This window comes from Mugil cephalus, chromosome 20, assembly GCF_022458985.1.
Source record: "Mugil cephalus isolate CIBA_MC_2020 chromosome 20, CIBA_Mcephalus_1.1, whole genome shotgun sequence".
NCBI classification, from domain to species: Eukaryota; Metazoa; Chordata; class Actinopteri; order Mugiliformes; family Mugilidae; genus Mugil; species Mugil cephalus.
Window position 1 is genome coordinate 3,088,880 of NC_061789.1, and position 142,003 is coordinate 3,230,882.

General features: G+C 41.5%; 6 protein-coding genes and 1 long non-coding RNA gene across 9 annotated transcripts in view; 3 read left to right on the forward strand and 4 right to left on the reverse strand.

The window, feature by feature from the left end:
• Window positions 1-2,221: 2,221 nt before the first annotated feature.
• LOC124998323 (cell death-inducing p53-target protein 1 homolog) lies at window positions 2,222-10,759 on the reverse strand. Its single transcript, XM_047572618.1, has 5 exons — window positions 10,548-10,759; window positions 5,635-5,839; window positions 4,819-4,851; window positions 2,778-2,922; window positions 2,222-2,692 (listed from the first exon to the last, which is right to left on the reverse strand). Exons 2-5 carry the CDS (start codon window positions 5,813-5,815, stop codon window positions 2,587-2,589), a joined length of 465 nt encoding a protein of 154 aa, XP_047428574.1. The 5' UTR covers window positions 5,816-5,839; window positions 10,548-10,759; the 3' UTR covers window positions 2,222-2,586.
• Window positions 10,760-16,440: 5,681 nt separating this feature from the next.
• On the forward strand, window positions 16,441-25,571 carry wipi2 (WD repeat domain, phosphoinositide interacting 2). Of its 2 annotated transcripts, none has more exons than XM_047572631.1 (12): window positions 16,441-16,688; window positions 17,674-17,756; window positions 19,033-19,202; window positions 19,294-19,390; window positions 20,236-20,333; window positions 21,025-21,117; window positions 21,402-21,472; window positions 21,577-21,684; window positions 22,089-22,253; window positions 23,446-23,553; window positions 23,650-23,747; window positions 24,211-25,571. In XM_047572631.1, the coding sequence occupies exons 1-12, from the start codon at window positions 16,615-16,617 to the stop codon at window positions 24,321-24,323; spliced, it is 1,278 nt and encodes a 425-aa protein (XP_047428587.1). In that variant the 5' UTR covers window positions 16,441-16,614; the 3' UTR covers window positions 24,324-25,571. The 2 variants fall into 2 exon arrangements, with proteins under 2 accessions (XP_047428587.1, XP_047428586.1); XM_047572630.1 differs by having other exon boundaries at window positions 16,444-16,688; window positions 21,577-21,690.
• Window positions 25,572-26,624: 1,053 nt separating this feature from the next.
• LOC124997327 (myosin-16-like) lies at window positions 26,625-46,419 on the reverse strand. Its single transcript, XM_047570945.1, has 45 exons — window positions 46,165-46,419; window positions 45,833-46,093; window positions 45,606-45,749; window positions 44,480-44,636; window positions 44,071-44,098; window positions 42,947-43,043; window positions 41,494-41,586; window positions 41,307-41,370; window positions 41,084-41,182; window positions 40,141-40,244; window positions 39,913-40,051; window positions 39,694-39,795; window positions 39,447-39,613; window positions 38,605-38,775; window positions 38,346-38,522; window positions 37,905-38,090; window positions 37,730-37,817; window positions 36,952-37,069; window positions 36,748-36,868; window positions 36,333-36,469; window positions 36,176-36,257; window positions 35,925-36,098; window positions 34,994-35,074; window positions 34,757-34,903; window positions 34,552-34,656; window positions 34,388-34,474; window positions 34,165-34,310; window positions 33,996-34,086; window positions 33,292-33,348; window positions 32,693-32,779; window positions 32,348-32,593; window positions 31,903-32,020; window positions 31,373-31,500; window positions 31,084-31,280; window positions 30,871-31,003; window positions 30,568-30,784; window positions 30,357-30,493; window positions 30,154-30,257; window positions 29,868-30,060; window positions 29,581-29,784; window positions 29,367-29,492; window positions 28,722-28,892; window positions 28,426-28,626; window positions 27,108-27,341; window positions 26,625-27,030 (listed from the first exon to the last, which is right to left on the reverse strand). The coding sequence occupies exons 2-44, from the start codon at window positions 46,040-46,042 to the stop codon at window positions 27,144-27,146; spliced, it is 5,832 nt and encodes a 1,943-aa protein (XP_047426901.1). The 5' UTR covers window positions 46,043-46,093; window positions 46,165-46,419; the 3' UTR covers window positions 26,625-27,030; window positions 27,108-27,143.
• Window positions 46,420-50,286: 3,867 nt separating this feature from the next.
• On the forward strand, window positions 50,287-72,149 carry smurf1 (SMAD specific E3 ubiquitin protein ligase 1). 2 transcript variants are annotated; one of them, XM_047572090.1, is made up of 18 exons: window positions 50,287-50,553; window positions 58,922-58,960; window positions 60,578-60,686; window positions 60,797-60,930; window positions 61,540-61,605; window positions 62,259-62,334; window positions 62,434-62,645; window positions 62,729-62,813; window positions 64,500-64,646; window positions 64,736-65,003; window positions 65,085-65,188; window positions 65,284-65,398; window positions 66,289-66,467; window positions 66,547-66,684; window positions 66,769-66,889; window positions 68,198-68,399; window positions 70,458-70,542; window positions 70,630-72,149. In XM_047572090.1, the coding sequence occupies exons 1-18, from the start codon at window positions 50,499-50,501 to the stop codon at window positions 70,727-70,729; spliced, it is 2,235 nt and encodes a 744-aa protein (XP_047428046.1). In that variant the 5' UTR covers window positions 50,287-50,498; the 3' UTR covers window positions 70,730-72,149. The 2 variants fall into 2 exon arrangements, with proteins under 2 accessions (XP_047428046.1, XP_047428047.1); XM_047572091.1 differs by having other exon boundaries at window positions 70,467-70,542.
• An 897-nt stretch (window positions 72,150-73,046) lies between these two features.
• rnf216 (ring finger protein 216) lies at window positions 73,047-92,294 on the forward strand. The gene is made up of 17 exons (XM_047572632.1): window positions 73,047-73,200; window positions 74,404-74,525; window positions 76,188-76,318; window positions 76,403-77,521; window positions 77,922-77,998; window positions 78,389-78,494; window positions 78,727-78,888; window positions 78,965-79,076; window positions 80,019-80,152; window positions 80,778-80,828; window positions 81,174-81,311; window positions 81,498-81,646; window positions 82,396-82,474; window positions 88,296-88,393; window positions 90,429-90,651; window positions 90,870-90,939; window positions 91,626-92,294. Exons 2-17 carry the CDS (start codon window positions 74,459-74,461, stop codon window positions 92,126-92,128), a joined length of 3,219 nt encoding a protein of 1,072 aa, XP_047428588.1. The 5' UTR covers window positions 73,047-73,200; window positions 74,404-74,458; the 3' UTR covers window positions 92,129-92,294.
• A 5,635-nt stretch (window positions 92,295-97,929) lies between these two features.
• fscn1a (fascin actin-bundling protein 1a) lies at window positions 97,930-115,116 on the reverse strand. The gene is made up of 5 exons (XM_047572083.1): window positions 113,928-115,116; window positions 103,523-103,679; window positions 101,833-101,954; window positions 100,386-100,553; window positions 97,930-100,280 (listed from the first exon to the last, which is right to left on the reverse strand). Exons 1-5 carry the CDS (start codon window positions 114,766-114,768, stop codon window positions 100,072-100,074), a joined length of 1,497 nt encoding a protein of 498 aa, XP_047428039.1. The 5' UTR covers window positions 114,769-115,116; the 3' UTR covers window positions 97,930-100,071.
• Window positions 115,117-139,134: 24,018 nt separating this feature from the next.
• The window catches only part of LOC124998081, a 4,140-nt gene continuing 1,271 nt past the window's right edge, over window positions 139,135-142,003 (reverse strand). The window contains exon 2 of the long non-coding RNA XR_007111016.1: window positions 139,135-141,033. This is a non-coding gene — a long non-coding RNA (uncharacterized LOC124998081). The remainder of the gene's footprint in view (window positions 141,034-142,003) is intronic.

Here is a 142,003-nt window from a genome sequence, read left to right on the forward strand (position 1 = left end):
ATTCAGGCTGTTATAAACCATTTAGTGGTTGTTAGTGAGACATTATTTGTTTTTAGGTGTTAGTGAGTCTGTGTGAGTGATATTTATTGCTACTGTACACTTTAAATTAAACAAACAAAATAAATAATAACATCTACAATCTAATAAAACTCCCACATGATGAAATAAGAATAAAGTATTAAGGGCTAAATTTATAAACTGTCTGTTAATGTGTCAGGGACCAAGTCCTAAAGAAATAAAGAAAGCAGAAGTATCATTGGAAAATAAGTGGTTTTATTTCATGGGTTAAATACATAAACAAACAAATAACACCTAAAGTCTAAGCCAATAAAAGAGGTCAGTGAGGAGCCATGACTTATAAATGATGAACCAAGGTACTAATATGTTATAGGGTGCAGTTTATTATGAAGTGTTACTGATGATGTAACACGTAATAATAAACTGCTTCAGGAATCATAGTCCACTCGCTAATTAATGTCAGAATAAACACCTGAACTTCTGTTGAATAGTATAAAAAAAAAAAACTTCATTCACAGATTATTATTTATTTCAAGAAAAATCAATATGCACTGACACTATTTAAATGGTTAAACACACACTGACTTTTATTTTGAAGGAAGGGTTGGTTGGTGCTAGTGACGACGGGTGGAGGCGGAAATTTAATGTATTTACTCGTTCCAACACGGAGCGTTTAAGAAGAGAATTTCCATCTTCATCGTAGTAGATGTGGTAGTTTGCTGCTGGATTTAATAAAGTATTAAATTAAATATCCATTAAATATTTTTTTTGAACAGCTTCTGTGTTTGTAGGTTCGCCTGCAGCAGTGGTTTGTTTTATTTCCTGTGAGGGCAGTAAAGGCCGCACATAAAGCTTGAAACGCTTTAGTCATAGACAGCTTTTAAAATATAAACCAGATAAATGTAAATTGTCTTGTAGCTGTTGTGTGACTGTGTGGTTCACCTGTGCGCTGGTTACTTACAAGGAAGGAGTGGCCTGTATATGTTAAAAAATAAACCTTTTCTCTTAATAATATTGATTTATTTATTTATCTGTTAATCCACTGGTGTGATTCGCTCATTAAATGCCCACACATAATGTTTATATTGTATATTAAATAAATAATAATTCAATGAAACAGGTAATCAAACCACGTTCGCCTGCAGCAGCTGTAGCTGTTCTCACACAGACACTGACACCTCCTGGTAAAAACTCAACCACACAGGAAACATCAACATGAGCTGTTGCCGTACGTGTCTGTTGTGTTACTCTCCTGATGCACGTTGTCGTATGTGAGACCGTCCACACCGTGCACCGCTGAAAACACACATTTCACAGTTTGCTTTTTGCTCAGTACTCAACATTTAATCACCAAATAAAGGGCGATTCCATATTTTTCGAGACAGGTGGCGACTCTGTCTGCGCTGGAAACCTTCAGCTACGCAACACTGGACATTTTCCTGTGTTTGCTGCTGTGATGGGAGTGGGTTTTTTATTTTTTGCATGTTTACTATTTGCATGTTTTTTTCTTGAGTCACACCTCACTGAGCTCTCACTCAAACAAAACGTTCATGGAAAACTACCACTTTTAGTTTATATCTGCAGAGTCTTTGCTGAACTCATTCACTCCAACATCTCACCTTTGTGTAACAGATAACTCCATGTTTTTAATGTCGATGCACTTTATTGCGCCTTATTAATCCTTCCCATCTATATAATATATATATATATATATATAAATATATATATATATATATATACTGTACATTTATTTTGTGTTTTATTTTACTACTTTTTTACTTAGATTATTATTGTTTTTTATTTTATTTTACTTTATTTTTGTATGTATTTTACTACATTTTTACTTATATTTTACATTTATTTTATTATGTTTTATTTTATTTTGCTACATTTTTACTTATATTTGACATTTATTGTATTATGTTTTATTTTATTTTACTACTTTTATTCTTATTTTGTTTTTTTATTTTGTTTTACTAGAGTTAGACTTTTATTTAGTATTTTATGGTGTTTTATTTTTTACTTTTACCTGAGTTCTAGTTAGAAACACAATGACTAATCACAGATCGACCGATAATCACACAAAGCTCACTGTGACCAAATATATTGACGCTGTGTCATATTCATTTCAGTCAGAGGTTAATATTAACCCAGAAATGCCTCCAAAAACAATCAAATACATTCACACTGCAGAGTCACAGAGTATTTTCTGTTGCTTAAGACTCGTTTTATTAACTTTAATTAAAGAAATTATTTCATTACAAAAAAACAAAATAAAAATCAATAGACAATAGAAACAGTGAAGCAGAGTGAAGAAGCTATGGAGGAAACGTGGTTCATGTTAGAAAACGACGGACGACACGAGCGTCAGAAAAAAAGAAATATCTACGTTGCTTGTTTCGTGTCCCGTATTCAGTAAAACGTGTTGGTGTGAAGTCATGCACAGTGTATTTTTTTTTTTTTACATGCTTTCATATTAAAGAGGATTGTAAAATGTACATATTTATATGTGTTTGGTATCACAAGAATATAGTTGTGGCTATAGAGATAAATGTTTCGGGGACATTTTCACATTCGCTTGTACACGTAGACGAGATTGTGGCAGTTCGGACAGCGATGCTCCACGTCTTTACAGGCGTCGACGCAGAACGGGATACAGCAGCACAGAAAACATCTGCAGGCAGAGACAAAAACGTTGGTTTCCACCACAACACAACACAAATACACATTTAAAGTTGTATTTTTTATGTGTTTTTTACCCGAAGAAGGTGAGGCCTCCGCAGATAGCCCACGTCAACAGGCCCGGCGTGTGCTCTGTGACCGTGGTCACATTTTGACGGCAGTGGGGGCACACCGTGTTTCCAGGGACCTCCCCTAGAGTCGGCGTTATGACCATGTGAGTCACTGTGGACGACAAAAATGAACAATGTGTTATAAATCCACTCATCTTACTGCCACGGTTATTTATCTGCGTTTAATCATCGGTGGCGTCACGGAGCTAAAGAGCTGGTTGTGGTGGTTAGTTTCTCTTGAAATCCTGACCCCTGGTCCACAGAGGTACAGTCTGGAGATAATGTTCAGATTATTCTGGGTTATTAACCGGGGGCGTCACTGGGTTTTAACGACAGGGGAGTGTCGGAATTTTCCTTCTCGTTAAGGCCCAGGATCTTTACACCTACAGGAAGGTTTATCTAAGGTGCACAGAGAATAAGCATCGATCCAGCGCTGAGACTTCAGCCAATTCACCTTAAGGGTAGAAAAAAAACGAAGCTCCCATCTAAACATTGTTCCACCAAGACTCCGCCCACAGACAAATATTCATCAATTTTCCACGTGTAGCTTAAAATACCGACTTTAGCTGATTTCCAACGAGTGAAATATCAGAGTGTGATGTGCCCTAATCTGTGAGCGAAGCTGCAGCAAAGCGGTGGACCACTACTTATCTGGTGACGTAGCGGAAGTGACATTCTTCCTGTTTTTAACAGTGTCACACACGGGCTGAAGGCCTTAACTTTAACCCCTTCAAACCCAACAGGAGGCTTAGCTTAGCTTAGCTTAGCACCCAAGACCAACGTAAGAGCTCCAGACACATCAATTAAACCAGACATCCTGTTGTTTATGTTCATTTTTTAATGTCTGTAGTTGAGGAGCGAAATGTTTAAAGGTCAATATTCCAGGAAACTGCTCTTTTTGCTTTTATTTTCTTTTTATTGTCACGTTTAAGGAACTGAACCCTGCAGTTTAAAAGGTTTTCAGGTCTAAAATCAACATGGCCGCTTATAACCAATCACTACAGAAAGATTCTTCTAAATATTATATATACGCAAGTGAGTAAAGTGAAATTTAAAGTCATTTATAAATATATTGTAGCAACACTGTTGACATGTGATAAATCCACACACGACTTTATATTAATTAGCTGAGGAAGAGGACGAAGACCAAACCGTTTAGATTTAACAAACTTCCTGGAGATGTGTTCGTAATGAGTAACTTGGCTGAAAGTGGACAGACACAGATATAATTTGTTATTTTTCATAACAAATGTGATATATCACCGAAAAAGAAATATCTGTCATTGTTCTATCTAGGCTCCGCCCACAGACAAAGGGAGGAGCCCAACCCCTAGACTCTTAGAACCAAACATTCCTTGGAAGTCGCCCTTGTTCCCCTTCGTTCTAGCTTCGTTTTCAGACACAAACATTTATCTGTTCCCATCGATGTTTGTAAACTGTGGCTATTTCTGCCAGATGTGACCATAAGATGTTGTCTGTTGTCTGCGCCGACAGCGGCCCAGGCTGCCGATGAGGCAACTGCTGTAATCTGATGAGGGGGCTTTTGTAACGAGAGCTTTGTGTTTCCATTATCTTGTCGATGGTCTCTGTCATGGGATTTGAATTACAGAGGAGGCACAAACGCATTAGCAGCTGCAGTCGTCGTAAAAAGTCAAGAGCTCGGGCTGTTTGCTACGTGGTGTCAAACTGTCACTGGTGAAAGAGTGCGAGAATGACACATCCTTCATGTGAGACCTTTGCTTTCCCTCTGAGCCGCATCGTTCACAGAAACGTTGCAGCAAAGCCCGAAATGTGACTCTACACAGAACAGACACTAGACAATAGCTGCTTGTCAAGCCACAAATGGACCTATTCTTCTGTTCTGTTAACAGGGAGACCAAGCTTTTGTTTTTTTTCTAACCCACTGACCTCAGTTTTCCTCTTTTTTTTTAAAACTGGTCACATGTGTGCACACATGTTTTCTGAGCAATGGTTTTGACAATGCATGCATCACTTCTTATAACCTCACCTGTGATAGGTGCACCCTGGGCTGGAGGAACGCCTGCAAAAGGAAGCACACAAGTTATCCACACAGAGAAGGAGCTTTTTGCATCAAACTTTGAATATATAAAAAAAAACAACTACTATTTCCCTGAGGAATTTGTATTTTTGTGCAGAAGAGGGGTTGACCCAGCTAGTTACTGTTGTGCCGTGATGTTTTGGAAAGAGGAAGTCGACTAGATCGCGTGACAGTAACAACATGGATGCCATGGATGACAGGTGAGGACCACAGCCTGTTTAGACTTCGGACAAACCTATCGTGACATCACCCATTGGATTCTGAACCGTGAAAATGAAGCCTGGAGTGGGCGGAGCCTGTGGTCGCCCAACTCTCTGCTACCTGTTAGCTCAGGCTACCTCCTGTCACTCAAAGCGGGAGCGTAATTATGCAGAATTTTAAACCTTAATAAGAAATAAACTAAATAAACTATTGAGACCAAAATAGTTTTTGTACCAGGCTGTAAACATGTTTAATGATGCTGTAAAGTTGGCTTTTTTAACATTTAACTTTTGGAGCCTCGAGTGGCCACTCGATGAACTGCAGTTTTTTGCACGGCATGGGCTTCATCTCTCAGACCTGGAGGTTGACGCCTGAAGAAGAGCCCCTAAAGATGTCCTGATTTGGCCGCATTTATCGGGCTAATGGAAACCCGGCAATAACTTTCCACTGTGTTTTTATCTGTGACGTCATCAACTAGTCGCCTCAGCTTTTACCACGTAGCAATAAACTGGTTCAACCCCTCGTTGTGCGCTGCAGAAAAGTGGCTCAGCAGTGAGAACAGACCTCCTTGGTACCCAGGAACTGGTCCGGGGTTAAAGCCGGGTGGAGGGTACATCCCAGGAGGAGGTGCTCCAGGATTGTAGGGCTGCGGAGGTCCCATCGGAGGAGGGGGTCCACCTGCATAATGCATGGGCGGGCCGGGGTACGGTGGAGCTGCTTCGTTTGCTGGGTATCCTTTTTCCATCTTCAAGTTTTTTTTTTTTTTTTACTGCAATGGACAAATGAAAATCATTACATTCAAGTTAATCAACTATTTAACTTTTCTAGTGGAAATGAACAGACAGTTTTGTGGAAGGACTGGTTTTGCAGCTTCCACCTCATCTTTGCATGCCCTTGCTTTTTTTTTCTTCTTTTTTTGCATTTGCATTAACATCTGTCAGAGCTCATCTAAAAAAAATAAAAAGCTAAAACAAGGGCACTTTAATTTGAAGTGCTTTAAGAAGCTACTTGGTTGAGTGGCGGAGCATCCTCACCAAACCTGCCGCCCTTCTTTCAACGTGTTTGGTGTTCAACCTTCATACTTGCGCAACGTATTTGAGAGGGCGCTCCCATATGACTAACAGGTGTCACATGTCACCCACAGAAAATGACAGAAAACAAAACTTAAGAGTGACACAAAAAAATACCTCATGCAAAAATAAATCAGGAAGCCACAGATAAGGCTTTTCACACCCATAACCATGAAGCGACACAGTGAGTGTCTGTTTATATGAACTGAGGGCTAATGGTTTGCCTTATCCAATGCAAACTAGAACTACAAAAATACATCAAAAATAAAATGAGAGATTTAATCAGACGAATGGTCACAAACTTTTCCAGCAAATTATACCTAAAAATTGATTTTAAGGAATTCATTTAGACTATACTAGTAAATTTAGTTTACTGGTTTACTACTGTTGGTGTTGGCAGGAATTTAGAGAGAAGTTAACTGAATTCTAATTCAAAATGTGGTTAATAAGTTATATACGGAAGTCAAAAATTAATATAGATGCAATTATAGTGCATACATTAGATCTGTGGTTTAAAGTACTGGAAATTCACAAGATGAGTCAAGAGTCATGCACAACTATGAAACAGAAAAGTAAGATCAAAGATTTACACAATGATCAGAAAAAGGAGTAACAGCTTATTGTGTGTGTGGAAAATAAAGGGGAACTTGTGAGTTTGACAATCTCAGAGGAAGATGCAAATAAGACACTCATGAATTCTTCAGGTACTCTTAAATAAAGTACTAGTACAAAAAATCTGATTCTTCTGGGGAAGTGACATGAGAATATCCTCATTAGGGACTGAATACTAACAACAAACGTTCAACTAAATATATTCAAGTGAAATGGGAGGAAGAACTTAACCCCTTAAAGCCTGAACATCCATTAAAGCTGTATGTAACTCACAGTGGTTTGGACTACTGACAAAATTCAAAGTGTGGCTGAACACTGGGAAGTTCTGCATTTGCAATATCCAGGGTATAACTAACTTCGTTTTTGCCAACAAATGGGAAATAATGGGAATCCCCAGTCTTGCGTTGCTTCCCAACCTACAACCGACAGCAGTGATGCGTAATAATTACCATAATAGCAGCCCCCCCCCCCCGCCCCGAAAGCTCAACTTCCCAGTGTTGAGCCACACTTTGAATATTGTCCATCTGTGAGTTACGGTAATTCACAAACCAAAATTTATTAGCATTTTTTTTTTAATCCTGCGCATACGGATGTTCGGGTCTTAAATGGTTAAATATTAGGGGTGGGCGATACTGGGAATTCTGGTATCGATCTGATACCAACTAAATACAGGACTAGTATCAATACCGATACCAATAATTTTTTCATGATCATTGAATAACTTCGGAATTTTGCCTTTAGTTCGTTGATTATGACAAAACACAGGATAAATATTTGAGGCAAATTAACCCGCTTCTTTGGATTTTCCACCAAAGAAGTGAGTACAGACTTGGAGAGAAACTGCATGAACTCTGTTGGGTTTTAAAGGGGTTAATAAGGCCTTCAGCCTGTGTATAACCTTGGGAAGAATCAAGAAGAATGTTACTTACGCCATCTCACCATATCAATCGTTGTCTTTCGCTTCGCTACAGCTGCTCATAGATTAGGACACATTACACCCTAATATCTCACATGCTGGAGACCAGATGAAGCCAATCGGCTACACATAGAAACTCACTGACACATGAGAGCCAGGACTCCTCCCCACTGTCTTACGGGCGAGTGTCTAGGTAGAATAATATCACTGTATGTCCCTGAAGTTGGGCTTTTGGTTCTTTTTACCCCTAAGGTTAATTGACCGAAGCCTCAGCGCTGAAATCATTCTCGGTGTACCAAATAAATATCCAAAACGTGAGAAATGGTCGTGTGATTTGTGTGTAAGTGAACTACCCTTTCCAAACGGTATAAAGATCCTGGGCTGAAGGAGAGGAAAATATCCTCCTTCACAACTCAGTGCGGATTAATTTTTTGGGCGTATAGAAGAGAAACTGTAACAAAATTATCCAATCTTTGCTTTCTGGTCACAGTCACCTACTATCGCATAGGAAGAAATCTGTTAACGTGAGCAGCACCTGTTGTGTATAAATACGACACAATGAGGGTACCGAAAGGAGACCACAACAAGGAAGTGTGAGACCCTAAACAATGAACAGAAACTCGTTCTGTTTCCTCTCAAATCATGACTTCTGCGACTTCACACAACCACGCACAAAGCAGCCAATGTTTTGCTTGTATTGCATTTCGTGATTTATGCTATTCACATATTCACCGGGACGAGAGAGGCCGGATGTGCGAGAGATCAAGGCTCGTGATTTGTCACATGAGTATATTGTCATATAAAATCATAAAGGTCATGTAAAGATGCTTTAATTGCTTGTTTTGTGGAAGTCCAATAGTTAATCCGTGCTTTCATGACTACAAGAAGAAAAAATAACGTGTTCATTATTACACAGGATGAGATAAAAAAATCAACCAGCAGGCTAGCAGTCAGCTACCAGCTAGCAACCAACAAGAAGAGCAGCTAACTAGCCTAGCCAACAGCAGTAGGCAGTTTGCAGTTGTCTTATATGTACAATAAGATGAATTAAAAGTAAGACGTTTGTGAGAGAGTGAGTCCAACAGTGTGAAAATAAACTTTTGTCAAGGATGGGACAGTCCAATACAAGTACCAATATAAGTTTGTTACCAATTTACGACTTTTGGTAGTCGTGGTTATATCTATGGGGACGGGTTTTGGAGATCGAGGTTCAAGCTTCGTTAGATAAATTTAACGTCATCATATTACACCATAAAAGATGTTTGCCGGTTTTATGGAAGTCCAGTATTCTATTCTAAAAAAATGTGGAAAAAATAACCTTTAGTAATTAGAATTGGAGTCAAGTAGGTTAAAGTTTGTGCTTTATCGATTGATGCAGTAGTTTTATCGGCAACGGTGAGCCATGTTTTACCGACGACCCTTCTAATATTTTATTTGTACAATCTAAAAAGCATGAGTCCAAAGGTGTAAAAATAAAACTTTGTCAACAATGGGACAGTCCAATATAAGTAAATCACTTTATGGCTGTTGGTAGTCATAGTTTCATCTGGAACCTGGAAATGGAAACAATGTTGCCTAAGAATGGAACTTTAAGTTTGAGTGCCAACATCACATTATTTCTATAATCAAAGCTGCTAAAACTCAGAGACTTCATAGAATTACAGACAACAACAATCGTATTCCAAAGCCACAAACAATCTAATACCAAGAAACATACAGAAATTATTCACTGAGAGAGAAGAAGGTTATGATTTAAGAGGTAGATTTAATTTCAAAATTCAAAGGGCGCACACTGCTATAATACCGAACCATAAAAGATGCTTTAACTGCCTCTATCCAGAAAACACGAGTCCAACATAAAAATGATATCCAACCAAGCATTGTAGGCAGTCTTTTATAAGTACACAATTACAAGTTTGACGTCTTTAGGGCTGTATGGTGTGTAATGTTTTACAGATGATCTCGTGTTTTATACGCATGATCTGAAATACTAAAATCTTGAAGAAGTCGCATGAAATGGAAGTATTTCCAGGGCCAGACGGTCTGATATCTAGATTTAGAGACCCAGTTTCAAGCTTTGTCAGATCAGTGGGTCACCTTATCAAATCATAAATGATGCAGATATAAAAATGGTCTTTAGTCAAGTCATTTATAAGCACGCTATTACAGGTCTTGACCTTATTACGGCTGCTGGTAGTCATGGTTTTATCTGTGTCATGGTTTACGGACAACCTCGTGGTATATATGGTATATGTACGACCTGAAAGTCTACACAAGTAAAAGTGAGAAACTGTGTGAAAATAGACCCACAACTAGATTTTTCATTTTGGAGATTGAGGTTAAAACTTTAACTGTCTGTTTTGAGAGATCAGTATAAAAGTAATCTTCAGTCAAGCATTAGAGAAAGTCAATTATCTGCAACATATCTGTGTCATGGTTTACAGACAATGTTGTCTTTTATATGTACGATATGAAATGCTAAAATCTAGAAGTGGCAAGAAAATGGAATATTTCCTGTATTCGTCATTTGCTCAGTGGGCGAGGTGTATCACAGTCTACTATCTTAAAGTAAATGTAGACTAAGTCTGCTCTGACGTGGCTGACAGGTTCTTCCTTTATCTCTATACTATATAGAAGAATCAGGTCTGCCCTGGTTCTTCTTTTTTTTTTACTTCCTATGAATCCATCCTAAATCAATTTAGAGCAGCAGCAGGCTTCAGGCACTGGCAGATCTCGTTCTCAGTCTCATTTAGCCGCCACTCCCTGCTAAACACTGGCTTTACAGGTCGTACAACAACACAAACCTCTGAACAGCAAAAAAAGCCTTTTAGTCACATAGTCTTTTTTCTTTTTAAAATGTGAAATAATTCACCACTGACCTGTCTGTGACTTTCCATCCACAACCAGACAAGAGAGTTTTCTTTCTTTTCCGTGGAGCTGCCTGGTCCTGAGTGACGAGAAACCACAGTGACGGCCGAGATAAAGAAGCACACTGTTAAACACGGTGATTGTAAAGGGTTGTAAAAGTTATACAGCTACAAAAAAAAAAAAGAAGGAGAAGCCTGTATTCCCTCCAGCAGCACTTGAGTGACTGAAGCTCATTATCTGCTGTTACGCAACCCCACTCCCTTCCTTCTCTCCTCCCAGTTTTATCATGTGACTGTGGGCCAAGAGGCAGAAGATAAATAAAAGTAGTTGTTTACATGATGATCAGTACATGTATACACGCAGTATGAGTACAAAACTTATAACGCAGAGTTTATTTGGTAAGAATAAGCTTCACCATTAAACACTTCCTCAGAGTTAAACTGGAGAGCAACAGGGCGGTGACTCTTTTTAGCACCACCATCATTTCTGGTGTTTTTCTTTTCCCGTCAGCTCAATAGTGGTCTGGTTTCCGTTGAGTGTGTGGGTGTGTTTGAGGGGCTTACCGTTAATGTAAAACGTGTGAGCATGAAACACAGACTGCTCAACCAGTCCTGGCTTTGTTTACATTTCGTTCCATCTCTGATCCAACTTTGGAGTGAACGTGTAGAAATGTTTTCACCACGTTTGCTTTATACTATGTTTACTTACTATTGTATACTACTTATTATAGGGTGTTTATACTTGAATACTTTCTTTATACTTTACTTGTAGTACCTAGATATAGTATTTGTACTTGAATACTCTCTTTATACTTAAATAATGTCTTTATACTATACTTATATTACTTGTATATAGTATTTACACATAAATACTTACTTTATACTTTACTTACATTACTTGTACATAATATTTATATATAAATACTTACTTTATTCTTTACTTAAATGACTTATATAGTATTTATACACAAATACTTTGTTTATTCTTTACTTATGGAGTATAGTTTTGAAGTTTCTCAAAGGCATTTCATCCAAGCAGTTTAACTAGAAACTGTTTTTATAACTGTAACCTGCAAGAGTGCCTGATGTTTTATAGAGTGCATGATGTTTTATAGACGATATAATGTTTTATATGAACGATCTGAAATTCTGCTGAGATGTTCTTGAGTAAGAAGTTGCGTAAAAGTGGAAATTTTTATGTCAGCTTTCCGAACACTCATATTATGTAAGATTGTAACGACAAAATTCACAGCTTTGTCTGGTAAGTGAGCCATCGTATCAAACCATAAAAGACTTGTGAAGATGTAAAGAAGCATGTGAAGAAGTCTACAGCTGAAGTCATATCTTCAGCTGTGAAGGACTGATGAGGAGTTGGGGTTTAAATAGAAACATATGCTGGTGCTGTACATCAGAAACTAACATGACTAGAGTCTGTTGATGACCACATACACAACTGTAATGGGAGGAGTCCTTCATGTCCAGTGACCTCTTAACGTCCAGAGGCTGAATGTTTTTGAGGTCAGAAATTCAGACTCCACATCCTCTTTTTCCAGAGGGTTTTTTTTTTTCAAATTTACACAGAGTACTTCCTTTATTCTTCTTTTAAACCATCTATGGCTTAAATGTGGACGTTTTTGTCCTGTAAATTGTTTCCACTGTCCTTAAGGTTTTAGTTCGATAATGGAATCCAGCTGGTTCTCCTGTGTTGAAACAGTGTGTTTGTGAGTGTATAAGACTGTAAATTCCACACTGAACTGAACTATGTAAACTAAATGTCTCAGCTTGTTCCGGGAACAAGTTTCTGCCTCTGTGTTACCATGTTTGTAGTGAAAGGAAAGTTGTTGTTTTTTTAAGCTTCTCCTGTTGGCTTCTAGAAGACATTGAGGCTAACAGCTAGCAAGCTAACAGCTGGTTATGCACATGGCATGACAGGAAGCTGAAGTCTCCATGTTTACGGCCACTGAGCACTGGCAAAAAGTGACAGTTGAACATGGACATTTGCAGCATTAGTTTGAATCGAAGGCTTTAATAGCATCTAAATTGTAAAATTAATTAAAAATAGGTGAAGAGCTGTTTAACGCTATATTATTGAATAGCTAACGTTACTTCTCAGTAAAGCTGTTAGCATCTTTTGTTTAGCTACATTTATCAAAACTGAAATGAACTAAAACTAACTGAAACTGAGGCTAATCCACTTTTCCAAATCCATACTAGTTTGTATGGATCATTGTTGAGTTCATTTGTCCTTAATTTGATCTGATAATCCACATTTTTCCCGTATTTACATTTCACTGTGTTTTTGCCTCTCAGGGGGCGTGGCCCCAGGCAGCAGTGACGTCAATCCATACCCTCCATAGGAATTATTCAGATGTGGGATAAGGATGACTTTATTACAGTATAGAAACCTCCCATCCAATTCCACCAATTTTGAAAATGTCAGCAATCACATCACGGCTTGAGACTAAAAACAATTCCAGGTATAAGGTTATAAATACAATTGCTGTACAATTAATACATTGTATTTTAGTTGGGTTGTGTTTTCTGATATAAGTCTATAATATAGAAATATATTGTTATTATTATTATTATTATTACAACAGCTTCATCCTTACATTAAGCTTTTGTTTCACCAGTGCGCTGTTAAGTTACCCAGTCGTTAGCCTGCTAGCTGTTAGCCTCTGTGACTTTTAAACATTTAGCTAACATCAGTGTTCCTATGACTTACAGCTGATGTTACCACCAGATCACCACACATTTTATGTACATAACTTCCCATATTATCGGGGTCATTATACCTCAAATAAGTGTCATTGGACATTATTTTGAGGAAATCCCTTTTGCAACGTCAAATATTTTTCAGTTCCTGTACTGGAGAACTGAGTGTAAACAATTCTCCTCTAAACACATGACTCCTCTAAACACGGTGAATCTGCTGCTGACAGCTGACACTGACGACGAGAGGTCCCACGACTGTCACGAGAACATTACTGGTCAGACCAGGAATGCATTATGTCCATTAACAGCTGCTATTTTTTTAAAATTTGGAATCAGATTTGAACATATGTGTCCACAAGAGGCCAGTGTAAGCAAAGGACTGTTTGTACAAGGTACGTCCATGTTTTATGTAAACAATAAAAAAGAGAAAAGGTTTAAGTTATCATGGACTTGAATGAGCTTTATGTGATCAGTAACCTTGGATGTGGTTCACAGAGCAGCTGCACCCTGTCATTGACCTTAACCTGTTCTGAACACACCTGAATCCTAGACGCAGCAAGTGACGTCAATGCAAATACATTAGACATTTATTGATATGCACTGGCCGAAGAGTTAAACCAACAAAGAGCCACAAAATGCAGTCCCTCAAATATCCACTAGACGCTTACAGTTAGCAAACTAATTATCAGATAACTTATAACCATAATGGTTAAATAAAAACAAAATTAAAGGATGATGCTGTTCGGAATTTCACATTTTCATAGGCAAACTAGAAGCGAGTTAATCTCCATAAATCTCCATGTAAAAAACAAACTGGTATCAGAGCCGTATATTAGAAAGAGTCTGGCCAACTCAAATCATGGGCGCCATGTTTGCTACATCAGAGTGAAGGTTCTACAGTGTAACCCTATGGGGTGGATGTGCTATGTTGAAATAAATGTCTTATTTTCACCATTTACAGGCCTATAAATGTTATTGCCAACGTCTTTCAATATGTAAAAGGCCCTCGCTTAAATATCCCAGCGTCTACTTACTTTAAATATCTTAAATGAGTCTGTAAAATGCTTTGTAGCCCAATCACCTCATCAGTCATGGAGCTGTGTTTACCTTCTCCTCAGTCTCCATCACTGATAAAAGCTTGAAATACCTCAGAAAAATTATAAATATCCAGAAATAATGACAATTAAACTAGCGTTGCCGTTATTCAGTATTATCATTAGCATTATCATTAGCATTATCCCGTCATAATAACCGAGGCAAAATTACGTGTCAATTAAATGATGTGAATTACATTCACACATAGGTTTCACAGTATATATGACGCTAGCTGCTATTTTTCTAAGCCTTTAGTCTAGATAACTAGCTAGCATAAGGCTAGCATAAGGCTGGGTTAACTTCACACTTAATTAATTTGTAAAGCGGAGTGGAGTGTTTTTCAAATCAAGGTTCACATCAATAATAGTATGTCATTATTTTTCCTATATTGAACCTAAAAGTAAAAAGATAAATTGACAAGAATGCAGTTGCTAACCAGTTTTTCCTTTTAACTTTCTGCTCCCATCATTTTCTGTTTCCTTTTGTCATATTTTACCTTTTAATCCAACTTAATTCTCTGTTATACCCACTTATCTATGGATGAATATTGATTAGCTGTATCCAACATGGCGCACATGAAACACGTGACCAGCTCAGAACCAATCAGCATAGAGGGACAGGTCAGACGCTCCATTTCCTGGTTGGACAGACTCTCTGTTATATATGGCTCTGCCTGTTATGATCAAACTGTTTTTGGTCTCCATAGATGGCGACGATGACGATGTGTCTCTAACACTGAACTTCAAAACTGCTCTTCAGAAAGTCATGATTATGGAGACAAAATAAAACAGGCTTACCTGCTTTAAAATATTAAAATGGGTGATTTACAGTTGAATTTAAAGAAGAAAAAACAGAATCCCCACAGAATTCACATTATTTATTTACTTTCCAAAAAGAATGTTCTCTTTAAAAAAAAAAGAAAAAGAAATAATAATAATAATAAAAACAAGATTACTGCCTTATGGTTTGGTTGGTGGTTATTTGGAGACCTCTGGTGGAAGTATTGGGAGACAAATACCTGCAACATGTGGAGGGATTGTTGCACTGGTTTAACTCTCAAATAACACAAAGTACACAGTTTTGTGAGATCGGGAACTTTGTGTGTAATTTTAGACTGTGTTTTCTAAAGATGAGGAAGCATCAGAAGGTTAAGACAGTGGAGAGTAAGCTGTCTTTAATATTAGCTTTAGTGTGTTGACATTTAATTATTTTACACTCTAGTGAAGGGGAGGTGGGACTGACAGGTATTATCATTTATAAACGTCTTTGCCAGGTCATCAGGTTCACTACAGTGGTTCAGTTTATGTTGAAACAGTGTCAGAAAGGTGGTAATTCAACTAATTTTGAATGAATAATACGAATAATAAGAACATGTGTCAGTGCAACACAATACTTTAATAGTACTACAAATCATAGCCTGAGTCAATGTTTTATTTGTATTGTAAATTAATACTGAACAACATGAGATCAGAGGATACAAAATAAAAATAGATGAGATATGATGAGACGTAAACACAATGGACATCATCAACATCATAAATATTGACAAATATTGAGCAGAAACGAGTAAGAGAAATACCTGAGGTTTATGTTTTGTATATAAATAAATATGTATAAATATAAATACCTGCAGGAGTGAGTGTGACTGGTTGACTGTCACACAGAGAGACAGACAAACATTCACATTTGCCAATTGAGAATCAACAATTAACCTAATGAGCATGTGTCTGGATTGTAGGAGGAATCTGTAGAACCCAGAGAGAACCCCCACAGACACAGGGAGAACATGCAGAACCAACCTAATGCAACACTTGATGGAAATAAATCTTGTGACATTACAGAAGCTAATCAAAACAATACGACGACGAACGCTGCTGTAATCAAAGCTAAAGGCGGTCAGGTGAAATATTACAGTGCGTGTTTATTTATTTATTTTTTTATGACCAGTGTATTTCATAATTTTAATCAGAACAGTCAGGAAAGGAAAATCGTCCTGGCCCTTTAAAGACTGCTGCACGCTGTGCGAGGAGAGCATGCGCGGTGAGATGCGCAGCGAGGTGCGCAGTGAGTTGAGCATGCGCAGTGATGATGAGCATGCGCAGTGAGATTGAGCAACGGACCCCCTCACAGCAAAAACAACAACAATCACTACAGTAGCTGAGAGATGGCCCCGTGAAGCCCAGCGCTTTCTGGCCCGTATCAGTCCACTAATCCCGGTCTCATTGCTGCTATTTCCACCGGAACTTTATATGTCGACGGGGCCGAGCTCATGAACTTGGCCAGTCAAAGCGGGGATGCCGGCGGGAGCCAGCTCCTCTTCGCCAACTTTAACCAGGACAACACGTAAGGCCGGGCCGGGGGAGTCTTGGGGATCCAGCGGCCTAAGCTGTCAAGATAGCCGACGTTAGCCAGCTTAGCTACCGATTTTTTTACATGCCACATTTTAAATAAAATATCTAAAGGCCAATTAGCGATTATCTGGCCGTCTGGATACGTTTATAAATGTAACTAGCATGGTGCTATGTGGTCCGGGGCTAACTTTAGCCACAATACATGTAGGTTAGGTGTCATGTAGCGTCTAATGTGACTCAGGGGGAGATTGTTATGAACATTATGTTCAGATTTCATGTGGAAGTAGCTGTTTTTTTTAGCTGTTTAACAGGATTTAAAAGACTTAAAAAGTCTAAAATTTGATTATCCCAATTTAAGGCCTTACAAGTCTTAGATACGAGTATATTTTGCATTATAGGTCATAACTTACATTTAGTCTTGAATCCTCACGTCCACTTATTACCACTTCATTTGCAGTGTGACACCTTCTAGTTCTGGCCTATTATGTTTCTGCTCCTCAGTAGTGGAGTCTACCCTAGGGATGTCCTGATAAATTCTGTTATTATTAAAGTAATTCTGGGTCTCTGATTTTGATTATTTTATGTACTTTATGTAGGTCTTAAACTTGACCCATAATGGTCGGAAAAAACCTGCAGAAACCCTGTTTAAACGCTTTATAGCTAAACACTGGTGCTATATTTGGATATTAAGGTAAAAGAGTCAAACTGGGTCACTGTCAGTGTGTGTTATATGGCTCAGGAAGGACATTTGCACCCACCCAGGGATATTCCGTTAAATGCCGGGGCCTCCTGTTATTGCAAAACTTGAGTCTGCAGACCTGTGACCACTGTCCCCAGCTGCGGATATTAGTAATGACAGAGAGTCAGGCAGCACAACAATAGTCACACTACCAGTCTGATCTTGTTTCTCACTGATGCAATCCTCCGCCGTGCTGCGCTGATTAATGTGTCTGTTTTTTTTTCTTTTCTTTTTTTAGGTCCTTAGCTGTTGGCACTAAATCAGGATACAAGTTTTTCTCCCTGTCCTCTGTGGACAAACTGGAGCAGATATATGAATGTAGTAAGTGTTACTTCTCTGTGCATCTTCTTCAAACGCTCTGAGTTTAAGGCGTTTTGTTCTAGATGGGATGCAGTCGTTGTACCATCAGAGGATGTCAGCATTTTTCCCCACATCCACACACGCCCAAGCTTCCTCCTTATTATTTAATGTGGGATGATTATTTTATGAGCTGTAGTGTGTGCGTGTTTTAAAAACTCAGTTTGCACCCGAACTGCATCCCAAACTGTTTCATGTAATCATTTGATCTGATAAATGATCAGAAAATGCTAGTAAATAATTATTCACAGCCCAGGTCATTGCATAATAAAACAATTCATGAAATTGTGAACAGTCTGGATATACAGCATGAATAATTAGGATTTAATAGCACAGTTTAGAGCTGGTTTCTGTTTAGATTTAGGAAGTGATCAAAGTGTCTGTAACGCCCTTGGAAACTAAGCAGAGTCTGTGAAGTGCAGTTGCAGTAATGTAATAGTAATATTTTTATCTGTGTGGTGCAGAATCTGGAAAATTAGTTATTGAAATCATGTGATTATTTGTAATTAACCATTTTTATCCAATTATGTACCGATGTTATTACAAAACTAAAAGTTTGTTTCCAGTTTGTTACAGTGTTTCTGTGTTATAGTAACCACACGACGAAATGTCTGGCATTAGAGAAGCGAGCTATGAAGCGTCTGCTATCACTTCTGTTCTAAAAGATACTGAAAGTGAAATATACTGAAAGTGAAATAACATGGAAGGACGCACTCAATTAAATGCCTACGACCAAGCAGGTAGCGCTACCAGACTCCTGATAAGAGTTTTACAATAACCCAATAACCAAACATCAGCCTCCCAGTTAAAAGATAAGTAAATGATCCACATTTACTGCTCCGTGGTTTTCTCCCCAAATACAGGATGATGCTTTAAATTATTGTGTCGTCCACATATGCAGCCATTCGTCGACAGAAATATGTGTTAATCTCTTTTCCAGTATTGGTTTCACATCTGTGTTTTCCTCTTCTACTTTCTGCCACATTGTAGAAGCTGATCCCATCTTTGTTTATTGTTTTTATGAGCATCTGCTCATAAGACATGATTTTCTATTAGATTTTACTGGATATTCCTCATAATTTATCATTATTTGAGTCTTAAGATGGTTCCGATGAGTGTTTCTTTAATGTGCAACTAAGCTACTGTTACCAAGCAATTTCCCTTGTGGATCATTAAAGTCTGTTCTGTTCTTATCCAGATTTGCTTTGAGGAAATGTTTTTTGTATTTGTTTCTGTGCAGCCGACACGGAGGATGTGTGCATCGTGGAGCGTCTGTTCTCCAGCAGCCTGGTGGCCATCGTGAGCCTGAAGGCCCCCAGGAAACTCAAAGTCTGTCATTTCAAGAAGGGAACCGAGATCTGCAACTACTCCTACTCAAACACCATCCTGGCTGTGAAGCTGAACAGACAGGTACGAGTCCCCGAACGCCCCGGGCGCTGCACAGGCTTGTTTGTGTTGAACTGTCGCGGCGTCGCTTGACTTGTTGTCGTTTCTGCCGCAGAGGCTGATAGTTTGTCTGGAGGAGTCGCTTTACATTCACAACATACGAGACATGAAAGTGTTGCACACGATCAGAGAAACTCCACCCAACCCGTCAGGTGAGTCTGGAAAAAACTGTATTTTACCATGAACCCAACAACAACAACAACAAAAAAAACAGACTCATACTGAAACTATGGATGTGATATTATTTCTCTTAGGTTTCATTTTCATTTATCAGTTTCATTCTGACACTGGCTGCATTTATATTACTCCCCTAATAATAATCAGAATAAAACCAACTCCTCCTCCTCTTACTTCTTCTTCTTCTTCTGTTCTATTTCCAGCAGATTTGAGACTCAGTTTTTATCATTAATAAACTTTTATAGTGAATTTATATTTAGTTTAGCTTCCATGTAGATTACAGACTGTACATAAAGATGAACAGCAGAACTGTTCCTCTAAAGTGAAGCCAAACAAAGTAGAGCTCCCTCTGGTGTCTGGAGGCTGCAGTGTAGCTCATAAGCTCCACCCCCTCCACGTTAGTGGGCGGGACTTAGGCCAAACTAAAATACACGTCAAATAATTATTTTTCAATGATGGTTTCTGTCATTTTAGTCATTTTTTTATATAAGTTTGTTATTTGACGTTTTGGAAACAGGATGTTGCATAAATGCGACTACCAGTTGCCATGGCAACCCCTCCGTAAAGCGTGAGAATTGTGCATAATCCAGCATTTCCTTGGATCTGATGGAGGTAGGACTGAGTGTAGTATTAATTAATTAATTAAACGAAAATGCGAGTGAGTTTGGGGGAAGTGTGGGTGGGGCATCGGTATCGTGGCTCCGCCCTCGGACCACACCCATCAGAGTTTGACCAATGCAAGGATATGGGGACACATTGTCCATATTTATATACAGTTTATGGTGTCTTTGTTAACCGGTTTGTGTTTGTGTCTCCCCAGGACTGTGTGCTCTGTCCATCAGTAATGATAACTGTTACCTGGCGTATCCGGGCAGCGCCACGATAGGAGAGGTCCAGGTGTTCGACACCGTCAACCTGGTAGGTGAACACGGACCCAGATACGTCTACACGTCAAAGTTATTATCTCGTCCACCGTCCCTTCAGATCTGACGGTCCAACCGTGTTCCAGGCTCTGGTTGCCTAGGTAACGCTCTCGTCAGGTTTCCCAGTGAAACAAGCAGGTCATAAAAATGTTGCGTTTAAAAGAAGAGGAGAAGACAGAAAGATATGTCGGGCTGGATCCAGGTAGACAAGGAAAGACTTTAGGAATCTACATTTTCAAACATTGATATCGAATCGTGGAGACGAAATAAAACTCTAATTACTTTCAGGTGAATCCTGATTTAGTTTAAATGTTTTTTTTGGTATTTTCTCTTCAAACAGAAGAAGAAGAGTTCAACTCCGCCCATGCATCAGTAATATTTTTATATTCTTCATGCTTGTTACCCAGGCAACCAGAGCCTCTGAACGTCCACTATTTACCAACTGTTGACTCCTCTTCTCCGTCTTCCTCCTCCTCCTCTCCTTCTCCCACTCTTCTGATGTCCATCTAATTAAGGAGCAAACACTAGTTCATGCTCCAGTAATATTGTGATGCTCTTCATGCCTGTTACCGTGGCAACCAGAGCCCTTCCCGTCCGCTGGAGACCAGCTGCAGCGACGGACACTTCTTCATTGTCAGGGTTGTTAACGTGCAGTAAATCTTTTATATATGTCGTTGTTTCCGCAGAGAGCAGCAAACATGATTCCAGCCCACGACAGCCCGTTAGCGGCGTTAGCTTTCGATGCTAGTGGAACCAAACTGGCCACAGCCTCAGAGAAGGTACGAGCTGCTGATACTCGGCTCCTTTTTTCCAACTCCTCTTCTTCTTCTTCATCCTCTCCTCCTTCCATTTTTTCTTCGTCCACTTCTCATTCCTCATCCTCTCCTTTGTCTTCTTCCTCCTCCTCTTCTTCTTTGCCGTCCTCCTCTCTTTCATCGTCTTCTTCTTCCTACTCATTCTTCCTTCTTCCTCGTTTTGAGGAAATTGAAATAAATCCTCCTGTTCGTCTCATTAACGTTAATCGTCTCCTTCCAGTGAAGCTCAGTGTTTCTCTTCTCCTCAGGGGACAGTGATCCGTGTCTTCTCCATCCCAGAGGGACAGAAGCTGTTTGAGTTTCGACGAGGAGTGAAGAGGTGGGGTAGAGGTTTGGGGGGTTAACGTTGTCTGGTTGGACGCTGTCGTCCCGTCTCCACCTCCTCCTTCACGGCCTCCGTGTTGTTTCCCGTTTGTTTTTCAGGTGTGTGAGTATCTGCTCGCTGGCGTTCAGCATGGAAGGACTTTACCTGTCGGCCTCCAGCAACACGGAGACGGTCCACATCTTTAAGTTAGAGACTCAGAAGGAGAAGTATGTGTACGTACCTTCTCCTCTTTTCTCCTCCGGGATGGAACCGTTTCATTATTTACTCTAAGATCTGAACTGTAGAACCATTCACTGGGTTCACTTTTAGTTTGACACTGATTTATTTACTTCTTCTTCTCTTTTCCTTCCTTTTCTTCCATCTCTTCTTCTTCTTCCTCCTCTCAGATTTTTATCTTTAAGGAACAAACTGAACGTTATTATTTAAATTTAATTCCTGAGCTCCGTTCAAACCAGAGTAAATATAAATCTACGCTTCATTTGTTATTGGAGACGCTTTTATTTGGACACATTTCTAAATTCTGTCTGCGCAAATAGACTGGAAACGTTTTTAATTCAAACTAACACATGGAGTGGTTCATAGATGTGTTTGTGTGTTTGTGTGTGTTCAGGCCGGCGGAGGAGCCCACCACATGGGGAGGATACCTGGGGAAGGTCCTGATGGCGTCCACCACCTACCTGCCCTCCCAGGTCACGGAGATGTTCACCCAGGGTCGAGCCTTCGCCACCGTTCGCCTTCCTTTCTGTGGACACAAGAACATCTGCGCCTTAGCTGTGTGAGTAAAAACAAAACCGGGGACACGAACGTCTGTTCTTTATATGACACCGAGATCAGGTCTCGTTTTAATGAGACGTGTGAACACAGGAATTAAAACCTGGATGGATGTTAATTGACCCCGCCCCCAAACAGTCATGGTCCAATTATACATCCTAGCAACCTAGCTAAACAGCTAAATGGTGAACCGCTGTGTCTATGTAAGTCAGACACTAGGTACTTCAAGAGCGTAACGCTAGAATGGGCTAAAACCGTAGTGATGGCTAGGTAGCTAATGTCGCGCTAGCAAGATGCTCGTATATGCAAAACTGTACATCTAAGTTAGGGTTACTATTGGCAAATATTATGTTATGCTTTAATATTATAATGTTAGCATGCTAACTAGCGAGTTCACGATAGCTAGCTAACTTTAGCTGTTGTGTTGCGTGTTATTTGCTTTGAAAAAATGTGTTGGTTACTCAAACACAACTCGTGCACAGAGCTGTGATTGGTTCAAAAACCACCCACAGGAATGTTAACGGGTTAAAAGTCTCAACACTCAACATAAAACGAATTATTGCCTTAATCGGACTCGAACAGGAGAATTTAAGTGCATGTAAACACATTACTCTGATTAAAATCGTAGTTCTCATTGTCCGATTGAGACACACAGATGATGCGACTGAATCTGAGTTTTCATGGGATAATGCGTGTGCGCATGCTCCACAACCGCTTCGCTGGCGTGTGACACCGGAACAAAAACGTCCATGAAGCCGATCACAGAAGAAGAAGAGAAACGGAGCCGTCTGAGGGATAGCGCAAATCTTACCTGCACCAGAAGTAGCGCGAACATTACGTACCAGATTAAAAAATGAAGTATTATCCGTCTGGTTGTTGTTTGAAATGCCGCTCTGCTGCTTGAACGACTCTAATTTATTATATCACGTAATAGGTCAACCCGGAAATCGGGCCATATTAACGTGGTATTATCCCGCTGAAAAGACACATATCGCCCCCTAGTGTAGAGGAGGAGAACAGTTATTCGATTTTCTTGTCCTGCATGTAAACTGGGACAAGGACTGTAGCGAGAAAGTTAAATTTTGAGCATAACTCGATTAAGCTCTGCATGTAAACACACTGACTGCCTCTTCTTCCCACTTCTGCTCATGTTTACTATCATTAACCCCGTGTTAATTTTGATCATTTTAAATCAGGATTCAGAAGATTCCCAGGTTGCTGGTTGCGGCGGCCGATGGTTACCTGTACCTGTATAACCTGGATCCACAGGAGGGGGGGGAGTGCACACTCATGAAGCAGCACAGGTAAACAAAAAAAATAAAAAAACAAAGATGATACAGAAAGCTCAGGATGCATCTTCTAAGGGTGAAACTGAGACGTCTTTCTGCGTCTGATTGCAGGTTAGACGGCAGCGCTGAACCCTCCAACGAGATCCTGGAGCAGGGGTCACATGATCGCCCCCTTGTGGCACAAACCTACAGTGCTGCTGTCACTAAAGGTAAGTCACTCTCTTATATCTTTAACTACTCCAGAAATGTTCTGGTCCTCCAACGCTGCCATAAACTCTCTGGAAGATTAGTCTCCAGGAAACTTTTCTTTTAAATGTTCAGCGAGTGAACTCACGGATTCTGTTTAGTGGTTTTATTTTTTATCTCCTACTACCACCTCACCAGACATTCACATTCAACTCATTACTTTCTACTACTTCTTCTTCTTCTTCTTCTTCTTCTTTAGCAGCTTTCACACTAACCAGCTGCCATTAAAACAGAAGAAGAAGAAGTAGTTTTGAATTGTTAGCGACTTCTCATTCCTTATATTTTCCAGACACGTTCTGCGTCTGCGTTGACCCGGACACATTTTTTAAAAGCACCAAAACATTTCCATTCACATCAGGGAACTCCTTCTGAATCTTTTTTATCGTCGTGTCGTAGACTGAACGTCCGTTATGGCTGGTTTCCTAGGTTACTGTGAAGAGCAGGGCGCGGTCGGAGGGGCGGGGCTCGAGGACGACCTCAGCGACCTGCGCCTGGAGGAGGAGAACGAGCAGCCGCCGCTCATCCTGGAGACCGACTGACCGACCAATCAGAGAGCTCCTCTGGTGCTGCTACAACCATGTGACACGAGGGGAGGGAGGGGCGGCGACGGGGCGGGATCCAAGACGTGCGTGGTCGCCCGCGGCGATCGAGAGCCTCTCTCCGTCAGTTTGTCTGTTCACATACATTTCTCTTTATCTCCCCCCCCCACACACACACCCCCTGCTTCACCCTCCCTCCCTCCCTCCTCTCGCTTTCAGTCGAACTGAAGCTTTGCATGTACATGTGCCAACCGCCAAAAACAAAACCCAACAACAAACTAAACACATGCTCCGAAAGACGAGAGCATCTGTGAGTGTGATTTCAAAAAAAAGAAAAAATATTAATAATAATAATAATAATAAAACATGTAGCTGTGTCTCTTTTTTTTTGTAAGACACACACACAAGAGACGCGAAGCACTGTGTAAAAATGAAAGTAATTGTGTAAGTGCCTCATGGTGTCTTCTTCTGTTTGAGAGGGCGACTTCTTTCGGCTCAATAAAAACCTGTTTTCAGTTGTCGGATCTTAACGGAGGTGTGTGTGCTGTCTCTTTTTGGCCGACATCTTTAAAAACGATCTGGAAGCTTTTTTGGCTCGAGCGGGATTTTGTGTGTGTGTGTGTGTGCGTGTGTGTGCGCATGTGTGTGTGTGTGTGTGTGTGTCATGTACATTAGCAAAACATCTGGTAATAATCTCGGTTTATCTCGCCCAGACAGAGGCTCGGTGGACCTTTCCCGCCCTCCTCCTCCTTCTCCTCCTCTTCCTCCTCCTCCTCCTCCTCCTCCTCCTCAGGCCTGCGGTCGTTGGTTGATTTTAAAATCAGATTTCTTTTTTTTTTTTTTTTTCTAAATCTATAACCAATAAGTGAGAACATGCATGGTGTTGTTGACGTGGTACTGTGTCCATACATCTGTACATTTCTAAACCACTGCACCATCAGGGGTTACGACTTTAAAGACACTTCCTGTCTTGGGGTGTTAGTTCGGAGCGAGCCGGGGGATCGTCCGTCGACCGGCCCGGGACGCTGCAGGTGGACGATGATTCCCCCCCATCCCCTCTTCATCCCCCTCCTCTCCCCTCCCCACCTCAGCTCTTTAATCCTTTCGGTGCCTGAAGCCACCAAACGAAGGATTAGCCACGGGGGTTTTGGGAGCGTCAGGCATTTTCTAATGATTTTGTACAAAATGTGAAGCATTCGTCTGAAACTAAAATGAAAAAAAAATAAAAAGTTCCATGTTGATGTATGAGATAGGCGTCTCTTGTTCTTGTTGCATCTTATCACAGCTGATTGTGGAAACGTTCTCTTATGTGTAAACCCACGTGTAACCTGCTAAAATAAAGGATATATTTATTAATTTTAACATCTTAATGTTGGGTTTTACTGACTCACAGTAGTCGCAGTAACCAGTGTCAACTCAAACATCTCATCGTTTATATGTCTTGCTACATATAATTTCACTTTTTCATCCACTGGATGGTTCATTAATCGGTAAATTAAACTGACACAAGATTGATCGTTAGGTTTGTGGCCTAAGATTCAAGAGTTGTGAGCTCTTGATTAAGAAAGTAGTTTAAAGTTAATATTTTGCATGATTTTGATTGATTCTAATCTGGAGTTGCATGTTTCTTAACTGTTGAGTCACATGTTTTTTAATCTGTGGAAATGTATGTTTCTAATCTGAAGTTGAATGTTTCTAGTCTCGAGTTGCATGTTTCTAATCTGACATTGCATGTTTGTACTCTGGAGTGGCTTGTTTCTAAGCAGTGGAGTTGCGTGTTTCTAATCTGAAGATGAATGTTTCCAATCTGGAGTGGCACATTTCTAATGTGTGGAGTTGAATGTCTTTAATCTGAAGTTGTATATTTCTAAACTCTGGAGTTGCATGTTTCTAATGTGAAGTTGCTTGTTTTTAATCTGCAGAGTTGCATGGTTCTAATCTGTAGAGCTGCTCAAGCTCATGTGAGCTTCTGAAGGTTTCTGCAAGTTAAATGGAAGTGTTTTCTTGCCACCATTGCCTCCGTGTTTGCCCTTGTTGGCATTTTGGTCTCAGTCTCTGGAGTCTCTGAAGTGTCTTGAGACATTTTTTAATAGTTTCTGAACAACAACCAGAGCCTCAGTTGTCCAAGAAAGCCACACCAGAGAAATTTGTAGATAAGGTGATAGCCTCTGTTTTCTGGGATGTGAAGTGCTGCCGCTGGGAAATAAATGTTTCTATAGTTGCTAGATGCTCCACTACGTTCACCAGGTTCACCAGACTTGGGTCATAAAACTGAAATAATGAGCTGTAGGACTCTGCCAGTTGCTTCTTTGCAGTTTATTAAGACTTTGCAGCTCATTTAGCAGCGACACACTCGGGTGGGCTCTCTGTCGTTGACGTGAGGACACAGCTTCACCCACTCAGCCCCCCAGTACTGAGACACTAACACTGAGATATTAAAAGAGATGAACTCACTCGAATAAAACACAAAAGACTTTACAACGCAACACAACTACAGGCACATACTCAACATTTAAGTCAACATTCGTCAGCGTGCAGGCTAGATTGGACTCGTGATCATTGCTAAGACTAGATTGATTAAGACTTTATGTGATGTTAAAGACTTTGTTTCATAATTAAGACTTGTTAAAGCTCCTTTTTAAGACTTTCCTCTGAACATGTGTCTTCAGTCCAGGCGTCCACTGCAGGGCTGAATGGGTGCGTGTCGCTGTGGGATCACAAAGACATAAATAAGTAAACCCGTGTATGTGTTGAGGTGTGCACGCAGTGTTTGTGTTTAAATACCTGCAAGATGTGTGTGTTGGTTTATTTGCTGCTGTACTATTCTTCCTTTCCGCCACCGGAAGGTTTGGTGACCTGGACGATCTCCACCGAGGTGAAGCCCTTCGTGTTTGAAGCTCGATTCCTGGTCCTCATCTTGTTCAGAGCCATCTCAGCCATCTCTGCTCGCTCCTCGGCGTCGTCCAGCTCGTGGATGGTCTTCCTGTATTTGGACAGACTGGTGTTGGCCTGCTCCTCCTGTGGGGACACAAATTTGGTTATAGGTTGGTTGGTTAAACATTTCTTATATCTGTTGCCATTGCCAATTTTCAACATTATCTCAAGTTTTTCTTGATGTTCACTGAGACGTCTGCAAACCATAGAGACGCCTTTCAAAATGAACAGCTCCTTTGTTCTGCCGGTGGCACAACAGCATGGTAGCCAGAGTATTTACGTTATACAGAGACAATTCAAGGCTGCAGCTGCATTAGCTCCAGCTTTCTGTAACGTCTACATTCAAGCAACTGTACTTTATTTGACAGAGTAGTAACAAGGATTGAAAGGGGTCAGTGTCCGGACTGATCAAGGGGAGACAACTCGAGGCTGCAGCTGTGTTAGCTCCTTAGCATCGTATCTTCTTCTATTTAGTCAGGCTAGTATTTGTCTTAATAAAAGCGTGACATATATCTATAGTATGTCCTTTAACATGTCTAAGTTGTTGTTTGTGTATTCTCCTGCATCAAATACAATAATTTACAGAGAACTTTACTTTTTAGTCTCCATTCCAAGCTAGGCTAACCAGTAGCAAACATGAGATTTGTGTCAACCTACCAGACTTCAAAACTCTTTTAAAGTGTCTCCTCTATGATATTTAGACACACACTCACCAGCCACTTTTTTAGGTACACCTTGCTAGTAAAAGGTTGGACCCCCTTTTGCCTTCAGAATTGCCTTAATTTTTCGTGGCATACTTTCAACAACGTGTTGGAAACATTCCTCAGAGATTTTGTCCAGTCTGCCCATTCTCCTCTGACCTCTCACATCAACACATTTGTCCACACAACTGCCTCTCACTGGATATTTTGTCTTTTTTGGACCATTCTCTGTAAACCCTAGAGATGGTTGTGTATGAGAATCCCAGTAGATCATCAGTTTCTGAATGGTCTTCTTCCCCATTCTAATGCTCGGTTTGAACCTCGGCAAGTTGTCTCGATCACCTCTACATGGATAAATGCATTGAATTGCAGCCATGTGATTGGCTGATTAGCTATTTGTGTTAACAAACAATTGAACAGGTGTACCTAATAAAGTATAATGGTAGCAGGTTGTTGCTTCTACTCACAGCTTCTTCTATCTGTCGTTTGTAGGACTTGAGCTTGGTCTGGAGTTTCTCCACCAGCTCCTGCATGCGCTGATTGGTCTTGTGATCCTCCTCCGTCTGGAAGATCAGCTCCTTGAGTCGCCGCTCTCCCTTACGAAGGTTCTTCACTGTCTCCGTGTGGCGCTTCTGCTCCTGGTCCAGCTCGTTCTCCAGCTCCTTGATCTGGTTGATGGGAGGGATATGGAGAGGATGTGAATTGGATGTTGGAGGTAATGCTGTTTTCTGGTTTTATTCCCTCTATAGATCCAGCTCCTCACCCTTGTTTCCAGTTTCTGGATGGCGCGCTTTCCGGCTTTAAGCCCCAGCTGCTCGGCCTCCTCCAGCTTCACCGTGAGGTCTCTGAGGTTCTGTTCCTGGTTCTTCTTGACCTTCTCCAGGTGCAAGCTTCGCTCCTGCTCCTGTCGAAGCTCCTCGCACAGTCGCGTTGCCTGCAGGTAGAAATGCAAACAATTGCTGTACTTCATTCCCCCTAGAAATCCGCAAAACCTAAATATCGCAGTAAAAAATTGGTAATGGAAACACCTACATTTCTAAAAACCTTTTAATGCTCTCATGAGGTGGTTTTTAAGACATATTGATATAAAAGTTTGTCACAAAAGTGCAACGGAAACACTTTTTTGGCATTTTCCCATCACTGGAGATGACGCAGGGGGTCATGTGACCAGTTAATTCAATGGAAACACATACAAAGCGCAATTGAACTTTATGGACATTTCTGAAATATTGCTTTTATTTTGCAAAATAACTGTAATGGGAATGGATTTTATGGCCCTAATAGACAAGAGGGAAGCAATCCAGTGGAGAGAAGCCGAGGCTGCAGCTGCATTAGCCTTACAAGAGGACAAGCTTCACTTCAAAACTGCAAACTGACCTGTACAAGAATATTTTTTTATGTTACTCACATCGATCACAGCCTTCTTGGCTCTCTCGTCAGCAGAACGAAACTCTGAGATGAGCTCTTCATTCTCGCTGGACAGTCGGGCCAGGTCCGCCTCCATTTTTCTCTTCATGATCGTCAAGCTTTGGTTCTGGAGGGAGGTAAGTTTTGAATAAATAAGCGTTTAAGTCGAATGCGTACTATATTAATCCGTTCCTCTGTATGAGACGGACACCTACATGCATCGTGATCTCACTGAACCTCTCCGTTGTCTCCACCAGTTCCTGCTCGATTAGTTTGCGAGCTCTCTCCGACGCCTCCAGGCCTCCCCTCAACTCTTCCATCTCTCCTTGCATGAGGCAAAGACGGCGCTCCTGCAGACTGTACTTCTCCCTCAGTTCATCGTGGAGTCGGGCGTCCTCGTCCATCTGCACCTGCAGATCCTGGAGGAAGTTGTGGAGGTCAGTGGTCATTTTTGAAGTCTCCAGTATTTGTCACAGCAGTTGGACATTCATGACATTCCTACTTTGATCTGCTGCTGCAGCTTCTTGAGCGTTTTGACCAGCTCGGCGTTGTTCCTGTTGGCGTGCTCCAGCTGAACCTCCATCTCATTTAAGTCTCCCTCCATCTTCTTCTTCATCCTCATAGCCTCGGCGCGACCTTTGGCCTCCGCCTCCAGGCTGGCCTGCAGCGACTCCACTGCACGGGCGTGGTTCTTCCTAGATGCCACCACAGACACAGGTTGTCGTTGACACTTCATTGACATTCCACTCATGAGACGGGAGTTCATTGTGTTGCAAAGCTTTTCTCACCTGGTGACTTCAAACTCCTCTTCCTTCTCGTGGATCCTTCGGTCGATGTCGGCCTTGACTTGGGCGAGCTCCAGCTGGACACGTACCAGCTTACCTTCCTCCACCTTGAGACAAACATATATATATATATACAACTGAAGCAGAAGTCCCTCATATGACCTTCTTGTGTTGACTTTTCACATTGATCTGAATGTTTTGTGTACCTCAAGTGAAGTCTCGGCTTCCTCCAGGGCCATCTGCAGCTCCTCTCGCTCCACCTCCAGTTTCTTCTTGGACTTCTGAAGCTCGTGGACACTGCGTCCTCCTTCTCCAAGCTGGTCAACCAACTCCTTGATCTCATCTGAGAGCAGAGAAAACCCTTTTTTAACAACACCCCTCCAGTGCACCACAATATCTGGAGGAGCTAGAAGGCACCTGAGAGAATTTTGTTCTCCTTGCGGACGGTCTCGATATGATCCTGACTCTCTTCGTAGGCCGTCTTCAGCTTGTAGAGCTCCGTCATGTAGGAGCGACTCTCCTTCTGGCTGTTGTCCAGTTCCAGCTGCAGCTCCTCATTCTTTTGACTCCACTCGGCCGCGAGCTTGTCGAAAACCCTTTGCTTCTTATCAAGCGCTGCTGCCGCCGCATTGGACTAGACAAATGAATGCATGAGAAGGAAAGTCTCAGCTTAACCGTGAAGCATTTATTTGTTTGCATGTATATGTGTGTGTCACCAACCTTCTCTAAGTCTATGGTGAGGTCTTCGACCTCTCCCTGCAGCCTCTGCTTGACCTTCTCCAGGCTGGCGGCTCTGGCTTGGGCCGACTCCGCCGCCTCCTCAGCCTCCTGGAGACGCACTGTTAGTTTGCGCCTGAAGGAGAGACGAATATTTCTGAACTCTGCACGACCAATTTCTAAAAATCAGTTTTGAGAATGTCTTATCTGACTTACTTGGTCTCCTCCAGCTCCTCGGTGCGGTGGATGGCGTCCGTCTCATACTTGGTCCTCCAGGAGGTGACGTCGGCGTTGAGCTTGGACACGAGGCGCTGGAGCTCCCCGCGACCCTCCGACTCCTCCTCCAGCTGCTCCTTTAGGAGGGAGAGGTCATGTCGGGCGTTGGCCAGGGCCACCACTGCTGTGTTTCGACCCTACAGAGAAGAAGGGAGACGCCTTAGCTGCATATTAATCAGAGGTTTTATCATTTTTCTTAGAAGGCTTACATAAAGAAGGAGCTACGCACCTTATTCTCTTCGTCCACTTGTCTCTTGAGCTCGTCGATCTGCAAGGTGAGCGAAGCCTTCAGCCTGGTCACCTGAGTGAACTTACTCTGAATGTCCTCCAACTCCCGGCTCAGCTCGTTGTTCTCCGCTATGAAGAAGAGACAAAACCAAACCACAGCCATTAGTCATTAGTTAAATATTTGTAAGTAATAGTTTAAGCTGTTGAGTTGGTACTGCTGGCTGGTTTAGTCCAAAAGAAAGACCTCCAATCCTGTCATGGTGGAGAACTTTACTGCACAGCTTAACGTCAAAGCAGTTTAAAGACTTGCTAGGTTTTTGTCTACACAACAACTCCAGGTAATGTTGCTTAGCTAACGAATCTTATTTATTCTCCTGTCTGGCACCCAACAACTACATTTGCTAGCATGGCTAAAGGTGGCAGTCGTGTTTGGACCAAGCTTTTGACCAGATGTAAAAATAGATGAAATTGATTCCTGCTCAACCTCGGACTTCTCTAACCAAACCTGACCCATGAAGCTGAAGACCTCACCAGTCAGATGGATTTTGGTTGCGTTGAGCTCAGTCTGAGTGCGCTCCATCTCAGCCAGGCGAGCATTAGCTTCTGCCAGGTTGTCCTCCAGTTTATGGGCGTGGGCCTCAGAGTTCATCTGCAAACGTTAGCATGAGCATGAGAAGATGATGACAAAAGACTGCCAAAGATATTTCATCCAAGGAGCTTGTTCTCTTTTAAAAGAGTAGTGAGTAGTTGGGGTTTAATTGGGAACATCTATGGGTGTTGCACTTCAGAAACTCATGACTAGTGTTTTTTAATGGTCAGATACTTAGCTGTGATTGGAGAAGAACCCATTAATGTCCAGACAGACATAGATGTCTTTCCTCATTCTACCTTTAAACCAGTTTTATCTGGTCAGAAGCTACTTGGATATACTTTGACCTGCATGAGAATCTACACAGACAAGATCTCTAAGTTGTACCTTGGCTTTCTGAGTGACTTCAATGGTGAGGTTGAGGTCTTCGATCTCAGCCTTCATGCTCTGTTTGTCCTTCTCCAGTTTGACCCTGAGCCTGGTCAGATTCTCCAGCTGCTCTCCCAGCTCGGCCATCGCATCCGAGTGCTTCTTCCTCAGACCCGCCGCCGTAGCCTCGGATTGGAGCGCCGCCTCCTCCAGCTCCCGCCTCAGCTTCAGGAGGTCGGATTCCCGCTTCCTGTTCTGCTCAATCTGAAGGGGGTCATCCACAGGTGAGATAAGGCCGATGTTGTGGTAGAAACCGGCGCCGTGCCTTCAAATTTTTGAGTGACAGGTGTCAATTACACTCACCTGAGCGACGGTAGCTCCTCCCGCCTCCTCCAGCCTGTCACTGAGATCATCCAGGTCTCGCGACAACTCGGCTCTCTGCTTCTCCACCTAACAGAAAACCAACTTTACTCTCTGATATCACAGATTCAAGCATTTTTAAAATGATCAGATCAAATCCTGTTTTTTTGTAGGTATTAATTTTAGGTCAGCCATAAACCAAAACCACAAACTTGTCTTATTCTTACTCTTGAAGAAGAACCAAATTCAGGTGGCTTAATAAAATTTGAGAATTTAAGAGAATTATGGGCGTAATTATTGCGTAAAGACAAGACTTCATGAGAGCTCATTCGCCTTTTTAATGGATTTATTGATTTATGAATTTATTGAAATTTCAGAAATATCGCTTTATTTTGCAAGAAAGGTCAAGGAAAGACTTAATGAATCTACAGGGGTCAAACTTTACAATGTTTAAGATTGGATTGGGACTCAATATTAAAAGTTAAGTATCAGATCGAGGAGCAAAGACACTTGGATCAGGTCATCCCTATTATTTATTGTGTATTTAAGCAGGCTGTCTTATGAGACTGTCTGGTTGTTAGCGATTCAAAGTGTTTGTGTACCTTGGCTCTCATGGCTCGTTCAGCTTCCAGCTCCTCCTCCAGCTCCTCAATGCGGCCCTGAAACAAAAAGACAAAACCTCCTTACCAAAGATATTAATCCTAAATATAATAGTTGTTGAAATATTTGACTGGACTTTTTTTTTTCAACCATAATGTTTGGCTCCCTGTCAAATACTGTTCTAACTGTGGTCCATGGAGGGCTAACTGTTCTCATAGACTCTGATGTTAAGTTTTTTTTTTGTTCCGTTTTGTTTTTTCAGACTGCAGATGCTGCAGTGCAAACTAACAGAGGTCTTGCAGTAACTTCATTTTGTCTTATGTAACTTGTTTAGTTTCTTTTGAGCTCTGAGGCAAATATTTAGTCAGATTCAGGAACGTCCGAAAGCATTAGTCATGCTCTCCATGGAGCTGCTTGAGAAGGTAACAGATCATCTTACTGCATCTCACTATATAAATAAAACTGGCCTGAGTGAGAAGAGTATTAAAGCTATTAAGCTTATTGTATAATTAGAGCAGTGGTTGAATTCATTGCACAATAAGAGCACAAAAATCATATGAAACCATTTAAAATTCAAGATTTTCCATTTCAGCCATCGCTGCCATCTGGATCTGTGCTCCTCTAGCCAGATGAGTCAATTAGTAAACATTGATTCATGGAGGTGAAATGAGATGTCGGCGATTAGAAGAAACCTCGGGCCACAGACCTGATGCTCTTTGAGCTTGCGGCTGAGCATGGAGCTGAGGGCTTGTTCGTCCTCCAGCTTCGAGTTCATGTTGTTGATCTCGAAGTCTCTCCTGGACGAACACGCGACTGAGGAATCAGTATCTACTGGACCTAAAATCTGCTTTAATTGTGTTCGTTTCCTGTCTTACTTCTTGATGACGTCCTCCAGATCCAGCTTGGCATTCTCCATCTCGTTCAGGTTCTCGATGGTCATCTTCAGGTCCCCCTCCGCCTTCCTCCTCGCTTTCTCCACCTCCGCCCTGATCCTCTTCTCCTGCTCCCAGTTGTCCTCAAGCTTCACGACAACACAACAACTTAATACCTCAATCAATGCTAAGAGCTGAGTAGACGAACCGGGTTTCCTGTACGCACCTCGTTCACTTGGGCGTTGAGCTTGCTGTTGGTCTTGGTGAGATGGTTGACTTTGTCCTCTTCTGTTTGGAGATCCTCCAGAGTTTTCTTTTTAAATCATGAACACGTATCTTAGTTAAACCCAAAAACAGAAAATAGGCACTTTTATTAAATGCTTCGTCTACCTGTTGCAGTTCCTCTAGAGCTCTCTTTTCCTTCTGCAGCTTGGCAATGCTGTCGTCTCTCTGGCTCAAGTCACTCATCAGGGTTCGAACTTTAAAGTCAAGACCCTAAACGCACCAAAAAATAGACAAGAATCCAGTTGTAGCATTTAAACGTCTTACCAAATCACTCTATTAATCCAGAATCCTGGAGCTTAATCCTCTCTACCTGTTTCTCCTTCTCCGTCTTGGCCAGCGTGGACTCCAGAGACTCCAGGTCTGTCCTCAGGTCGGTCAGCTCCCCCTCCAGCTGCCTCTTCTGGCCATAGAGAGCGGAGGTGTTGCCTTCTTCTTCCTCCAGGCGCTCACGGAAGTCCTAAGTAGAGTCGGACAGTTTCTCTCACTTCAAACCATTTTAAAGAGATAATTTGCATCAAAGCGGGTGCATCGGCATGTGCATCGCTACCTGCAACGACTCCTCCAGGTGGACCTTTTGGTGCATCAGCTGGGTGCAGCGCTCCTCAGCATCGCCCAGCGTGTCCTGCTCCTGTGGACGCACAAAGACAAGAAATATAGGAAAAGAAAGTCGAAGCACTGGCTCTGATTTAGGAAGCATGGATCCAAAGCTCCTGAAAGCACCTACACAGACTTTTAACTGTCTAAGTAGCTTGAAATTACAAAAACAAGACACTTTTACAGTTTTAATCCTAAGAAGGATCCTTAAGAAGATTGGAAATACTGTCCGAATGTAGATAATAACTTTCCGGGTTTCAAGAGATTTTCTTTAGATAATGGGTTAATTTATCTCTTCGTCTCAAGAAAACAAGAAATATTTCTCAAGATTTTATTACAAGAACACAGCTTAGGCAGTTTGTGTGTTAAATGCGAAGAATTTAATCGATTACACCTGATTTTCACTGATTTTAACATCGATGAAATATCGGGTGTGTATCGTGGTTCAACCCTGTATCTTCAAACCCCGTCCCCTACTAGCAGTAAACTCCAGGACGCTGGAACTCAGTGTTAAGTCTTCTTGAGGTGCCGTGGGCCTAACTTAGCGAAACATCAGTGAAGACTTGGAAACCCCAATATGTGCCCCATACCGCCTACTACCGTTGGCTAGGCTAGTTAGCTGGTGTCTTGTTGGTTGCTAGCTGACTGTTAGCCCGCTGGTTGGTTTTCAGTTGAACTGGGCTTCTAAATGTGTTTTGTCTGGGATCTTATCCTGCGTAATAATGAAACAAGACTTTTCACTCCCCTGTTAAATTTTCTCCTTAAAATAATCTGTTACATTTACCCTCTCAGCTTTCTGGATTTGCTTTGTTAAAAGTTGTAAGAGGTTCAATTTAACCAACATCTCAGCCGGACGTGTTGTGTAAGATGTTCGTGCTTCTTACTGCAGCCAGCGCCAGGGCGAGGTCGTTCTTCTCCTGAGACAGAGTGACCATCTTCCCCTCCAGATCTTTGATCTTGCCCTCCAGTTCCTTGACCTTCTCCACCGCCGCCCTCAGCTCCTCCTCCTTAGCCTTGAACGTCTCCTCCTGACGCGCCACCATCAGCAGCGGCTTCACCTGAAGGCAAATGAAATATGAAACTATGAATGTGGTCATGATGACGATTAATCAGAAAGAAGAAGGGGAAGTTTTACCTTCGTGTAGAGTTTCCACCAGCCCCAGAACCGTAACTGAAGGAACTTCCTCACGTTACGCTGGATAGCCATCAGAGCAATTCTGCACAAACACAAGAATACTTTTGGTAAATGAAAAAGCCTTCAGACCTGATCAGTCGCACACACACACACTGACCGTCGGTCGACCATTTTCTTAAACTCGATCCTCATTAGACTTCCTCTGAGCTGAGCCTGCAGCATGGTGATGATCTTTGCCAGTCGCTCGTCACGCATGTCCTCCAGCTTCGCCAGGACGCCTGCACGGAAAAACACCTGGCAAGGAGGAGAAGAAGAAGAAATAGAAGGAGGAGGAGGAGGTTCGGGTTTATAGTACATTTCTACAACAAAGCTGAAACAAAGACAGCTGGATGAAATGTCCTCAAGAAACCCAACAAGTCACATTGTCCTTGTTTCATCTTTGTTTAGCTTTGGTTTTTTATAAAATATAATGCATCAAATATCCAATACTTGATACTTTTTCCAATGGAAAACCAATTATTTCTAGTTTTCTGGAAGTATTATGAGAATATGTATATTTTGTTTTGGTGCACCTTGCTGTGGCCAATGCGGTACTCCATGTTATCCAGGCCGACAGAACTGAGGAGGAGCTCAGAGGCCTTCTTGTTGTCAACGAATCCCTTGGGGATGACGTTGGGGTTGAGGATGTAGTACCTGAGGTATGAGGAAAGAAATAAATTATTGAGTAACTGAGTTGGGCTTCGCTTCCTTGGCCTGGATGGAGGCATCGGACAAACCTCTGTTTGAATTCTGGGTACTGTAGTCTGTTGGGGAATCCTTTCCTGCAGATACGAATTCCCTCCAGCACTCCGTTACAGGCTAACTGGTGCAGAATGAGATGGTTGTCCGTCACACCTTCACGACATGGAAGAGACATAATGTAGTTACTAATACCAGAACAGAATTCAATACTTTCACAATTAGGACTGAAACAAGCTCCTCCAATTACAGGTGATGATCTCCACTCCAAAGATGTTCCTGATAAAATCTTTAACCCAAGAAACCCAACAAGTCCAGTTGCATTTTTTCCAACTTTATTTTCTGGAGATGTTGGCACTATTCTGAGAATACTCCTTCTTTGAACAGGGGAAGTGGACCAAGACAACACTTATTATCCACTTAGTTTCACCTTGAGTCTTTCTAGTTGCTAGAGAACCACAGGACACCACAGAAGAGTTAATCTGAACAACATCCTCTAATGCAGGTGATGTTCCTGACAAAACTCTACAAGTCTAGTTGCCTTTTGCTTGATTTGTGGGTATAATCTGGTTTAGATGATTGAGAATCTTCAAAAATATGTTGTGTACCAGATATTTCACTGTCTGAGGTTGAATACGTGCTAAATACATGATAAAAAAGGAACCAAAAACCTGTGGATGTTTCTTCATTTCTAAAGGACTTGGGAGGAGTCTATATAAACCTAGGGTCTGGTAACAACCAGATCCTCTACCTGTAGTTAGAGAAAACTGTTTTACTGTTTTGATCTACGTTCTCCTTCCTCAAAGACCGACTGACCTGACTTCTTGAACTCATTGGGAACAATGCAGCGGACAAAATGAGGAGCAGTGCTTCGCAGGGTGCTCATCAGCTTGTTGAGTTGCTCCTGCACAAAAAAAACAAAAAAACAAGTGAGTTCAAGAGAGAGTGTCCTACTTCTATTACAACCCTGCCCTGCCCTACCCTACCCTACCCTGTAGAAGTTGGAGACGGTTTGAAAGGAAGAGCCTTTCTTCTGTTTCTTGGTTCCTGCAGCAGCCTCCTCCTCTTTGAAGAGCAAGGCCAGCAGAGGCATGGACGACTTCTGGAAGAGTCCCACCACCGTCTCATTTAGAGGGTCCTTGTTCTTCTCCAGCCAGCCGGCGATGTTGTAGCCCACCTGTGAGAGGTAGAGGACTTTATGTACTATTGAAGCTTTGGTGAAGGGTCAGAGGAAGGTCACGTTCGGTTTCCTGTCTTGAATAGAGGGCTGATACTGTATCTCCTCCCCTGATTTTCCACAATTCATTCTCAATTTCAAGATCGTCTCTTGTGCAACCCTCTTCCTCTAGACTCCTGGGGCTCCGTGATAAAGTCCGTCTAAGTCTACTACACATTCAGATTTCAAATGCTTGTACAGTAGTGAAGTACTCACAGTGCCGGCATAGTGCACCAGCTCAAAGTGAGCCTCAGGTCCTTTCTTCCCCCCTTTTGGCTTGAGGAAGTTGGAGGACTTGCCCAGGTGGTTGTCGTACAGAGCGGATTTGAAGGTTACGTCCGTCGCCTTTGGGAAAACGCACTGCTCCTCCAGGATGGAGAATACCCCCATCGGCTGGAGAGAGAAAAGAGACGTCAAGGTGGTGGAAAGAAACTGCAGTGAATGTGCACAGTGTTCACGAGAGTGTACACGTTACCCTCTCCAGCAGGTCGATGCAGGCCTGCAGGTCGAGGCCGAAGTCTATGAAAACCCAGTCGATTCCCTCCTTCTTGTACTCCTCCTGCTCCAGCACGAACATGTGGTGGTTGAAGAACTGCTGCAGCTTCTCATTAGTGAAGTTGATGCACAGCTGTTCGAAGCTGTTGTACTGGAGACAAAAAGTAAACACATGGATTATGTGAGAGGAGAAGACAAGGCTGGGAAAGATCTACTGGATCAATCGGATCATTTGAATGAGCTTTAGGTGGAATTAAGGTAAAGTTTGATGCAAATTCATGGAAAATAAACAGAATTTTTCTTGTACTACATCTTATCTAGCTTGGCTTCTATAACAGTGGTGTCAAACTCCGGCTGGCCGCTTTTGGCCCCTGGGCCATATGTTTGATACCTGAGTTCTCATGAATGTTGGTAACCTGCAAGCCAGACTAACTTCCTCAGCTCACAAATGTTTTGAAGGTTTGTCTGGATGCTCTCCGTTGGTGACTGATTATGCTCCTACTGGGCTGACCTCTGGTGGCTATTTGAAGAACTGCAGCTTGTTTAACTTAATTTGATACTTTAATTATTGCTTGGTAGTCTTTTTCTGCAAAGAAAACATTCAGCTGACCGCTGTAAACTCTGGGGTTGAAAAACACATCTGCAGTACCCATATATCGCCATAGGTGGCGCCAAAGTGAACGAAACACACAACTTAATGTGCATGTGTGGAGTCATACAAGAGTGTGCAACTTCGCAAAAAAACTATGCTTAAAAGAAGCACCAAAGAACTGAGTCTGGTAACACGCCCGGCTAAAAATCAAGAATCTATCCAAATCTCACCTCAAATATCTCGAACCCTGCAATGTCCAGCACTCCTATGAAGTACTGCCGCTGCATCTTGGTGTCCAGAGTCTTGTTGATGCGGGTCACCATCCACTTGAACATGCGGTCGTAGATGGCTTTTGCCAGAGCGCCGATGGAGAACACGCACTGGTCCTGGTTCTGACCTGAAACGTTGAGGACAAACACTCAACTGCTGATTTTAAACACACAAAATAGGCTCGTTAAGTTATTGAGTCATAATTACCTTTGGTCACAAACTCGTTGCCAACCTTGACGCGAGGCCGTGTTATGCCCTTCTGCAGCTCCCCAGAGTTGATGGCCATGAGGTGGGCGACTTTATCAGCAACTTCAGGAACAAGAAATCACTTATGTTATTTTAATACATGCTAAATCTTGGCCAATTAAAGTAAAAACCAATTAAAAAAATGTCAAAATGATAGGGAGCAAGGTGGACTCTTTGTACCCTCAGTGGTGTCCACATCAGCCTGCTCCTCTCTGGGCTTCTGTTTGAATTTCATGTTTCCGAAGTGCATTATGCCTCCGGTCAGCTTGTAAACGCTCATCTTCTCCTCAGGAGTGAAGCCCAGGACGTCAAAGGCCTCCTGTGCAGAAACACACACAAAAAAAGAGGCGTCTTTAAGTTTTATTTCAGCCTCCACAAAGATCTAAATCCATTTAAAATCAGACTCACATCAGTGAGCTGCAGCTCCTCCCCGTCGTCCATGTTTTCCACGTTGGTGACTCCCTGACACACCCACACATATTGTTTGGGGTCTGGGCTCAGCAGTAGCGCCTCTGGGAAACACAGTATTAATATGAATTTTGTTAATATTAAAGTACCCATTAACTGAAATGCATTCTGAATTTTTTTTTTCTCAGAACTCAGGAAAAAGTCAGAATTCTTAGAAAAAAGTCAGAATTCTGAGAAAGTAAATCAGAATTTTGATCTATTTTCTCAGAATACTGAGTTTAATCTCAGAATTCTGAATTTAATCACAAAATTCTGACTGAGTTAAAAAGTCAGAATTCTGAGGTTAACTTCAGAGAAGAATTCTGAGAAGACTTTTTTTCTCAGAATTCTGATTGGGAAAAAAGAAGAAGAAAAATTCTGAATTCTGAGAAAAAAGTCAGAATTCTGAGAAAGTTTATCAGATTTTGATCTGCTTTCTCAGAATTCTGTCTGGGGAAAAAAAGTAAGAATTCTGAGAAAAACAAAAGTCAGAATTCTGAGAAAAAAATTCAGAATTCTGAGATTCTAAAAAAAAAAAAATTTTTTTGCAACTACTACTACTAACTAACTATAATTATTTTATTTATTTATTTTATAGTTTCCTTAATCCTCTTCTGTACAAAAATGGCTTTACAATTAGTTTTGTTAAGTCTGAACTATTACATCTTAATTTTAAAAGTTCTAATCATTTTCTATTAATTAATTAATTTACATTTAGGATTCATTCATCCATTATTTTTATTATTTTCTTTCACCATGTTTCAGTTGTTTGTCCATTTTTTTTTTTTTTTTAGTTAAAACTTTCTGTTTTCTCGCTTTGTAACGTCTCTACCGACACAACATATGATGCTGTGTGATGTTCATATGAATGTTAAATGTTAGCACCGATCTCCATTGGTCTCACCCATGAGTTCTGGCTTCCTTCCAGACAGTAGCTGGTAGAATATGTGATATCCTCTCTCAGCAGCCTGCTGGGAAATCACTCTTGATTTCTCCAGCAGATCTAAAATGACAGACACACCCAGACATTTTATAGAGATCCATTTATCTTAATTATTATCACCTCACACTTACGTTACTAAGGTCCACTGATACTGTTGAAGTAATAAAAGAATAAATCCACTCACAGGTTTCAATGTCAGCACCAGCCAGCTTAGCTGTCGGTCCAAAGTGGATGCGAATAAACTTTCCCTAAAAAAGACAGACAATGACATTTTAAGGTATTTCTTTCTGTCTTTTTTTTTTTAAAAAAAATAGCTGTTTAATTTAATTATTCCAGGAGGTGTTGATTGAAGAAAATGTTTGAGTTCCTACAAAGCGCGAGGAGTTGTTGTTCCTGATGGTTTTTGCATTCCCAAATGCCTCCAGCACCGGGTTAGCCTGAATGATCTGGTCCTCCAGCGAGCCCTGAAACAACAACAAGACTTTATTTAAGATGAGGCTCCCTTTAGACCTCACATTAGTTCCAGGCCATCTGATAACATGTGGCCAGCTTTAAGTAGCTGTGTTCACACCTGATGTTAAAGTGCAGCCAGTGTTTAAGATCTGATCTCAGTTTGTCTGGATGTAAAAATAAACATCAGCCACTGTAAGTGGTGTAGTGTGTCATGACTTGGGGAGATGATATATATTTTGGAACAAGGTGTAACGTCTCTTTCATTCTTCCCACCTCTAGTTTTAATGCATTTTATATTGTAATTGCATGTTTTATGTGTTCAGCATTTTTTATTACCTACTGCTGCTGGCTAGGCTAATTAGCTGGTGTTTTCTAGTATTTTACTTCCGTGGCCTGGCTAATTAGCTGGAGTCTGATAGTATTTTATTTCTGATCCTAGCAGAAGGGAACGAACGGTGTTGTTTGAAGTGTAGTCGCATGCCTCACCACCTCTCATTACCTCCTGCTGTGGACTAGGCTATGTAGCTGGTGTCTGGTTGGATCTTATTTCTGATATTCGCAGAAGAGAGAGATGTTTGGTTGAAGTGTATTCGCATGTCCCATCATCTCTATTACCTACTGCTGCTGGCTAGGCTAGTTAGTAGCTGACTGCTCTCCGGTTGGACTGTGCTTCTAAAGGAGTTTTGCCTCAGAGCATAGCATAATGGATTGTAACATTTCACCCTGTGTAATAATGAATATTTTTAGGAAGTATGCTGACTAATATCTGGTAGGGGGACTACCAATGCATCTACATTTTCTTTATTTTTTCCAAAAGGAGTGTTCATTGATGTGCTTAAATAAATAAATAAAAAATAAAATAAAATAATTTATTTATTTATTGATCTCCAACCGGATGTAAGTTATTTAAGAAACCTGCACAAAATTCATCTTATAACTGAACCCTGAAAACGTCCATGCTAATGGACTCACTGAGGCGAGTAATGTCACCTCAGTGTGACGTATGAAGCACAGATAGAGTAAAGACACCAACCATTATTGAAGATAAATGTTCAAGAAGGAGATAAATGTTGCTCTTTAGTTATCAGCTACAAGGCCAGAATCTTTTAAAAGGCTCAAAACATTTTACAGATTCAAATACCTTTAGTCCCACATTTGTTTATATCAGGTCTATATCCTATCATTTCTACTAGTGGTTGAATGAATGAGTTAAACTCCTCTTCTGCTATATAGGTAGTCTTTATTGGGACCCAGGACTCACTGTGTGTTCATAGTAACGTAGGAATGAGGTCAAATGTGTCCCAGACCACCTCAGATAAGCGTCTGAACAGGACAACACTTGTTAATCCATTCACAAGAACACAAACTAACCTTGGAGTCTGAGGCTTTGCTCCCAGAAGCTCCAACGTTGGCGAAGTACTGGATAACCTTCTTAGTGTTCTCAGTCTTGCCAGCACCGGATTCTCCACTTGATGACGAAGAAGCACCAGAAACAAATGAGTTAATCAGTCAGTACATTTACAAACACAGATTAATGGAGCTATGCTCAAAGTTTGACTTTCTGAATGTGGCCCTTGTCCCAGTTTACATCCAATAACTGACGGGAACATGTCCTCCTCCTCCACACCAGGTGGCGATATGCGTCTTTTTAGTGGGTTAATACAGCGGCCTTTCTGGTTGACGTTCACCTTCATGCAGCAAACCAACATTTTAAACAACAACCAGATGGATAATAGTGTGCTACTTCAGGTGCAGATAGATGGCGCTATCCCTCAGGCGGTTCTTCTACCGGCTCTGTTTATCTTCTTCTTCTGTGACCAGCTTTCTTGTATGTTTTTGTTCCTGAGGTCATTCGCAAGCGTCACCCTTCAGGTCTGAGCGATGAATCCCATGTGAAAGTGCAAAAAAAACTGCAGTTCATCGAGTGGCCACTAGAGGCTTCAAAATGGAACCATGTTCAAAAGCCCAACTTTACAGCGTGGTACAAAAAATTATTTTTGTTTATTACAATATTCCTGACAACTGTACGTGGGAGGGGATTTCATTATTTATTTATTTTTTATTAATGTTTAAAATTCTGCATAATTAAGGGCGTTTCCACTCTGATTGACAGATGGTAGCCAGAGCTAACAGGTAGCATCCATATTTGGAATATCTGAGTGTGGGCGGAATAAAGCTCATCCAACATGGTGACTGCGGGCTCCGCCTACTTTGGGCTTCTTTTTCGAAGTTCAGAATCCAGTGGGTGACGTCACAATGGGTTTGTCTGTAGTTTATATGTAGTCAATGGTCATACGCCAACGCAGCAGTTGTGGAGCATGCGCACGCACATTGTCCAGTTAAAGTGCAGATTTTAGTCGGAGTAACTTGTTTACGTGAATTGAAGTTGTCCAGTTAAAGTCGGATTAAGGCAATAATTCTTTTTTTTTCACGTGCATGTAAACATACTGATTGTGAGAAATCCATTTTATGGGGAATACATGATTTGCTCTTACGTGATCAGCATAGACTGGTTCTCGTGCTCTGAGGAAGAAGAAGAAGAAGAAGAAGAAGAAGAAGAAGAAGAAGAAGAAGAAGAAGAAGACACAGCGTGAGATCAGATGGTAATTGCTGCTGAGTTGCGTGTGATGTCGACGTCCTCCGTCAGCACACCGGCAGCTGCCAGCTTCTTCTCCCCCGACGCCACATAATGGCTTCAAAGTATTTTTCTACTCCCCAAACAAATCATCTCGCGGCATGTTGATTACAGACCTCCAGCAACTGCCCTCCTCCCTCATATAACTGTCTGACAACCATCGAACAACTCCCCTCCCCTCCATCCTCCCTCCCCTTCCCCTCCACGGCCTGTAACTGATTTAATGAAGCTTTAATTCTCCCCTGGATTCTTTTATTATCTCATCTCACCCATCAGCATGTCGTGGTAGGCGTTGTCAGAGATGGAGAAGAGGTGAGGAGGGACTTCGTTGCGTTTCTTCCCCTTGTACATCTGGGCCACCTTGGGCCCGTAGATAGGAAGCCACTTGTACGGGTTGATGGTCACACAGAAGAGGCCCGAGTAGGTCTGGAAGCAAAAAAGAAGCATGTGATTCTAACTTCTACACAATTTCTTCTCTATTTTATCTATTTTCCACTGTAGTTTTGATTCTTATTTGATGATAGATTGTCTCTCTTTCTGAGAATGTGTTTTAAACATTTAGTATTTAATTTCCATAGTTAGAAGTAAGAAACAGCTCTGAAAATAGTGGGCCATGTCTTTTATTTTCAGGTTTTTCAAAAAACACACATAACTGAAGCAAATATTGAATTATAATATGACTAAGGCCATTATTTTTGCTAACTTTACACTGAGACACTTTGGCTAAATGTTTTGTTTACTGTATATTTCATGTAAATTGTACTGTACATTTTTTTGTAAAATTTTACTTCTATCTCATTCAAAAGTCTCAAAGGTTTCGCGTTTCAATTTATTGACTAGTAAGAGTGCTTAAATACATTTCCCATAATGCAACCGTTAGCATTATTCATTACAACGTCCTAGACTGGTTAATGTACTGAAAATGAATTTTCTTTTAGCCAAGATTCAGTCTTAATTATGACGGCAGCAATTTTAGATTGAAAATCTATTTAAATATGAAAAAGTTGATTTAATTTAGTTAATTTATTATCATTTTATTGTACTATTTCTTTGGTAACAGGTGACCTACCTTTCTCAGAATGAGTTTTAGTAGATGGTGAAAATTAAAGTATCCTAAATGTCTCATATTAAATTCATTAGTACCTCCTCACCATGGAGTTTGATGTGTTATTTGCTATAAAGTGGCTTTGGTTGGTTCCATTTGCATGTTGAGTTTATTTTTTCCTCTGGATCAGTTGAATGACGTTCAGTTATGAAATCCAGACTCTTAAACTGATAAGATTTGATAAGACATGCCCCACACAGTGAAAACCCCATAGGTTTTTGTTCTAGACGTCCTAAAGTCAAGGTGCTCTGGGCCAGAAAACTCTGATCTTGGGTTCTTTCGTGGCTTACATATATCCTCATGCTGACGTAGCGGCTGCGCAGGTTTTCCAAGACGCTGGCCTCGTTGAGGAAGGTGAGGTTGGCCATGTCGCTGGCTTGGTAGAACTTAGGAGGGTTCATCTGCTGGACGTCGTCCTTCTTCACCGTCACCGTCTGATCGGAGGAGGAGGAGGATGGAGGTCGGATTAATCTCACGACGAACGTTATTCGTGTCAGAAATAGTCTGAGAGTCTTACCGTGTTCTTGGTTGTCTTCACGACGACTTGGTCGCCGCTTTCGGACTCAATCTCCCCAGCGATAAAAGCCTCCTTGTCGTCTTTGACCCAGCAGGAGCGCTTGATGTCGTATGGTTTATTGATGGCGTCCAAGCGCTCCTTCTCTGTGGGAACCAGGAACGGCATGGGATCCACATCGTCCCCGCACTCCCCTTTGTACGCACCTGGCATGGTTGCTACTACCAAAGACCACCAACCAATGGACCAACTCGTTCACTGTTGCTGAAGGAGAAAGCAAAATAATTAAAAGAGTCCACAAGGTCCCTAACCGTAACCCTAACTCAGATACTCACCAATGCAGGAGGCAGGTTCAGGCAGGACTATGGGTGCATGTGATGAGGCAGTGCTGTTATATATCAGGTCTTTCTCCTTCCTCATATGGTCACAACTCTAAAATCAGCCTTAGGTCTAGCTGAGACTCCGGCTGATCTGTCTGGTGGAGGCGGCGGCTGCGGGATTTGGGAATTCTTCGTTCTGCCTCGGCCCATTTAGGGTTTCCCTGGTAGGCCATCAATCAGGATGAGCCCATCTGCTCTCCTCACCCCATCGGTTCTGTCCATCTACTCCATCCTCCCCTCCCCTCCACGCCTCTGCTCTTTGAAACTCCCTCACCGGTTAGGATGAGTAAGTCGTCTTAAAATGAAACTGCTTAGAGAATCTTCTAAAGAAAGAAAGAAATATTCAGATATAATGAGCTTTTAAAGGATTTTTGCGGATAAATCAACAGTTTCTGTGATTTATTGTCCTTCTTTTAGAGTAGAAGCATCACGTTTGTCGACCAGAATGAAGTTTTGTTGGACTTCCAAAGAATATATGGTCTGCTTCGGTTTTCCTTGGAACTAAAGCAGCTGTTAGTCTTATTTCCCAAAGGAGCGGGCCACTAATTTATAGGGAATGACACTAATTGCACAGATAAAGACACAACAAACCAGGCTCATTAGAGTTAATGGCTTATTTTCCCACTTCTTTGACTTCCTAAGAAAACTTATGTGTATTTACTCGACTGTCTAGACCTTATTCTTTTTATTTTTATCACATATTTGGCTGCCTAATAGAATTTCTTAGCTCCTCTGTACCGATAATGATGTTGTTTTGATGAAGTGTGCGTCCATGTAGGCGATATTACTGAGTCTATGGTTGGACATATGTCGGGTTTGTTGGTGGTAGTGGTAGTAATTGGGGCCATAATCGTACTAACAGCTGGACATGATCGTTTTGGGAGGGTTGGACTAATTTGTGTGCGTGCACCTGTGGTGGCGCTGACATACTTAGACATTCAAATACAACTGGGACAGATGTAGCAGAGGAACAAGATGCTAAAGATAAAAACAACAAGACGTCAAAACCATTATTTCCAGTTGGAGTTACAAACTTGTGTCAGATCAACAGACGGATAAAAAGTTGGAGCTCAACAACAAGCCTGGCTTCTGGAAGTGCGCGAGCCCATTTCGCTGCTCATGTGGATTTACTTCATCCTGTAAACAAGCTGGTGAGAGGAGCCATTGTTCCTTCAGCTAATGCTACAGCCGTGCAGCTAAAGAGCCAAATCCCACCGGCCGTAATCCACCGTTCGCCCAGATTACTTTTCAGCCTGGAACCAGTGTTTCAGTCTAGTTCCTTAAAGTGTATCAGATAATAGAGCGATACATCCACTTGAAGTCACGTCTGAATTCTTGGGTGATTCTTGGGCGATAACCAAATAGCTCCAACTCCCCCCCAGGCTAGACACTCAGTTCCAGCTCAACAACAAGTGCGAGGACAAAAAGACCAACCTTGAGCTCTGTGGATCAAAGGACCCTGTTCAGACCCTGAATTAATCACATTAAAAAGCATCTCCAGACCGCACTTGAGATCTGTTTTTATGTGTATGTACTGGCCACTTTATTAGGTACACCTGTTCAATTGCTTATTGCTTGTTGCTTGTTAACACAAATAGCTAATCAGCCAATTGCGTGGCTGCGATTCAGTGCATTTATTCATGTAGAGGTGATCAAGACAACTTGCTGAAGTTCAAACCGAGCATCAGAATGAGGAAGAAAGAAAGTGACTCTGAACGTGGTCTGGTTGTTGGTCTGAGTATTTAAGAAACTGCTGATCTACTGGGATTTTCATCCATCTCTAGGGTTTAACAGAGAATGGTCCCAAAAAGATAAAATATCCAGTGAGGGGCAGTTGTTGATGTGAGAGGTCAGAGGAGAATGGGCAGACTGGTTGGAGATGATAGAAAGGCAACAGTAACTCAAATAACCACTGGTTCCAACCAAGGAATGTAGAATACCATCTCTGAACGCACAACACGTCCAACCTTGAAGAAGATGAGCTACAGTATTGTTGCTGACCATGTCCATCCCTTTATGACCAGTGGACCATCTTCTGATGGCTACTTCCAGCAGGATAATGCACCATGTCACAAAGCTCATATCATCTCAAACTGGTTTCTGGAACATGACAATGAATTCACTGAACTCCAATGGCCTCCACAGTCACCAGATCTCAATCCAATAGAGGAACCTTTAGGATGTGGTGGAACGGAAGATTCTCTTCATAGATGTGATCAAATATCAGCTGTGTGATGTTATCATGTCAATATGGACCAAAATCTCTGAGGAATGTTTCCAACACCTTGTTGAAAGTATGACACCAACAATTAAGGTGGTTCTGAAGGAAAAAGGGGGTCTAACATCCTACTAGCAAGGTGTACCTAATAAAGTGGCCAGTGAGTGTAATTTGAGCTGCTTTCTCTAATGGACCTCTACCCACCGCTGGATCAGAACAGCTGGTTGTTGACTTGGGGACATGATCCAGATGTTGGAACAAGATGTAGAGTCTCTTTCTTTCACCGCAACCACACACGTCTAGTTCTTCTTTATTTATTGATCTCAGCGTTTTGTAAAAACAGAAACACACACAGTGTACTCATATTTGATTTATTTCGTGTTTAGTTAGTTAACAACCACAGGGATACGGCATTTTAAAAGGCTCCCACTTACATGGCTTTAGTCTTTTCTATATATCTTTGTATATTTTATATATTTTTTTATATACAGTACTGTGCAAAAGTTTTAGGCAGGTGTAGGAAAAATGCTGTAAACTAAGAATGTTTTCAAAAGTATAAATAATGATTTTTTATTTTATTTTATTTTATTTTTTTGGTTTTTATCAATTTACAAAATGCAAAGTGAGCAAACAAAAGTAGAATCTAAGTCACATCAATATCTGGTTTTATTACCCTTTGCCTTCAAATCAGAACCAGTCCTAATAGGTTAATTTGGACAAAGTCGGAGATTTAGTAGGATCATAGACACAGTGGTCATCAGCTCAGAACTGTCACAAACCAGTGGGACCCAGGTTCACCCATCTACTGTCTGGAGAAGTCTGACTAGAAGTGGTCTTCATGGAAGAGTTGCAGCCAAAAATCCACCCCTCTGACATGGAAACAAGGCCAAGAAACTCAACTATGCATGAAAACACAGGAACCGGGGTCCGGAAAATGGCAGCCGGTGATCTGGACTGATGAGTCAACATTTTAAATATTTGGCTGTAGGAGAAGACAGTTTATTCACTGAAGGGCTGGAGAGAGATACAATAATGAGTGTCTGCAGGCAACAGTGAAGCATGGGGGAGGCTCCTGGAAAGTTTGGGGCTGGTGGATTTGGTCAAGATTAATGGTCCAAAGTGCTGAGAAATACAGGCAGATACTTATCCATCATCAGTACCATCGGGGAGGAATATGATTGCCGTTTGAACAACCTACCAGCAGAGTTCCTTCAAAAACTGTGTGCAAGAAGAAATGATGCTGTCTTGAAGGCAAATATTGATTTGATTTAGATTTCTATTCTGTTCGTTCGCTGCATTTTATAAATTAATAAAAATAAACTATTAACTTCCATTTTTGAGCATTCTTAGTTTACAGCATTTTTTCCACACGTGCCTAACACTTTTGCGCAGTACTGTATATATGCATTTTATACGTTCTACCTCGCTATACTTTTATCTTTTTACTGTGAAGCTATAGCTATAATTCCTAGTCTCTATGTGATTATGCTACAGATATCTATTGCAGTGCAGTAATAATGGAGGATCTTGGAATGAGGTAGAAGTTTGCCATTGAAATGCTTATTAATAACCAATTTAACCAATTTTAATCAACTAGTAGGTGTATTGTAATTAAAAACATCCCTTTATTATCAAATAAAATGTTAAATTAAAAGCATTGTAGTGTAATTGTATGTTTTTTTATTTAATTAGTATTATGCATTCTTTTAATGTATAGAAAATCCATAAATTTCCCTGAAATTAAAAAGCAAAACAAAAGCATTGTGTGAGACGATCCTCACGGGCACGCCCACGCACCCCGGGAGTGAGCACGCAGCGTCGTACATGAAAGCATGTGACGTCATTACGTGCCTGAGCCTGCCTGAAAATGTTCTCCCGTGTTGTCGGGTTCCGAAGGAGCGCAGCAGGACTTTGCGGTGAAATAACACATGTTTACCCGTGAAGAAAGCAAAAAAAAAAACAGACCGCATGTTTTTCGACTAAGGCGTTTGGTGGAACTGTGATTTTTTTGGGGGGCGACTCCTGCGGGAAGTTTGTGTGACCGTTTTTTCCTCACCCCCCCCCCGGAGTGATGTCGAATCCTGGGAGTCGGAGGAACGGGTCCAGCATCAAAATCCGACTGACAGGTAACAAAAAAAAGAAAATAAATAAGAAAAAGACGCTTGATACATATTTTAACCACAGCTTAAATGTTCCACGTTGAATCCACTACTGTAGCCGATCGATATTGGTGTCTTTGAGGCTCTCGGGTCCTAAACATCCGGTTTTTGTGCTAGCCGTGTTAGCCGAGATGCTAACTAATTACCGAGAGGACAGCCATAAAAAAAACAAAAAAAACTGCTGAGCCCAACATCCTTTGGGTTTTACAGACAACACGAGCGGCTAGTCTTGTGTTTCTATCTCCCTGGGAGCACAAACATACCCACTGCCACGTTTAGAAACTTTAGCACATGCTAGCTTGTTAGCCGGTTAGCAGCTAGTAGCACAGGGGTAATGTTGACCGCTAACGCTTGCTAGGTAGCTTTTTATTTCATTTTACTTTTTGTGAGCGATGTGCGATACCACTAATTTTCCCTTTGATCCAATCCCAAGTAAAGCTAATATCCCGATGCCGATACTTTTACACGTCTACTTGTGTATGTGAAAATTATGACTTTTACAATGAACATTTGTGAATGTAATTATGAAAAATCAACTCTATACCTCTTGTATAAGAATTAAACACGCAGCTAGACGTCAGACTTATCTTTAATCAGACTAATTAAATACAAATCACATAAAAGAAAGCAAAAGTGAAGCTAAGAGCAGCCTCTCTGACTTTGATGTAATTGTTTTTGGACCACACAGAAGTGGTCTTTAGGTTAGAAGTTGGCTGAACTTAAGCCATAAAGGTCACATTTTACATTCTCTATCAGTTCCCATTGATATGTTTTTGTTTAGAAACGACAGCTTGTTGACATGATGTAAGTGTATAAGCCTGTGATGATCACTGTGATGTGTTTTCACTATACACCTGGATGTTGCCTGTCTCTCATAGACGTCTGTCTCAGGTGTTGTGAGATCATTTCCTTGTACGCTCCAACTCTCTGTCACGCTTTTTACTTCTTTTTTTTTTTTTAGAATTAATTACACATTCGGTGTCATAAAAATATTAATATTTCTCGTGAAAGCAGACTTGATATAGATATTTTTGATACTCTATAAAACACACGTCTAGATCGGAGGCGTCGATGTTTGTGGGACGATACGCGTGTCCCCGCTAACCACCAGAGGAGCTTCTGAAAGCAAATGTCGAGCTGCTCTGAGAATTGATCTGTTGGCAGATGTGACACGACTAGTCCCCCATTACCAACTGGTTATCGATTGGCATTTCGCTGCTGTGTCAGCTGTAGCCAGACAAATAACGATATAAATATATAAATAAATAAGCGTGTTACCAGTTGAACCTAAACCCCCTACTCTACCCTACACCACCCCTGCAGAAGATGCTTTGACATGTATGTGTTTAATGTATGATTACAATTACGTTCTGGCTAAATTGTCCACACAAAACGATTGATTTTGATGGTGGTGTTGTGTAACTGAAACTAAACTATTTCATTCGTTCATGAATTAGTTTCCGGGTCAGACAGAAGTCTGGTCTGTAGAGGCTTACAGGAGGCGACACAGCTGGAACGATGGTTTTGTTTTTTACTGTAGCTCACGTTCAGCAAAATGTTTAATCTCAAGTGCATCGGACCAGTAAGATAACAAAATAATAACCTATGAGTAAGGACAACTCCAGATTTTCTCCATTTGTTTTAGTGCAAAGAAGAAGTAAATGACGAGAATGTTGTCTCTTAAGAATAATAAGTGTAATTTGGGCTCATTGCTGTTTAGTCCTCTGACTAAAATATATTTACATTGAATGCTGCGGGCCAGATTAGACCCTCTGGTGGGCCACTTTGGGCTCTTGGGCCGTATGTTTGACACCTGTGCTGTGGCTAATGTGACCCCACCGGGGGCATCCAGGGGCCTCCTTTCACATGGAAGCGACTCCTCTGTGCCTCTGGGCAGACGCCTCGTCCTTCTCCTGCTTCAAAGTTTGCTCTGGATGCTGCTGGATGTTGTCTGATTTAAACCGGTGTTTAGTGGATTCTTGTGAAACGATCTCCTAAACACAGAAGTGCTCAAAAACTGTCTTAAAATGGTATTTATTATCCTTTCAGTGGGGCCGTTTGTGCAGATTATCACCACAGTGTCTCAGCTGTAGTTATTCAGGCCCATAATACAGCAGTAAACCGGTTTATTGACTCAAAATGATCGTGACGGTTAGAAAATCTAGCAATTACAGTAATGAATTAATCATAAATAAGTCATTTTGGTTCTAAAGTGGTTTTAAAGTGTGATGGTTGAACAGACAAAGTAAAAATTCTCTCCTAAACACCAAAGTATTCAAAATATGTCTCAAATTATGGATTATTCTGTTGTTGCTCCTTCTACTGAGATTATTCCTCCAGACATTCATCATACATAGTGTCTAATTTATAGTTGTACAGACCCACAATACAGCAGCACAGCGGTTTAAACCGATAGAAACGTTTGTAGATAAAATTCAAAAGACACCTCATAAAGAGAGATAATTCAAAAGAGACGTCAGCGGTTCAAACGTTCGACAAAAGTTTTATCCTGACTAAGACATCCTGGCGCCAAAGTGTTTTTAAAGTTTATGGTTTTCCCTTGATAGTAAGATAAACAAATTCAGGATAGATGGATAGAAATACTTAAATCCTCTCTAAAACAACTGATTGTTGTTCCTTTCCTCCTTTTTTAAAAACATATTCCACCTCTTGAATATTTAAATTAGAGAGTATTTGTTAGAAATAAAGAAATTCTGTCAATTAAGCATCATACATGAAACATGTAGGAGCTAAAGTGTTGTATTCTGTAGGTGATTAGAGGCGTTTCTTTTTTTATGGCGCGTCATCAGTCCGGAAGTCGCCATTATGATGGAGGCGCTCGACAAACGTAGGAAAAGTAGATAGTGATGGCGTTTTGGCCGCACCAATCGAGCCGACTGCCAAAAACATTCGTAATTTTATGGATTAAAGTTGTTACAAATCAGAGACAATGATGCCAGAAGTTATGAGAGTAAAACCAGGTTCTACGAAGCAAAATCCCAATTAGTTTGGCTCGTTTCTTGTCAGGTAATTGGCTCTAGTTTTCTAGTGTAATGTTAATAATAAAATTCATATCAAGCTAACACCTGTGGCATTATTGACCTGTTTCTTTGCTGATTTCACCCAATCTGGGTCATCGTTTAGATAAAGGTCAGACTTTTTACCAGGAATACAGAGAGAAATACAGTGTACAGCTTCTTTATTGGTCCTTCTGTTTTTATGTGCCGCTCTTTGCCCTCCTAATCTACATTTTAAGAACAGTGTTGCTACTGTAGCAGGCTATTAAGGGCGGTCATGATCAGATACAAGTCAGATATGAATTATATTATTATCATTACACTAGAAAACTAGTTGAGAGCTGCTGCTACCATCATCTCAGTTACGTGACTAGAAACGGTCCAGACTTTTGTCTCGTAGATCCTGGTTTAGCTTCGTTAATCGCAACCTCTGATAACGTTTGGCATTTTTCTCCCTGATTTGTAATAACTTTTGTCAGTCTAGTCTATAAATTCCAAATGGTAATTCATGGTCTGTCCCATTGGTGCAGCCAAAAACACGACAGTAACTCACCATTTTCCACCATTTACTTCAGTCCGTGCTCTTTGTTTGCCTCCAACATGGCCACTTCCAGATTGATGACGCCAATAAAACCAGACCAACATCAATAAAATAGTGAAATAAAAGAACAATAAGAGAGTGGGTAAAATACAATAGGAGTGAATATATTGATCCGTTTAAAAGCAGGAGAATAAATGGGGCAGGATTGAACTGTTCCTGAGCTTTGTCGCAGCAGCATCTTTCTCTTTATAATCATTTAGGATCTGTTGATCTTTTATTCTCATAAAAAGAGAGTTTTCGGACGAGTGGAGATGAAGGGAGGCAGATAAAAAGTATTTCTTGTCTCTGTGTTTAAACCCGTCGGATGCGAGCGGAGGTTATTGACCCCGGCTGTGCCCCGCCCCCACAGGTATGAGTGGAATCCTAATTGGGCGAGGAATGTGCGGCGAGCCAATGGCAGCGCGGCGCTGTCCCCCCGTCTCTGTTTAGTCTGTCAGAGGGAGCGCTTGTTTGGCCTACATCGGGACAGACTGGGTGGTGTTTGTGGAAGTCTGACTCCGGGCCAGATCTCAGACACTGTGGTGTGGTGTTTATGTAGACGTGGTTCAAGAGGAGAAGACGAAGAAGAAGAAGAAGCAGTGGTTCCTGTGTCTTTGTGTCGTTATTTGGATTATAACACGTTTTAGAGAAGATTAAAAAGTAGTAGGATGATATTTATTCCTCACAGACTCAGTAAAAGTGATCTCATAACCACTCAAATATTCAAAAAAACATTTTAAAATATGATTTATCATCGTTTAGAGACATCGTTTGTAGTTATACGGCCCCGTAATACAGCAGAAAACTGGATTATTGGTTGAAAATGAATGAAAAAGGAGGATGTCAGCAATCATAACACTAAGAAAATACAGCAATTATCCCAGTTAATTAAGCATAAATAAGTCATTTTAGGGCTAAAATGTTTGTAGACTGGAATTTTCTTCTTGACGATAAGATAAGACGCAGTAAATGTGATCTCATAAGCACTGAAATATTAAAAAAAACATTTTAAAATATGATTTATGATCATTTTAGAGACATTGTTTGTGCAGACTATCACCACGGTGTCACGTTTATGGTTATACGGCCCCGTAATACAGCAGTAAACTGGATTATTGATTCAATGTGAATGAAACACATATGTCAGAGATCATAACCGTTAGAAAATACAGCAATTATAACAGTTAATTAAGCATAAATAAGTCGTTTTAGGGCTTTTAGACTGTGCACTTTTTGAATATAAGATAAGACACAGTAAAAGTGATTTAATGAAATACTCAAAACTGTCTTAAAATACTATTTATTGTCCTTTTAGAGGGATTGTTTGTGCAGATTATCACCAGACCCTTAATTCAAAATGAATAAAAAAGAGATGTCAGTGATTTATTCCAGTAACCAGAGAAAAACCAGCACATCAAGAGTTATCAAAAGGTTTACTGCACCACCACAATTAAGAAAAACAATTAAGAAAACTCTTAATTGGGGGAAATAAATGGGTCTAAAAGTGTTTCCTGGTCCCAAAAGAAAGGAGTTTATTGTGTTAAAAGGCCACATAGTGAAATACAGGACTCAGCAGGATCATGTTTATTTGAGGCAACACGTGCGGCTCAGGTTCAGGTTCAGGTTCTGGTGCCAGGTCATCGGACTAAGCCTCAAATACAGAACGACCTCAGGACAAGAAGTGACCTGGCAAAACCACCAGAGATGGAGGAGAGAGGAGGGGGGGAGACCTGGACACGGGGAATAATATATAAAATAAGATTAAAAAGGAAAGATCGTTGAAGCTGAAGTGTGTTTATTAGTTGAATCCTGTCACTCAATGAGCAGGAAGTTCTATATAAATATATTAAGAAACCAACAGGAAAAATTAATTATCATTTAAAAACAAAAAAAATTCAGGTTTAAATCGTTTTGAGTTTCATGTATTTCTGATGTTTCTGAAATATTTGCCGGTTCAGTCAAACAGGAAGTGGCCCAGTCGTCATCTCACACCATTTCAGAGTCATTAACAGTTAAACAGTTAAATAAATTACTGCAAATATATGCCAAAACATTAGGTACACTAGTGAATATAAACGATCTTGCATTAAATCTTGTCTGGTTTAGTGTATTTTGAAATATTTCAGGGTTTTTTTTTTTTACCTCTAGTTTCTCATCTTTTTTACGCGTCATACTGTTTTTTTTTTGTTTTTTTTTTTTTTTTTGTTTTTTTAAACCGGTCAGCTTTCAGGTCCTGACGTTGCAGCTTCTGTCACGTTGTAGTTCTCCCTCACACGTCGACTAATCTCGTCGCACAATCTCGATTTGTGACGAGAAGATGCAGGAAGACACAAATAAATGTAGAAAAAATCAACCCAGGGATTTTGCCGGAGGCGTCAATAGGTTTTAAGGAGTAATTAATTAATTTATTGTTTTATATTAGTTATTTCTGATCATGACTTTTTGGCAAAAATTGTTGCAATTTCAAGCCCTAAAAATATTACTTAATTACTTCAAATTAGACTTATATAATATATATGAATATATGAATGAATTAGCCACCTGACCCAAATATTGTTTGACTTTCTCCCAGTTTCTATTTATTTAGAGAGGCTCCATTCCCCCCCATAAAATAGGCGCCTAAGTGGATTTCATCATGAATCGATAGCAGAGCTTTAAAATCAAGATCGATTCTTTTTAGACCCAAAGAAAAAATAACAGGCTGCAAAATGAAAAGTTGAATCAACAGCTCCCTCCCCACCCAGAAGGTTTATTATTTATTGGTGTTATATTAAAAGTGTTTCATTATTGTACCTAATAATATGCTCTAGGTGTGTTGTGTGTGCTTTGGGAAGTTTTATGGACGGAGGAGAATTAAAACGTGGAGGCTGAGTGCAGTGGAAAGCAGGAGAAACGCTCCTTGTTTTATTGTGTCTGTGGATGAGGTGAGTCCTGGGTGAGGAATGTGTGAGTCAGGAGGAGGAGGAGGAGGAGGAGGAGGAGGAGGAGGACATCCTGCAGCCATTCTCCACGGGTTAATCACAGGAAATAGACTCGACTTCACCGGACTCATCACCCTTTCTGAAGAAAAAGAAGAAGAAAGAAACACAGGCGGCCGTGACAAACTTCCTCTGTGGCCGAAACCAACCGCGCCGCGTTTTAATTGGGCCTCAGAGGGCGGAGTCTCTATTAATTCATTTATTAAACGTCTTAATTATGAATCCACTCAGAGTTTAGTCTAAAAGCTGTTAATTAGAATTAATTATCGCTGGAGGCTCAACTCCTTTTGTTTGATCATCGACCTGGAAAAAAAAGAGAGAAATGATCAGCTGATTCTGTTATTATCAATGGAGGTGCTCTACTTCTACTCCTCCATCTTCCTTTTCTTCTTCTTCTTTTTCTTCTTCTGCTCCTCCTCCTCCTCCTTCTTCTTCTTCTTCTACTCTTCCTTCTTCTTCTTCTTCTTCTTCTTCTACTCTTCCTTCTTCTTCTTCTTCTTCTACTCCTCCTCCTTCTTCTTCTTCTACTCTTCCTTCTTCTTCTTCTTCTTCTACTCCTCCTCCTCCTTCTTCTTCTACTACTACTCCTCCTCCTCCTTCTTCTTCTTCTACTCTTCCTTCTTCTTCTTCTTCTTCTGCTCCTCCTCCTCCTCCTTCTTCTTCTTCTACTCTTCCTTCTTCTTTCTTCTACTCCACCTCCTTCTCCTTCTTCTTCTACTCTTCCTTCTTCTTCTTCTTCTTCTTCTGCTCCTCCTTCTTCTTCTACTCCTCCTCCTCCTTCTTCTTCTTCTTCTTCTTCTACTCCTCCTCCTCCTTCTTCTTCTACTACTCCTCCTTCTTCTTCTTCTACTTCTTCTACTCCTCCTCCTCCTTCTTCTTCTTCTACTACTCCTCCTTCTTCTTCTTCTACTACTCCTCCTCCTCCTTCTTCTTCTTCTTCTTCTTCTTCTTCTTCTACTACTCCTTCTTCTTCTTCTACTCCTCCTCCTCCTTCTTCTCCTCCTTATTGTCTTTCTTCTTCTCCTCCTTGTGTGTCTTCATCTTATCGTTTTCTGCTGCTCCTTATTTTTCTACTCCTCCTTCTCCTCCTTTTCTACTTCTCCTCCTCCTCTTCCTTCTGCTCCTCTATTCTCTCCTTCTACTCCTCCTTATTGTCCTCCTTCAGTGTCTTCTTCTTGTCCTTATTTTCCTTCATTTCCCTATTTTTTTCCTCCTCCTCCTCTTTAAAAACTAGCAGGACGTTGTGGATCTTTCAGACTTTCACTAACAAACTGATCCACGTGTCCTTGTTTTCATCCTGTTTGTTATAAACCTAAAAAGATTCGTCTAAATATTTTTTTTTGTGGCTACAAGTTCGAAGAAGATACAAACAGACATTATGTCCTGAGAGCGTAAATATTATTCACTATAATTACACCTCATCATGGGTTGTAACGTCTATTTGAGTGAATCACGGCGTAAATGAACCCGTAATAAAGAGCGTGAACCCGTAATCCTGACAAATATCCGGACTCTTACACATCCTCAGAGTTGTGGTCGGTCCTGCGTGTTGTCGTGTTTTTGTTGTGACTCTACACTTCGCTGCATCACTTTCAGCCGCTCATTACCATCCTCTGGCATTCATACATTATCCTCCATCCCCTTCGTCACGTGTCGTCCGTCTAAACACCGGCGTCTATTGTCGCAGCCTCCGCGCTCTGAGATTAACTACGTAACTGTGTTGACATTTAGCTAATAATGTTTTCTCTCTCCTTTCACAGTATTATGTGCCAAGAACCTCGCAAAGAAAGACTTCTTTCGTAAGTAGTTTGTTGAGATTTCATTCCCTCTTACATGATACCGACTCTGTGAGAGGCTGCGAACAGAACGCCATTGATGGCGGTTTCTCATTTGAAGGGGTAACTACTGACCTGTGGCGCCACCGTGGCACCATAATACCCCCGATTGTTGCCCCACAAACGGGGCGTTTGTTCGCGCTCGCAAAGCTTCTTCCGAACGTGACCAATTTCATTTGCCAGGATTAGAGAGTTTATTTCCTGCAGAGCCACCTTTCAGAGATTAAACCATACACCCGCTGGCCAGTTTATTAGGTACACCAGTGGACACGATGTAACACAACAGTAACACAACTACTGAACTAAACCTTCTCTTATGGAAAATATTGAATTTGATTTGTCCAGGTTTGGAAACCTAATTAAATACTATTTGCTGATACTGAGACACATTCCTAAGGTTTCACTGGAGTTATTTTAGCATGTAGCTGCATTAATATGATCCTAAATAGTATTATCAGTACATTTTTAATTAATATATGCTATGAAAATGGTTTCCTGCAGGTTGTTTCTAATCATTATTTGAGCAAACTGATTAAAATGCACTGGAATCTGAGAAAAAAAGAGAAAAGTATGGAAAATGAGAACTAGTTCCAAGTCTGTTACAACAGTTTGATTTAGTAAAACATGAAATCCTGAATGTTTAACCCTTTTAATGCACAGTCGTCACTGTGGTGGTTAGTTTTGGTGTAAGTGCAAATCAATCAGTGGACGCTTGTGCATCACTTCATACACTTCCACCAATTAACCCGTCAGTGGAAGTACAATTTTTTAAATACTTTTCTTTTAATTCAAAATCAAGATGGCCGACAGAAAGCCAGAAATGCCAAAGAATTTTGTGTAAAACTTCAGTGACAGGGCATCGCTGAAGCTAAAAATAAAAATACTGGCATCACGTAACATCTAAGAATTAATATAATTGTTAAAGTTTCTGGATATTTTTTTTATACTGGAAGAAATTTGTAATTAATCATGTGAGTGGACAATTTTGTACCTTCACTTGCATCGTTTTTTATGTTGCTAAAGCGGAATAAAAACTAAGTAATTCATGCATGAAAGGGTTAAAAATAAATGGATAGATTTGTTTTTGAGGCGCTTGGCTGCACAGCTGAAATGTTTGTATGAAAGCGCAGCCGCTTCATAGATGATCACAGATGGATGATTCACATGCAACTTACAAAAACAAAAAATAATAAAAACCTGCACTGAATGTCTCTGGGTTAGGTTTTAACTTATTTGTATGAGCTACATTATGTAACTTTAATCACCTGGAAAATATTTGGACACATAATAACATATATATTCATATTAATGAAAGAAAACGATTAATTCCATTGTAGCTTGTTCCAAAGTATGAATCATTTCCCCCAATTTAGTCGAGATTAACTGCAGCGCAAACTACATCCTGCAAAAAGAACATTGTGTACTTAATGTTTTGTCAAGTATGTTTGTAGTTATTAATTCAAATGTTGCATTTTTAACCAGACTCCTAATGATTTTAGTGCTTGATTGTTATTTTTAGAACGGATTTACTGGTGTACCTAATGTTTTGGCGCTGTTAACGAATGGGTTTCCTGGGTGCAGGTCTGCCGGACCCGTTTGCCAAGGTGGTGGTGGACGGATCGGGTCAATGCCACTCCACAGACACAGTCAAGAGCACACTGGACCCCAAATGGAATCAGCACTACGACCTGTGAGCCTCATTCATTAATAACGCTCCTAAACATCTACTTAATTATACATAGGTTGTATTGTGCTGAAGTGAAGAGGTGGATATAAATCATCTTGTTTTTATTTTTTCAGCTACATTGGAAAGACAGACTCCATCACCATCAGTATATGGAACCACAAGAAGATCCATAAACGACAGGGGGCTGGTTTCCTGGGCTGCATACGACTTCTTTCCAACGCCATTAGCCGGCTAAAAGACACAGGATGTACGTCTGTTTCTGTTTTTCTTTAAACCATAGACTGTACTTCCGTGCATTCGCCAAACTGAAGCTATTTCAACATTTTGCGAGTTTGTAGCCGACCTGAGGGCGGAGCTACGGCACCGATGCCCCGCCCACACGTCCTCCAGACTTTTAATTAATACTAGACTCTGCTCTACCTTCACCAGCTACAAGGAAATATCAGATTATAGGGATGTAACGATACATTCAACTCATGATTCGATTACATTTTCTTTTACACAGAATGAGCTTGTTTGACTATTTATGACTGAAAATTATGCCTTTAATTATTTTTCAAACAAAAAGCACATTTCTGAGGTAGAATGTAACTTAAAAGCACAAAGTATTCAATGAATGTGTATTTAAAAAGCATCCTACATCCTATTTGGCCCAAGTCCCGCCCACTAACGTGGAGGGGGGTGGAGCTTATTACCTATTCTGCAGCCACCAGGGGGAGCTCCACTTGCTTTGGCTTCACTTTAGAGGAGCCGTTCCATCTCTGTTCAGTCTATGGTTTAAACACACACTTTTCCACATCGTTAATTTGTCACAATTAATTAAAAATGTGTTTAATTCTTCTTCTTCTTCTTCCAGACCAGCGACTAGATCTGTGTAAGCTAAACGCGTCTGACAGTGATGCCGTGCGGGGGCAGATTGTAGGTAAGGATGAACTCATTAATAGATTATAAATCTTTAGAGACGTCCCGGTTGTTTTTGTTTTTTTTTTAAACAAAAACCAGATGAGGTCGAAACTTCAGCCAAGATCGTTTTAGGTCCAACAAAACAAAAAAGAAGAAGAAGAAGAAGAACATCTTTTTCTGTTTTAATGAGAAGGAGACTGTGAGGAAGACGAAGAAAAAGATGAAGAGAAGAAAAAGAAGCAAATATAAAGAACATGACGAAAAGATGATGAAGAGAAGAAGAAGAAAAGATGGTGAAAAAAGTGTTGTGAGGAAGAAAAAAGATGAAAAGATGGAGAAGAAGAAAAAATTATGAGGAAAAGGAAGAAGAAACATTGAACAGGAGAAGATAATAATAATAATAATAATAATAATAAGGTAATAATAATAATAGATAGTAGAAGAAGAAAATGATGATGAAGGAAAAACATGTTAAGATGATGGTGAAGAAAAAGAAAACATGATGAAGGGGAAGAATAAAAACAGGAGAAGAAGAAAATAATAAGGTAATAGTAGACAGTAGAAGAAGAACGTGATGATGATGAGGAGAAGAAGAAGAAGGGAGAACATGATGATGATGATGATGTTGATGTTCATGATGTTCATGTCTCTTCCTCCTCTGTGTGTTCACAGTCAGTCTTCAGACACGAGACAGAATCGGTAGCGGAGGTCCTGTAGTCGACTGTCGAGGTTTACTGGAGAACGACGGGTGAGTCCTCTTCGTCTTCCTCTTCCTCTTCCTCTTCATCGTCATGTGACGTCTCTAAAGACGAGTCCAGACCTTCACCGTCTGTCTCTGTCCGTCCAGCCCCGTGTTTGAGGGATGTTTCAGCGAAGAGCCGCTGCCCTACTCCGACCCGACCGGCGCCGCTGGAGGCGGGACCTGCCGGCTGGACTCCCCCGGCCAGGACGGCCACCTTCAGACCCAGCGAATCAGAAGCCAGGACTCCAGAGGCCACGCCCACACCCCCCAGAACAGACCCCACGGGCACCAGCCCCCCGACCTCCCCGAGGGCTACGGTCAGTTTCTGTCCTTTGAGTCTGAAATGTGAACCGTCGCGTTTTTATAAGCAGACGTTCTTGTTTTATTTTTTTAAAAACAGAGCAGAGAACGACGGTGCAGGGCCAGGTTTACTTCCTCCACACACAGACCGGCGTCAGCACCTGGCACGACCCTCGGATACCGCGGTATGATCGCATTAACGTTAACACACTTAAAACGGTAAAGTTCAGAGGAAGGCGGTGCAGCCGTCACACTGTAAATATTAAGGTTTTTATTCCTTTGACCAGATTGTTCCGTGTAAACACATCTGAGTAACGAGTGGTGACGGTTGTAAACTAAAGTGGATTTGAACTCCTGAGATAAACTAATCAGAGTCTGATCTGAAAGCTCCCTTTGACGGTGGGGACGGGTGATACGGGCTAAAAATGTGTCCCGATAAATTTTGGGTCGTCATACTGGGAAAGTTTTCACACCATGATCCATCCGGTCATGCTGGAGACAAAAGGTAAAAAGGTAAAAAGGTACGGCTATAATCAAACGCTACCTCCTGCTAATAGTAGCTCTTCCTAGCATCCTAGCTAATAGTAGCTCTTCCTAGCCTGCTAGCTGATGATAGCTCTTCCTAGCCTGCTAGCTGATAGTAGCTCTTCCTAGCCTCCTAGCCAATGGTAGCGCTTCCTAGCATCCTAGCCAATAGTAGCTCTCCCTAGCATCCTAGCTAATAGTAGCTCTCCCTAGCATCCTAGCTAATAGTAGCTCTCTCTAGCCTTCTAGCTAATGGTCGCTATTCCTAGCTTCCTATCTAATGGTAGCTCTTCCTAGCATCCTGTCTAGTGGTAGCTCTTCCTAGCCTCCCAGCTAATGGTACCTATTCCTAGCGTCCTAGCTAATGGTAGCTCTTCCTAGCCTCCTAGCTAATGATAGCTCTTCCTGCCTCCTAGCTAATGGTAGCTCTTCCTGCCTCCTAGCTAATGGTAGCTTTTCCTAGCCTCTTAGCTTATGGTTGCTCTTCCTAACCTCACAGCTAATGGTAGCTCTTCCTCTAGCCTCCTATCTAACTGTGGCCTTCCTAGCCTCCCAGCTAATGGTAACTATTCCTAGCGTCCCAGCTAATGGTAGCTCTTCCTAGCCTCCTAGCTAATGGTAGCTCTTCCTAGCCTCCTAGGTAATGGTAGCTCTTCCCAGCCTTCTAGCTAATGGTAGCTCTTCCTAGCCTGCTAGCTAATGGTAACTATTCCTAGCCTCCTAGGTAATGGTAGCTCTTCCCAGCCTTCTAGCTAATGGTAGCTCTTCCTAGCCTGCTAGCTAATGGTAACTATTCCTAGCCTCCTAGGTAATGGTAGCTCTTCCTAGCCTGCTAGCTAATGGTAACTATTCCTAGCCTCCTAGGTAATGGTAGCTCTTCCTAGCCTCCTAGGTAATGGTAGCTCTTCCTAGCCTGCTAGCTAATGGCAGCTCTTTCTAGCCTCCTAGGTAATGGTAGCTCTTCCTAACCTCATAGCTTATGGTAGCTCTTCCTCTAGCCTCCTATCTAACTGTGGCCTTCCTAGCCTCCTAGCTAATAGTAGCTCTACCTACCCTGCTTGCTAATAGTAGCTCTTGATATCCTCCTTGCTAATAGTGGATCTTGCTAGAATCCTAGCTAAAAGTAGCTCCTTCTAGCCTCCTACCTAATAGTAGCTGTTGCTAGCCTCCTTGCTAATAGTGGTGGTAGTCTTTAGAAGTATTTTGTTTTTCCCACTGTTTTTTCACACAGATTAAGAGTAAATCTCAGGTTAATAAGTTCACGTCGAGGACTTATGGACGTATACAGTCGTATTTAGGTTGAGCAGTTTCCGACAAAGCGTTTGATTGTTGTGTTTCTGCTGCAGGGACCTGGCCAGCATCAGCTGTGAGGAGCTCGGCCCGTTGCCCGTGGGCTGGGAGGTCCGAAGCACCGTGTCCGGTCGGATCTACTTTGTGGACCACAACAACCGAACCACACAGTTCACAGACCCACGTCTACACACCATCATCAGGTGAACACACACACTGTGAAAGCTCCGCGGCTACACCTAGCGCGCTAATCTGTTATCGGTCTAAGTGATGTCCTTTTCCTCTCCTCCAGCCAACAGTCCCAAGTAAAGGAGTCGTCCCAGGCCCCCCAGATGGAGGTGGGGGGCGAAGAAGGGGGAGGTGGAGGAGTGAGCGGCGGCGGCGTGGTCGGTGGAGGAGGCGGAGGCGGTGGAGGAGGAGGAGGAGGTGAAGGAGACGTAGCGGCGCGCTACGAGAGAGACTTGGTGCATAAGCTGAAGCTGCTTCGCCACGAGCTGTCGCTGCAGCAGCCTCAGGCAGGACACTGTCGCATCGAGGTGTCCCGGGAGGAGATCTTTGAGGTGGGGGGCATAAAAACCGTTCAACGCTTAGACGTTTATAAAAGCAGAAACATCCTCAATGTGTGTGAACTGTGTGCGCAGGAGTCGTATCGGCAGATAATGAAGATGAGGCCCAAAGACCTGAAGAAGAGGCTGATGGTGAAGTTCAGGGGGGAGGAGGGGCTGGATTATGGAGGCGTGGCCAGGTAATTTATATCTTTTTAGACGAAGACTTTCTCTGTCTCCTGATGCTTCTAGTTGTTGTTAGTTTAACGTGTGTGTGTTGTTGTTGTGTCTCCAGGGAGTGGCTGTACCTGCTGTGCCATGAAATGTTGAACCCCTATTACGGCCTTTTCCAGTACTCAACAGACAACATCTACACACTACAGATCAACCCGGACTCCTCCATCAATCCCGTGAGTTCATACCAACAATAACACAATAATAAACCTTTAAACACTTCAATAAACCAATAAAACCTTTAATAAACTTTTTAATAAAAAAAATAAACCATTAATAAACTATTTAATAAACAAATAAACCCATTAATAAAATGAGCACTTTAATAAACCCATAAACCCTTTAATAAACTATTTAATAAAAAATAAACCGTTAATAAACACTTTAATAAACCAATAAACCCTTTAATAAACTATTTAATAAACAAATAAACCATAAATAAACACTTTAATAAATGATTTAATAAAAAATAAACCCTTTAATAAACTGTTTAATAACTAAAACCCTTTAAAAAATATTTAATACAATAATAAGCCCTTTAATAAACAAATTAATAAAAAATAAATTCATTAATAAACTATAATGAGCTGTTTAATAAACCCTTTAACTCTTTAATAATCAAATAAACTCTTAAATAAACACATTTACTCTCTTTACTCTAAACTAATAAACTCTTTATAAACTAATTAACCTTTTAATGAGCTCTTTAATAAACTAATATTTAATAAACTAATTAACTCTGTAATAAACTAATTAACTCTTAAACAAATTTACTCTTTAATAACCTAATTAACTCTTTAATGAATAAATGAACCCTTTAAATGAGCTCTTTAATAAACTAATAGTCTTTAATAAACATATTAACTCTTCAATAAACTCTTTAATAAACCCTTTAATAAACTAATTAACTATGTAATAATCTAATTAACCCTTTAATAATCTAACAAAGTCTTTAATAAACTAACTTTTTAATAATCTAATAAACCCTTTAATAGACTAAACAAGTATTTAAATGACTAATGTGTATCTTTAATAAGCTCCTTACTGTTGTCGTCTTTCTCCTCAGGACCACTTGTCGTATTTCCACTTCGTGGGTCGTGTCATGGGTCTGGCCGTCTTCCACAGTCACTACATCAACGGGAGCTTCACGCTGCCGTTCTACAAGCAGCTGCTGGGAAAACCCATCCAGCTCAACGACCTGGAGACCACCGACCCCGAGCTGCACAAGAGCCTCGTCTGGATCCTGTGAGTTAAACGACAAACTGATTGGTCATAAACCCGGTTTGAGCTCGTTGTGACTCCCCGTAAAACCGTCTCTGTGCAGAGAGAACGACATCACGTCGGTCCTGGACCACACCTTCTGCGTGGAGCACAACGCCTTCGGGAAGTTTTTACAGCACGAACTCAAACCCAACGGACGCAACATCCCGGTCACCGAGGAGAACAAGAAGGAATACGTCAGGTGGAAAACCGTCGCTCGGACACAGACTCGCGAAGCAGCTCGTTTCCCACCTGAGGTTTAATTTCAGTTTGTATTTTTTTTTAGGCTCTATGTGAACTGGAGGTTCATGCGCGGGATCGAAGCCCAGTTTCTGGCTCTGCAGAAAGGCTTCAGTGAACTCATCCCTCAGCACCTCCTCAAACCCTTCGACCACAAAGAGCTCGAGGTACGTGTCCAAGATCGGATTTAGATTCAAACATACGTGAATTTACAAAGCACAGAGGTAACAGACTGTAGCTGCTGTGAAAGTTGTGGACAAAACACAACACTGACACATAAAACTAGACAGAAATCACTTATTCTGTATCATTCACATTCATTTATAATAGGGAAGTTAATCAAATGTAAACACTTTGCACTAAAACAAGTTTCAAGTCTGGTTTTAAACTCTCAAATAAAAGAGAAATAAAAAAATAAGAGTTTATATGACTTTTAATTAAAGATTTAATCTTTGAAAAAATGAAACAGAACATCAATTTTAGAAGAAAGGAGTCGTTATTTGGCGTTTTTGTAGAAGAAGAAGTTCTTTTGTGTCGTCTAAACGGAGCACGGACGTGACTCTGGATCAATATTCAGATGTAATTTGAGACTTTCTGGCTCCGATCAGGTCGACTCTGAATTAATCTCTGATAAATGGAGAAGCACCAGGTTCATTTAGGGCGGAACATAAAACGACTTCCTGCTTCCTACAAGGACAATGCTTTAAGTCTTTAAATCACATTAGTAGTGATTAATAGATTAATAAAAACTCTAATGAGCTTTAATGGCCAAGTATTTGTGCACATACCAGGAATTTAACTCACTTTGCTCAATGATATAAGCATAAAAATAAAAGCACAAGGGAAAAAAAACTGCACAACATAAATTAGACTTAAAGAATAAGATAATAGTAGAAGCAGATATATACAATGAAAGTAAGTAAAAGAATTGAATAAAGTACACAATTGGAATCGGTATCGTTTTAAGGGTGCTGATATCGGTGCTGGTATCGACAATTTTTAGACGATATCCAGCCCTAAAGGGAAATAATGTTACAGGAACAAAACATTTCCAAACCAAAACAGAAAGTTAAATCAAAAAATGCAGAGCGAGGAAATTTACTTTCTATACTTAATCCATGAAAAAAAAAAAAAAAAGAACGGTGACAATTATAGAAGAAAAGACGACTCTCGTTTCTGTGTTGAAAATCAAACTTGAAAAACTTACAACAAGAAAGAAAAGCGATTTACTTATACATGTTTTAACACACAAAGGATGAGCACAGTTGGTCTCGTAGCCATTTCTATGTTATGTGAAGGTTCTTTTTCTAGGTCTGGGCACAAATACACAATAATCATTTGACAGTTTCGATGCTACTTGGTGCTGGGTTGTTTCTACCGATACCGAGCCCTGTATCCCTGTGGTTTGATTCTCATTCACTGAATCCCTCCTCCCTCCTCCCTCCTCCCTCCTCCCTCCTTCCTCCCTCCTCCAGCTGATCATCGGTGGGCTGGGGAAGATAGACCTGGCCGACTGGAAGACCAACACGCGTCTGAAACACTGCACCAGCGAGAGCAACGTGGTGCGGTGGTTCTGGCAGGCGGTGGAGGCGTTCAGCGAGGAGCGGCGAGGACGCCTCCTGCAGTTCGTCACCGGCTCCACCAGGGTTCCTCTGCAGGGGTTCAAAGCGCTGCAGGGTGGGTCATGCACCGGCTTCACGGGACGTCCACACAATTAATCACTCCTCACACTAATTAGACTTAAAACGTATGAAAACTAAGCATCATCTCTGAACAGGAAGTAGTATAAAAAACTATGTCCTCATATGTGGACACTGGGATTATTTATTTATATTATAAAGAAGTCACCAATGTGTGACAAAAATATAAAACTGTTCATTTTTAATACCTAAATAAGAGACACAACAATGAAGTCCCAACGTCCTCAAATGAGTACTTGCTAATTAGCGATGTGGTAGCTTGTTGCTATTGATAAAATTTGTTTGACATTTGTGAGTCGCATCGAACTAGACGGAAATAAGCATAAATAAGTAACGTTTGCTACCACTAGATGGCAGACTAATTCGCCCACTAGTGTGGACAATGGGTTTAAATGAAGCAGAATAAGCTGCAATAAAACCTAAAACTTAATGTCCCCATATGAGGACGCAGAGTCCCAGGAGGTTTAATAATTATGTCCAGGCAGCTGTGTATAAGAATACGTATATTTCACTTAAGGTTCTCCATGTTCTACACACTATATTAAAATTTACAGGTACAATAACTAAAAAAACACCATAAAATAAAAATTTAAATAGATGAGATCAATGACATTAGTGTGAAACAAAGAAAAGCTACAATATCAGAGTCTAGTACTAAAGATTGTTAGAGCTAAAAGTTGCTCCTACTGGTAAGAAAATTCTGACGTTTGGTGAGAATTTCCCCTCAAAGTCAGGAGAAGATGCTTGTAAAGATAAAAAGTTATTACTAAACAATCTTAGCTCTAAGGTGAGATCTGCTTCGATCAGGGAGCAGGACTTTTAAGAGGACTTTTTATGTAAAATATTATTTATAATTAAATTTGCACACATTAAATTTGGAATAGTTTTACCTGAGGACGTCCTGTGATTCAGATATTAACCCTACGTCTCTGTTTCATGTGGTTCATTCACACCAGATAAACAAACTAAATGTGTTTTACTCTAATTTACTGTCTGGTGTTATGGCTACTTCCCGTCTCACTTCACTGCATCAGAGACAGTTTTACTTGCTTTTCAAATTATAAAAGACGATACAAATATATTTTTGATACAGTTTTTTCTGGGGAAGAAATTTAAATCATATATTGATGAGGTTAATTATGTGTTTTATTTAAGATTTGTGCTTTATTTTCTTATCTTCAAACATTAATGCTTGATTTAATGATTTCATTTGTCTAAATGGGTGAATTGGTTCAGAGATTTCTTGATTTTTTCTTTCTAACATCTGTCCAAACTTTTAATTATAGCACATCCTTCATTATTCTTAAGTGAAAAGAGGCAGAAAAAAAAGACGTAAATCAAACAAAAGTTACCAGAATTATGCTTCAGGTAATTTGCGGTGTAATTATTACTTTACATGTTCGATTCAGTTGAGATCACCTCCAACATTATTACAAATTACCTGAGGACCCAGATAAAACTGGTCCTGGTTTATTGGGGATATTTCAGGAATCAGAATCTGTACGAGGAAGAATAAAACCTTGTTCATATGGGATTATTTTTACCAGGGAACTCCGGTAATTTCTAATAATCACAGAGTTCGTGTGTGATCTTAATCCCCTGAGAATCGTCCATATGCATCATTTGTAAAGTAATAATTACACCTCAAATTACCTGAACCATAGATCTCATAAAACAGAGGTCTTCTGATAAAACTAATCGACGTCTCTGTGATTTAGAGGTTTAGGAGTTTTTACTTTTTCAAGACTTTTGTTTGATTTGCAGCTTTTTTTCTGCCTCTTGTCTCTTAAGAATCATTAAGGATGTATTTTTGTCATCCATCATAATTTGCAAAGTAATCAAAACTGTCCCTGACTCACAGCGGAGTGAGACGGAGCCGTAACAACGGATAATAAATCAGAGTAAAACACAAACACAGTTTGTGCAGATAAAGCTAAACAAACGGTATCAGAGCATCTGTGTTAAACTGTTGTTAAAGGACGTTGTTAAAGTTTCCCACAGTAGAACAGTCATAACTAGAATGTATGTGTGTAAGGTTCTACAGGTTCTGCAGGACCAAGGCTCTTCACCATCCACCTGATAGACGCCAACACAGACAACCTGCCCAAGGCCCACACATGGTGAGGACGCCCTCAAACACTCGCGTTCATGTTTATGTTCACTCTAATGTGTGTGTATATGGACTAATTGTGTGGGTCTGGCTCCAGTTTTAACAGGATAGACATCCCTCCCTACGAATCCTACGAGAAACTTTACGAGAAGCTGCTGACGGCCGTGGAGGAAACCTGTGGCTTCGCTGTGGAGTGACACAAAAAAACAAAAAAAAAAGAATCTGCGCCTGCACTTGCACACGACTATTTGACATTTTACAAACAAACAAACACAGACAAAGACCAAGGAGTAAACAAGGAGTACACAACCAGAGGAGGAACACAACACACAACAACACCACCAACATCTGTCCCAGGAGGAGGAAGCACAGCAGCAGCAGCAGCAGCAGCGGGAGGATTTTAAACTTTTTCCAGATGTTTTCAAGGAGCATTTTTTATTATCCCTCAGTTTTAACAAAAGCTACATCTTCAGAATAATAAAAAAAGACAAAAACAAACAAAAAAAAGAAAGACTAAAAACCAGTTTGAGCGGATCGGCCGATCGATCGACCAACGAGCCTAAAGAACACGTTTTATTCGAGGCTCGACCGATGGACTCGTCTCCACGCTTCGTCTTTAACCACTGTGTCAGGATGCATGTGTGCGTTTTTGTGTGCGTGCATGAGAGAGGATTTGAGTGAGTGTGTGTGTATGTGTGTGTGTGTGAGAGAGAGAGAGTGTGTGAGGCATGGCACAAAAAAAAAAAAAAACAACGAACCGATCAAATGAGCCTGCTCTTCTTCCGTTTGTACCTTAGCGACCACTCTCTGATCTGATTTTCTTATTATTTATTACTAAGTGATTACTGACCAAGCTGCTACGTTCGCTCTACTAAGAGCCCACACTAATCTCTTCTTCATTCAACGGTCAATTCACACGTCATTCAAGTGATCCACAAAGTGGGTTGGGTTGAATTTTTTTGTTACATTTTTTTTTTTAACATAATTACTGCGGAGAAAAACTGTGGGGTTATTATTTTTTCTTTTTTTTTTTTTTAATTATTATTATTATTATTATTCCTTTTATTGAAGTGAACAGGAAGTGACTTTCCTGACACCTACTGACGTCATGGACCTGGATATTATTATTTTTTATTATTTTTAAAATGAGCCACGACGATGGAACAAAGGAGGAATTCTTCAGTTTGTACGTGACGTGAATAATAAAAAGTCTCATAAGCCTTTCACACACGTTTCGTCATCCATTTCACCTTCTTCGTATTTTTATTATTATTCTTTGCAGCCCTGCTTTTGTCTTTTTTTTTTTTTTTCTCCGCAGCCCGAATGTCTGAAAAAAAATAAATAAATAAATAAAAATAAACAATCCTAGTTCTCAACAAGAACCATGAAGAGAATCTGGAAACAAAATGAAAAGTTGGGATCTGTCGGTGGATTGAAGACTGTTCAGCGGCGACGTTTCAAACTTTTTGTTTTGTTTTTTGTTTCGTTTTTTTTTTCTAGGGTCTGAGTTTACTGTGTAATGGATGCAAGAGTATTGTAACTTACTATGTACTAAACATTTATGAAAAAATACAATGTAAATAAGATTATATTAAAAGAAATTAAATTGAAAATACATTTCCCTGTGTGTCGCCTGCTTCATTTTCTCCCTGAATAAATACAAAGGTCTGAAGGTTTATTGAAACATTTATCAGTACAAATAGACTTTATTTAAAATAACATTTACAGTTAAGTAGTATTTTAAGTTTTCTTATTGCACTTTATTCACATACGAGCTACAACCACGTTTACAGTTTATATTTTATACAGTTTTATTTTTTAAGTTTTGTGTGTTGCGTTGAATTATTACCGTCTTTACTGTAGTACTTTTTTGTTGTTGTTTACCACTTGCTGCAGGTGCAAAAATACATTTCATTGTGTAAAATCAGTAAAATCTTACATTATATTGTCCAAAAAACAATGTTTATCATCCAGTATTGTTTTTTTTACCTCATATCTAACTTGCTATGCATTCATATCCATTTAAGCATTGTATTAATATATATACAATATATATATGTATATATTGTCCCAATAGACCTTTTAACTTTGAATACACCCCTTGTTTTCATCCCAAACAATGTAAATTGAGCCAAACTTGATCCACAGATCAACCTAAAATATTTCCTATGATCCATGGGTCTATGCAGCTGTTAATATTCTTGGACGGTCCATATTTGACCCATAAGACCACAGATTTAACTTTCTTTTTTTGTTTTAGAAACTTTCAGCATTTACTAAAATGGTAAAAAAAAAAAAAAAAAGAAAAAGAAAAGGAAAAGCTGTTATGTTAAAGTAGTCCCCATAAAAACTAAACAAATGAATAAATAAACAATATGTACTTTTACACATTTTAACTTGCAAACGGGTCAAATTTGACCCTAACACAACTAGGATTCACATTTAGTTTGTCCGGTATCATAGAGGGGCCGGTATAGTAGGTGTGACGCATTCGTATGACGTTTACGACACGTCCGCTCACTTCCGGACTACGTTTCCCAGAAGCTTCCGCGCCAACGTAACCAACGTCTCCGTCTTGTGTTCTTGTTTTGGCAGTTTTGTTTCGATCTTCACGGATTGTCAGTCCACCAAGACACCGAAATCAACCGGTCCCCGAGACGAGGCTGCGGTATTCTCACATTTCCACTTGTCTATCTCTTTATTTTCAAACCTTAAACGCGCGCGAGGTTGATTTGAGGCGGTGTTTACAGGTAGAAATCCTCTCAGCTAACTAGTTAGCCTAGTCTGGCTAAGTAGCGTTAGCTTTAGCTGAGAGCAGCTCCTTGTGTGTGTGGGAGAGAGGAAATGATCGAATCCCCTCCTGACATGTTATCGTTTGACTTTTGCCGTCTTTTAACTTTCAGCATTAATTAACGTGGAGCTCGTCACGGCAGCTTTGCTACGTTGGGCTCGGTTAGCAGCAGTTAGCACTGTTAGCGTGTGAAGTGTTTGTTTTGTGCCACATTTAATCAGATCTCAAACAAACAGAGCTGCGCTACCTTCTAGGTTATTATTATTATTGTTTTATATTATTATATCACCAGTGACATCAGTTCTGCTCCCACTTCTCTGACTAGTGTTGATGGAAGCTGAAGTTACCTTAACACTTCTGCTCCGACTTTGCATCCTTTTTGTTTTTGTTCCTTTTTTGTTTGTGTGAAGTTGTCTCTTTGTGTTTCTCACATGCCTGTTGAGTTTATCCTTAGCTACGTCTTTTTTTTTTTTTTTTTTTTTTTGAGCCTCGTGTGCGTGGCTGTTACGTACAGTCACGGGATGGAGTCGCACTTTCCGTAAATGTGATGACAAGTGATGAATTATAAAATGAAAGTATTGGATTCCAGTGGATTTACCAGTCATTTAGCGGCGTGTGTGAGTGTTTCTGGGGCCGGACTTTTTAAAAGGGCTACAGCCTGTAAAGATTAGGCTTCAGGGTGGAGTTTATAACATGGTGTTCATGCAATCTTAAAAAGTCTAAAGTTTGATAATCCCACTTTAACACCTTAAAAGGTCTTAAATACATTTATATTTTCCACATTTTCCACTGTAGGTCTTAAAATACATTTATTACCACTTTATTTGCGGTATGACCCCCTCTGGCTCCGGCCTATTATGCTTCTGTTCCTCATTAGTGGAGCCCGGCCCAGAGATTTCCAGAGCTGATAGTTGAATGACAATATTTTTTTGTTATTTTGAAAGTAATTCTGGGTCTGATTTTACTTAAAGGCTCCACTGTCACTTGTTCAAACCTGCAGAAACCCTGTGATTAGGTTGAGGGGTTAGGATTAGCCAGGTTGTTCCCTAGGGGATGCATTATTTTCTACTTGTTTTGCAGATGTTTCGTGACTGAGCGGCCGGTGATTCAGGGAGCTGGGCAGCGTCGTTTCACGATGGAAGATGGAGGCAGCGACGACGACGTTATTCACCTGGCGAGCTTCAACGTCCACCGCAGCCAAGGTGAGACACGCCGCCCACCTGTGCGCGCTCACATGTTCGTGTTCTCCGGGAATGAGACAACGTGGCGAATAGCAACTTTACAGCTGAACACACATTCAGTTTATTATCCACTGGATTAGTCAAACTCCTGCAGCCAAACGTCATTTCATCCGAGTCGAACACCTGCTAAAGATTAGATCCTATTTATAGATTCACGTAGCCTGACGTAACCAGACCCAATTTTTATCAGATTATGAGTCATTTGGGTTTTATAATGGGGCATTTTTAACTGATACAGAGAAAAAGAAATGTTCTGCATGCGCTTGGGTCAGATCAGATGGATCAGAGGAAGTGCTCAGTCAATAAACCACATTTTATAGACGCTCTTATCAACAGTATAGAACCATAGTGACAAGTGTTTACATATAAGGAGAAAATACGGCGGCTGTTGTATGTTTTTTAGCATCGGCTGCTGCCTTCTTGCCGTCCTGATGTCATGTGGTTATGGGGTTGGTGATTCCCATAGACAGAGGAGAGAGCTGGAGAAAGATTTAGTCAGATAGTGAAAGATAAACGGGGCGTCGCAGCGTTTTCCACTCGCACATCTTTCAGTAAAAGCGTCGCCGCTTCCAACGCGTCCACCTCCTGGCACATAATGTGGAACGTAGAGGACAGACGGTGGATTAAATGGTCCAGCAGATGGACAACGGCCACACTGACACCAGGTAGTACGTCTTCCACTCCGCGTCAGTGTCAGTTCAAAAGCAAAAGCACATCCTGTTGGATTTAAACCGGCCTCCAGATCTGTTTCCACTTTGTCCTTGTGCGTTTTTAACCACGTTCAGATGGATCCAAATGACCTCAAGACGTATACGATTACTTCAAAATAGCGACGCCTTCGCAGACAAACCAGGTGGAAATGAGCAAAAATAATTTAGTGAGCAAAATAATTTAATTCTGGCAACTTTTTTTTTTATTTAACTTTAGCAAATACACAGATATAAAATAATTTAATTCCTCCTTTAAACATTTCACCCTCTAACATTCCTCTGGTCGTATGAGGCAGCAGGTTTAGGTTTTGGACCAATCAGAGAGTTGTGTTTGAGTAAATATGTCATTTCTTCTGATTTCATTGATAAAAGTCATTATAGGATTTAACCAACGCACGAAAAAAAAAAAAACATATGAACACAGCAACAACTTATTTTAGCAGTTTAGCATTTTTGAGCAATGTTCTAATATTTCACTTTAGCAAAGGTGTTATTTTGGATATAGTTTGAAATAATATATAATACTTGATATGTTTAATTTCCCCTTTAAACAAAAAGATTATCATTCCTCTGGGTGGTTTAAGAGACACCAGTGTCTTTTTGAACCAATCAGCTCTGAACACGAGTTGTGTTTGAGTAAATGCTGCGTGATGTAACGTCATTTCCTTCTGGTTTCATGATCTGTGTTGTGACTTTAATAACTCCAGAACAAAACCACTTAGAGTGATTCTGACTTTTGTGATAGAAACTTCAGAGTCTCTGCTTTAAAAAGAGACAAAGACCATGAATGAGCTCCAACATGTTCATGAAGAGCATTTAATTTACTTTGTCCTAAATATGCGTTTTTCTTTTTTTTGTTGCTAAACGTCTGGAACGATTAAAGGTTAAATTCTAAGTACTTGTGTCTGTGCAGACTCTCGCTCCCAACGGAGGGAACTCATCACTATTTCTGACGACTCGGATGAGGAGCCTGTGACCGTGGTACCGGGGAAGCCTGTGTTAGTGTCATTTGATGGGGACGATGACGACGTCAGCATCCTGGAGGTGACTGAAAACCGTGTTTTTAACTTTTTTTTTTTTGTTGATCGTTATTATTATTAACTTGTTGTTGTTCATTTCTTCCCACAGCCACCGACAACCGCACGCAAACTTGTGATTCGTCCGGCGTCAAAGTGGGGCGGGGCTCCTGGACTACAAGCCGCAGACCCTGGCCCCGCCCCCTCTACCTCCAGAGACGCCAAGGCCACCAAAGCCATACAGACCCAGACGGCGGACACGCCCCCCGGCCCCTCGTCACGCACACGCCACACGGACTCACAGCAGCAGGACGGTACGCCAGCAAATGTCTCGTCTCTCCACGCCCCGTCTACCTCCACGCACGCCAACAGCGCCGACAGGACGCCCGCCAAGGTCCTCCAGCCTCAGCCCAGCACATCCGGACTCCCCCCGTCAGCACAGTCGTCCGCCAAGCACCAGGCGGCTTCGTCGTCGACGAATCGAGAAAACGGCGCCGGCTCTTCTTCCGCACAAGACAATCCTCAGGCCGGCACTTCGTCTGCACACCCTCAGCCTCTCACGCGGACGCAGCCTCGGCCGGGCACGTCGACGCAGCCCGTCCAGGCTGCAGCCGCCGCCGCCGCCGCCGCCGATGATGATGATGATGATGTGCAGCCGGCCGCTCCTCCTCCTCCTCCTCCTCCTCCTCCTGCCCCCCAGCAGCCCAGCGTCCTCGCCTCGTCTCAGAGCGTGCTGCAGCTCAACCACCGAACGCAGGGAAACCTCATTCAGATCGAGCCGCAGCCGCTGGCACAGGCCCCGGCTCAGTCTGCGGCGCGAGCCCCTCAGGTTTTACTGGCGCCCTCTACTGTCCTGATAGCCGCCGCGCCGGTGAGGCTCGGGCCTCCGGAGGCAGGACACCGGATCATCCTGGGGAGCCAGGCCCCCGAGGACGCGGCCAATCACGTCTCCGTCAGGGTGACGGCTCTGAACCCTCGAGCGCCACACAACAACAATAACAACAACGGAGGAGGAGGAGGAGGAGGAGGAGGAGGTGGTGGTGGGGGAGAGGCTCGACTCATCGTGGCCCCAAACCCAGAGAGGGTTCATCCGCCTCACGCCCTGTTCGCCAACCCCCCCGCTCCCGACGACATTCCCCAAATAGAGGACGCGAGACCCGGACCGTCTGCACCGCAACAGAGACCAGAGCAGCAGCAGCAGCTTCACGTCAGAGCCCTGATCTCCGGAGTCGTGAGTGTCACTCAAACAGTTAACGAGCATCGTTAAGATCTCAGTGATACCGATGCCGATATCGATTCTGCTTATCGATCACTCCTGTGAATGTTTTGGTTGAGAAAAAGTAGACGTAGGTGGTTTCCAGTAAATACCAGGAGTTTTATTGAGTTTCTAAAACAAGAGATAAGAGCTTGTGTAAGTGAACAAATAGGAAACTGGTCTCTGGATCCTCATCGACACATGGTTCTCTCTGTGTTTAACGCCGTGCGTCGTCCTCTGCACTGATTCTGGTGCCGTTTTCTCGACTTAAAGATTCAGCAGGAGTTGAACCAGCAGGGACAAGTTGTTTTAAAGAGCTGCTTCTCGATGCCCATGTGTTGTTATGTGGCTACAGTTTGTTTCTTCTCGTCTGCAGCTCGATCTTCTCCCAGACGTCCAAGAAGCGTATGTAGCAGAACTGATCCAAAAGAATAATGTGAAAGACTTGAATGTGTAAGAATCTTCTTCTTCTTCTTTTTCCTCCAGTCCTTCATGAATGTTTTCTGCTTAAATATCTGTTAGCCTGTTAGCATCTATTAGCTTCTGTTAGCATCTTTGTATTTGGAACGGCAAATTTCCACCACATACATTAATTGCAGCCTCAGTGATTCCAGAACATAAATAAAAGTGTAAGTAAGTATAAATACAAGTGATTATGTCCAGACTGATTCCCAGGATTCGCTTTTACGAACCACTAATTATTCCAGGAGAAACAAAAACAAAACAAAATAGGACAGAAAAAACAGGGAGCGCAACGCTATTCTATTCTATTCTATTCTGTTCTGTTCTATTCTATTCTATTCTATTCTGTTCTGTGTGTTCACTGCTCTGCTCTGTCTCCAGTATCTGTGACCTGCTGCTGGAGAATCCAGAGTATCCGAGGAGGGAGACGGCGGCGACCACGGCCCCCACCAGCATCCTCCTGGAGTCTGGAGACCCCCAGGCAGAGGTGACGCCAACTCTCTGACCTCGTCCTCATCCTCCTCCTCCTCCTCCTCCTTCTTCTTCTCTTGTCATATTTCAAGTATTTTTGCAAAACGTCTTTGTTGATAAAGTTTTTCCAGTATTTATATTTTATTCTGTCTCAATGGAGACGGTTACATTGAACCTCTTCTCTCTGACCCGTGCGTCTCCCGTGCGTCTCCCGTGCGTCTCCCGTGCGTCTCCCGTGCGTCTCCCAGGTGACGGAGGACTTGTTCGATTACTCCAGACTGACCACCGTGGGCTCTGACGTCGTGATGCAGGCGGCCGACCTGCTCATGGCCGACTTCAGGATGCTCAGCTGTCAGGACATCAAATGGGCCCTCAACGCCCTGAAGGGACACTATGCAATCACACGCAAGGTATGTGCGCCAACGCACACTCTCCCTTTACCCTCTACTTCTCCTGCTCACCCCCCCCTCATCCTTTTCCTCCCAGGCCTTATGTGAAGCCCTGAAGAAGTGGCAGGAATCAGGCGACCCGTCAGGAAAGAGGCGACGGGGCCGGACGTCCTCGGAGCGCTGCTACGTCGATTTCCATTTCGAGCACGGTGAGAAAACGTTACGGCTGAGTTCTTTCATCCTGGATACACAGCGACACACCTAGATACACAACAGGCTACAACACGCCTCCAACTTTGATGTTTCTTTTCTCTGAACTCTACACGTTGGACACCTTGCAGACGCTGACAGAAGCCAACAGACTCTAATAGATGCTAACAGATGCTAACAGATGCTAACAGATGCTAATAGATGCTAACAGATGCTAACAGACTCTAACCGATGTTAACAGATGATAACAGACACTAACATATTTTAACGGATGTTAACAGACTCGGACGAATGCTAACAGATGCTAACAGACTCCAACAGATGCTAACAGATTCTAACCGATGCTAACAGACTCTAACAGATGTTAACAGACTCCAACAGATGCTAACAGATTCTAACCGATGCTAACAGACTCTAACAGATGTTAACAGACTCCAACAGATGCTAACAGACTCTAACCGATGCTAACAGACGCTAACAGATGCTAACAGACTCTAACCGATGCTAACAGACTCTAACAGATGTTAACAGACTCTAACAGATGTTAACAGACGCTAACAGATGCTAGCAGACTCTAACACATTTTAACAGATGTTAACAGACTCTAACAGATGCTAGCATATGCTAACAGAAGCTAGCAGAGTGTGATGTCCAGATGTGTTGTAGTTATTCATTTAAAATCTTCTATAAACCAAAACGTCTCTGTTGCATCAGAACATCGTCTTCTTCTGTTTTAATGGCGGTTGGCAAGTGGCAAAGCTGCCAAAAATTGAAAAAGAAGAAGAAGAATCCCTCTCCACACGACATAAACTTTGACATAAATATTTATTGGACTCAGTCCAGCCGACTCCAGCTAACTCTCAGTTATTAAATCTGACTGTAAAGACGCCCCCACTGGGAGTTTTTCACCTAAAACTCTCCGGTCGTTTGTTTGTCGACAGGTTCGGTGAAGTTCGAGAAGAAGATGTATTTCCTGGAGAACGACCGCCGTTGCTCCAAGACGTACAACAGCCTGGAGGCGTCCGTCCAGAAGGAGCTGACGTTCTACCAGCAGAAAGCCAAGGAGTGGGCCGAGGTAACGTCTTCTGAGCTAACTGTCGCTAGCATGAAATGACCAGACTCCAAACCTGCGTGGTCCTGTGTGAAACAGTGTTTACCTGTCCCGTTAAAACTTAACCGTGGCCACAAGTAGATGCTCTGAACTAGACATCAAACCAAGATCAAGAGGAATTCAGGAACAAATGAGAAAGAAAATAACTGAGATCTATGAAGCCATTTTAAAGCTTTGTGACTCCAGAGAACCACAGTGAGAACCGTGATCCACCACTGGTGAAAACATGGAGCAGTGGTGAACCTTCCCAGCAGCGACTAAAACTACCCCAAGAGCTCAGCAACAACTCATCCAAGAGGTCACAAAAGACCTCGCAACCACATCCTGAGAACCACCGGCCTCACTTGGCTCGGTTTAGGTCGGAGCAGATAAATGTGTGTGAAGCAGATGGAAATACTGACGTAGAAACATGCTTCTACCGAATGGACCAACTGCAACTTAACGCAGACGTTTAAACCTCCTCTTAGAAGCTGTAAACTTTACATTAACCTCCAGCCTGGTTCAGAGATTAAAAAAAACATTAAAAAAATCAATCCGCTTTAGATTTTAGACAAAAGGTTTGTTGACGTCTTTTTGTCTGTTTCTCCAGCACGAGGACTTCCTCTTGGCTCTGCAGGTCAACGAAGACGAGTACAAGAAGGTAGGAACGGAGGAGACGTCTACATTTATAGAAAACTTTGTGTTTATTAGTCGGGTGCTGTGTTTCCGTTAGCCCTAGAAATGTGCAAAACTTAAAAAAAATGGTAACAGAAACGTCTACATTTTGGAAAAACTTGTTGAGAATTTAAGGGAATAATGTGATATGTGATTTCCTTTCAATGGAAACACGTACAAAATCGAAATTTCACTTTTATTTTGTGACAAACTGTAATAGAAACACAGCCGTTGTCATTGTTTGTTTTCTGGGTTCATGATGCATTTACTGACACGTAGCAGTTTTAAAACGTGTCGCCTTGAAGTCGTGAACATGCGCGTCTCGGTGCAGGACGGTCAGCTGATCGAGTGCGGCTGCTGCTTCGGGGAGTTTGCCTTCGAGAAGATGACGCAGTGTTCGGACGGTCACCTGTTCTGTAAAGAGTGTCTGGTCAAATACGCTCAGGAGGCGGTTTTTGGCTCCGGGAAGGTACGAACACACACAGGAATAAACACGAAACCTGCAAAATAAATGTGAAACGAGACGCTTCGTTGATGCAAAGCTGCCATTGGATCAACCTTCTACAGCTTCTATTTAATGCATTCAGCATCATAACCCTGATGTTTTAGGCCTTTCAGCAGCTTTTCCTTTAGTTTCTGTTCGTTCTGTGTCCAGTCGGAGCTGAGCTGCATGGAGGGAGGCTGCCCCTGCTCGTATCCCGTCTGTGAGCTGGAGAAGGTCCTGCCAGAAAACATCCTGTGTAAATACTACGAGAGGCAGGCAGAGGAGGCCGTCGCTGCCACATGTGCTGACGAACTAGTGAGGTGAGTGTTCAGACGTCACGTTAGCGGTTTAAAGGCTACGGGCCTGTTTTAGACTAAACCTTAGTTCACTCTGCAGCAGCTTTTTGAACCAATGTTTGAGTAGATGCTGCATGATGCAATAAGTCATTTTCTTCCAATTTCATTGATAAAATTCAGGTAAACCCAGCAACTATTCATTTTTAAGTGTGTGCCAACTGTGATTGTTCAAGAACGTTGGTCTGCAACCTCAAACTAATGGAGAGATCAACTATGGACCCACCTACCTACATGTGTTCTATATTAAACTTAGCTTAGTGCTATTTATTAATATACGTCATTATTATCATTCTGCATTCAATATTAAGCTGTTCAAGCATTAGGCTGAGTTTAATACAGGTTTCAAGGGTTCAAGGAAACGTTATCGTCATTCCTAAACATTATACTATGTACATGACATGAAATGAGGCACTGAATCCTGGTTCAGCCAAACAACAACATTTAACAACAGTATAAAAGTATAGAAACAGTAAATAACAATAATATAGAGCACATATAGTAGAATGTGGGTCCCTACGTAATCATCTCAAGAACAAAACCACTTTAAGTTATTCTTGTCTTTAAATGGGTCTTATTTTAACCTTTAAAGTCTCATCCTGTCTCTTTGTTTCCTCTTTGTGTGTTTTTTTTTTGTTTTTTGGCCCGTGTTTCCTCACGCCGTCGCCGTCGTTTCCTCTCTCCTCAACCCTCCGTCCTGTCCCGTCTTTTCGCAGGTGTCCGTTCTGCAACTTCCCGGCCTTGTTGGACAAAAACATGTCCCTGTTCAGCTGTCCCAACCCTCGCTGCCGCAAGGTCAGTCCCTTCCCTCCGTGTTGTTTGCTCAGTGTGACTAAGCTCTTCAGTCGCCTCTGTAGGTTTAACCTCTTTGTTTTAGACTCTTTAATTATGAGAAACGATGAGGCTTTAGTTGTGGAGGTAAAAGCTTCAGACTGGGTCCTGGTTAAAAACTGGTGATTAATCCTCCACTAAATAATAAATAAACAGAACTTCTGCTTATAGAGTTTGTTTTAAAAGTGCTGCTCTTTAAACAGACACAAAACAAACCAGAACAAGGAAAAACCTGACAGATTACATATCACAGACTCTTATCGCGCCCCTGGTTTGCTTTTTACGATCATAAAACCTCCCGGTAGTGACGATGTTCCTGACCTGCAGTATCCAGATATATAGAACCTCATTAACGTTCCTTCGTCCTCACTGAGACCATCCAGGAGCATGGAGGCGTCCAGATGGATCCAGTCAGGCCTCATAATGCACATCCAGCTTCAGAGTTTGTCGGCTAAACACGGTGTCTCTCTGCTAAATGTTCCTCTTTGGGTCTTTGGGAATCCTGTGAAATTATTCCCACTTTGCTCGTCCCCGACTCTTCTGGCCATCGATCATTTTAGGACGTAACTGGTACAAGGACAAATCGGTCGTTTTTCAGGCCAAGGACCCAAAACTGATGGAGATTAAGTAGGAACCCTCTACCTGCTATATGTGTTCTACATTAGATAAGTAGGTGGATGCTTTATTCATGTCAAACTGCAAAATTACACAGTTGCCGCATCATTAAACTCAACCTAATGATATTTATAAATATACATTATTATTTTGCATTCAATATTAAGCTGTTCCTTTACTAAAATGTGCTGGATTCATGTTAATGTGTATTTAAAGAAATTTAAATTTGTGGGGGAAAGATTTTTGCAAACCCCCGATTCATAAAATACATGAATCAGTTTTTATATCTCGTTATAAATCCCACGACACAACGAGTTCATTCTACCTCAAAAATATGAGTCATATAAATATAATTCAATCAGCTGTAGATCAAACCGATCCGACATCAATCCATAAAGTCCTCAAAACTGATTTTTCCTTCATTGTCTCATTAGAGATGATTTCTTGATCTTGTGCGACTGATTCCACACGACAAATTAGAGATGAATCCACATGTGAGGCAGATCCAAAAAAGACAAAAGCAAAGACGCATGAAAGACGAGAAACTAGAGCGGAAATACTGATGAGAAGCCACAGATCTCTGGGACCAGTGACAGCTTCAGTTTCACTTTTAATTAAAACCGAATTATCTCTAAATTAACTGGTGTTTAATTGAATAATAGGAACGAGAAGCCGTAGCAGTGCTAGCTGTTAGCATCAGCTCTGCAGCAACAATCAGACTAAACTCAGTTTATTTGCCAAATTCATTTATAGTAAATGTTCAACTCGCTGCGTTAAAGATTTAAACTCTTTGAAGCTTCTGGTTTCTGGGAGTTTTTTTGGTCATTTTCTGCATTCCTGGCAGCGACCATAATCAGAGTTGGACGTAAGAATCGTGACACGTGGACGAGTGGTTGCAGCTTTAATTTAAAAAGAAAAGAAGAAGAAAAAATCACACATATTAAAGGGAGACGCAGCTACAGGACTTGTCTTCATTAGTTTATGTTCAACCTGGCGAAACGTCTTAACGTGACATAAATAAAGCGAGCGGGTGATGGACAAGCGCTGGGTGTTGGACATGATGAAGTGTTCCATGCGGTGAGGTCTCCCTGTTTGCGTCCTCCTGGCCGTGGTGGAGGAATGCCGGGGGAGGCGTCGCTCAAATTCCCCTCAAAAATCTGCCGTTATTTGGCAGAAAGTTTAACTCTCACATAAACACAACCCTGCAGTTATTCACCCGGGGCCGATGTTTAAGTGATTCAACACAAACACTCCTATCAGCTCCCCGAAGGATAAATGCTCGGTTTAGTTTCAACGTGAGGCAGCTGCAGTGTTTATTTTAACGTCTAGATATTAAAGTTAAGCTAAAATAATGTGTCGGTTAATAGTTTTTTTTTTTTTTTTCATTTGGTAAAAAATTAATCAGCTTTTGAAAGCTAAACTGAGGGAATAGATGTAGATTTGTATATTTAGATTTACATAAGGGTGTAGATATAATATTCGATCCTGTTTTAACCTCCTGAGACCCGGCGTCCTCATATGTGGACATTATGTTTTAGATTCGCAGCTTCTTATTCTGCTTCATTTAGACCCATTGTCCTCATAATGAGACACTTTTATCTGCCATGTACTGGTAGCGAAGGGTCAGTACATTTGTTTATTTATCATTATTAACTTTTCTAGTTTGATACGACATTAAAATTTAAGATATTCCCCCAATACTCGTTTGAGGACGTTGGGATTTCATCGTTTCCAATTCTGCGGTTTTATATTTTGGTTACACATTGTGTAATACAGTGTCCACATTCTAGTTCAAAGATTATGCTTATTTTTTATACTTCTTAGGTTCTTAAGATCTTAAAGAAGATTTTAAAGAAATTAAGATACATTACAAGCAAATGTTTGGGTCTCAGGAGCTTAAAGCGAAGTGAAAAAAAAAAGCCCAGAAACAGAAATATTGTGCTTGTGCTTTTATTAATTGAAAAGAATTAATAATTTTATTCATATCTGAGAGCTGCAAAAGCTTCACAAACCCATGTTTCCAGCATCTTGTGCATCATTTGATCACAGACATGAACAAATGATTTATTTTCTTCCTCCTTTTGAGGTTCAGGTTCAGGTTCGTATATATGTCTCCATTGTCTTGCAACAAACAACAGAAGTTAAGTTTAACTTATGGGCCCGTGAGGTTTTAGACTTTAGTTTCGCAGCAGAAAGAAATGACTCATCTGCGTCTCCGCTGGAACCGTTGTACTTCTACATTCGACCGTAGGATTACAGAGTGTTTCCACTGCAGGAACCTTCTCTGGAAAGTAGAAATTAAACCCGACAACTCAACCGGTTCCTCTTAACTCGTAGCCGCTCACAGATTTATGTTGTTTCCGTGCAGAAGCTTCTCCACTGAAAAATATTCTGGTGAAGCCTTTGGCCGCAGTTCCTCCGGTGAACCTGAAGGTGGAGCCAGAGGTTCACTGAGCTGCTCGGACCCTGCACAGCTGCACCTCGTAAAAAAGTTAGACACGCTCCAGATATGTTGATGTAGCTCCAACGTTAATGTCTTTCAGTGAATGGAGTCAGAAAGGAGGAAATAAAAAAAAAAAGAAGTGAGGATGAGCAGAAACTCTCACACACGTAAATGAAATTAAATAAGAGCTTTGTTCTAATCCTGCTTCCCATCAGCAGCTGGAGACAGTTGTTGCTCAGTCTGGAGCGTCGAGGGAGGGAGGGGCCTGGTTATGTAACCGACACACTTCCCCGAGACCCTCGGGTCCACGCTGCCGCCCCATTGGTCGGGCCGCCGCCCTCATGCTCGCCTCTCACTGCCCCCCCCCCTCTGTCTCCCCCTCACCCCGATGCACTTCCTCCCTCTGCTTTTCAAAAAATGTGGTTCACATCAAATTTGACCCAGATTTTGGTCCCTCTCTCCCGGCTCCGTCTGACCTCCACCCAGCGGACCTTAATGCCTTCCACATGTGCTCCCCAGACCGTCTCCGACATGGATCCAGCCCCGGCAAAAAGCATTAATGCAAACTCCTAAACCCCCCCTCACCCGTCCAAGGCTTCACCGAGGCGAGAGCCTCCTACAATTCTGCATAAAAACAACTCAGAACAGATAAATGTCTCTTAATGCTCAAGGTAGAAACTTAAAATAATATTTGCAAACGTACATCCTGCAGTAAGAGAACATATAGTATAAATACTGCAATACTACACAAACAGAAGCTGATTAAAGGCATAAAACAGAAATATGCTTGAGCCAACGTTACAGTGTCAGTGAGGTGTTAAAATAAAAAAAAAAATGCACAAACTTGTAGGAGGGTGTGTGTTTGTGTCTCGGGTTCAGTCTCGCCCAGAGCGGCCGTTGGTGGTGAAGTGGCCACGCCTCCGATCGGGGTTTGACTCTGACGTGTCCCGGCTGTATTTTTAGCTCGGCTATAAGAGCTCAGGTGTGTTCCTGCTTCTCTTACATGTCGATGAAACCGCTCCCAGACGCTCACCTCGCCCTCTTCCTGGTTTCAGACGCCACCGCTAGGGGGCGCCCCTCCACCACGCTGAGTCTGGTGCCTTTTGTGTGACTCAACCTTTTGGCTCCTCGGTTTCTCTAAAGATTAACTCGACTCGTAAACCGGAGAGAATATTTGACTTTTTATTGATTATTACTATTATTTTCCTTTCTCATGCTTCTTGAAGCTGTTAAACTGGATTCAAAGTTTCCCTCCAGAGAGTCGAGGAAATGCCCCAAAATGCCGTTGAAATAAATAAATAAAGGAGTGAAACCTCTCCCTTTTCCCGGCTCCACCCTCCGTCTGACCTTGCTGTCTCTGTGAATATGTTCAGAGCTGAATGAAGGACGTGAATGAAGATGAGGCTGGATCTCACTCTGCAGCATCAGCCGTCGCACGCGCCTCAATTTTAGATGAGGAGCGGCTCAAATATTTATAGTCACACCACTTAGCCGAGGGCTAGCAACGCCGGCGGCTAGTCTGTGTGTGTGTGTGTGTGTGTGTTTGTGTGTGTGTGTGTGTGTGTGTGTGTGTGTGTGTGTGTGTGTGTGTGAACGTCTCGGAGCCGACGAGACGAAGGAGGTCGGAGGATGATGTTGTTTCTAGGCAACCGAGCGGTCGGCGGAGTAAAAGCTCGCTGCAGTGGAGCAGGGAGGGGCCGCACCTCGATGGAGCCCCTGCAGTGGCAGCACCATCAGCACCATCAGCACCATCAGCACCACCAGGGCTGTGGACTGCAGAGGACGGAGCCTCAGTGTTTGGCTCCCGCGTCCTAAAGTCCCTCCTCCCACCTCCTGAGTCCTAAAGTCTTCTCTTATCTCGTCTTCTCCTACAGTCGACTGGATTCAGTCCAATAAATGTTTCAGTTAATGTAGCGTGGGGAGGGGGAACGTTCTGGTCCTCCGACGCCGCCATAAACTCTATAACCCTCTGGAAGATCTGTCTCCAGGAAACTTTTCTTTTAAACATTTTTTTTTTTTTTGGGTTCTTGTCTCGGTTCAGCCTCATTTCTGTCTGTTCGTTTTCCAGAGTTGAGTTGTTTCGTGGCATCAAGAAGAAGTTTTGATGCTACTGGTATAAAGATGTGTCTGGTTCAGGTTTTATCTGATACTGGAGTCAAACCAATGCTTCAACAATGAAAACATACAAACTTTGTCTGAAAACCTTTTTATCTTTCAGGCATTTTAAGACGTGCAACTGGAAATTTAAATAATTACTAAGAGTAAGAAATAAATGAACCAATAAAAGTAACAACAAGATCATAATTATCATAATAAAACCAGCAGCAATACAGAGAACATGCACTTTTAATGTGCTTTTAGAAACGGCTTTAAAACATGACACATGGGACTGTGCTAACTCTGGTTAGCATGGGGTCTGTCAGAGATGCTACGTTACTGGTCTGTTAGTAAAATTCTCTGCGTGGTCACATGTTGAATCTAATTCCAGGTGTTACGTCCCTTGTTGCAGGTTGACCAGTCTGAACATCATGTGTAGCGTTAGCAATAGAGCTAAGGAGGCCAAGCTAATTAAAAATTCAGTGGCACCAAATGAAGCCCCCAGATCTGAGCTGCTTTTCCATCTGGTTACGACCGTTAGCATTAGCACCGGGGCCATTATGGTCCCTATGCAGAGATGTGGTTTATATAACAGATCAGATCTGAGGTCTTTTCTCTCTTTCTCTGCAGGAGAGCTGTCGAAAGTGTCACGTCCAGTGGAAGCAGCATGTGGGGAAGACCTGCGAGCAGGTCCTGGAGCGGGACGAGATCCGTATGAGGGTGCTCTTGTAAGTGGGTCACAGACCAAAAAAAAAAACAAAAAAAAACGTTTGAATCTTGGCTCGGTTTCCCCGGACAGTGCTTCCAGGAAGCCGAGCGGCCGGCTGCTTCCTGTGGCCCGGCCGACTCAGAGGCAGCACTTCCTGTTTTCATAGTCGGCCACAGGTCGTCTCTACTTCCTGGTTGGTGAAAGAGGCAGGAAGAGAGTCCTGGTGGAGCCATCAGCAGATCAGGGTCTGATGGTTATAACAGGACACGAGTAGCACAGTCGTCAGGTAGTTTCTCTTCTTCTTCAAGGTTTAGTTGGAAAAAGGCCACAAACATCACTTCATTCTTTTTTTTATTCCAGTAGATTTCAAACCAAGCACCTTTATTTGTCACAAACAGCACATTTATTTAAACATAAGTACAAATGTTTTCATGTACAAACTTCATTTCAGAGCAAATTAATAAGAAACTGAGGAGGATCGACAGAACGGAATGAACAAAAGTGGATAAAATAAATATATAAATCGCACAAGTAAAAAAAAATGTTGTAACGTGAGTCGAAACTTGAAACTCTAAAAAGTCCACGGACCCAGACACTTCGTTGTCTCCGCATCATAAAAAATACAAGATCGGATCCTCATTTATCTTTTACACATCAACCTTTTTTGAATACAGATTACTGCCCCCTGCTGGTCATCGGTGGTGCGGTCAGGTGCAGTTTTTAATGCCGTTACGAACTCCATGAGAAGTTTGTTCTCGACAAATCTTTTTTTCTTCTTCTTTTCCTGTTACAATTCTGTCAATGGTCAGATACTGGAAGTGGGTGTGGTTAGTGCGGACGAGAGAGAGTGCTAGCAGCCGCTCTGTTAGCTAATATTGATGCTAATATTCGTAGTGTGACCGCTAATCTAGATACAGATCATACTGCGTAAAAAAAAATAATGAGAAAAGTGCCTCCATTTCCCATAATGCTTAGCGTTTTCTTTCTTTTATCAGTGAGACTGGTTTTATTTCCTGATAGATCTTATAGGTGCATCAGCAAGAAACTACGGAAGAGGATTAGGGCCACTGTGAGGAAAAAAAGTGAGTTTTGACTTTAAAGCCAGAATTCTGACTTTTTTTCTCAGAATTCCGACTTTGGACTCAGAATTCTGACTTTTTTCTCAGAATTTCGACTTTAGACTCAGAATTCCGACTTTTTTTCTCAGAATTCCGACTTTAGATTCTGAATTCTGACTTTTTTTTCTCAGAATTCTGACTTTAAACTCAGAATTCTGACTTTTTTTCTCAGAATTCTGACTTTAAAGCTAGAATTCTGACTTTTTTTCTCAGAATTCTGACTTTAATCTCAGAATTCTGACTTTAAACTCAGAATTCTGACTTTGATCTCAGAATTCTGACTTTAAACTCAGAATTCTGACTTTTTTTCTCAGAATTCTGACTTTAAAGCTAGAATTCTGACTTTTTTTCTCAGAATTCTGACTTTAAACTCAGAATTCTGACTTTAAACTCAGAATTCTGACTTTGATCTCAGAATTCTGACTTTAAACTCAGAATTCTGACTTTTTTTCTCAGAATTCTGACTTTTTGTCTCAGAATTCCAACTTTACACTCAGAATTCTGACTTTTTGTCTCAGAATTCCGACTTTAGACTCAGAATTCTGACTTTTTTTCTCAGAATTCCGACTTTAGACTCAGAATTCTGACTTTTTTTTCTCAGAATTCTGACTTTTTTTCTCAGAATTCCAACTTTACACTCAGAATTCTGACTTTTTTCTCAGAATTCCGACTTTAGACTCAGAATTCTGACTTTTTTTCTCAGAATTCCAACTTTAGACTCAGAATTCCGACTTTAAACTCAGAATTCTGAGTTTAAAGTCAGAAGTCACTTCCTTTCTCACAGTGGCCCTGATCCTCTTCTGTCTCTAAGCACATTATGAAAAGCAGCCGAAGCCGAGTGTCCGACCCGTTAACACGAACCCTGAGCCGTAAATATTTCTGCTTTGACTAAATGATTTGCTTGTTATAATTATATATTTCATCTTTTGTGTGCAGCGAGGAGCGGATGACGGCGGCCCGGGTCAGGAAGTGCGTGAAGTGCGGGACGGGCCTGGTGAAGTCGGAGGGCTGTAACCGGATGTCGTGTCGCTGCGGCAGCTTCATGTGTTACCTCTGCAGGGAGCCCATCACCGGCTACAACCACTTCTGTCAGCACGCCCGCTCGCCCGGGGCGCCCTGCCGACACTGCCGCAAGTGTTCGCTGTGGACCGACCCCACGGTAACGGAAAAGTCTTTGTCTCAAAGGGTCGACTTTAATCCCCACGTTACATTTCTCAAAGTGCTTTTATTTTCCTCTAATGTGTGACTCTAATACTCTTCTCTAACATAGACGCTGTCGTTTTACGTTCTGCTTTTCGTCCTCTTTGCGGTTCCGCACGGCAACAAGTGACACAACAACTTGTGTGATTTATTTTTTTTGTTTGTTTGTTTCTGCAGCAAGACGACGAGAGAATCATCCAGGAGATCCAGAAGGAGGGAGAAGCAGAGCTGAGCAAGAAGTGTTCAGGTCAGTTTTATTCGTTTTTTTTTACCAGAATCAGATTCTGGAAACGTTTAGGTTTGAGTTACCGGACACAGAGAGAAGGACACGTGATGATTTCATTTTTCCAGTTGTGTTGAAAGAGCAAACGGCAACAATCCAGATGTTTATCCATCAATAACTTTGCTTCTTCTCCTTCTGTTTCTTCTTGTTCTGTTTCTTCTTCTACTGTTTCCTCTTCTACTGTTTCTCCTTCTGTTTCTTCTTCTACTGCTTCTTCTTCTGTTTCTTCTTCTACTGTTTCTCCTTTTGTTTCTTCTTCTACTGTTTCTTCTTCTACTATTTCTTCTTCTACTGCTTCTTCTCCTTCTGTTTCTTCTTCTACTCTTTCTTCTTCTACTGTTTCTCCTTTTGTTTCCTCTTCTACTTTTTCTTCTTCTACTGTTTCTCCTTTTGTTTCTTCTTCTACTGTTTCTTCTTCTACTATTTCTTCTTCTTCTGTTTCTTCTTCTACTGCTTCTTCTCCTTCTGTTTCTTCTTCTACTCTTTCTTCTCCTTCTGTTTCTTCTTCTACTTTCTTCTTCTGTTTCTTCTTCTGTTTCTTCTTCTACTATTTCTTCTTCTTCTTCTACTGTTTCTTCTTCTACTGCTTCTTCTCCTTCTGTTTCTTCTTCTACTGCTTCTTCTCCTTCTCTTTCTTCTTCTTCCTCCAGATCATTCAGGGAAGAGGGTCGGCCCGCCCCCGGAGCCCATCACCGAATCCAAGCGGCCTCGCGTGGGTCCCCCCCACGAAAACCCACACAATCATCCACCCCCGCCCCATCCACCTCACCAGCCTCACCCGCCTCACCCGCCTCACCCTGCCCACGCTCCCCACGCTCCCCACGCTCCCCACCCTCCTCACCCCCAGGCGGTACAAGCTCCCCTCTTCGTCCCCCCGCACGCCCGCTTCCCCCCTCGCCTCCCCGACCCCCCTCCCCTCCTGCAGCCCCAGGGCAGGATCTACCACCAGATAGTGATACCCCGGCTGCACCCGGCCCCCTACGTGCCCCCGCTGGCCCAGCAGCAGCAGCAGCAGCAACAGCCCCCCCCTCTGAACAATAACAACAACAATAACCACCACCCTCCTCCCGTCAACCCCCACCACCACAACATGGACGTCATGGACATGCCCATGCACTACGGACCCCCCCACCGCTACTACAGACGCTTCTGATCCCTCCTCCCTCCTCCGGTTAAACTTTGAGGTTCGGTTTCTACAGATATTTTTACATGACGATAATAAACAGACAGAATATTATCCTTAGCATTCCTTCTGTATCTTTTTGTGTAACATGTGTGAGAGCGGCCGCACAGTTTTCTAATAAAGTTTTCTGTTCGCACTGAGATTCTCATTCGTGCAAAGCTGCCGCGTTCCCTCCCTCGAAAAGAGGCTGAGTCATGATAACCGAGCCCCCCCCTCCCTCCCTCACCCCTCCCACCCCGACCCAACGCCAGAACCACGGTCACATGACAAGGTGAAGGGGGGGTTCCACCAATCGGGGAGATAGAGAGGATTTCTTTGTTCAGCCCTGAGAGCTGTGACGAATCATTTTCAGCTTCTTGTCTCTTGGAGGGAGGGGGGGCGGAGGGAGGAATGGGGGGGGCTCCGGTTGAGCCCTGGGGTCCTAATAATGGTTTTAGTCACGGGAGATAACGAAGCCAAATTAGACTTTAGTCACATTCAGCAGCAAAAAGTCGTCGTCAATTAAAACCTTTATGCTTTACAATAAAAAAAACAACACAGGACCAGGAGGTTATAAACAATAAAAACATAAAACTATAAAAACTACAAAGGTGCTGCCATCTTCAAAACAGGATAAGTCAACTTTATTGTCACTTCTGACAATATGTGCAACACAATACAGGATTGTGGTTATTGCAATAACCGTCCTCAAAGGTCTACGGTGCAGCAACTAAATAAAGAATATAAAATACATAATATAAAAGAAATATATCCTGTAAATTAAACTAAAGAGAAGGTGACATAGTGCATGAAAATATACAATATACATAAAGTGTCTGATGCAGCCCTGAGTTCAATAGTACAGAAGAATAACAACAAAATAAAACAATATGGAGAATAAAGAAGGAGAATTAGTTTTTGAACTCACAAAAACAAACAAAAAAGACGTTTCTTTCAAGTTGTAAAAAAGTTTCCTGATGGAGTCACAAAGTTATGACATATTTAGCATTAGCATGCTAGCATTTGTCAAAGGTTTGGATACATGTAAATGTTACGAGATATTTAGCATTTAGGATGCTAATGCTAAATATCTTGTCACTTCTCCATATACCCGATCTTTGCTAAATGCTAGCATGCTAATGCTAAATATCTCGTAACTTCTCCATTAATTATAGTAGTTAGCAAAAAAATAAGAATTTTTACTTTTTAACATTTTAGATTCTGTACTTTCTTACTTTTACTTAAGTAAAGGAGTTGAATCTGTACAAGATTTTCATGGAACAACCAAACTTTCTACCAGAGTCTACGGCAATAACCCCAGTAGTTGTTGAGACGTTTCTGTCTGAACCAGTGGAGCTAACATGTGTTGCTAAAAGACAAAAACAGAGCGATGACTGGTAAATATTTAAACTCTGCGCCTTCAGGCTGAGATGCTGTCGTTCCTCTAATACAACGTCCATTGTTTCCTCCGCTGCTGTTTACAGCCACCGTGACCCCGTGACTGGTGTAGTAGTCGCCCTCCATGAGGCCCGACCTCCGACCATGTGACCCATCACCCCGACGGCCTCAATCCTCAACAATTCCTGTTTTGTTCTTCTTTTTCTTCATTTAAAGCCCCTGAACAACCCCCCTGGAGGCCTGAGAGACAAGAGAATTGGCTCTGGATTAGAGTTGGATGGTATTAAAGAGAATTATCCTCTAATTACTCATTTAATTGAAAATAAAGCAAAGGACGGGATTATCTGACGAGATTAGGATGAATAAAGAGGAACCGGTGGCGACGCTGAGCCGTCCCCCCCGTAGGACGAGATGAAGGTACAATCCTTTTGTGTCGGGTTTAAAAATAATCTGACAACAGGAGACTGAACTGAACATCTCATCAGTGGCCGGGTTCATCGCTACGACGGGTTCCACATGGTTTGACACCATCATCGGGTCAGATTTTTAAATTTAAACAGTGTAGTGTGTAGATTTAGGAGTTTTAAGATGTGATGTTAGCGGAAGATGTGTTTTAGTGGATCTTAGCAGACATCTTGGAAGTGGCTAAAACAAAAAACGCTAGGCTACGCTAACATTAGCAATCTGGGTGGTTAAAGTACTAATCGAACAATTGATCTATTATTTTTTAGGGGCTGGAAACATTCAGTTGTATTCGGTCAAACATCTTCTGTGTTCCGTGTGTTAGCATCGAGAGGTTAGCATGCTAACGTCTGATAAGGAGATATTTGGTCATAAATGAGCTTCAGACAAATTAAATATTTTACTTTATAATCTTTCTTAGATAATTATTGGATGCAACTTCTTGCTAACGACAAGCGTAAACAAAATAATGCAGTTCCACTTACGTCCACTAGAGGCTGACTCAAAAAAGTGAGTCAATCCCCATTTACCTCCATGTAAAAGCCTTTACAGCAGAAATAAACATGTTTCAGCTCCGTACTCAAAGAGTCTTTGGTCTCTATATGTGAGATTCCTTTCTTCCTTTTGCACCTGAACATGTTTTTCCAACATTTTTTAAAGCCAAAAGATTCAGTTTTATAATTGAAAAGCTAAAATCTAGACATCTGGATCAGCACTTAATCTTGGTCCACTTTTTAAATAACTAAAGAACACTCCAGACTCGTTTTAGCATCGATCCAGATGTTTAGATTTAATCTAGAAAATGAAAATGAAATTAAAATGGGGGTTAAGATGTAACAGCAGGTTGTATTTAAGTATTTATCAGGTCAATAGATTAGCGGGGACATGAAACAGGAAGCTGAGCAGCTGTAAAAGCACAAGCTCATTAAAAATACACTCAGTCATTAAAGATACACACAAACAATAACAGAGCCAAACAAAGCCGGCGGAGGTGGAGCGGCAGAACCCATCGGGGACACCACCGGTCCCCGAGGACGCCGCCGGCCTTTAATATGCACACATCACGTTGGTGCTTGTGTCTTTGTTCGGTTCCCTGAGCTCATCCCACGATCTCTAAGTCTAATATGAATCCTTTTCACCGACTCCTCTCAGACATCACAGGACTCTCTGGAAACCGTTCACAGCCACCGAGACTGAATCCAGAATAACAGGAAGTGGCAGCGGGGCCGCTGTTTGTCCCGGGACACCTGGGTCACGTCTGCTTCGTATTTTCAGCTCAAATCTGAAACCCATTCACCGGCGACGCTGCACAAACAAAAAGGCAAAAAGCTCCGAGGAGCGGTTATTGTTCTGAATGAATGGTTTAAATCTCGGAGCAGATAAGGACGCCGTGTTTATGGACACGACTCCGATAAGAGCTGCTGGTGTGGATGAAATGTGTCTTTTATACTAATGTAACATTGTTTAATCAGTGAATATCTAAAGAATCAATGACCCGTGTTTATTAAAAGCTAAAAGCTAAAAAAAACAATCAAACCAAGGTTCTTCTGTAGCGAAGGTAAATAATGTAAAACTAAAAGGACACCAGCCAACATTTTTAGTGTTGATCCAGATTTTGATTTTCAGTCAGAAAAACTGAATCTTTCCTCTTTGAAAACATCCCAATGGTGCGTTCAAGTGCAACAGGATGTTTGCATACAAAGTATTTTTTCCGCGATATTTCCAAAGTGTTTCCCAGAACGACTTCTTTCTGTTCAAGCTAGCTACTTCCTTGTTTCTAGCATGTAGGCTAAGCTAACTGGCTGCTAATTCTGCTAACATGGATTTTCCACAGGGTTTCAGAGCCTGCCACTAGTGGACGTTAGTGGAACTGCTGCTTGATCAAATCACAGCCTCTTTATGTTGTGTTTTTGTTATTGACAGAACGTCCAATCAGCTGTTAAGTATAATCCTCCATGATGTTACCTGTTTAATGCACAGACTGTATATAAATATGGACAACGTGTCCCCACTTCCTCTCATTGGCCAGAACTGAGGCTATTTTCCCGGGTATACGGGCTTCGCCATCTTGCGACAGAAACCATCCTTGGAAAAAATTATTTGATGCCTGTTTTAGTGTTTCAGTTTGGCCCAAGTCCCGCCCACTAACATGGTGTAGGTGGAGCTTATGACCTGTACTGGAGCGTCCAGACAACAGGGGGAGCTCTACTTGCTTTTGCTTCACTTTAGAGGAGCTGTTCCTCCGTCCATCTTTATTTACATTTCACAGGTTTGAAGCTCAGCGCGGCGTCTCAGCCGCCATCTTGGCAGCGACTGACTCCTCCCTCCTCCCCAACTACTCGTCTACCTACAAATGAGTCATGTGATGACGTCTTTAGAAGGTGAAAATTATCCAAAACACCACCCTGATCCAACCTCATGTGATAGAATTATCCTTGTTAGCATGTTAGCAGTTTCCTCTAGTTGTATTTTTTAGCTGCAGCTCCTTTAATGCTTTTTGATTCATAATTATTTAAAAGTAAGTCTCTTATTCCGTGCCCTACTTTAGCTTAGCTTTAGCTATGTCTTTCTATTGTTGTTGATTTGATGATTGATGTTTTTTTCATGTAACGTCCTGTGTCTGAAATGTGTTATATAAATAAAGCTGCATATTCATCCCCTGAGGAGAGATTACACACTGACCCACTGAACCACAAAAAAAAAAAAAAAAAACTCAAATGGATGCAGATTTGATTGGAGAGGATTCAGAGGCTCCGGCGTTTGCAGGTTTTCTGACATTTCTCATTTCTCTTTTGAATCAGACCCCTCAGCTTCCTGGCAGCTGGTGTTTCCATGGTGACAGCGAGGCTGGAAACGAGGAGGTTTGGAAGGGGAGGGTGTGTGTGTGTGTGTGTGTGTGTGTGTGTGTGTGTGTGTTTGTTTTGCCGTGTCGGGCGTTCCTCTGGTAACCCCTCCACCCCCCCTCCACCCCCCCCCCTCCACCCCCCCTCGTCCCCTCCCCAAGGACGGGAGGAGAAGACGGATTAGAGGCCTGATCCAGAGGCTCGGTCGTTATCGTTACCTCGGCTCAACGGTGAGAATCTGACGGGAGGTCGTCGTCCTTCTGCACAAAGACACAAACAAACACGTGTTCCTGTGTGAATGTGGGTAAGTGGGCGACCTCCACTCGTCCTCTAATAACAGGCAGAATGAGTCCATGTGTCAGATGGAGGAGGTGGTGGTTAAAACCTTCAATAACCTCATAAACGACTGGTTTCTCTCTGGTCAGTGGGATCAGAAACGTTGGAAGACATCTTGGTTCTTCTTCTTCTACTCCTTATTTTCTTCCTCAACCTCTTCCATCATCTTCCTCTCTTCTTCTTCTTCTCCCTTTTCCATCTACTCATTCTCCTTCACCCTCTCCTCCTCGTTCTTCTTCTACTCCTCCTATACCCAATCATTCTTCTTCTCCCTTCATTTTCTATTTAGATTCTCCTCTTCCCTTTCTTCTTCTTCTTCTATCTCCTCCTCCTTCTCTTATGTCCTCCTTATTTTGCTTCTACTCCTCCTGTACCTAATCAATCTTCTTGTTCTTCCTCCTCTTCTCATCTTTCTTATTTTTTTTCTTCTTCTACCTCCTGTCACTCTCTTCTTCTCTTATTCCTCATCCCTTCCTTTCTTATTTTTCTAGCTCCTCATTCTTCTTCTTCTGTCTTATTTCCAGTAGATTTGTCTCCATAACAACAGAGCCTGAAGTTTCACGGTGACAGATGTTTAGATGTAAACAAACGTTTATCTGGTCAGATCACTTCATTTCGTCTCCGTGGAAACGGCTCATCTCCGACCACAACAACAGGAGACAAATTTATTTAACCTCGTAGCTGAAGTGTTGATGGAGACTTCACAAGTAAAACAACGATATGTTTAAAAAAAAACACAACTAGAGGCACCAACAGCGTTTCAAATCCCAGTTTTATTGGTCGTTGGATTTCAGGTGAACCAATGGCACAAGAGAGAGATTAATCCACAATATCAAAAGAAAATTATACAAAATAATAATAATACAAAAGGAAGTTCCAGTTATACAAAGCAAAGACTTTTCATTCTTCTTCTAGGTTTTTATTTAAATGTTTCTACTGCCCAAACATTTAAGGCACAGTCATTACCACATGTTTACCCTTCCACATCTGTTCCTCTTGGTTACTTCCTGGTGACTCCGGGTTCTTTGAGGAGAGAAATGCTCCTTTTATTTATTTACTTTTACTCGATTCTCAGCCCTTCACATAAAAAAAAAAAAAAAAAAAAAAAAAAAAAAAGCTGACGATGGCTTTGTTGAAGGGTTTTCACTGTGCTACGTGACTGCATCACAAAACCATTAACTTTTTAAACAAAAATCTCTTCCTCCACTTTCATAGACGAGAAAAATAAAAATTTGGTGTTTTTTTTTATTTATTTATATTTTTTAAATGAAGCAGAAATTAAAACTGAGAAAGAAGCAGGTTTAGATTTAGGAAAGTCATTTAGTAGCACCAGGTTCTAGTTTGGACGGTGAATCCGGTCTCAAAAGGCTGAGGTGAAAGGTTTTTGGAAAAAAAAATTAAAAATAAAAATACAAAATTTCAAATAAATCATTTCACTCCACTTTCTATGTTCTGTACAGTGGCCCATGTTAATAATGTCTGTGCCTTGGACATAGAAAAGGAAATGTTTTCCTTCCAATAAGACGTCTTTTTAAACTTCCTGGTTTTGGATTCGCCCAGTCAACCAATGGGAACGACGTAGGAAAGGTTTTTGGAATATTTTATGCTTGAGATGAAAAGCTGTCGTTTACATCTTCACCATCTTCATCATTCCAGTTATATCATCACAAACCAATAAAAATCTACAAGATCCACACAGTGTTCAAGATTTTTTTTCCAGCAAATTTTATCCAGTCCATGTTGGGACTTTAGATCAGGTAGAAATAATAACAATAATAATAATAATAATGAAACGTACTTTTAAACTTCCTACTTCCTGGTTTTGGACCAATGGGAATGCAGCTGAGCATGTAAACGTGTTTTTTTGAATATTTTAGGCTTGAGATGAAAGCTGTTGTTTACATCTTCATCATCCTCTTTCCAGTTTATATATTTAAATATATATGTTTATAAAACAAAAAAAACAAAAAAACAACCTGGTCTGATAGATCCGGATATAAAAAAAAAAAATTAAAAATAATAATAATAATTTTGTCCAATCCGTTTCAGAACTATAGATCAGGTAGAAAAAAAAAAAAAAAAAAAAAATGGAGAAATGTTAATTTTGTTTCCAATAAGACGTGTGTGACTTCCTACTTCCTGGTTTTGGTCTCCTGGACCAACCAATGGGAACGCAGCTAGACGTGAACTGTTTTACCGGTTGAGATGAAACCCGTCATTTACATCATCATCTTCATCTTCATCCTCATTCCAGTTATATCATCACAAACTAAATAAAAACAAAATAATAATAACAGCCTGGTCTGACAGAGGCAGGAAACCTACAAGATCCAAACATCGTTCTAGATATTTAAAGATAATTTTTTTTTTTTTTATATTTTTAATTTTTTTTTTTATAGCTAATTTTTTTTATCCAGTCTGTTTTTTTGAGACTTTAGATCAGGTAGACAGAGAAACATAAAGATGAAAATAAAAATAGACGAGAATAAGATGGTCGGGGGGGGGGGTTACCAGACCGGCTGAGACAAATTAAATACTGCCACCGTTCGCCGCCACTCAGACAATAACAGAGACGAGTAGAAAGACAAACTGAAAGAAAGAAAGAGGAAGGAAGGAAGGACGGAAGGACGGGAGGCTTTAAAGATGGAGGATGGGGAGGGAGGATATGGAGGTTGGAGAAAGGGGGGGGCAGGTTGAGCAGCGAACCAGAGAAAAGTGCACAGCCCCCGTGGTAACTATGGCAACAGATAAAGAGCTGGGGAAAAGGAGGGAGGTAGGAAGGACTCTTCTTCTTTTATCCTTCCTGTTCTCTCTGTGCAGTCTATCGACCTTTTAGGATGAGGGTGGTGGTGGGGGGCGAGGGGGAAGGGAGGGAGGAGGGAGTGGGGGGGGGTCTCAGTACTCCCACAGCGTGGCCGTCTCCAGGTCGTCGGCGTTGGCCTTCAGGACGCCGGCGTGGTCGCCGCGCAGGTACTTGCCGTCGGCGGCGTGACGAACAGCCAACTTGTTGTAGTCGCAGAACTCAAAGAAGAAGTCGACGGGAGAATCACTGCTGCTCACCACAGACTGTTCACTGCCCACCATCCAGTATTTACCTGTGGAGTCTGGACACAACCAGGGAGAAAGACGAGACAGGAAGTAAACAAATAGATACTGTATATACGAGTGTTTGTTACAGTTTCTCTGTGAGTTTATGAATGAACTCTGACCTTGGAGGCTGTAGGCTCCGTCCCTGAACTCCAGGGTGAAGTAGTCGTAGGACGAGCGGTTCGAGTCCAGAGTCCCCGTCACCTTCCTGCACCCGATGAACCCGTGCTCCCCCCTCAGGACGATGATGGGACGGTTGATGAGCTTCATCAGGAACTCCTCAGACTCACCTGGAGACGGAGACGAGACCCCCCCCAGGTTAACATCTGGACCAACATCTGGACCCCCAACTTAACACCCAGACCTCCATCTAGACCCCCAACTGAACATCTGGACCCCCAACTGAACATCTGGACCTCAAACTTAACATCTGGACCAACCTCTGGATCCCCAACTTAACATCTAGATCCTGACCTTAACACCTGGACCTCCATCCAGACCCGCAACTTAACATCTGGACCTCCATCCAGACCCCCAACTGAACATCCAGACCCACAACTTAACATCTGGACCCTGACATTGACATCTGGACCTCCATCTAGACCCCCAACTCAACATCTGGACCCCCAACTTAACATCTGGACCTCAAACTTAACATCTGGACCAACCTCTGGATCCCCAACTTAACATCTAGACCCTGACCTTAACATCTGGACCTCCACCTGGATCTCCATCCAGACCCGCAACTTAACATCTGGACCTCCATCCAGACCCCCAACTGAACATCCAGACCACAACTTAACATCTGGACCCTGACATTGACATCTGGACCTCCATCTAGACCCCCAACGTAACATCTGGACCCCCAACTTAATATTTAGACCTCAATCTGGACCTCCATCTGAACATCTGGACCCTCCAACGTAACCCAATGACCAGCACCTGAAACCCGAACCACCTCCTGTAAAAGGTTTCTCTTGAACCTCCTGATGTTTTTGTCGTTAAATCTTTGCTCATTTGCACAAATGTAACAAATTGGATCAATAGTAACCAGCTAGAACTTTGCTAATTAGCTTGTTTGAGGACACTGGGAAATAATTATTTACAATTCTGTCTCTGCTCAGTTTCATATTTTTGTTACTTATTGGTGACTTTATTATAATATACGGTGAATTAATCCCCATGTCCACGTATGAGGACAAAAACTACTTCCTGTTCAAAGATGATGCTTAGTTTTTAAACACCTTGGAGAAGACACCAAACTAAAGCTCAGGCCTCATTCACCAGATTCACGTTTCAGGTCTAGTTTCCAGGCTATAAAACAAACAGCTGCAGGTTTTTTTATTTCTGGGATCCTGCACTCGATCAGAGAAAACAGAGTCAGAGGAAAACTCTGCTCACTCATCGCTTTCTCACCATGTTTCCAATCAACGTGACTCATGTGAAACGGAGCCTGGCAAAAACTAACTGGAAAAAGGCTGCAGCGAAGCAACAGACTCCCACGCAGGAGAAAATAAATAAATAGACAAATAAACAAACAGCAAAGATCAGCGGCAGCCTCAGACCGACCTGCAGAGTCGATGGTTGCTGCTAACTGGCCGTTCTTCTTGGCGGCGACGTATTTCCCGTTGGCAGCACGGAGAGTCAGCCTCTTCCCACGCCACTCGATGTCAAAGTAGCAATTAGCCGACCTGCAGAGACGGAGAGAAAGTGGAGGAAGAATTAAACGTACGTAGCGGTTAAATATCCAGCAGCAGACTTGTATGAGGTGTGAACAGGGTTTTAAGGAGCTTGTGGTGTAACTTGATCTGTTTGTTGGAGGGATAAGCTTCATTAATCCTTTTAACTCTCAGATCAAGTTTTACTCTTCTCACCTTTTTCCACATAAAGAAGCTCTGAAACGTTTTTCCTTTCGAACCACAGTTGGTGAAAGAAAAACATTTTTGTGGTTTAATCTGAAGAATGTGTTGGAGGCGTGTGGTGAACTTTTTACAGCGTGACCCCCCCAGCGTCAAAGGATCGTCTCTGTTCTGAGAAATCCTCCAGCTGGAGTTTGTTCTTAATGTCACGTCTGTTTATTCAGCCTCAGACTTTTAACCAACTCTGGTTTTTCCCCAAACATTTGGTTTTTAGAAAGAATAGAATAGATATAGGTTATTATTTTTTATTGATTGCTTCTTATTTATTGTTTTTTTTTTCTTTTTACTGCTTCTTTATTTTGTGGTTTTTATTATTTTTTACTTTTTATCTATTGTTTCCTATTTCAGATTTTTTCTTGCTCCATTCCTGCTTTTTTTATTATTGTTTTTTGTTTTTGCTTCTTATTTATTGTGTTTTTATTGCTGTTTTATTTTTCACTTCCTATTCTTTTTATTTTTTTGCTTCTTTTTTCTATTTATATTCTTATTTTTATTTATTGCTTCTCATTTATGTTTTTCATTCTTGCTTCTTATTTATTGTTTTTATTTTTCACTTTTTATTCTTCACTCATTATTCCTCCTTTTTATTCTTATTTTTATTTGTTGCTTCTTATTTTTTAATTTTGATTCTTGCTTCTTTTTTATTGCATTTTTATTGCTTTTCTTCTTTTTACTTCTTATTCTTTATTTTTTTATTCTTAATTTTTATTTTTTATATTTTCCACTATTATTTGTATTATTTCTATTATTACTGTTACTATTATTAAGTAGCAGCAGTAGTAGTATAACTACTTTTATACTGTTTTTCTTCTCTTTCTTTATTCTATTTTGCATTTAACTTGTAACACAGAATCTTCTGTGTTTGGGTTTTAACGCCTTAATTTCCTGACGTGGATCAATAAAGTCTAAGAAAACATCTCCTCTTAGAGTTGGAACCTGTGTCTCTGTATCCAGTTGTTTTCAGGATGAACCCTGGACCGATAGTCTGCTAAATAATGGGTCCTAACACTTTTGAACGTGGAGATTTATCATCCAGGAGCTCAGGATTAAAGGTCAGAGGTCGGGGGTTAAGAGGCAGCTCTCGAACGAAGGCACATAAAAGATAATCACTCTCTCTACAGGTTGAGGTTGCACATACATCGGCTCCGTCTTCCACCCAGACGAACCACAGCCGTGACATGAAATCACTCCTCAGGTCACGGCTCAGACTAAACACAGAGAAAACTCTCAGAGCTGTGACGAACCGGCCTCCAGATTCTCTCGTCCCTGAGAGATTAGACGAGAGGACGGACGGCAGCAGGTGTGGGTGTTGTGGATGTTGCGGATGTGTCGGTTCTTACTTGGTGGAGGCGGTGCACTGCAGCCCGCCGTTAGCGGTCAGGGTCCAGTATTTCCCAGCAGCGGTTCGAAAGGCACACTTCCTGTTCTCACGGCAGATCTCCACCTGGAACACCTCCTGGTCGCCCTCCTCGTCCTGATTGGCCGACAGGTCCATACCTGGGGGGGGCGGGGACAGATGGTTAGTAAAAAAAAATAAAAAATACAGGCTAGCAGGGTCAATCAGAGGGCTGCAGATTAGCTTTAGCATCCTTCACACATGAACTAAATGAGCAGCAGATCAGATTAGAGGAGGATTTCACACAGCTGCACACACATCTGTCACAGTCCAGACAGACCACACTGTACTTCACAGGGTCAGGGTGCATGGTCAGTTTACTGCTAACACGCTAAAAGGAATGATTTATACCACGGTTAGCATGCTAACATCTGATGATTATGGGTGAAAAGAAGGTGTAGATGAATCTGGTGAGACGTTTGGACTTCAAACTAAACATTTACAATTGCAATATATCGTAATAATGTATCGTATCATTGCTCAAGTATCATGATACGTATCGTAAAGTCCTTGACAATACCCACCCCCACTTTAAACATTAAATAAATATGTGTTATGTTATGTAATTATATGTTTAGCTATATTCTACTTATTATACTTGGAATGATTCATCTAAGCATCTATCACAAGCTACACACAACAAGCTAAGCTAAACGGCATCCTCTGCAGTTGAAATATAAAGCTAACATTGGCGTGCAGTTCCTCTAATGTCCACTAGAGGATCTAAAAGCGAGTTAACTCCCATCGATCATGTTCAACTTATGAGCAGAAATAAACACAGTTGCGACCTGGTAATGAAACTGTTTTGGTCTCTAGAGCTAATTTTTGCATCCATGACAAATGTACGTGAAATTATTTTTATATAACTCATCTGTTTAAATTATATCGAGTTAAAGTTACGTAGATCAAGTGGGTGTCTTTACCGGCCGTCTTTTGCCTCAACTCCACTTTTTTTTTGCCAATTATTTATGAATTAACTAGGAGTTTGCAGAAGTTTCCAAGATGGCGACGGCCATAAACTCCACACTGAGCTTCAAAATCACCCTTCAGGAAACATAAAGATAACGTCATGCAGGGTTTGTCCACTGTTAAAGACGCAGTAGTTTAATAATTAATGCCAAACACAAGCACAGCTGAGGATATACCAAACTATTTAATTACCTTTAGCATTTTTTTTTAGCCACTAATGAAACATAAAAGGTCAATAAATTGATGCCAACTCTAAACTATGCTATCGCGCTAGCACTAAAGAGCAAATCTGAAGCCTGTTAGTCACATCATGGAGGATTCATCCATCTGTATTGATCAATAAGCCTCACAAAACTTTAACAACAACCCATCAAATAGTTTTTAGTCGATACGCGTTAAACCGTCTCTGGTTCAAGCTCCTCAAACACCAACAATGTCGCTTTATAATCAGTCAGCTGGACAAACACCAGCGATCAGTCAGTAATGACACTGTTTAGTAGCTTTAAGTCTGTTCATACAATCAAACTGTATGTGTTCAGAAACCAGAGCTCATTAAAGCTACATCAGCCGCGCTCAGGCTCTTAAGACCAAACAAAGAGGCCGATTCAGCATCAACACACACTTCATGTCGCACAAACGAGGCTATTGTATAGGATGAGGTCATGTTGTGGATGGACCTATGACCGCAGGGCTCAGATACGTATGTATTTATATATATATATATATATATATATATATATATATGTGTGTATGTGTAGGGGGGGAGGGAGGGGGGGAGGCTTGGCTTTACTGAACGTCTCCATTTCCAACCTCGACACGCTCCAGCTCAGTTTTTCCACGGTTTCTTGTTCTCTCAGTAAAAATAAGATCAGAGACTAAAATTAAATCATTCTCATCAGATAAATGTGTGTTTAAAAAAAGTCTCCAAAGAATAAGAAACATCAATCACTATAAAACTTTATACATAAAGAGGTGGCGACCAAAACTGAGACTGAAGTCTACTGGAAATAAAGAAGAAGAAGAAGTTTTATCTGAACTTTATCTACAACCCTGATTTAGGACGAGGAGGAGGAGGAGAAGAAAGAAGAGAAGAAGGAGGGAAGGAGAAATCTACTCCAATTTCTTCTCCTCCTCCTCCTCATTGTTCTTCTTCTCCTTCCCTCCTTCTTCTCTTCTTTCTTCTCCTCCTCCTCCTTCTTCTAAATCAGGGTTGTAGATAAAGTTCAGATAAAACTTCTTTTATCTGAGAACAAGAAAAAGGAGGAGAACAAGAACAATGAGGAGGAGGAGAAGAAATAGGAGTAGAAGAAGAAAGGGAGGGAGAAGGAGGAGGAAAAGGAGAAGAAGAAGAAGAAGAAGAGTAGTATGAGTCTTGATAGGTGATTAGTGGAGGTGTACTGTCCATGTAAACGTAGTAATCGACTCTTTGCTGTAGCTAACTAGCTAGCTAGCTAGCTAACTAGCTTAGCATTGAGCCTCTGGTTTCTCTGACGTTTTCTAACCACCAGCTCACGAGTTCAGTTTGAGGCCAGTCGGTTTTTTAAAAGATGCTGACCGTGTATTAAAGATCAACCACGATCCCAGCGAAGCGTTACACAACACTGGAAATAAAACAAAGACACACACACAAGACGCCGCTGAACAAACTCCTGCTGCCGGAGTCGACGTGGGATCGAGTTTCTGCAGAAATATGTGGCGATGTAACACGTAACACACACACACACACACACATGCAGAAAACACAGACGATTGAGAAGGAAAATATAACCGACCATAATGAGAACCACATGGTGGCGAGGAGGAGGAGGAGGAGGAGGAGGAGTACAAAGAGGAATGTAACCGACAAGAAGGAGGAGGAGGAGGAGGGCTTGGAGGAACATATTAGAGGAGGAGAAGAAGAGCTGAACTCTGATCCTCTCTGTACAGTAGCACAGGAACAGCCATTTATTATTCCCACGTCTCATTTCTGGCTCCGGTTGCCACGGTAACCACCTCATATATATTTCAAGCAGAACATGAAAATACAAAGACAAGACATTTCAAGGAACAAATAACAAAAAAAAAAATAGAACAATACAAAAGTATACACAAATAATTATGCAAAAAAAACAAAACAAACAAAAAAAAACTATAAAACTTGCATTTTGTGCCTTTTTTCTACATATTTTTTCCCAATTTTCCTCCAGTCATTAGTTTCCTTTCCACTGCACCACTGGTGTAAAGGACACCAGTAAAACTCCATACATTTATCTTTACAAACAATAAATGTGCTACCTTTCCAAACTCTCCATGGAGGATGTAAACACGACTGCATTTTTCTTTATTTGAAAAGGAACTACCGTCAACGCCACCACTGCTCCTCCATCTTGGTTCAGACTACGCTCCGAGCCCAATATCGCAAATGGTGAAAATAGTGTTAGGAACCAAAATGGAGGACAGGACGACACAAACCACCACTGCAGTTAGCGGAAACTTTCTGTAACTTGTCGATTAATCTGCATTATTACTTGTATAACGTGATTAAACACCAGTTTTTCCACAATAACCAAAGAAAGAAACAACGAACATACTAGCCCTCCAAGCTAGCTACCAGTTAGCCACCATGCTACTGTACACAAAAATGTCAAAATGCAAAGTTACAGAAGGTTTTTCTTCCTCGTTTTATTTAAAATTGACCGTTTTAATCTACATTGATCAGTAGATTTAACAGGAAGTCGTCGTTTCATTTACATCTGTTTATAAATCTCCTTCAAGATATGATCTGGTCGAGTTTCCTGATCTGGAAGGAAAACCGAAACATCCCGTAGAGAGGGCGCCATGAGGTTAGAGAGAGTTTTTCAATTCAATTTTATCATTATTTAGTTATTTAGAAGCGTTGCTAGGGTGGCCAAGATTAATCAACTAGTCACGATTACATGGACTATATCAAAATTGTCAGTGACTAACTTAATAATCTGCGTCATTGTTTATCTTTTGAAGCTTTGTTTCTCTCAATAATCGGCCTCTGTGTCTTTGATGCACTTGCTCAGTCGTGGTAAACGGGGTCAGACGTGATGTCACTGGAAAAGCTATGACCAAACAGTATCATGTCTAACGGGCAACGGAGCTGGAATATCTGGGATCAGTCCATCAAAACTATAAAAGACAAGAACGTGCAAAAAAATCTGCAAGACAAGACTCGCCTCGCACAAGCATCTAGTTAGCTGCTAACATTAATGTCAACGTTAGCAACATTCTTTATTTTTAGTTCGCACATCCCTTAAATACTTAAAGCTGGAAGCTAATGATGGTTACATAAGAGCAGCTGCAACTTACGTATGAACCGAATTATATCAAAACAATCGTTTGTGTCAGCTCTAAACGTTTCCTACATTTCTCTCCGTCCTGATTCAGAGACTCATTAGTCACATGATGGTTTTTTAGCTTTAATACAATAAATTAGTTTTCAATTTGTCTGAGAAAGAATCAGCTAGTGTCAAAACGCTTTACATAAACCAGATAGCGTTAGCCGGCGTAATCTCACAGGAAAGGATTAAACAAAAAAAAAAAAAAAAAAAAAAAGAATTTCCTCATATGAAAATAAACCAGGAAACTTGTTCTGGGAACAGAGCAGATAAAAGAGGACGTCTGTTTTCACAGCCTCGTCCGTCCGTTATCACTGGGACAAGAAAAATATTAACAGGAGGAGACGAAACACTCGACAACATGAGGTCTGTGTAGCTGCAGCCGTGACCCAGAGAGAGTCCGAGGCCGAGGCTGCACCGAGTTTAGTTTAACGCAGGTCTGCAATCACGCACATCTTTCCACGCCGAACCCACACCAAACCCCTCCATCTTCTGCACCGTCCGCCCCGCCCACCTCATTCAGCCCCGTCTGTGGAGGAGACCGCACGCCATCCCATCAAACCTCCGATTGTGTGCGTTTGTGTGTCTGCTATTGTTCGACGGGCCCGAGTGAGGAGGCGACCAGCTGGGGCACAAACAGGGAGCCGGATCATCGGCCTTTTGTTCTGCTCCAAACAGACACAGACACACAACCGAGAGCTGAGCCGACAGAAAATAATAAAAAAAATAAAAAATAGGTCAGACATGTGAGACAGCAAATCTTTCTCCTGTAAACTGATTTTAAGCTCATGTCATGTGTCACAAACAGGAGGGAGCAGCTGAAGAGCGTGATATCATAAAAAGGAGGCGACGTTGAGGCTTCCCTGTGGGAATGCAAACACATAAATGGTCCATAAACGCATCAAACCGTCTGCAGACAGCAAACACAGCCTATGAGAATTACTAATGATGCATAAATTGATCGTTTTCCATCTTTTTTTTTTCCCCCCTCTCTGCTGGGTGACTGTGCTGATGTGTTACATGCCCCTGCAGGGATTATCACACCACAGCCAAGGTCGAAGCCGTGTGTCTCATTTCCTGCTGGTTGGGGGTGAAGGATGCCGACATGGGTTGACTCATGGCCAAACACGACACCACTCCAACCTTTACCACCCACTATAAAACTAGTAATCCTCTAACAATCACAATAAAAAAAAACCCTCAAGTCTTTTGTGTGCATATGAAGCTAAAGCCAATAGGCAGTTAGCTTAGCATGACACATACACGTTAAATGCATCTGACAATCTAGGGGAGAAATCTGAAGTTAGCCTCATGCAGGAGGTGCAAACCAGATCATTTGGTAAGATTCTCTTAAACCTTCCCGTTTAAAATATGCACTTTCACAATTACATTAGCGTGCATGCTAGCTTAGCATAACAGCAGGTTGAGAAGCTAGCCTTGCTCTGTCCAATGGCAACAAGATTGACCAAAATTTACCATTTCTGACAATCGAGAAGAGAAACTTAGTGCTAGCCTCATTAATCTGACAAGTTTAAAGATTCTCTTAAACATTCTGATTTAAAATCTGCCCTTTGACAACATTAACCAATTAAAGAAACAATTCGTCCAACACAACAACCAATGACAGTCTACGAGGACTCAGATGTTCTCAAGCAAATATAAAAGTAAACTTAACCCTGCAAGATAACATTAGCATGCATGTTATCTTAGCACAACACATAGACTGGAGGCAGGTTAAGAAGCTAGCCTGGCTAAGTCCAACAGCAACAAGATAGACCAAACATCACCGTTAAATTTACCATTTCTGACCAGATCATCTGGTAATGTCACAAGTTTAAAGATTAAAGATTAAATCTTCTCATTTAAAATCTTCACTTTCATAATATTAACCAATGAAATAAACTATTCGTCAAGCACGCACATGAATAAGAGTTTATAAGGACATGGAGCAGCCAATGGTATTTTTAACGTTAAACATACTAGTCCTCTAAGATAACATTAGCATGCATGTTAGCTTAGCACAACACATAGACTGGAGGCAGGTTGAGAAGCTAGCCTGGCTCTGTCCAACGGCAACAAGATTGACCAAACATCACTGTTAAATTTACCATTTCTGATAATCAAGAGGAGACATCTGGTGCTAAAACCAGATCATCTGGTAACATGACAGGTTTAAAGATTGTTTTAAACCTCCTGATTTAAAAGAGACTAGTCTTTAAGCACCACAAACCAATGAGTGCATACAAGGACACGGAGCAGCTGATGGTGTTATAAAGCAACGGTAAACATACTAGCCCTCTAAGCTAACATGAGATAGCATGTCCAATACTTTCACGATAACCAAAGAGTCCACAAAGGACACAGATCAGATGACTGTTATCAAGCAAACATAAAATAAACTTAGCCCTCTTCTGCGCTAAAGTGTCGGACGATCTTCACCGCAAAATTTTCAAATTGATTGATTTGGATCAACTAAGAATCTGTAAGGAAAACTGAGGAGGTTTGGAGATGTTTGTATGACTCATCTTTGGTGAAATTTGGACGGAAGTTTCAGTCGCCGTTGTTGAAAGTGAAGCAGGAAGTAGAAACAAAAATTAAATTAACCTCACTGGTAAAAAAAGATTGCAGACAAGTGTTTGGGTAGAGTCGAACAAGATAACATTAGCATGCATGTTAGCGTAGCATAACAACAAGAGAGGAACCAGGAAGAGCAGGTTGAATGGTTCTAGTGTTACATGCAATTTAAAGCCGATTAAATTTACCACCAGTAGGTTAAAAGCTAACTAATTATGTTCCACCTCATTTGCTTAAGCTAACCGGCTCCGGCTTCACACTGAAGAGACTTTCAGCAACAAGGGGAAAGATGTTACTTCCCCAAAGCTCTGGACCATGCCCTCAAATTTCCAAGTCTTTTCATGTGGTTTTAGCCGTGTGTTCGGTAGAACTTCAAAAAGGCCTGAAGATTGAATTTCCTGTGATCACTTAAAAAGGTCAAGTCACAGGACGAAGGCAGGAATGATTGACTGCCTCCAACATTAGATGTCTTCTGGGAGCTTGACGCCTATCCAGTTAAAAAACATCCAGCAGGGATCAAATTCATATGCGAGATAATTACAAAGAGTAGTCAGCAGTCAGTGGTCACACCAGTAGCCAGCAGGATGTGACGGCCTATCATCCGTTCAGCTGACAAACCAGAGCTCAGGCTTCACCCACACTTGTGCTACAGTTTAAGGGGCAGAGCAGACCACTTAAAAGGCCACCGGGCTCCAGGCTAACGCACTGGTAATTGCGCCTCGGTCCACGTGAGGGGTCGTTAAACGGTCTCTCTGGGAATTTGTGTCCATTGACGAGAGGCGTTACGAGCCGGAAACAAGCAGAGTCACTTTAATGGCAATTAGAAACAAAAAAGAAAGAAAGAAATGATTCATTCAAGTCTCCTTTCCAGTTATAATAAAAGAAACACCGCAGAGGACTCAAGAGTCTGGTGCTTAATCTGAGGAATGAAAACGTCTTGAGTCAACAATTCTGTCTCCAGCTAAATGAGAGGATGTCCAATCTAGATTTACGGTGTTGGATCTTGATAAACAACAATTAAAGCCACAGAATCAACAGCTCTGATTGGACCAAAAAGCAGCTTTTAGACTGACCCACTTCTTCTACAGCCAGTCAAAAAAGAATCAAACCAGCCAACCTCGACCGCCATCTTGGCTCAGGTCTGGGAATAGGAGCAGCTGTCGGTTAGAAAAAAAAAAACAAAAAAAAACATCTGGAGCCAGTTTTAATTCCACTCAGAACTTAATCCACTTCACAATGATCCAGTTGTTGGAGGCTTGAACATGATCACCCTCTAAATGTTGAGGGTTTTCCTGCTCCACTATGCGGTCGACCGAGCAGGACGTCAGACTTCTAGCTGACCTTTGACCTCCCAGGAGGCATTTTGAAACATCCACTAAAGAACGACAGATACCAGTCGTTTCTTTTTATATAACTCGTAATACTTTATATATGAATGCCAACCTTGTGAAGAACTGATGTGCAGTTCCACAACACTCCACTAGAGGCTGGCTCCGAAAGTAGACCTCCATGTTAAAGCACTCAACTTTACATCAAGAATAAATATGTTTAGCTTAGCACAAAGGCTAAAATGAAGAAATCAAGCCAAACACAACAAGCTGCAATTGAGCAGGCAGCAACCTCTGAGCACAATTAAAAATCAAGCTAGCGTCAATGTTAAAAATGCAAAAATAGACTTGTTTACAATGTGGTTTAGCCAATTTCTCCACTCATGACAACTGTGCAGGGGTAAATTCAGGTAAATCTTGGTTGTTTAAATCATATCAAGGCTAAAATTTCCACTCATGCTCCACCTCTTTGAACATTTTTTTTTTAATTTGCTGGGAGTTGGGAAGAGTCAGGAGTTTCCAAGATGGCGACAGTCGAGACGTGACACAGAGCTTCAACATTCCTTTCTTCAGAAAACGTGACGGGTGATGTTCATTTTTAGATACAGTCAGTGGATCATAGGAACACCGGGGAGTTGGGTTGAGTCATAGCACTGAACTCAGACTAACTGACCACCTATAATCTTATTGTGGTGGAAAGTTGGTCCGTAGTCTCTCTGTTGGAAACCGATTACACTCCTGCAAAGATCTGCCCGTTTGTTTGCAATTCATGCAACAGAAGTCAAACATCCGTATTCATTCGTTCAGTTCGTCTACATCAAAAGGGTTCTGATTGGTTTTTGGACTTACCAGTTGCACAGAGGTTTTGAAACCAGGCCCATAATGAAATCCAGATGATACCAGACTCTGATTGTGAAAAGAATTGAAGCTGGCGACGCTATTGCTAGTGGAGTCAGCGACTGCCAAGATGGCGGCGACCGGAGACAAGACACTGAGCTTCAAAACTCCCTTTTTTCAGAAACTCTACGGGCGGCGTCCATCTTTACATACAGCACAGAGAAGATTGTGCCATCGAAGGCATCGCTTCACCTCGATAAATTCCCACAATCTTAACTTGTTTGCAGGAAAATTAAGTCGAAAACAAACCAAATGAGCATTTGGGTGCAAGAATTGATCGTTAATTTAGACGCTCTTAATGAATCAGCATCATATTGTTTAAATGCAAGCTGCTAAAATCTGTGTACATGTGAATAATTGTGTTGATTTTAGTATAACTCCATGATATAAAAGGCCCAACAGCCTCCTGCTTCAGCCCCCCCACCTCCCCCCAGCCTCCATTTTGTGTCAAAACCCAACACTTACAGCTGCTGATGGAGAGAAAAGTGGATAAATATCCCTTTGACAACTAAACAAAAGGCAGCAGACAGAACAAACATAGCGTTCGTAGGGTGTGACGGAGACTGAGAGACAGGGGAGGAAAAATTAAATGATGGGGACCAGATCATACTTTCCGGAAAACAAAACCGCACAACGTTCTCTAACCCAGACGCCAAAAATAGATTTAAAGAGTTTAAATGTTCATTAGAGACCACAGAGGGGGAGGAGAGGGAGGAGGAGGGGGAATTCTTGGTACATATGAGGATTAAATAAGGTCCATCAACATTGATCTATGATAAATGACTGCGGAGGCCTAGGGGTGTGGGGGAGGGGTGAGGAGAAGGAAAATTATTTAAAAAAAAAAAGAACAATGAGGGAAGAAGGGTTGAAGAAAGAGGGAGAGGAAGGAAGGAAGGAAGGAAGGAAGGATTAAGAAACATGAGGGAGGAAGGTGTGAGGAATGAGATGGTGAACAAGGAAGGAAAGATGGATGGAAGGAAGTAAGGAAGGAAAGAAGGATCCACCAGACACAGACCATCAATCAACATGGAGATGATTTAAGATGCGTTCAAGGACTCATATTTAGTGTGGTTAAATATGTGTTTAAGGCCCCTGTTGTGTATTTTACTGCGAGTGTGTGTGTGACATTCCTTCACGTTGAGCCTTCCTCCACCAACACACACCACCACCACCACCATCACCACCATCACCCCAGAGGACCGGACCGGACCGGACCGGACCGGGCCACCACACCCACCTTGCCGGGTGGAGACGTTCCTCTCGTTCCCAGCCGTGAGCACGACCTGCGGGTGACTCTGCTCCAGCACGAACAGCTCGTCCTTCCCCACGCGTCCACTCTTCCCGGACTTCATGGTACCAGAGGGCCCGGACGGGGCCAGGTACCTGCCGCTACAGTCCCTGAAGGCCACCTTACCGGAGCGGAACTCCAGCGTGTAGCCGGTGCTCTTGTCCGTGGTGGCCACCAGCGCGCCGTCGTTCCTCAGGAACCGGTTGTCGGAGGTCTGCAGGTGGTAGCGCTGGTCGCGGAACACCAGCGTGATCATGGAGTCCACCCCCCACGGGACGTCCCGGTCGATGGCAATCTCGTCCACCTTGGAGCTCAGGTGTGCGTACCGCTTGCGCGTCAGGCTGAAGATGTTCACCTGCGGGTGCATGGCGATGTGCACGCTCCACTTCTCCGCCACGGACGCGGTCTGCGCGAAGCAGATGATCCGGTCCTCGGTTCCGCCCAGGTACCGGCCGTGCGGCTCGGACTGCAGCGACCAGCGGCCGTCATCGTGGGCCGTGATGATGAACCGGCACTCCGGGCCCGGGGTCTCGCTGTCTCCGGTGACGTTGCCGTCCTTGTCCGCGGCGATGTACCGGCCCAGGTGTGACTTGAGGTGGAAGACGTTGCCGCTGGAGTCGTCGCCGCTTTGCTCCAGGGTCCAGATCTGCTTCTTCTTCATGCTGGTGGCGGACGCGTTGATCTTGAAGCCGAACGTCTCCGCCGTCAGGTACTTGTTCCCGCAGTTGATGAGTCCGAACTGGATCTGCAGCATGTCGCTGGTCCCGTTAGCGGCGCCGTTGGTCGTCATACCGGACCGGTTCTGATGCGTCCGAGAGGGATGAAGATGAAGAAGAAGAAGAAGAAGAGGAGGAGGAAGAAGAAGAAGAAGAAGAGGAGGAGGGGGGGCGGTTCTGGTCGTGAGCTCGCGGCTGAAAGGGTGGGATGCTCCTCTGCCTCGCGTGCTTCTCTTTGTTTGGGGAGCGCGTGTGGCGGACTGGGAGTCTGGGAGCGCGCGCCACCGGTCCTCAGTGGAGGATGTGCTTGTGTCAGCTGCGCGAGACCGCCGCCACAGCTGCAGCCTATATGACCGTCTGTGACGTCACAGGACAAGCACCCTCCCATCCAGAGCGCCACGAAGATTAGTGACAAAGTAGCTTTAACCTCTTATCGTTCCCAAAAAAAAACAAAAAAAAAACAAAACTGAATGCGTGGAGCTCATGCGTGTTCTTGGTCTCGTTTGAAAGACAAGACTCTCAAGTTTCTATCACAAAAGTCAGAATCACTCTAAGTGGTTTTGTTCTTGACTAATCAAAGTTGGCACACAGTAAAAAAAATAAAAAATTAAACAAAAAAGGAAGAAAGAAGAAGAAAATGCATCATGCTGCGTTTACTCAAACACAACTGTCCCATAAATCACATAAAATAATGAGGAATCCTTTTAACCCTCCAGTTACTTTCAAATTTACTATCACGTTTTTATCGGTGGAGTCAATTTGACTCCAGCAAAACCTCCAAAAATGATTACAGGTAAAAATATTCTTAAGTTTATGTGTTTGTTGACCTAAATAGCTCTTTAAAATAAAAACAAACCCCCACCCCACTTATCCACCCAGAATACTGTTACACAGAAATAGAGATCACCATAAAATCTCACTGATTAACCATAAAATTCTCATTCGTTTGGAATACATCGTAATTTCTTTAAGATAACATTAAGATCTTTAGATATTTGGGATTATTAGGATGGAAAACATATAAAAAATAATCATCGCCTGGAAGTAAGTTACCAAACTATAAAACTGTTCATTTTAATGCAAAAGCAGAATTTGAAACGATGAAATTCCAACACACTCAAACGAGTGCTCGTAAATTTGATAAATTTTCACGTCACATCAAACTAGAAAAGTTAATAAACATAAATGAACAAGTGTATCGACCCTTCGCCACCAGTACATGGCAGATAAAAGTGTCTCATTATGAGGACAACAGGTCTAAATGAAGCCGCAACAAACCTAAAACATAATGTCCCCATATGAGGACGCCGGGTCTCAGGAGGTTAAATTTGAAAGAGATATGTTTAAGTGGCTTTATGTCATTTCTAAGTATAAATTATTGTTATCTATAACATTTGGTATGAAAAAACTATTATCACAACTACTATCAACAATATAATGTATATTATGTTGGGACCAGTGTCTCCATTAAAGTAGGAAAAGTCATTAAATATGAAGCACAAAAAATGATCTTATCATATATTTAGATACGTTAGCCATTGAATGGGGACAACGTAATGTCTCAAAATATAAATTAAAATATATATTTAGAAAATATTTAGTTAAGTTTGCAAAATAATGAGTTTGTATCTCAAAATTATGAGAAATGTTGTAAAAATGATAAGAAGCTCTCAAAAATTGACTCATTTCCTCAATATAATCCAACATTCTCTTCAAAATAATAGCTCAATATTTCAAAATTAATGACAAATCATCAAATAACAACTCAGTAGTTCGATATAAGAAATATTTTTTTAACATGTGACATTTTTTGTTATAATAGGTATTTATTTAATAGTCTTAACATGTCTAAACTAATGACAGTAACCACAACATAATGAGAAACCTTCAGTAAATAATAAGTTGGTATCTCAAAATAATTGGAAATCGATTGAAATAAATGTTAATAAAACCAGTTAACAAAATAAGAGGAAACTTTGTCACAAAATTGACATTGTTTCTCAAAATGATGAATGAGGAACCTTCTCACAACAAAATAATGAGTTAATATCTCAATGATAATAATAATAATATGACTTTGTGCCTCAAAATAATGAATAATTCTCAGTTTAATGACAAAACTAAGAGTTCATTTCCCCAAATAAGTCAAAATGGAGATGTGTTTCTACCAATGTTGTGTTTCCTTGAGTGTTGAACAAGGTTTGTGTTTTCGATAAAATCATATCACTGTCCCTCTCGGACCCGTCGATCAGATGGAGCCGGCATTCAAATCCTGAGGCCTGGCCGCTGGTGTGTCCGCTCACAAAGCTCCATTCATGGACACGGCGTTCACATCACAGGGCAGGAAAAGACCGGGCTCCGTAAACAAAGAGGCCAAACAGATCACGCTGGCATCATCTCAGATCAGGGCGCCAGCCTGCATTCAGACACGCATATACAAATATACCAACACACAGTGACCAAAAACAAGTTTTTATTGTGGTTTCCAACGCGGACGCTGCCCAGAGGACGCCCCCCTCCCTCCCTCCTTATCATTTTGTAATTGTTTTAAATGGACTTGTGAGTGAATAAATGTTTTTATTAAATAGTCCTTCACCTCTCTGCAGGCCGCTGGGTTTGGAAACATGAAGTAATCTGACCCCGAAATGTAATTTAATCACTGGTAATCTCTCCCTCTGCTGCTGCAGCCCAGATAAATCCGATCCTCAGACTGAACATCTTCAAACAAATCAAATCTCAGCTCCAGGATCCAGCTCTAATAAAATCACCTCCCTTTCTCTTGTGTGTTTCTACTTGACCACACGGTTGTATTACATTTATATTTATATATAACAGTCCGAGCTGCAGCTTTAAAATTAATTAATTTTTAAAGATATATGTAAAGATATTTCGACTTATTTATTCATTTTATTTTATTTTTGTTGCTGAATTTTAAGTTCTGCTGAGCCATGATGCCTTCAGGTGCTGTCAGGAAATATCCAATAATCACTCAGTTTACTTAATATCTCAAATTTATCATATTGTTTCATAAAGTAATAACTTAATATGTCAAAATAACGACATACACCAATCAGGCATAACATTATGACCACCTTCCTAGTACTGTGTAGGTCTCCCACTCATGAAAAGGTAGACATGGGTCTTCTGAGGGTGTCCTGTGGTGTCTGGCTACAGGATGTTGTTAGTGGGCGGGGGCTTTGAGGGGAGGGACCTCTGTGGATCATCCCACAGATACTTGCTCAGTCTGGGATCCAGTGAATTTGGAGGCCAGGTCAATACTTGTGCGGTTCTTCGTGGTTTTTTGAGTCGTTCCTAAAGTGTTTTTGTGTGTCTTTGCTATGGGGTGGGGGGGTCTGGTCTGGTCTAGGCGGGTGCTACCTGTCTAAGTAACATCCACATGAATGAATACCAGGTCCAGATGTTTCCCAGTAGAACAGTGAATTGTCACAATTTGGTTTTTATATTATTCACTTCTCTTGCCAGTGGTCATAATGTTGTGGCTGGTCAGTGTAGTTTCTCAAAATAATGACTTAGTATAAGAAATAAACTACTTAGTTTATTAAAATAATATCTTGTATCCTGGCTTCTCATCATAATTATTCATGAAGTAACTATGGTGACTTGCAGAATCTTTATTTTGTCCATTTTTGTCTCAAACGGGCTTCCATAGAAAAAACAACAGGCACAGACCGGCCCCTGTCTCCCGTTCAACATCTATCTCTTCCTGCAGATGGGCGCCTCCTCCATTGTTGCAAATGAAAATTCATACCACACACACACTCTCTGATTACATGTGATTACGCTGGGATGTGCGACTACACCACACTCACACTCACACTCGCACAAACACCAGCCTGTGCAGAGGCCTCGCCACAGGAGACTCACACAGCTGGTGGGGAGGAAGAGAGGGGAGGGGGAAGCCATCTTTGTTCGCCAGCCCTGAGCTTTGAGGACGGTTGCCACGGAGACCAGCCTCAAATCTGTCCGTTGATGGAGGGTGGGCAGTCTGCCCGAAGCACACACACACACACACACACACACACACACACACACACACTGACACACTGACACACTTGCTGCATTAAGTACCTGCAGACGGCGGCGCAGCACTGCAGCAACGCATCAGGAGACTGGAGCTCGGACCAATGGGCTTCCTCCTTTAACACACACCTCTGAGCCGCAGCCAACCCGCGACGTCCTTTTCCTGCTGCTGCAGTGCAACATCTGCCAATCAGGACGCAGCAGCTCCCCAGATGTGTCTGCACAATACCCCTGACCAAACCAAAAAAATAAAATAAAAATGGACACGATTTCCTTCTGCAGGGTTTTGTGTTTTTGTTTTTTTTTTGAGCTGCAGCTGATGGAATGTTGTTGACTCACATTCACATTATAAGTGGAGAAAGAAAGGAAGGATGTGAGTGAATGGTGGGAATAGTCGACCTATATTCACCTGCAATTCATTCCTCTTGTGATCCCAGACCGGCACTCTGAGCTGCTGGATGTTTGTAGAAGTTGAGGATGTGCGTCCAAAATGCCCTTGTTCGTCGTATTAGGTGAGCTGGGATGAGATCACATCACAGAAACATGGAGATTGCATTAACCTGCATTTTACTGTGAGCACTGACTGAATAAATGCACCATTCAAACCTAAAATTTGTGTTTCCATCACTACTAGGCCTCTAATCTGACATCTGGATCACAGCTGGTCGTTCTGTTTATAGTGCTGATGGTTTTTAAAGACATCCAGAGACACATGAGTCCATATTAGACCTTCTTGTGTGACTGTTTCCTTATAAACATTCAAACCACTCACTGTAAATAAAGATGGATGGGCTTTTTATGAAGTTTCCTACAGAGAGTTTTTGAAGCACAATGTGGCGTCTCTGACTGGCGCCATCTTGGCCTGATTCATATGAGGACACCCATCCCTCACTCTAGGTAGCGATAACTTTAATCCTGCTAAGATGGACGTCACCTTTAGGCTTTAGAGCAGTTTTGAAGCTCAGTGTGAGGTCCCTGACAGCCGCCATCTTGCCATGGTAGATGATTCCTCTCCTCCAGTCAGCTAACAAGTATAATCTGAAACTTTCATACATTTCCTGAAGCTCAGTGTGGCATTTTCAGGCTGTCACAATGTTTGCCTAACTCCACCTCACCAATTCAAAAACCAACTAGGACACCCAACTTTCACTTGAAGTAAACTCACCTTTAACTATGTGTAACTTTAATCCTTCTAAAGGGGATGAACCCTCAGTGGCGTCACCTTCACCTTTTCTTTGATGGCAGTTTTGAAGCTCAGTGTGAGGTCTCTGACAGCCGCCATCTTGGCATGGAAGATGTTTACTTCGATCAGCCGCCAAGTATAATTTGAAAGGCTGTGCTCTAACTCTAACCCAAATAGTTTTCAAGGGTGACAAATAACCCATGCTGCCACCCACAGGTCTCCTGAAAACCAGTTCTGAAGCTCAGTGTAGCATCTCTGACTGTCGCCATCTTGGCATAATTCAAAAACCTGTGAGCAGCCATAACCTTAACTATAATTTTAGCCCTCACAGGACGGGTGAAATCTGTATGGCGTCACCTTTACATTGTCAGAGGAGCAGTTTTGAAGCCCAGTGTGAGGTCTCTGATAGTCGCCATCTTGGCGTGGCAAATTATTTCTCTGATCAGGTGCCAAGTATAAGGTAAAGGGGCATGCTAACCTAACCCAAACTGTTTTCAAGAGGCGGCAAACAAACCTTTATGTTTCCTGATAAACAGTTTTGAAGCTCAATGTACTGTCTCCGGGTGCCATCTTGGAAAAGCCTGACTCCACCTAAAAACCAGATAACTTATAAATGGTCAAGAGGTGGAGTTTGAGTGGAGCTACGGTGGAAAGCTATTAACCTGTGAGGACAACTAACCTACTACTTGAAGTAGCCAAGTCCAGTGACGTATAACTTTAATCCTCTTAAAACAGATTAAACCTCTATGATGAAACTTTCAGGCCTTCCTGAAGACGAGTTCTTGGCCTAACCCATCTAACTGATTCAAACTTAAGAGGTCAATTTGGTTAAGTTTTGTTTTAGTTTATTATTTGACGCTACAGAAACAGGATGTGACCTAATGGCGACTACCAGTTGCCATGCCAACGAACTATTTCTGAAAATAAGTACAGTGTAAAATCCAACATTTTTTTTAAACTGGTGGCGCGTAGTATCAATCAAATGAAGTTTGGAAGAAGTGTGGGTGGGGCTTCAATATCTTGGCTCCGCCCTCGGACCAAACTGATCATACTCTGGCTCGAAAGTCACAAGATGCCGTCGCCCGAGACCCAGTTGGAGACATGTTGTCCATATTTATATTGACTCACTTTTAGACTCAGCCTCTAGTGGACATTTGAGGAACTGCACATCAGCATAAATAAAAGTAAAAAGCTTCTTTAGCTCCAAAACTATTTGCTGCTCTATGCTCGGTCGTGAAATATTTATATTTTTGGAACTGTTGCGTGACTGTACTTCTTGCTATGCAGCGTTTAGTCAGTGAAACGAGGCTGAAAGTTTACCGACCGATCCGGGTGTGCAATCACTGAGGAATGTGTGTGCGCACAGCTGCAGCGTTACCAAGGGCCTCCTCTCCACCAACAAAGAGCCACCGGGGACCACCACACTCATTGCCTTCACCCCCATTCTGCACACAGCAGCCAGGTCAAAGGTCGGCATGTGTGTGTGTTCATGTGTTCATGTGTGTGTGTGCTTGGAGGGGCCGCCTCCAGCTCCTGCATCCTCTCATTGTCATAGCGACATCATGGCAGTCGAGCCAAGACCAGCAAAGAGGCTTCATGGCTTCAACCTCTGTTTAACACATTATGAAGTGTGTGTGATCTAGTTTTTATTAAGTTGTGGGGACCAAACTCCTGCAGAATACTATAGTCATGAGGCCCACAAGACATTTTTTTGAGAGTTAAAACCTGTTAATTCTTGGTTTTAAGGTAAATTTTGTGATTATTTGAAGATAAGGGGCTTGGGTTGGGCGCTAGGGGAATGCATTATGTCAGTGGAAAGCCCTCACAGAGATAGACATGTGGGGACGTCTGCAGCTGAGAGAAAGATATAGGTCAGAGAGCAGCGAGGCGTGAGTGCCACTCTGCAGGGTTTGTGTTTGTTGTAGGCATGTAATATGAGTGTGTTTCTGAGTGTGTGTTTGCATGCCATTGTGTGTGTGTGCATGTGTGAGCAACTGTCACATCGTCTCAATTTCAACCCCCACTGCACTGATTTCTGCAGAAGATGAAACCAGACGCTGGATTTCCTCCCAAGGTCAAGAGGAGAAGAGCCTTTCTTTGAGTGTTTGTGTGTGCGGTCTTGGTTTTATTAAGTTGTGGGGACCCTAGAATTTCTCAAGGTTTATTTTTATTTCCCACATAATAACACACACACACACACACATATATATATATGAATGGTATCAATAAGACAGTGAAGGAGGAGGCTAGATGGAGGCCTAAGGGGACATTATTTGAGGAATTGCACATTTTTTTGTGTGTGTGCTCTGCATTTCCAGAGAATGACTCCTTAAAGTTGAATATCTTGACAAAAAGCAGATGCTTAGGCGTGAAATATTAATTTGTTCTCATGTTCTTATGAGTTTAAGTTTTGGACTTTTACTTGCTCTGGGTTTTCTGTTCTGTATGTTCTTCCAGTTTTACTTTTAAAAGATTCTTTCATTGGTTTCTGTTACGACATCTCTGGTTTGACTTAATTTGGGTGATTCTGGCTCAGTGATGAGTTTCTGGTATTTTGTGTTACCTCAGATTTGACAGGAGGAGGAAGAAGCTTCTTTTCAAAGGTCTGAGTCCTGGTCATGATGGGGCGGAGCTTCTTCTGGGGGTCAAATCCTGTTAAGACTTAGTTCTAGGGTAAAAGTTTCAATCAGGTTATGGTTAAGGACGCTCATTCTGTCACTCATAGGTCCAATTATGTCTAACTTTAATCCTCCTAAAACAGATTAAACCTTCATGATGACACTTTTTCTTCCTGAAGACCAGTTCAGTAGCGTCTTTGACTGTCGCCATCTTGGCATACAGTAACTTCACCTAAGTAATTAAAAACAGAGGTGACACCTATATATTTCCTGATAAACAGTTTTTAAGCTCAATGTAGTGTCTCCAATTCATAGAAGAAAAAAAAGATTTTGATTCTGATTTGAGGTAAAATTCATGTTTTTGTCGATGGAGTCTGGTGGCTCTTTAGCCTTTTTAAATAATTTTTAATAAAAGCAGTTAAACATGTTTTCTGTCTTCTCTGTCTGATTGTTTTGTTAGTTTGGAGGATGCACAGAAATGTGTTGACACAGTCTGACATTTGTACGCTTCATATTCTACCAATTAACAAACTTTAAGGGATGTGTAGTGGCCTCCAACATCAGGTTTGAAGCTCAGTGTCACGTCTCCGGTCGCCGCCATCTTGGAAAAGTCTGACTCCACCTAAAACCCAGATAACTTATAAATGGTCAAAGAAATGGAGCTTGAGTGGAGCTACAGTGGAAAACTATCAACCTGTGAGGACAACCAACCTTTACATGAAGTAGACGTATAATTTTAACTCTCCTAAAACAGATTAGACCTCAGTGATGACACTTTTTGTAGTTAAAACACTCTTTGAATGAATTTCATGATCTCCAGAGGACGACTTATTTTGTTCTCATGCCATGAGAGTTTCTTCCTCTTTTACTCTAAAAATATCCTTTCACTGGTTTGTCATTTAATCTGTTGGGTTACATGCTTAGTTTGAATTAATTTGCATGTTTGCAGCTCAGTCACGAATTCCACTAACTTTATCTTTAGCCTCTTCTCTTAAGACTTGGCTCTGTGGTAAAAGGAAAAGCATTATGTCAATGGATGGTCCTCACAAAGACAGAAACATGAGTGTGTGAGAGCCTGAATTGATTGTGCGGACCGGTTGCCACCTTAGGCACCGGCCACAGGGAAAACTACTTGATCCCTAAAAATACCACTTCCTGCCTCTCAGTGGGAACCGGTGACGTCACATCCTGTCCTCATGAATGGCCGCCTCAGTGGCCGTCCTTCCTGACCAGCTTCCTTCCTTTTCACCTCGGACACATTCTTTGATCTTTGATCGGTGGTAAATAACTGTAGAGCGTTACCTGAGCAACCATCTCATCTTTGTTTGTTTTGTTCTTTAAGATTTAGTCAATGTATTTACAGAAAATAATATTAAAAAAAAGTTTCCATTGCACTTTTGCAATAAAGTTTTGTATCAATACGTCTGAAAAACCACCTTGTGAGAGGGTAAAAATGTTTTAGCTTTAGAAATTTAAGAAGATTTTCGAAATGTAGGTGTTTCCATTATCAGTTTTTATTTCGACATTTAGGTTTTGTGCATTTCTAGGAGGTAATGGAAACACAACTGACAGTAAAGAGACGTTAGCATATTGTCTCCTTATGAAATCGATACGAGAAGACTTGTTAGAAGATGGTTTGCAGCGGATATTGAAGCAACTTTAATTTAGATTTTTGATTTGGTGCTAAAAGAGGAGACGGACCAAATTATAGAGGAAAGACAAGATGAAATACTAAAGTAAAGTTAATGTGACTTATTGGGATCAACAAAAAGCACTAAATTCAGAGCTGGTAATCCTATATATATATTTCTATTTTTAGTATAATATTTATATAGTATAGTATTAAATTTCACTTGTATAGAGACAATAATAATGGTCTAAATAAGTATATAGATTTTTTTTTATTATAAGACATCATTTATTTATCACACGGATGGGAAATTAGACAAGAATATATACAAATAATAATAATAATTTAAAAAAAAAATAATTGAAAGAATATACAAAAAATAGCAGCACTCTTAAAAATATATAGAGGAAAATAGAAATATAAGGACATTCTGTTTATACAGTGTGGAATGGGAATTAAAATTACTAAAAATTGTTAATATAATATATTTTCTAAGATTATAAAATATTTCCTATAATATTTCATACATCCTAATAATTCCTAGACATAATTAAATACAGTTGTTGTTTGTTTCAATTAAATAATCCGCTTTTCGTTTTTTTAATGATGTGTTAATTTCCTCTCTGGACAATAAAGTTTAGTGATTCCACTTCCTGCTTCTCTACGGGAGCTCGGTAGCACCACCCACTGGTCGAAGCAGCGCACTACACCTCGTCCTCCACCTCCTGCATGAATAGACAGATCTGGACCAGAGCTGCACATGTGTCTCCACAGCAAACGGACACACGGACACATGGACACATGGACGGGCAGGTGTTGTCGGTCATTGCCACCTTCTTCCCCTCCGTCTACTCCACCTTCTCTCCTCGTTTCTCTTTCTCTTTGAGGAGCTTTAGATGCTAATGATATTCCCTCTTGACAACAAAGAGGGTCGGAGGCCCCTTTACAGAGCCTCTCTGGACACCAGCTGTTCTCTGTTGGCTTCTTATTACACCCCGAAAGCTTGAGCTCAGCTGCACTTTTTTATTTTCTAGGAATTACAAAAAAGGGCCACCTCCTTGAATTTTAGCTCAACATAGCTTCCCAAAAATCTTCCCTTTTTTATTGATTTTACAGTATTTTTAATAATCAAAAAAGCACCAGCATTAATGTTGAATTGGCTCAAAATATATTACTAATTTTCCTTTTTATTTATTTATTTATTTTTTTTTTTACAGTAAGCAACACCAACTTTAGTTTTGAACTGACTCCAAAGATTTTTCAATTTTTTTAATCTTTTTTTTATAGTAAATATATTGTTTTAGAACCAAGAAAAGGCCACCTTAAATTTGACTTGACTTAAAATATTTTTCTAATTTTACTTTATTTTTTTGCAATAAGTATATATATTTTTAAGAATCAGTAACACGTCAGGTTTAATTTTATTTTTCTAATTTTATTTTTTATTTTATTTTTTTACAGTAAATATACCACATTCAATTTGGAGACATCATGTTTATCTATAATAATAATAATAATAATAATACAATATAAATACAATGTTGCATGAAATTTATATGTTTTTAAGTGTGAATGTTCAAAATATTTTCCTAATTTCACTTTTTTTTGTCTAATTTTACTAACTTATTATCAAGAGTTATTGATTCGAATCAAGCAAACACCAGCTTGTATTTATTTATTTATTTATTTATTTATTACAGTAGATCTATCTTTTCCTCTTGGTCTGTTTCTCCTGATGTGAATAATTGATGAGCAGATAATGGAGGACAGCATGTGTGTGACGGACACACACCATCTGCTGACACACACACACACACACTCATTAACATCTGGCACAGATGGTCACCTTAAAAGAAACACACACTCACTGGCTTCAGTCCGACGTACAGTCAGATCCATACATCTTCCTATTGGCCCTTTAAAAGAAACGATCATCTGACTGATTTGACTTCTCTTTAAAACCACTTTTAGAAACCCTTGAATAATGTTTTTTTTTTTTTAATATAATATCGAAGCAGATTTCAGTTCCTGATGCAGCTAAAAGTGAAACTAAGATGATAAAATTACCTGCTGACTGTCGGCCTACACCAACGAGGAAGTAAACCCCTTCAACTGTTCCCATTGAAACCACCAGACTCCATTTAAAAAAACTGTAATTTTACTTCGTCAAAGCTGGAAGGGGGATTTTACAGCCATTGTCCATTGTCTGGATCAGTAGAACACAATGTTAACATACTGTACAGTTTCCCTTCATGTTTATTAGTGATGACATCCCCAGCAGCAGCAAAGTGGCTCAACCAATAAATTATTACAGTAGATAAAATCCCATTCATTTCCTGACCCAGCATCTGCCAGAACTAAGTATTTTCTTCTATCTCTATTTTACATTTGGGCCAGTGTGGGGACGAGTTGGCATTTCATTGGGAGGGGGATATATGAACACAATTTTAAGTTGAGTTGCCCTGACTCTGTTACAGACACTCAAAGATCTTCTTACATTTTCCCAGACCTCATCCCAGTTGTCGTCCTCAATCTGTACATCCAGTTCTCTGCCCCATATTCTCTTTAAATGCAAAGTGTCTGAAATGCTATTTTTTCTTGAGCAATTTATAGAAAAAGACTATGGAGTGGCCAGTTTACAAAGAAAAAAGATTTTGATTTTGATTTGAGGTAAAATTCATGTTTTTGTCAATGGAGTCTGGTGACTAGTAGTTAAATGTGTTTTCTGTCTTCTCTGTTTGATTGTTTTGTTAGTTTGGAGGATGCACAGAAATGTGTTTGTTTGTTTGTATCTGTACGCTTCAGTTTCTACCAATTAAAAAACGTTAAGCAAACTGTAGTAGCCTGGAAGAGCGGGTTTGAAGCTCAGTGTACCGTCTCCAGAGGCCGCCATCTTGGAAAAGCCTGACTCCACCAAAAGCCCAGATATCTTATAAATGGTCAAAGAAATGGAGCTTGTAGTATAAATGACACCAGCGTAGGCTACAAGATGAACTTGTCTACAAGAGAGAAAGAGCTACTATTAGCTGGGAGGCTAGGAAGAATTAGTGTTAGCTAGAGGGGCTAGGAAACTAGGAAGAGGTACTATTAGCTGGGATGGAAAGAAGCTAAGAAGAGTATAAGCTAGCTGGGAGTCTAGGAAGAGCTACTTTTTGCTGGGAGGCTTGGAAGCGCTACTGTTAGCTGGGAGGCTAGGAAAAGCTCCCGGTGGCTGGGGGGCTAGGGAGCTGGGAAGAGCTACTATTACCTGGGATAGAAAGAAGCTAAGAACAGTTTATGCTAGCTTGGAGTCCGGGAAGAGCTATTGTTAGATGGGAGGCTACGATGAGCCACTGTTAGCTATTGGGCTAGGAAGCTAGGAAAAGCTACTATTAGCTGGGATGGAAAGAAACTAAGAAGGGTTTAAGTTAGCTAGAGGGCTAGCAAGAGCTACTGTTAGCTAGGAAGCTAAAAAGAGCCACAAGGCAATAAATATTAAACGTGTATGAATCCAAGGCCACAAACACTTATCTCATAGTTTATTTTTAACCTGTATATTTTTAATTAACTGGCTTTACTTTGTACCAATGTAATTTCACTTAAATAATGTAGAATTCATTTTTATAAATTATTTATAAACACGTGTGGGAGGGGGTCTAGACTCATATTCTGACTGGCTAGCTTTTCTTGTCCCTCAGTTTGAATTTCTCAACCAAGAATCTCAACTAAAAACATCTTATTGTTCTGTATTGTGAAAAATTTTCCCCATTTACACATTAAATATCCTTGAAAATGAAAGTTTTTGATCTGTAATATCTTGCAAAGGGACGACAGCCCCTCGGGGGATTTCTCCTACAGCACTTTTACTTTTAATAATTCATCCAAACAACTTCATAAATTCCCCCTCGCCCTGTTTTGCTTGTGAAATGAAACAACAAATGTCTTTTCCAATAAATTCCACTGAACCATTTCTTCTGAAACACATACATGTATGTGTATATATATATGTGTGTGTATATATATATACACATACATGTATGTGTATATATATATATATATATATATATATATATATATACACCATCAGCTGAAAGTGTTGAGTTTGCTGATGGTGTTGTGAAATGAGGTCAGGATATGAAGATGAATTACAGCCAGGATGCAAATGAACAACAGCAAAATTCTTCTACATGAAAAAAAAAAAGAAAAAGAAAAAAGAAAAAGCTAACCCAGTTTTCTGAGCGTTACCAAAGAAACGAGAGGGGAAAACAAGACTTGTGTCCAACTCTCGGGGTGTCTCCTGTCCTTTATGTAACAGCTTGGAAGTACGTTCTCGGTTATCAGCTTACGATGAAACTCCCTACTCCCTCTTTCTCCTGTTTCCACGCTCATGCAGTGAGTCGACAACCTGGAAAGACCTGGAGACAAATGCTCTTTTTTTTTATTATTATTATTATTCATTTAATATTCCTAGATGTCATTATACAACATTTCATAGGCTGAGACTTAATGTACATTAGTTCAATTTTCTCTGTGCATATTTTATCTAAATGTCTTTATTATATTTGTGCCTTTAAAGCCCCTGCAAAAAAAATTTCATTATGTTCTCATAACGACAATAACTTAGGCTGCAACTACTGTTATTAGTAAGAGTATATTGTAGCTTTCCTATATAAGCCATAACATTATGACCACTGACAGGAGAAGTAAATAACTTTGAGCATCTTTTAAAAAATTCAGTGTTCTGCTGGGAAACGTTTAGACCTGGCATTCGTTCATGTGTTCGTTCATGTACTTAGACATGTTGCACCCAACCCAACCTCAACCCACAGGACCCAAAGCACCCCCCCCTCCACCACCTCCCTCCATTAACAACATCCTGTTAGCAGACGCCACGGGCCACCCACAGAAGGCCCATGTCCACTCTCGTTTGGAGCCCTACACAGTATCGTAGTTGGTCATAATGTTATGGCTGATGATAGAAATGCAGATCCCTGCTGTTCAGGGAATTCTTCTTCCCTCTTCCAGTGACCCGAGGATGTCTTCACTGAAAGTGCATAAAAAATAAATAAATTCAATAAAAAGGGGAAACTGAGGCGCAACCAGGCCACAGCTTTGTGCAAGTCTATTGCTCAATGTAACAGAGGGAGAAGAAAAGGAGGAGGAGGAGGAGGAGGAGGAGGAGGTCTGGAGGGAGGGGTGTTTGATTTGGACACATTGAATAAACAGCCTTGTTAACTTAGACACACACAGATGGTGGAGTTAACGCCAGAGAAACATACCTCGGAGATGAGGAAAAGATGAATGGAGGAGAGGGATTTCATGACATGGAAAATGACTTACACTCAACTGTCCAGATCATTAGGTACAACCCCTGAATCAGCTCTGCACTGAAACCTGAGCTTCACGGCCGTGCTAGTGTTCAGTTTAGGTTGAAATGGCGGTAAACTGAACTGGGGGCAGTTTGTGGTGCTGTGAAACTGGATTGAAAATGGGGTGGCCAAAATATTAGGTTCATGTGTCAGTTCAATAGGTGAACAAACCACAGCCTCGAAACTGAGAAAGCTACATCAAGAGAATCTTCATAAAAATAAGACTTTGTGTACATCTGCTAGCCCTTCCTAGCCTCCCTGCTAATAGTAGGTCTTCGTGACTTCCTAGCATCACAGCTAACAGTGATTATTCTTAGCTTCCTTTCCTCTCAGCTAATATTATCTTTTCCTAGCTTCCTAGCCTACCAGCTAACAGTAGATCTTTATAGCTTCCTAGCCTCCCAGGTAATTATAGCTCTTCCTAGCCTCCCACATAATAACAGCCCTTCCTAGCTTCCCAGCTAACAGTAGCCCCTTGTGGCTTCTTAACATCTCAGCTAACAGTAGTTCTTTGTAGCGTCCTAACCTTCTTGCTAACAGTAGCTAATCTTAGCCTCCCTGCTAATAGTAGCTCTTTGAGACTTCCTAGCATCACAGCCAATGGTGATTATTCTTAGCTTCCTATCTTCCCAGTTAATAGTAGCCATTCCTAACTTCCTAACCTACGCTAACACTAGATCCCCATAGCTTCCTAGCCTCCCAGGTAATTATAGCTCATCCTACCCTCCCAGCTAACAATAGCTCTTCCTAGCCTCCCAACTAACAGTAGCTCATCCTACTTTCCTATCCTTCCTGCTAACAGTAACTTTTCCTAGCCTCCCTGCTAATAGTAGTTCTTCCTAGCCTTCCAGCTAACAGTAACTCTTCCTTGCCTCCTTGCTAATAGTAGTTCTTCAGGTAATAGTAGTGCTTCTTGGCCTTCCAGCTAAGAGTAACTCTTCATAGCCTCCCTCCCAATCGTTTCTCTTCGTAGCCTCCCTGCTAGCAGTAGCTCTCCCTAGCCTTCAACACAATACTTGATGACCACGACTGATTTTACAACTTTTAGTCTCTTTGTCTTGTTTGTGTTCAGTAGCACCAAGCTAAATACCAGAAACATAACAAAGCTAAGATTTTGAGCAGGACTTACGATATCCTCACTCCTTTTGTCCTCCTCTCCTCCCTTTTCTCCTTCAGACTTTTGTGGTTTAGGTTTTGCACAGAAAGACAAACATGCGAAATGAAAGAAATGATGGCCGAAGCTTAAATTAGAATCCGTTTATCAATTTCCTCCTTGTACAACTCACAGCGCAGCACATTCCTTGATGATAAGGGACAGGATTTACAGGAAGGATGAACGACCTTGATGACGTTGACATTCTGTGGCTCAGGAAATTTGGTTTTAGATATTCTTGGTGCCATAACTTTATTTCTGTAGAAGAACGTACAAAAATGAAGAGATTTACTAGATTATACGAGCTCTGTCAATGGTTTGTGGGTCTTCCTAGCTTGCTAACTAACAGTAGCCATTTCTAACTTCCTAGCCTCCCTGCTAATAGTAGCTCTTCCTAGCTTAGCCTCCCAGCTAACAGTAGCTCCTCCTAGCTTGCTAACATCCCAGCTGACAATAGGTCTTCTGGCCTTACCTGCCCCCCAGCTAACAGTAGCTCTTTCTAGCTTCCTAGACTCCCACCTAACAGTAGCTCTTCCTAACTCTCTAGCCTCCCAGCTAATATTAGCTATTCCAAGCCTCCCTGCTAACAGTAGGTCTTACTAGCCTCCCAGCTAACAGTAGTGCTTCCAAGCTTCCTAGCTAACAGTAGTTCTTCTTACCTTCCTAGCAAACAGTAGTTCTTCCTAGCCTCCCAGCTAACAGTAGCTCAAACTATCTTCCTAGTCTTCCAGCTAATAGTAGCTATTCCTACTTCCTAGCCTCCCAGCTAACAGCAGCTCTTCCTAGACTCCCAGCCAACAGTAGCTCCTCCTAGCCTCCCAGCTAACAATAGTGCAGCATGTGAAACTTTCTTGACAAGTGTCTCAAAACCAGGAAAGTGTAATCTCATTTAGTCAAATTTAAATGTGACTGAAACAAGAACCGTCAGTCCAGCTTGGAAAAGAAAACCAAAACAAAATGTTAACTCTGATGACAACACAACAGCCTCCAAAACATCCTCATGTGTCGAGTCTAACCGATTCGACTTGTTACCTGTTAGACGTTAACCTTATATGGTGCCACGCTATGAGACAAAAAAAAAAAAAAAAAAAGAAGAGGAAGTCCGTTTCTGTGCGCAGCAATTTAAAAAAAAGTGACAACTTGTGGTTTTAGTAGACACTCGGGAGCTGCAGATTTTTAACTTCTACATTAAATATGTGCACAAACAACCTGGTGTCATCCACATAAAGTTATAAGATATCAGAACATGAAGTAGAAGCTTTTATTTAATGTTATTTATTTTTTTGATTTGATTTTGACAAGATTTAACTCACCAAACTTTCTATCTTTCTATATTTGTGAGGACCTTCCATTGATGTAATTCATTCTCTAACCACAGTCTAATTGTACCTTTTACCATACATACAAGTTAAACAATGGTTTTAATGCCCTCACAATCTAATAAAAACAAGAACACAAACACACCCGACTTTCTAGCGATCTAATTCATTCCAGGACCATAACTTTTGGCCTTTAACCAACTTAAAAACAGGTTTTAACGCCCCAAATAAAAACACATAAACAAATGTCCCCAGAACATTAGTATTGCTTATAAAATTGGCCCTCACAACAGGGTTAAATCAACCACATTCACACACACACACACACATAAGGAAACTGGAACCTCTGCAGTTTCCAGTTACTGAAACATCACTGAACGAGAAGTGAAATCTCTCGAGTTGTGAATTCCCCTGAACACACAAAACACACGCACACACACGTACAGTGTCCAAAAAAGACATCTCAAACGGACACACACACACACACACACACACATAATTTCGTCGTCCTCGGGGGGTGAAGCTTGATGGCAAACCCCATGTGACCGCCGATCTCGCATTCCTCAGATTGTTTGTCATGTGACAAACTTAAAGATCTCCTTTTATGGACGCCAGCGTTTACACCAGGCGGTAGGGTGGGGTGGGGGGGTGGTGGTGGTGGTGGTGGGGGGGGTGTGGCCTCCTCGCTAATGCACACCCGGGGTCAACAAACACACAATAAGTAGAAGAATGCTCATGACTACAACAACACCTCGCCGCCAACACAAACAACAACTACAGAGAAACTAAAAAAATTGTGAAATCTGTTGATGTCACGGCCGCAGGTAAAACCAGACCGACAACTCCTGGAGCATGACGCTGTATCAGGCGACAGGCTGCAGGTTAGCATCCGTCAGCATCCTCCACAAAAGGAGAATATATATTTAATAAACACACTACTGCTTTTGCGGTTGTTGTCACGCCGCCGTATTTGATTTTAAATTCCTTTAAAGTCTGACAAAAACCCGGGATTAAGCAAGTTTTCAGGAGGTTTCAAAGTTAAACTCACTCACCAGTTCATGAGGTGTAAATGTGAAAACCTTTTAATTTGAGGAGTCAACATGAACCATGAAGATAAGATTTATTGTCAGGCTGTTATTTTAAACTAGTGTACCTAATGAACTGGCAGGGGGAGTGTATAGTAGGTTAGAACAAACTCTATGACCCTCTATAGTGGCTGCATTTATTTTAAAAAAAGTCTCGATGATTAAGGTTTAAAAGCAAGAACATGAACTAATCATTATTTAAAACATATTTAACATGTAGTCATGTATATATATGTATATAAATAACAATACGTTAAAATAGCTCCTTCCTGATGCTGTTTCAACATCAGCTTTAGTCAGACTCTGCACCCACAGAGGAAGAAGAGTCTGAATCCTTAACATCAGCATTTCTTAGCTCTGCTGCAGAGTTTCCTCCACAACTAAAGCACCACAGACACATTCTGGACAACATGTCTCTGTATCTCATTTCAACATATATTTGAGTTTTGTTTCTTAGTCATCGCATAGTTTTGGCTCAGCATTTGTCACTATGGGGTTTTATTCAGCCTCCACCACTTTAACCTCCATTCATTTGCCTCTACTCACTTGATTTCGGTGGAATGCGTTCACCGGTGTACCTAATATTGTGGCAAGGGAGTGTGCCTCCTGCATAACAACCTCGTGTGCCGAGCAACTTCTCCCGAGTGTGGACTTTACCCCGATGCTGTAAAGGGATTAAGTGGCTTCACAATTCAAGGATACTAGTAAATGAGCGAGTGAGCTAATCAGTACAGAGAAGCTGTGAGATTGTTGTGGATTGTTTTAGGATCGTAAAGATTGTGTGTTGTTATGTAAAAAACGCAGGGGTTAGACTCAAGTAAAGGTGTGGCATCTTCTTACAAATCCTCCACTACACAGGCTCCACATGAGGCAGAGAAAGAGAGAGAGAGAGAGCCGGCTCTTCCACTTCCTCCTTACCCCCACACTTCCTGCTTCGGCTGCATGGCCTGTGTCCTTATATGGCAGCCGCCGACAGCCAATCGGAGCCGGGCAGGCAGCTCATTCAAAACGTCCGAGCGTGAGAGAGGAGAAGGGTGGGAACTGGGGAACAGAAAAAAAAAAAAAGAGACATGAGCACACATCCTGTACCAGAAGAATTTAAAGCTCAACAGCAATAAATAATAAAAGCAGGGGGGGCACGATATGTTTAGATAAAATGAAGATAGAATTAAAAAAAAAAAAAGAAAGAGGAGGTGTGAGATGTTATATAAGGAACATAAGTAAACCCAGGTCCAAAGAGCATGAGCATGTGCAGGCTGACCTCATCACTCTGCTGCAGCTAAGGAGGCGAAGCTAAACGGCAAACCAGGAAGTGGGGGCTCGAGCGAGAGCCAATCAGAGGGCCGGGATTCCAAAACGGGCCAATCAGAACCTGGAAGCGTCAATCTTTAAACGCAGGAGACAGAGACAGATGGCGGAGGACAGATAAGCCTTCCCTGTGTCCATTACCGCGCATGGGGAGGTGGTGGTGGTGAAGGGGGAAGGTGGGGGGTGCATGACATGAGCTGGAGTTAAGATTTTAAACGTGGATAAGTGTCATTTTGCACAAAAAAATGTTGATTTAAAGGAGGAAGCTGCTCTGTGAAACGGTCCCGGCTGAATAAAAAAATCCCTTAAAAGGCGGCTGAGACCTCGGCTCTGGGCCAATGAGGAGCCCGGGGGGGGACGGCAGGAAGTGAGGTGTGCGTGCACAGGAAGAAAAAGAAGAAGAAGAAGAAGAAGAAGGAGTAAGGGAGGACGGAGGGTCAAGATTTTGATCAAGAGACGCTGCAAAGCCTGAAGCGCTGCATGTGGCTATTACATCAGTTCAGTCGTATAAGAGAGGCGTCCTTTGTCAAACTAAATAAAACTGGGTTACACACTTCAAGCTCCAGATTAGATTCAGTCGTAATGATCATATGATTTTCTCCAAAGAGCAGGAAGAAGCTCCAGTGCAGCTTTAAGACTTCTGAAGGACTTTTTTTTTTTTTTTTTTTTATGTTTTTTGCATTAGCCTGCAGCTACAGCTGACAAATCACATTGTGTTTTTAGACCCAGATTTAAAGCAGGAAGCCACCGGTTGCACTGCAGCAACAAACAGATGGAGAATTTATAAGTGGTTTCCGGCATTAATGATACATGAGGATCGATCAGATCAGATCCGTGACGTGGGGATCTGGTCAGGATGCCGCGGCGGCGGGGGTGTGGGCCGGGGGGAAGTGTTAAGAAGTGGGGGGTCGGAGCCTGAGACTCCATTCTGGGCCGTAAATGGGAAGCTAATCCAATCGAAGCACAAAGCGGCCAGCTGGCAGGCACAACACAGCTGGTAACTGGCCCGTGCCTCGGAGTCAGGCCGTCACCACGGAGACCCGCCGATCAATGACGCCGCAGACGACCGATCTATTGGCTCTATCGCTGGTGGGGAGGGAAGGAAGGGGGGGGTGGGTGAGGACAGGGCGGCTGAATGGGGGCTTCCCTCTCTGAGACTCGGACCGGGCACAGATGGCCGACAATCAGTTTCAACAAGAGAGAAAGAAAGAAAGAAAACACTGAGACTTTTCTTTCATAGCCTCCGCTCTTCGTGTGTCCATTACATGTAACACTCACTACAGCCAACAGATAATTAGCTTAGCGTAGCTTAGCTCAGCTTAAATAAAGAAAAGTCACTCTTCATGTGTCCAGTGACTATAACAATATGTTTAGCCACTAACAGCCTAAAGAAAGAAAAAAGGAAAGACAACTTTATTTATAAACATCCTGTCTTAATTTGTCCGATAACACTATATCCGGCAGCTAGCTCAGTTTGGGACGGAGACTCTTTAAAATGTCTGTATACCTCATGTCTGTACATAAATCCTTGCATATCCGAGTAGACTGGATTGTATATGTATATATATTTATAATTCTTACTACCACATTCTTATTCTTATCCTATTTCTATGATTTTATTTTATTTTGACTCTTATTCTTATGTCTACGTCTGGTTCATCTATGTTCTTTGCTATGTGGGGATCAATAAAGTGATCTGGAATCTTGTTTTGAATCTCGAGTTTATCTTAACTTCAGCAGAAAGAAAGCTGTCAAAACTATAAACATCTTTTCTTCGTGTGTCCAGTAAATGTAACGCTATGTCCAGCAGATAGCTTAGCTTTACTTAACTTAGAAAAAAGGAAGAGAACCACTTTCCTTACAAAGACGTCACTAGCAGCTACTTAGCTTACCATGGCTTACAGAAGAAAGGAAAGAAAGGACACTCTTTGTGTGTCCATTAAATAAAACACTAAAGTCTGTTAGTTAGCTTAGCAAAGCTAGGGCTAGGTTATCTTATTTTAAGAAAGAACAACAGCATCAATACTTTTCTAAGACAAACTTCATGCGTCCACTAAATAAAACACTACAGCTAGCAGCAGCAGCAGAAAGAAAGAAAGAAAAACACTTTCCTTGTAAAGATGTCACTAGCAGCTACTTAGCTTATCATATCTTAAAGAAAAAAGGAAAGAGGGAAACTCCACTTTGTGTGTCCGTTGAATAAAACACTAAAGTCAGTCTGTTAGCTTAGTAATGCTAAGGCCAGTGACTAGCTTAGCTTACTTTAGAGGAAGAAAAGGACAACAGCATCAACACTTTCCTAAAATAAACTTCATGTGTCCACTAAATAAAACACTACAGGTAGCAGCTAGCTTAATAGAAAGAAAGAAAGATCTAGTTAGCTTAGCTTAATCCAGGAGCATTTAGTTGGGCACCACCTGGAAAACACCTCATGTGAGTATTTTTGGACACAGGGAACCAAAGCTCACTCAGTTAGAGAGACACATCAGAGACACTTGATATTTATCCAGATTTTGACCTTTTATTTAGATTATTACGCCACACATATGTCCAGTAATGCTGTGAAGCAAGTGTGAAACTCTTGTGACCGACAAAACAGGATGCACTTCAAACATGACAACATTTCTCGTCAGCCTCTGTTTCCATCTTTGCTTCATCCCGATCCCGCTTAGTGGTTTTATCTCTAGCTCTCATCTCTCCTTTTCCTCTGACAGCCACATTCACTCTTCACTCTAAGGCTAATTGAGACTAATGTTTTTAGTATTGAGCTGCAACTGGAGTCAACAAAGCAGTATTAATGTCCTCCCTCTATGGCCAGGCCTTTCATGGTTCCTCCACCCTCCTCTGCAAACACACACCCATATATATATATATATACACAAATATGATATATATGATATATAAAAGAGTTTTGTTTTTAGCCTCGGTGCCATTTAAACTAGTCTTCCAGTTCTTCTAACGATAAGAAAGAGGAAGAAGAAAGAGAGAAAATGGAGTAGTGGGAGTGAATTAGTCAGTGATGGCCTTCTTGGGTGTCACAGAGCAACTTGTGGCATCTTTACACATTAAGAGGAACAGGAAGTCATGGTGGGACGGGTTCTTAGCAGCTCGGGGCGTGGCAACGCTGCACAACAGGCCGTTTCTCCTGCCTGACTGGTAGGTTACCTTATTTGAAGAGAACGACCTGAGCTGTTGACGTAACACGAGGGTGCCGCAGCAGTTTCAATTCACCAGTAAACACAGAGTCCTTCTGCGACGATCGCCGTCTAAAGTAAACCTTCACCCCCAGTAAACTCTGAAGTACTCGTGCACACGAATGTGCCAAAATCAAATGGAGGCACTTGGTTGTAATTAGGTGTTTATCATTTAAAGTTCTTTGACCCTTGCATAAGACACAATGGATATCAACACACGTGCCGCGGCGGTCACTAAGTTAATGGTTAATGGCTTGTCACATGGCCGTGGTGATTCCTGACTTCAGCAAAGTCAAAGGCCACATCAGCTGATGTTGTACTATTACATAATAATAATAAATCAAGGCTTCCACTGGTAATTAACACACATGTAACTATGTATAATTCCCCTGTGACTGCACAAATGGACATGGATGTTTGTGGTTGGACGTGTTCGCAAGAAGAAACTGGTCAACTTTTCAGGAAAAGGAGCTTATTTGTTTAGCTCATAAACATGCAAATTAGCTGGCTTTAGCCTTAGCTTAGCATTAGGCACAATAAGACCGAACTATTTACCATTTGCTGACCCTGCAGCCGACATCTAGTTAGCTCAGCAATGCAATGAAAGCAGAAAGCTTAGCTTACCATAGAGAAAGTAAAAAAGACACCGTCTGTGCTTTTCTTAGACAGACTTCATTCATTTTAGGAACGAAGCTTATTCGTACCACAACGTTAGCTCATACGCATGCAAGTTTTTTAGTCTAGCTTAGCATTATGTGCTGTAAGATCAAAGTATTCTGGTGACACATTCCGGTACATAAAAGGACAGGCCATTTGCTGAAGTGATGTTAAAAAATTCGTTTAGCAACTAGCTCCATATCTCTGTATTTGGTGCTATATTGAGGGCAAATTAATGTTAGCCTTCCATAGCATTAGGTGCTTTAAGACCAAACCATTTTGGGTATTTGGAAGGACTATCCCTACCCAAAACATCATACCTGTGAGGGCTTTCATAGGTAGGCTCAATAAAGGCTAGACCAGTATTTATTTATTTAACTATCAACCAATCCATGTACAATATCTGCATATCTGGACCAATCACTGCACGCTTACGTCACTCAAGTTCTTAAGCAATTTTATCAGGTCACTTAACGCGAACACAGATGAAGATTAAATAGTTTAGTGACTTTAAAAATATTCCTGTGGCCTGAAAGCACCTATGAAGACTGCACAGAGGGCAAACTGGCTGATGAGCACTTTCAGTCATCTCTAAAAGTTATTAAGTTACATCTCATTTGTGCATCTCCGGTGTTTACCTGGCAACTGGGAGCAGCCAGTCACAAAGCATATGTTCAGATTAAATAATGAAACTAACAACATTCAGGAGCTCCAAAGGTTCATTTTTTTGTGGTTTACTGCACTGGGATGGCACCTAAAGTACAAAAAATACCCTAATAAGTCAACGCACACAAAGGTGGAAATTTCTCTAAATGCGAGATATAAAAAGGTTTTACAACAACGTTCCTGTGGTCTGAAAGCACCTGTAAACACTGGAACAGAGGGAAACAGAAGTGAACACTCATCGTGCTTAATTCTTGTTTATTAAAGACATTACATCACATTTATTTGCCTCCAGTGATTCACTGGTAACTGGTCCAAGCCACGAAATAGTAACTATGCAGAGAATGAAAGCACAAACTTCCAGGAAATCTAAAGGTCCATTTGTGAAATTTAAAAGGGGCTGGTAGGTGATACAGTTGCGTAAGATGACACAAGCAACTTCTCCTTGGTTCCACTATTTGAGCTAAGCTATGATAACAAAATGAACTATTACATTAATACATTAAGACACAAGAGTCGAGTGACGTTCCAGATCTCTGCATTTTGCTTTATTTTGAAGGTGATGTTAGCATTGAATTGCATTAGGCACTTTGAGTCCATTCTGGGTAATAAACCATTATATTCTGGAAATAATGGTGGTTGTGTTTTTGTGCGGTGGTCTTCAAATGTGAAAGGTGCCACAGACAAGGATTTGAAACCTATTGAATGCTGCAACATTTTCAGTACAAATGAACGACTGACATGTGGGAGTTATGATATTTCAGATGACCTGTTGTTTCCTCACAACCTTTAAAGCCTTTTGGTCTTTTCCAGCTCCCACGGACTCTAAATGACAGGTTTAAGCCCCCTTACTTCCACTTGTTTCTCTCTTTTAAGTGTCACTTAGTTTTACAAGCGGCCTGTTTGGACAGCCACTAATCATAGTAATAGTTACTACAAAAAACACCTCAAACGACTGCGTGTAAACTGCTGTCGGGGTTGAAAAATCCTCCGAAGATTTCATTAGGTGGCTTTATAGCGGCGAGGGCCAGGTTCAGAGAGTTTATATTTAGCTGGCAGTAAAAACACACGCGGTGTTGTGATACACGAGAAGAGGAGGATTTCCAGGACAGTATTCCAAGCACTTGGCGAGTAGAGATTCCCACTGAGAAGTGTTGACAACACGCCACTTAGCCAGAGACCTCTCACGTACTAACTGCAGAACTGTAAACAAACATGGAGGCTGATAAGCTGGTGGTCTAAGGTAGATGAGTCCATGTGGTCTCACTCTGAATTTACTTTCATTCATTCTGAGTTGGAGGAATTGGCAAAATTGGTTCTAGACTGGGAACTTGCCGAGTTGTTGATATTGTCCCTGGCAAAAGTTTCCTTTCGTACTGAACCTTAAGTTGCCTCCAATGGCAAGCGAGCATCTTCCAGAAGGGTTGATTAGTGATCTGGTTGGCACTATTGCCTCACAGCAAGAAAGTCCTGAATTTGAACCTCTTTCAACTTGCCCAAAGAGACTTGCCCGGAGACCTTCTGGAGCACAAATAAAACGTTTGTCACACACGTGTCAGGTTTCATTTGTTGTCGCGCAAATACTAGGGGACACTTCCAAGAATCAAACGGAAAGAGAAAGAAAATCTTTGTTGTTGCTGAAGCGTCCAGGTTGTTTCCACATTCACCACATGAACGCACCGAGCGGACGGCGACGGCTCAGGTGCTGGAGAGGCTTGTCCGCTAATAGCAGGGTTGGTGAGTTGGTGGTTGAATTCCTGGCCAACGGACGTCTGTGCTAAAGGGGGGCCTTTCGCAAGACGCTGAACCTAAAATTGCATCTAATGGCAGGCGTACTTCCGGGCGGATCGACTGGTAATCCGGCTGGCACGAAATAGGTCGGGGTTTTGAAGCCGTCGGCCTTTTTGTGTGAGACTAGCCCAGCGTGGCCACAAACAAGCCTTAAGCAGTAGTAGGTGTAAAAACGGCTTCACAACTTAGCCAAACAAAATCATCCTGGACTAGTCTAGGAGACCCCAGAAAACCAACGATGAGAGCCAACCAGCGAGCTCCCTCTGGAGATTGTTGACCATCCATGTTTACCTTGAACCCTTGGGGCGGTGGACGATTGCACAAAGATAAATTAGAAATTTCCAATTACCTAAGAACAGAGATAACACACGAGTTATTATGGTTAAACAAGGGCTATGAAGGCCACAAAGTTATCACCATTCCTGTGCGCACACCCAAAGTCCTGCTAATGTAACGCGACGAACACAAGACAGGTCTGCAGAAACAACCCCCGGACCTGGTTTCATCCTTTATTCAAAATGAAGACGTCATGAATCAGAGTAGGCTCGGCCGGAACAATGACACACTCTCATTCATATGGATATGCACAGTGAACGTGAAAATCCAGAGGCACTCCCTTGAACTTTGTTTAAATATTTCCCAGCCGATCCCTGATCTTCGGAGCGTTGTCGCTAGTAAACAATCCTCTCAGATAGTTTTTTGCAAAAGCCTGCGTCACCTGAACGCAGCGTTTTTTTTTTTTTTTTTTGTTATTCACACAGATGCAAATTTCACACATATAAACAAATTTAAATGAACACTGGTTCTTTCAGTCTTACATAACATGAAGGGGGATGAACTCACTTTGACATCTGAGACTTGAATTATGAGATTTAAGGCCTGTAAATGAGTAAGTGGAAGCAGTGGACCTTTGCTCTCCTAAAACACTCCTCTCTCCGTATATAAACTTTTTAACCGAGTCCGTAGAAAGTGTCAAACGTGTCCAACTCCTCATTTAACTTTAAGAGAAATGAATAAAATGAAATAAGATAAAATAGACCAGAAAATGTGCTTTTCTGGATTAACAGACCCGAATCTGCAGGGTTGTTGGGAGGGGAAGTTACACGGTGTCGTCTCACACACCAGCGTTTTTTTTTTTTTTTTTTTTGCTTAATTTCTAGGGAGGATCACATGAACCACGTGGAGACGACAATAATGTCCATTTAAAGTCAACAACATGAATGACGGGTTGATGCAACTGCTGAGAGGGAGGAAGGGGAAGTGGTACAAGAGGAAGAGAAGAAGCCGCTGCATGTCTCTGGTTACAGCATAGACTCCTG

What these genes read in the sequence shown, in the direction of transcription:
- LOC124998323 (XM_047572618.1), bottom strand. Translation starts at nt 5,815, where the DNA reads ATGGAAAAAGGATACCCAGCAAACGAAGCAGCTCCACCGTACCCCGGC. An exon ending in AGTTCCTGGGTACCAAGGAG is followed by an intron (nt 4,852 to 5,634) that starts GTCTGTTCTCAC and finishes TTCCTTTTGCAG; the next exon opens with GCGTTCCTCCAGCCCAGGGT. An exon ending in CCAGGGTGCACCTATCACAG is followed by an intron (nt 2,923 to 4,818) that starts GTGAGGTTATAA and finishes TGTCGTCCACAG; the next exon opens with TGACTCACATGGTCATAACG.
- wipi2 (XM_047572630.1), top strand. Translation starts at nt 16,615, where the DNA reads ATGAACTTGGCCAGTCAAAGCGGGGATGCCGGCGGGAGCCAGCTCCTC. An exon ending in AACTTTAACCAGGACAACAC is followed by an intron (nt 16,689 to 17,673) that starts GTAAGGCCGGGC and finishes TTCTTTTTTTAG; the next exon opens with GTCCTTAGCTGTTGGCACTA. An exon ending in GGAGCAGATATATGAATGTA is followed by an intron (nt 17,757 to 19,032) that starts GTAAGTGTTACT and finishes GTTTCTGTGCAG; the next exon opens with CCGACACGGAGGATGTGTGC.
- LOC124997327 (XM_047570945.1), bottom strand. Translation starts at nt 46,042, where the DNA reads ATGCCAGGTGCGTACAAAGGGGAGTGCGGGGACGATGTGGATCCCATG. An exon ending in CCGTCTCCAACTTCTACAGG is followed by an intron (nt 37,818 to 37,904) that starts GTAGGGTAGGGT and finishes TTTTTTGTGCAG; the next exon opens with GAGCAACTCAACAAGCTGAT. An exon ending in GAGGAGCTGGAGGAGACCAA is followed by an intron (nt 31,004 to 31,083) that starts GTAAGTCAGATA and finishes TCTCTCCTTCAG; the next exon opens with GCGCAAACTAACAGTGCGTC.
- smurf1 (XM_047572090.1), top strand. Translation starts at nt 50,499, where the DNA reads ATGTCGAATCCTGGGAGTCGGAGGAACGGGTCCAGCATCAAAATCCGA. An exon ending in TGGAATCAGCACTACGACCT is followed by an intron (nt 60,687 to 60,796) that starts GTGAGCCTCATT and finishes TTATTTTTTCAG; the next exon opens with CTACATTGGAAAGACAGACT. An exon ending in CGACCTCCCCGAGGGCTACG is followed by an intron (nt 62,646 to 62,728) that starts GTCAGTTTCTGT and finishes TTTTAAAAACAG; the next exon opens with AGCAGAGAACGACGGTGCAG.
- rnf216 (XM_047572632.1), top strand. Translation starts at nt 74,459, where the DNA reads ATGGAAGATGGAGGCAGCGACGACGACGTTATTCACCTGGCGAGCTTC. An exon ending in CAACGTCCACCGCAGCCAAG is followed by an intron (nt 74,526 to 76,187) that starts GTGAGACACGCC and finishes GTGTCTGTGCAG; the next exon opens with ACTCTCGCTCCCAACGGAGG. An exon ending in CTGGAGACCCCCAGGCAGAG is followed by an intron (nt 78,495 to 78,726) that starts GTGACGCCAACT and finishes TGCGTCTCCCAG; the next exon opens with GTGACGGAGGACTTGTTCGA.
- fscn1a (XM_047572083.1), bottom strand. Translation starts at nt 114,768, where the DNA reads ATGACGACCAACGGCGCCGCTAACGGGACCAGCGACATGCTGCAGATC. An exon ending in CAGTGCACCGCCTCCACCAA is followed by an intron (nt 101,955 to 103,522) that starts GTAAGAACCGAC and finishes CCGTCTCTGCAG; the next exon opens with GTCGGCTAATTGCTACTTTG. An exon ending in CGGAGCCTACAGCCTCCAAG is followed by an intron (nt 100,281 to 100,385) that starts GTCAGAGTTCAT and finishes GGTTGTGTCCAG; the next exon opens with ACTCCACAGGTAAATACTGG.